The following is a 121,896-nucleotide window of genomic DNA, read 5'->3' on the forward strand; positions in this document are numbered from 1 at the left end:
CCACTTGGTCTCCTAGCAACTCACTCAGCCTAGGGGACAGGCACAGTTAGGCCTCACTTAGGCCTCTTCCACAGATTATCAGATTTTAACTGGATTATATGGCAGTGTAGACTCAAGACCCTTCCAAACAGCTATATAACCCATTTAGAATCTTATATTATCTGCTTTGAACTGGATTATCTTGACTCCACACTGCCATATAATCCACTTCAGTGCGCATAATAAACATAAAGACAACCATACAACAGACATTCAATGCCACCACTACCTCAACAATTTCTCACCAACACCACCAGACAACGCCACAGCAACGCGTGGCCAGGCACAGCTAGTAAATTATAAAACACCAATTATAAAACTTCCACCAGATGTTGATCATGGAATATCACTGGAGGACCTAGATATTCATAGACAAGTGTTTTATGATCAGAATCCTATGGAAGTCACATTGAAGGATCTAGATATTTCTAGAGAGGACATTTTAATCAAATCTGCAGATAACCAGATCTGCAAAAGTCAGATCTGCACATATGCAGAACTGACTATGTTGAATCAAGCTTTGCAACGGTATCACTCAAGTGCAGATCGCACCAGGTGACTCTTACAAATTTGTGCAGTGTTTTGGCAGAAAATCATTAGTTGTAATAAAATATCCTTGTAGTCAGATATAGCCCCAAAAACATTTGTGTAAGCCCAGCTTACATGTACTCATCAATATACCTACAAGTCTGAAACTGTGTTAATTTACTGTTTCACCTTTCCAATGGACATGCGCTCTGGTTAGAGCTGTCATTAACCAATTACAAATCACATGGTTCCATCGGGATGAGTTGCAATTGTGTTTTCACTGCTGCTTTTTCCAATACTTGCTGATTTAGTCATTATGTACATTCAGTATTATGCTGGGATTATGGTGTACAAGTAACATTAGCACAAAAAACATTACAAAGGCTTTTGTATGGTCTGGTGTGTGAGAAGGTTCATGTTGGTGACACCAACCCTAATGACGCCACTGAAGCTATGTACTGATTCCTTCATCTATATATGCAGGAATTCTTTGACTACTGTTTTATGTTCATATAAGTCAAGAACAGGCAGCAATGTATGGGCCAGATACATGGAATGCTACTTTTATAATTCTTTATTTTTGCTGATGCTGTTCGAAGCATCTAGGAGTTGAAGTTTAAAACATCTGGATGCACATGGTCCTTTTGGCCTTTGGCCTCATAGAATCGTGCTGGAGGATTTAGAGATTTCTAGAAAGGTTATTTTCTCGGGTTAAAAATATGCTGTTTTCTATTCATGATTTTCATGGGAGTCCTGTGTCCCTAACCCCAGCAAATGTGGTGGGTGGATTGTGCTTGGATGGGAGACCACTAATGAATACCAAGTTCTGAAGACTTTATTTTAGAGGAAGGAACTGACAATACCACCGCTGAGTATTCCTTGTCTAAGAAAACTATGAAATCCATAGGTTGTCATAAGTAAACAGTGAACTTGAATACAAATACACATATTTGTAGAAGCAAATATGATTCATTCATATTATATTGGAAGCTATCTGCCATACATAACTATTCCTCAGGTAGCATGAATAGTATTTGCTTTTAATCCCACAAAATATTGTAAAATTGCTGCCCAAATAGTATTGAGAGTGAAAACCCAAGAGTTTGAACTGCCACATCTACTAATGAGACTGTAGAATCTTTAGATATTTATCTAGGTGGTTAGACTTGAATAAAACAAATTGCACACATAGTGGTACAATCAGTCCTTATAAAGGTCTGTGTCTAATCGCTAGTCCCCAGTAGAATAGACTCATTGAATGCATAGAATTCACGCAACGTTAGACGTTGCAGTCTGTAGTTGATTCAGTGAGTCTATGGTAGTTGCGATTGGCAACTGGAGTTACATTAAGGCTTATTAATTTTCCTTTATTGATATGCATCACTTGCCAGCTTATACATCTTTGCTTTAAATATTTTCGTGGCTTTCATCAGTCTACAGAAAAAAATACTGGGCTAAATTCTGGTCCTAATTCACTGAAGTATGATAGTGAAACTTTTATAGAGGCACTGAAATAAAGTTAGCCAGATTCTGGTTGAAAGTTTTGGCAACAACACAGTGAATATAATATATCTGAAAATATATTTGAAAATGTGACTTTCTACATGTCGTTTAGGCAGTTTACAAACGCATTGCTCTTAATCATCACTGCAGAGCTACAAAATTGAAGCTATTTGCCCATTATTTGTTCTTCTTTTAATACCTTCAAATAATTACATTGCATATTAACGTACAAGCTTCTCATTTGCAGTAATTCGGCTTTCTGGCAATTATGTATCTCATAACACATTTTATCTATCCAAATTGAATGATGATTGCAAAGAGTTACTTGTGCTGAAACAAAGAATTAGAATTCTCTTTATCATGGCATTTACTCTTTATTGTACCTTTCTATTTCTGAAATGGATTGTTCATTAATACAATGCAACTTACATCATGAGGTATTTATCTGTTTAACAAAAACAAAACTTCTGAATTAATACAGTTGGCTGGGGAGCAGACCAAGGAATTGGAGGATTTGGAGAAGATCCAGGAATTAAAGGACAATTAATGAATCTTATCCGATCTGTACGAACAGTTATGAGAGGTAGGATGAGCACTTTAATCTTGTTTTGACCATGCATTGTTAGTGGTACTGATGGAGTCTCCCTTATTCAGAATGCCTGAGACCAGAAGTTTTTCAGATTTTGGAAAAAAATTGGATTTTGGAACACAAATATTTTTATTTATGTAGTGAGTGATGGATAGAGAAAGGGAATTAATCACATGTCTAGCACTTACAGACTTTTTCATCAAAGAGTCCTTGCTATATCACTTGTCAGAAATTTTACAGGGGAAAAAGAAGTGTGTGTATGGGGGGATTCCCTTATACAAGACTTCTGTAAGAAGCAGATGTCCCAGATGTTTCCCTGGCTGTCAACACACTACATAAATCAATAATATAACTGATGAAGTTATTCAGAATCAATTGAATTGTCCCAAATTTCTACATTCATGCTTTTCCTATGGTTTTGATTGTAGTAACATGACTGAGGAGATGAGATGACATCAGTAAGAGAGTCCTTGTATCTAATTCTTTCCTGTAGACTACAGGATCAGGTTGTTACCTCAACAAGCCTGGTGACTTTGTAGAATTACTTTATTGCTGTTAGCACATGTGTGTGAGAGCCGTCTTTAAAAGTTGGGATGAGGAATGTCCAAGCACTGCAACCTCCATTAACCTAGCTATCATAGCCAGTGCAGATGGATTGTGGGAGTTGCAATCCAGGAATATCTGGAAGACCACTGTTACTTACCTGTTTAATTTTCATTTTGTCTGCTCTTCTGATGTCTTAAAATCTTACTTTATCCAGTTCCCTCTCTGTCAGTGGTTCTCAGACATTGGTCTTCCAGGTGCTTTGCATTTCAGCTGCCAGAATCCTTATTTAGGGCTTCTGGATGTTGAAGTTCAAAGCATCTGAGGATTAGCATTTGAGAACCATTGTCTAACCCACAGATCTCAACTTGAAACTCTTGAGACATGTATGCTCATTCCGTGGCTGCATCTTTTGCTTCAATGAAAGATAATGGAATGTAGTTTTCCGAAATATAACATTTTATTCGCTGTCATATAAAACAACACTTTCCATGAATAGATTAAACATTATAGATATCAAAACATAAGGAAAGTGACTTTGTGATGGTGCACAATACCCATTTTGGAGATGAGTGCTATTACTGAAATGACAAATCATGACCAGGCTGGGAAGGCATTTAAAAAGGATTTCATGTGTGAAATATTATAACCATAAAAGTGTGTGTTATGGCAGGGGTAAAGAGTATGTGGCTTTTAGAAGGCTTTGTATTTCAACTACTATCAGCCTAGCCGACATAGCCAGTGGTCAGGGATTATGGTGCAACATCTGGAGAGCCACAGTTTCCCCATTGTCCTCTAAATCAGCTTGCAGAAAATTTACCAAACTCCTGAAAGTCATCTAGAGAAAGGTGGTGTTATTTTGTTCTTAGATTCTTTATAATTTCTTCTGTTGTAATTTGGAGAGAATTGTAATTATTTTCTTTCTTCTTTGCAGTTCCATTAATTGGAGTAAACACGGTTACAATAGTATTGCTTTTGTTGTTTGGCTGAAGATGAACTTTTTCCAAAGAAGCTGCATAGTATTTTGAACAAATGGACTGCTGGCTGGTTTGCTCATTGGGATTCAAACTGGCTTGGCTGTCAGAGCCACCCTTTTGCCTCAATAAAGACCTTGTTTCTATTTATTGTATCCCTTAACATTCACTTGTGTTTCATTGTGCCAGAGAACTGAATCAAGACAAGAGTGCTGTGTAGATATGCCAAATTTGAACAGATTTCCTCACTTAATAGCATCAAGTGCTATCTGTCGTAATATATAGTAATACTGGCAATTACTTAAAATACTGTTCCTCAGGGCTGAATTTGTTACCAGTACACTTGAGAGCTTTCAAAGTTACATTTTGTTCCAGTAATAATGATGACCTTAATGTATAGATAAATGCTGTACATTTTTTGGGACCAGAGAAGGGAAATCTATTCTATGTGCTTAATATCAGAGAATGGAAATTTTGGTTGATGGCATTTACAGATTTTTTTAATGCTTTGATAGTTAAACAAGTAGTATGACATTAATATTTCTACACACCACTGAGCAAAATGCTTATTTTTAAATTTTGATTATGCGTTGTGACTTCTACATAGCAAGTGGTTCCCAAGCATTAGACCTCCATCTCGAAGAGCAACATTTGGGAAATGCTGATCTCGAAGGATTAGATCTGAGGATAGAAACACCACTGCAAAAATCTTGCTTCAAGGAAAAATGTTTTTACAATGTTTTTGTAATTTTTTCTTTATCATAATTTGTATGTGTAAAATATGTGTATAAAGCAGTTCGCATTCAAAGAACTATGCAAACAGTAATCTGCTTTGGTGAATAAATTTAAAAATGGCGGCCGGGGGGGCGGGATATTACAGTTAGGAAAATATAGCTGCATGTCATTTTTTTAAACAATAAGAACAGCTTGAACTTATTGAAGATTTTATCCAATTATGTGAAAATCAAATTCACTGTCAGTTGAAATCACCACATATTGGATTCTATGCTGCGCAGTAAAGATTTAAGACTCTGCATCAGGTTTTCCTTTCTCTTTTCCTTAAGAGGAATATAAACCCACAGGCCCTGGACTTGTGGAAAATGGATTAACAAAGCAGCAAATCTGATGACTAAGAAGAAATTAACAATTGAGATATATCTTTCACGGCACAATCCTGCACAAGTTTACGAAGTACCACTCTCCAGTGCATTGCAGATTTAGAAGTGTATTGCTGATAAGTTGTTGTGTTTCTAGTAGTTAGATATGTTATATTGCAGTTTTCCATAAAATTATTTCTTCTGTTACCCTCTGAATTCTTGTCTTTCATTACTTCCAACGAAGGGATTTCATTTGTTTAAATAGAGATCCTGGTTGTTTCTGACCTGCTGAGGTGGTGGTGGTTTGCAAGTTGGATGTTTGTAATTTGGAAACTGCTTGTATATATAAAAGTATGTATGTTGGTTGGTTGGTTGGCTTGTACCTTACTTAGGCAATCCCTCATTTTCTGAGTATGATGGCCTTCTAAGTTCAGTGTCCTAATAGTGGGTACATAGGTGACTGTACAGCCCTATTCTTGAACTGCATGTTCTTCCATAATGAAAACATAGGTTTCCAGGTGGAAGGTGGTCCCGGTCAAGGTTGGCTAGGCGCGCCTTCTACTTGGCACGTTTCGCCCTCCATTCTTGCCTCTTCAAATTCCATAGAACTGCTGGCCACAGCTGACCTTGAGCTAGAACACTCAAGGGCCAGGGCTTCCCAGTTCTCGGTGTCTATACCACAGTTTTTAAGGTTAGCTTTAAGCACATCTTTAAATCTCTTTTCCTGCCCACCAACTTTCTGTTTTCCATTCTTGTTGGGAGTATAGTAACTGCTTTGGGAGACGGTGATCAGGCATTCACACAACGTGGCCAGTCCAGCGGAGTTGATGTGTAGGAACATTACTTCAGTGCTGGTTGTCTTTGCTTCTTCCAGCATGCTGACTTTTCTCCACCTGTCTTCCCAAGAGATTTGCAGGATTTTTCAGAGGCAATGCTGATGGAATCATTCCAGGAGTTGAGTGTGATGTCTGTATATTGTCCATATTTTGCAGGCATATAACATGGTTGGAAGGACAATAGCTTTATAAACAAGAACCTTGGTATCCCTACGGATGTCCCGATCATCAAACACTCTGCTTCATTCGGAAAAATGCTTCACTTTCAGAGCTCAGGCGGTGTTGTATTTCAGTGTTGATGTTGACTTTTGTGGAAAGGTGGCTGCCAAGGTAGCGGAAATGGTCAACATTTTCCAACGTTACACCATTAAGCTATTTCTGGCATTGCAGAGGGATTGGCTGGTGCCTGTTGGAAGAGCACTTTGGTTTTCTCGATGTTCAATGGGAGGCTGAGTTTCTCGTATGCTTCTGCAAAAGAGACTTGTAGGTCTTCTGAATGTGCACAGACTACGTTATCATCAGCATATTGTAGTTCTTGTTTGTACCACAAAGACTCCTACATGGCTTGTTCTATCTGGACCAAACATGGCACTCATACCCTTAATTAACTGACTTAAAATAATTGTGGAGTTTCAGCTACAAAATCCACCTTGTTTTGGGGTGAGAACTTCCAAAAATTTAAAAGTACTAGCTGTGCCCGGCCACGCGTTGCTGTGGTGAAGTATGGTGTTAGGGGAAATAAAGTATTGAGGAATTGGTGGTAGTTAAGGTAAAGGGTCCCCTGGGCTGAGTGGGTTGCTAGGAGACCAAGTGAGCGGAGCTTAGCCTTCTAACTGTCAGCAATGGGATAAAAACAATTATTCCTCTCCCTCTAATTAGGACTTTATTTTTCTTTTCCTTTTGTTGTATCAACCTAGAGGCATGGATGAGGGGTTGGGCTGTCAATTTTCGAGGTTGTGGGGTGTTTACTTTTGTTGTTTTGTCCGCTGCCATGATGCCATCACTCTTTTATATATATAGATGTTACAGAGGGCAGTGTATAAACCAGGCATGGGCCAACTTTGGGCCCCCATGTGTTTTGGACTCCAACTCCCACAATTCCTAACAGCCGATAGGCTGTTAGGAATTGTGGGAGTTGAAGTCCAAAACACCTGGAGGGCCCAAGTTGGCCCATGCCTGGTATACATAAAAACAATTGGAAGGGTTGTCTATTTTCTGCCTGTTTGAAAATACAAGAATCAAATTGTAATAGTAGCTGGATAGACTGCTGAGGCAATCTATATCGTGCTTTTTCCCACTCTTAAGAAACATTATTTTTGAGTTGCTGTAAGGAAGAACAAAAAAAATCAAACCATACCGGCGGTTATCTTAGACAACTCGAAGAAGCCCTTTGGGTCCTTCGGCAGGCTTTCGAAACCTCCCTTCTTTCCAACCGTTTTTTCCAATGATAGGTCAGTGTTATCCGAGAGGCGTCCCCTCTTCCGTTGATGGTACAGTCCGACGCCGGTGTCACTAATGGCGAGGGCGGTACCAAATGTGCAAGAAAGGGGGAAGAAACCGAACCCCCCTTGTATTTTAACTATTTAGTTGAATAGTCCAGTCCATTGTAGCTTTCTCTTAAGCAGAAGGGAGAGTCCATCTCCGTGGCGAAGGGGGGGGGGGATTGGATTTAAACCTCAGGCAAGTCTGCAGCGCCATTTATTTTGTGGAAAGTATTTGGAAGACCGAGGTGTTGTTCTCTTTCTCTCCGTTAACAATGAGCCATGGCGGTTATGGTAGTACCAAACTGCATCAAATCCACAGTGTAGATGCACGAAGAGTCTGATTTAGCTTGATCCCATAGCATTGTGCTATGTCAGGTAAAGTGGTATCAAACTGTGTTAATTACATTATGTAGATGAAGCCTGGGCAAACAAGGCCATGGGAGTATATAATTAATTCAGTTTGACACCACTTTGACTTCCAGGGCCCAATGCTATAGCGTCCTGAGATCTGTAGTTTTCTAAGGTCTTCAGCCTTTAATTTCAAACTGCTTTACATGGTCAGTGTAGACTCATATGATGCAGTTTAACAGCATTGAGCTGGATCATGAGTTTACACAGACCATATAATGTTGGTTATATATGCAATTATGCATTTTATTTTGTTAACTGTTTGTTCTTTGGGCTTGGCCCCATGTTAGCCGCCTCAAGTTCCTGCAGGGAGATGGAGGCGGGATAGAAAAATAAAATATTATTGTTGTTGTTATTATATAATGGGATCTGTGCTGTTTAAGGACATATTTCAAGAAAGATTGGGACTTTTTCCCAATGATGGAATGCATACATTAGAATAGAAATATGGTTATATAGTAAAAAACAACAGGATAAAAAGGGTTAAAAGAAACAGACAATGTGAATTGTTGTCGAAGGCTTTCATACCCAGAATACACAGAACTGGGTTGCTGTGGGTGGTTCGGGCTGTATGGCCATGTTCCAGGAGCATTCTCTCCTGAGGTTTCACCTGCATCTGTGGCAAGCATCTTCAGAGGTTCTGTTGGAGATGAGGCAAGTGGGGTGTATATATATTTGTAGAATAATGTCCAGGATGTGAAGAAGAACCCTTGTCTGTTTGAAGCAAACTTGAATGGCATTGAGCAGGGGTCCCCAAACTAAGGCCCGGGGGCCAGATGCGGCCATCCAAGGTCATTTACCTGGCCCCTGCCCTCATTTATAATATATTTTTATATCAGTTTTAATAATATAATATATTGTATATACATGTGATATTGGTAATAATATTATCATTTTATACAATATAATAATAATACCACATAATAATATTAATTATATGTTAAATATTACATATAATATTACAGTATAGTGGTATAGTTCAATATAGTAATATATACTGCTAATATTGTGCTTTGCTAATACAGTAAAATCTCATTTATCCAACATAAACGGGCCGGCAGAATGTTGGATAAGCGAATATGTTGGATAATAAGGAGGCATAAAGGAAAAGCCTATTAAACATCAAATTAGGTTATGATTTTACAAATTAAGCATCAAAACATCATGTTATACAACAAATTTGACAGTAAAAGTAGTTCAATACACAGTAATGCTATGTAGTAATTACTGTATTTACGAATTTAGCACCAAAATATCACTATGTATTGAAAACATTGACTACAAAACTGCGTTGGATAATCCAGAATGTTGGATAAGTGAGTGTTGGATAAGTGAGACTCTACTGTAATATAATATATTGTATGTACATACAGCTGCTCTGAGTTCCCTTCAGGGCGAGAAGGGTGGGATATAAATGTAGTAAATAAATGTAGTAAATGAATAAATAAATAATTTTGTATTTAGGCTCGCCCAAAGTCTGAAATGACTTGAAGGCACACAACAACAACAATCCTAATTAACCTGACTATCTCATTGGCCAGAAGCAGGCCCACATTTCCTATTGAAATCCTGATAGGTTTATGTTGGTTAAAATTATTTTCATTTTTAAATATTGTATTGGTCTTTCATTGTTATTGTTGTTGTTTAGCACTACAAATAAGATATGTGCAGTGTGCATAGGAATTTTTTTTTTCAAATGATAATTTGGCCCCTCAACAGTCTGAAGGGTGGTGGACCGGCCCTCTGCTTTAAAAGTTTGAGGACCCCTGGCATTGAGTATTCATGAAGCTGCCAAGTCAATCAGTGAGGGTATCTGCATAGAGGCAGCCTGGCTGTTGTTGTCTGGAGGCATCCTCTGTTTGATTGGTACTTGATTGTTTGCTGTCTGGAATTCCCGTTTCCAAGTGGTGTTCTTTATTTACTGTCTTGATTCTGGTGGGTTTTTTTTAATGCTGATTTTGTTCATGGTTTCCTCCTTTCTGTTGAAGTTCTCCACGAGCTTCTTGTGGATTTCAGTGGCTTCTCAACGTAGTCTGACATAATGGTTGTCAGAGTGGTCCAGCATTTCTGTGTTATCAAATAATACTCTGTGTCCAGGTTGGTTCATCAAGTGTTCTGCTATGGCTGACTTCTTTGGTTGGATTAGTCTGCAGTGCCTTTTGTGTTATTTGATTCATTTCTGGACAATGCTGCATTTGGTAGTCCCTATGTTGACTTGTCCACAGTTGCATGGTATATGGTAGACTCTTGCAGTGGTTAGAGGATCCCTTTTATCCTTTGCTAAACTCCACTTCCTTCAAGGTGGACTGAACCACCTAAACTAGACTCTACGGGCCAATGGATATTCCATAACAGACATAAGGGCCCTCAGGCAGACGTTAGAAGAGCTGCAAGACCAAGAACAAGCCGTGAGAGTAAAGACAAAGATCAACCCCGCGGAAAGGTGTTCTTACCATACATCAAGGGAACCACTGAACGCATAGGAAAGCTGAGGAAGAAGAAAAACAACCTACAAACTATAGACCCACGAAGAAAAATCCAACAAATGCTACGTTCAGCAAAAGGATAGGAGCCCCCCAGATGGCGTAGTGGACTAAGTGACTTGAAGGTTGGGTTGCTGACCTGAAAGCTGCCAGGTTCGAATCCCACCTGGGGAGAGTGTGGATGAGCTCCCTCTATCAGCTCCAGCTCCATGTGGGGACATGAGAGAAGCCTCCCACAAGGATGGTAAAAACATCAAAACATCCGGGCGTCCCCTGGGCAACGTCCTTGCAGACGGCCAATTCTCTCACTCAAGAAGCAACTCCGGTTGCTCCTGACACGAAGAAAAAAAAAAAAGCAAAAGGATAATCCCTAAAAACTCATAGCAACCCAATGAGTGAAATTCGTAGAATATTTTCTGCAGCTGCATGAGTAGTACAGTATGTGTTTATTAGTGTAGATGTGTGTTAGGTTCATCTGTTTGTTTCAGTTTTAATTTGGTAAGATGTTTTAGCGGCTGTTCAGATGGTTACAGCAACTTCAGTCAGTACTTTTGTTTTGTTCTTAAGCAGAACATGAACTGGTTAATACAGTAGAATCTCAGTTAACCAGAATTCTCAAGCAACCAGCAAAAAAATCCTAACATTGCATACTGCATTCACAGAGGTGTTTTTATAATATAGCAAAACTGTGTTACGTTAAGTTAAGCTTATATTTATTTGCTTTTCGTGACTGTATTTCTATATTAATATCAATTCAATACATATTTTATGGTATGTTATAGTTTTGGGTATAGTATTAGTTAGGTCTGTTTTTAATATTAACTTCCAATCAACTGAAAACTACATTTATCTGGCATCTACCAATCCCCATGATGGCGGTCAACTGTGAGTCTACTTATTCCTATTGGTTTTTAAATGTATTTCTCAATAAAATAAGTTAAACAAATGTAATTTTTGGTGATGAGCAGAGTGAAGACGATCCCAGTGGAAGATTTCTTTTACTTGGCTTGCAGTTTCTTCCAGTCAGTTTCTGGTGAAAGGTGGTTTTGCAACCGCGTTTGGTGGAACGGAACTGTGGTCCCCAAAGTGCAATCCGGATTGTGGTTTGCCTGCTGTGTTCAGATTGGACTCGAGGGCTGTGTTTTGGGGATTTTTTGGAAGGCCCTGTCCCCATCTGTGTGCATCTCAGGCTTTTCCTACGAAACAGAAGCCATACCCAGCTTGGAAAGCTTTTGGAAAGACGTCCTAATTACTTTTTAATTGTGTGACATCGCTGTAGTTGGCACAACGCTTTCTACTGTCGCAGGTAAAATATAAACATTGTGGGGCTTATTTATTTATTTTATCAGGGGAGGTGGGAACAATTTTTTAAAGATGCACATGAGATAGTTTCTGTAGGAGAAAATGCTCTTTTTATCAATTATGTATATATATTTTAATGCTGCCTCTGATTCCTCCGTCTTTGGAGGCTTGTTGTGCGCAGCGGGTAGTGCCGAAAGCATTGCCAGATTTGGCACAAATGGCACCTCTGATGGAGTGGCTTTCCTTTTTTTAAATAGCGCATTGTTATCCACCCATCCTGCCTTTTAATTTGGAGAAAACATCCTGCCCACTAGCGTTTTCTTCCTCCAGTTGAAGGATGGCAACCCGGCGAGCCTTAAAAGCTGTCTTGGTGGATCTCAGTGGGACGCTTCATGTAGAAGACACAGCCGTTCCAGGGGCCCAGGAAGCTCTTAAAAGGTAAGTTATTTCTTCCTCTGAAACAAAAACATTGCAAGAATAGCTAAAGTACCACAAACCCAATGTATCTACTATATCAAAGAGAGAGGTAATATTGTCGCCAAATGTTAAGTCCAATAGACATATCTTCTTCTGGTATCATCCCACTGTCTCATTTCAGTCTCCTTTCCCAGCTCTTCTCCATTAAAAGTTCATCTTCATTATTATTACTATTATCAAATTATTTGTTTTAAATCCTTTATCTAATTTTAGTTATGTGATGAATCGGAAAATTTAATTTAACCTATTAGTAAATTAGTATTGTATAAAACAGACATGTTATGTGTATCACTGTCATCATTTCTTCCTTTTTTAACCAATTCACAAAGTTTGTACTATATTTCTCTATTTTTAAAAAATCCAAAAATAGTAAGGGAGAAAAAAAACCATATCAAATATCCAAAGTTTCTTAGGCTCCTTCTACACTGCCATATAAAAGCAGTATAGATTGATATAATCCAGTTCAAAGCAGATAATCCACATACAAAAAGTTTGTACTGTATTTCATTTCATCTCATCGGAATGGTAACATAGTGTACCCGGAGAGGTTGCCAAACATGGGCAAGTTTTGTTTTTGGGACTATCGCTCACAGTTCCTCCCACCTATTTGGGAGTTTCTGGGAATTGTAGTAGGAATACTACATTTGGAAGAGACCCCCACGGGTCATCTAGTCCAATCCCATTCTTCCATGCAGGAAAACACAATCAAAGTGCACTTGAGAGACGACCAGCCATCATCTGCTTAAAAACATCCAGAGAAGGAGACTCCACCACATTCCAAAAGAGCGTATTCCACTGCTGAACAGCTCTTACCATCAGGAAGTTCTTCCTAATGTTTTGGTGGAATCTCTGTTCCTGTCATTTGCTGAGTACAAATGTTGCTGGACCATAGTGTTTCTCGGCTTGTGTAGGTTGCGCAGTGCTCCTGTCGCCATCCGGTTTGTGACCAACACAACGAAGGAGTGCAAGCAGGATTTGTTGCAGACACTCAAGAAGCTTGAATTTGACATTCAGGAAGATGAGATCTTCACATCTTTGACCGCAGCCAGAAACCTCATAGAGCAGAAGCAGGTCAGACCTCTCTTGCTGGTGGAAGACAACGCACTGGTTGACTTTGCAGGTATAGTAGCGCAACTCCGCTTTGCTTCAGGGGCGTAAAAACGACTGGTGGGGTTTGTTTCAGTAGATATTTTCAATTGGAGAGAATGTCACTGTGTCTTTGGTACAGTTTTAGTACAGTAGAGTCTCGCTTATCCAACGTTCTCTCATCCAACGTTCTGTACAGTCCAACATAGTCTGCTTCCCATTCGGATCCACAGCTGTTTCTCTAGGCAGCAACACACAGTGGGCCAGCATGCCCAACAACAACAGAAGTGCAGGCACGTTCCCAAACAAGTGACAGACCTGTTGTAAAACATGATGTTTTGGTGTTATTTTGTAAAATCATAACGTAATTTGATGTTTAGTAGGCTTTTCCTTAATCTCTCCTTATTATCCAACATTTTTGCTTATCCAACGTTCTCCCGGCTCGTTTACATTGGATTAGCAAGACTCTACTATACTAAATATCTTGGCAGAAGAATTGTACAAGTTGAGTATCTCTTATCCAAAATGCTTGTGACCAGAGGCTTTTTGGATTTTTTTAAAATTTCTGTTATGAGTGAGAGATGGGGAAAAGGGGGCTAGTCACATGACCAGTTCCCTCTGAATTTTAAGAAATGAAAGACAGTGAATTTGGGCAGGGCTTCTTAAACATTTTCAACTAGCAAAAAAGGTACTAAAATTTTATGGTTTACATCAGAAATGGAAATCAGTGAGGTCTTCCCAATGGTGCTAGACTATCACTCCCATCCGCCTGGACACACATAGTTCACAGTGAAGAGTTCTGTAAGTTTCAGCCTGAAAACATATGAAGGGCTGTAACATGGTTATCCCTGATTTATCTATTGGTTTAAACAGCATATGTTTACTTGTAATGTGTGAGGTCTTTTAAACGTAAGGCATGTCCCCTAGTTGTTTCGCAGCAGGCTCTATAACTTTTTAAATTCAGGCAGGTTTTTAAGGCAGAAAGTTTTAAAGTACTGTATGAGCCAGAGGATGCTGTAAAGTGTTCTAATTATTTTATATGATTTTAATTTTAATTGATTTGTTTAATAATTTTAGATTTAATTCTGTTTTAATATTCATATGTTTTATGTTTTAAATTGAAGTGCTTTTAATGTTGTGAGCCGCTTTGGGTCTTGATCAAGAGAGAAAAGCTATGAATAAATAAATACAACAAGAGTAATTTGTCCAGCCATAATGCAAGGCTGGTGATCCCAATTTGTTTGGAACATTTGTATGTATACATTATATGTATGTCACAGATTGTATAGGTCTTGCTCATAAATGGATTCAAAGTGTAGGAAAAGGAAGGGCTTGTCCATCATATGTCCCGTGAATGAAACACGATTGCTTTATGAATTGGAATGGACCGTTGCGATACTGAAACACAATTAGTTCTTCTGTGCTGTAGACTTTAATTAAACAAAAGCCACATGAATTTCCAATTGCTTAATGGACCGTTTGCAATCATTTGGTGAGAGTTGTACAATCCATAAACCTCATATATCCATGATGAAGCTGTTAAAATTCTTTTTGTTTGCTTTATTTAAAGCTTACTATAGTGCCTCTTGTTTTTCTGCTTTTTTCCTGCTTAATGTTTGTTTTGTTTTGTGATCTGGAGGATTGACTCTGGCAGACACTATAATCCTATTGATGCAGCCTAGAATCGCATTGGCTTTTTTAGCTGCTGCATCACACTGTTGAGTAAGCATGGAATTTCTTTCAAAGTGCTTACATAATGTCTGCTGTTGATGTCAGCTGACTGGGCAGTAGTTTTTTTGGTCTTCTTCCCCCCCCCCCCCCCTTTTAAATGATGGAAATGTTTGTCCTTCCCCTCTGTGTTGGGACTTCTACAGCAATTCTCAAGTTGTTCTGAGATTGCCTGTGTCAGATCTTGTTGATTTAGAATAGCCAGATAGTATTTTATTACCTTCATACTTCAAAAATACTGTGCATAAAATTACCTTCAGGCTAAACAAATAAAGTGTATACTTCCAAGATATCATTATGTGTGTTATGTATATGTAAAATCTCCCCAAATCCAAAATACTTCTGGTCCCAAGCATTTCATATAAGGTATACTACACTTGTCCTTCTGTTTGTGTAACCAAAAGGATCCTTCATTCAAAAATGTGTGAAATCAGTACATTTGCTGTCTTGAGCTATTGACTTGCATACATCATGACACTCCCATCTCTCCATGTATAGTTTTTTTCCTTCTCTCTTTCCAGTGTTCTGTAGTTTTAAGTACGCTGAAAGATGTTTAAGCTCCTGTTACTAACTACTATGGAATTATTTTTGGATAATCTTCATTTAAGATTGCTCGCAGCTGGATGAGCATAATCCTTTCTTTTGGTTAATGGACCCAGATGCTCCCAGGGAATGTTGCAAAATAAATACATAAAATCCACACCAGAGGATCTCCCATTTTGCCGTGTTGTTGTTGAAAAGGGGGTTTTGCATTTCATAATGTTGGGAAGGACTTTTTGAAGACATCTCACGGATTTCAACCCTTTTCACAGTAATGTCCTAGGCTTGAGATCAGCCTGAAAACAGTATTGGATATTGTCTTGTGGGGTCCTGCAGGGCTCAGTACTGTTCTCCATGTTGTTTAACAACTACATGAAGTCACTGGGAGAGATAATCTGGAGTTTCAGAGTATGATGTCATATGTACGTAGATGATGCCCAACTCTGTCACTTTTTCCTACCTGTTACTAAAGGGGTTGTTCAGGTCCTGAACCGGTGCTTGTCAGCTGTGTCTGACTGCATGAGAGCTAACAAATTGAAATTGGATCCAGACAAGACAGAGGTCTTCCTGGATAGTTGAAAGGCTGAACAGGGTATAGAGTTACAGCCTGTGCTGGATGGGATTACACTCCCCCTGAAGACACAGGTTCACAGCTTGGAAGTGATCCTGGATTCATCACTGAGCCTGGAACCTGGGTCTTGGCAGTGGCCAGGGGAGCATTTGCACAATTAAAACCTTTGTGCCAGTTGCGCCCGTACCTTGGGAAGTCTGACTTGGCCGCAATGGTCCATGCCCTTGTTTCATCCCGAATAGGCTGCTGCAACACGCTCTACATGGGGTTGCCTTTGAAGATGGTTTGCAAGCTCTAAATAGTCCAACTAGCGGCAGCCAGGTTGCGCACTGGAGCGGCGTACAAAGACTCCCTTGTTGTGCCAACTCCACTGGCTGCCAGTCTGCTACAGAGCACAATTCAAAATGCTGGCTTTAGCCTATAAAACCCTAAATGGTTTTGGCCCAGCTTACCTACCTGAACATATCTTCCCCTATGAACCACCTTTGAGATTAAGATCGTCTGGGGAAGCCCTGCTCTCGGTCCCGCCTCTTTTGCAGGCGTGACTGGCGGGGACGAGAGACAGGGCCTTCTCAGTGGTGGCCCCTCGACTGTGGAACTCCCTCCCTAGCGACATTAGACCAGCCCTTTCCCTCCTAGCCTTCAGAAGGAAAGTAAAAAACGTGGCTCTGGGATCGGGCTTTTGGAGAATAGCGAAGTGCAGTAAAAGATTTGGATATGTACAATGACGATAGCCTTAGACTATGATTTTTGGATGGCGTGATTTTACTGCTGAATGCAATTTTTAAATGTTTAATATGTATTAATTTTAATTCAAATTATTTTAATCTCAATGTTCTGTTTGTGTTTAAGGCATGGAATAATTGCCATATGTAAGCTGCCTTGAGTCCCCTTTGGGGTAGAGAAAGGTGGGATATAAATAGGGTAAATCATGAATAAAATAAATAATGTTGTATTGGAGAAATATGAGGATCATTGAGAAGGCTGCCGTTCATTTTCCGGTCCCAATTCAAGGTGCAGATTATCACCTATAAAGCCCTAAACGGTTTGGGACCCGCCTACCTTAGTGACCGTATCTCCTATCATAAACCCGCCCGATCTCTTCGATCGTCAGGGGAGGCTCTCCTGTCGCCTCTGCCTACATCTCAGGCCCGTCTTGTGGGAACAAGGGAGAGGGCCTTTTCTGCTGTGGCCCCCCGACTGTGGAATTCACTGCCCATTGAGATTAGGCAGGCCCCCACTTTGCTAGCCTTTAAGAAAGACTTAAAAACATGGCTCTTCCGGTCTGCCTTTGGAGAGTAACTGTCATATTTTCCTTCGGTTATTCCCTTGGGATATCTATCCTCTAGACTGTTCCACTATTTTATGTCCCTGCTCCCCGTGGTTTTATTCATATGTCTTTCTCACCAAGTTTTAATTTAGTGTTCATGTGGCCTGCCCTGGTTTTTATTGCTTTTTCTGAATTTTGGATTGTAATGTATGTTATTATTTATTGTATTGTTAAATTGTGTTATATGTTGTTTTATATTTTGTCATATTGTATGGTTTTGGGCATGGCCCCATGTAAGCCGCCCCGAGTCCCCGTTGGGGAGATGGTGGCGGGGTATAAATAAAGTTTTATTATTATTATTATTATTATTATTATTATTATTATTATTATTATTATTATTATTATTATTATTAGGATACTTGCTGTGTCCAGTATCCAACGATTCCAGACTTGTTGCACCTTCAAATCACTTTTGACTTATGGAAACCCTATCAGCTGTTAGGAATTGTGGGAGCTGAAGTCCAAAACATCTGGAAGGCTCAAGTTGGCCCATGCCTGCTCTCAAGATTCAGAGAGAGAACACAGTACTGTTGGGTCTTAAACTGTTTATGAACCTGCTTTAATTCAGACTGCCAGATTTGCAAATATAGCAAGATGTGATGGGGAATAAAAGTCATTTCTGTCAGGGATCAAAGCAGCCTGTATTGATTTGAATTACAGATGCTTTCACACTCTAAAAGGAATTCAGGATCCTCGGAGGAACAAGACTGTTGCAGTTTAACAGTATGGCAATGTAATTAATTAATAGTGTTTCAGATATTTGTTGATTCAGATTTTAAATACCCAAAAGGCATCAGATGCTGCCTGATCTTGGAAGCTAAGCATGTTCAGCCCTGGTTCAGCTTGGAGGGGAAACTGCCAGTGAATCTCAGGTCCTGTAGGCCTTATTTCAGAGGGAGGAACTGGCAAAACTACCTGACACCTTGATTAAGAAAATCCAATGGAATTCATGGCAGGTGACTTTGAGGGGTCATACAGACGATACATACATACATACAACATTTGTTGACTCATTGAATTTTTTGTTGTTAGGTGAGGCACAAACATTCTTTGGCAGGGAAGGCTAAAGACCTTGTAAAAGTACAACTCCCATAAGTCTATAGCTTTGAATCATGACAGTTAAAGTGGTTTCAAACTGCATTAATTCTATGCTGTAGATGCACCCTCAGTCAAGGGTTCTTTCTATATTTATTTTTAAAGGAATAGACACAAACAACCCCAATGCTGTGGTGATTGGGCTGGCTCCTGACCACTTTAATTACGAAATGATGAACAAGGCTTTTCGGTAAGTAGGCACCATTTAATCAGTTTTATATTCTTATAGCTTTTATAAGAATTTAGGGGAAAAATAATTCTTTGAACTATAACTTTCAAGAATCCACCAGATAGCATGACCAACAACCCTTGTGGATGGAATTATATTATGTTAAAAAAGAAACAATTCTGAACTTTGTTTCTTGGTACAGATGGAGGAAGAAATTTGGTTAGCATTTTTGAGCTATCAAGAGATTTTCATTTCCTGGACTGACTATTTGCGTTTCCTGGACTAGGAAACTAATCAGAATGTAATTGATGTTTTCCTTTTTGCACTTCTCTAATGGTTGGTATGGAGTTATCTTATCACTTATCCAAGCTTCACTTATCCAAGGTTCTGTATTATCCAAGGCAGCCTGCCTTTTAGTAGTCATTGTTTTTGTAGTAAATATTGCAATGTTTTGGTGCTAAATTCGTAAATACAGTAATTACTACATAACATTACTGTGTATTGAACTGCTTTTTCTATCAATTTCTTGTAAAACATTATGTTTTGGTGCTTATTTTGTAAAATCATAATGTAATTTTATGTTTAATAGGCATTTTTCTTAATCTCTCCTTATTATCCAAGATTTTCGCTTATCCAATGTTCTGCCGGCCCGTTTATCTTGGATAAGTAAGACTCTACTGTATTGGTAAAAATAAGATACAGAAGGGCCCACTGCTGACAAAAGTTGCTTGCCCTGAAAAAAGGGGGTATCAAACATGCAGAAAAATACATATGAACCTTTCAGGTACATTTTTCAAGAAACTAAAAACTGATCCTACAACAGGAGAGAATTTACATGCATTTGAAAACGTGCACTTCAAAGGACGGAAAGCTATCGTAGCCATCCACCTCTGATAATCATTGGGTTAGTAATATTTACAGCTGTTGTGAGTTGCATTTCTACCTGCCATAAAGATACACCTCCAGATAATATTATAGATAAAAATTATCTCAGGTTTATAGCTAGGAGGAATCATAACAACCATGCAAAATGGCTTGGTGGTACCAGCCAGTATCTCTTCGTTCCCAGGACACGTTCAAAAGAACTGTGAATCACATAGGGTGCACTTGCACTTTAGAATTAATGCAGTTTGACACCACTTTAACTGTTCTGACTGAGAGCTGTGGACTGTGGAATTTGTAACTTAGGGAAGCACTAGCATTCTTGGGCAGAGAAGACTAAAATCCTTCATAAATTACTACTCCCATGATTCTATTGCATTGAGCCGTGGTGTCAAACTGCATTAATTCTTCATTAGAGACACACCATTTTGCCTTTTTCCTGACACTGGACTACAAGCTCAGTACTATCCTGCCATACTAGGTTGTGTAGTGTTCCGTATTCAGCACATATTAGCTGGCTTTCTATCAATGATATAAGTACGTGGGCATTGCGCTGCACACACAGGGTAGATTTGCCACAGCACAGCAGAAATGTCCTACCGACAGTGCCGGAAGAGGTGTTGTGCACATAGCAACTCTGCACATTGCATTGTGGTTTTGCATTGCACATTGGCATCCAGGCGTTGGCTTGTAGTGTGCAATGTAGAGGTTTGCATGGGGGTTGCAAAACGCCAGCGCAGCACATCTCCCTATGTGGGTAGAATCAGAGTTGGTAGAGACCACAAGGGTCATCAAATCCAACACACAATTAAAGCACTCCCAACAGATAGCCATCCAGTCTCTGCCTAGAAACCTCCAGAGAAGGAGACTCCATCCCACTCCAAAGCAACCTATTCCACTGTTGAACAGTTCTTACAGTCAGGATGTTCTTCCTCACGCTTAGGTGGAATCTATTTTTCTGCCATTTGAATCCATTGCTCCGTGTCCCAGTCTCCAGAGCAGCAGAAAACAAACCTGCCCCCCTCAATGTAATATCCTTTCAAATATTGAAACATGGCGATAGATTGTTTCCGCTCAGCCTTCTTTTTCCCAGGCTAAACACACACAGCTCCCTCGGCCGCTTCTCCTTATGACTTAACTTTCATACCGTTGTGTGTTACTTTGAGAGGATCAGAGATTGCAACCTCAGTGTGTGACACTGCATGCAGAAATTTAAAATTTGCAACCTTAAAACCTTGTGAAATTCGTGAGGTTGCCATAAATCAACAAAGAAACATGAAGGCACATATACAGAGCCCCAAAACAGCATCCCATCGTATACATCGAAGTGTGGCTAAATGTGATAAACAAATAAAAGAAAAGTCTGTAAAACCACAGAGTTGAAGAGAGATCCCAAGGGCTGTCCAATCTAACCCCATTCTGCTTTGCAAAATGACAGATGATCATCCAGTGTCTGTGAAGAAAAGTTGAGGCTGCTCTGGGGAAGATAGCTTTCCTTATAATTCCCAAATAGAGGCGTTTCTGCCGTCTTGTGGTTTCTTCTACTCCTTGTCTGTCTGACAAAACTTTGAATCTTAGACCTCTGTGGGCAATCCCATCTCTTTTTCTTTAATCAAGGCTGATCCTTTATGGGGCTCCCCTGATAGCCATACACAAAGCGAGGTATTACAAGAGAAAAGACGGGCTGGCCCTTGGTCCTGGGCCATTTGTGACGGGGCTGGAATATGCCACAGATGTGAAGGCGACGGTGGTGGGGAAGCCAGAGCGGAGGTTTTTCCTGGAGGCCTTGCGGGGGACAAACTGCGTTCCGGAGGAAGCAGTCATGATTGGTGACGTGAGTGCTCCCATTGTTTGTCCAAAGAACAACCTTTTTTTCAATGTATCAAAGAACCCCAAGCTCACAGGCCAATATTTGCCTTCCATTCCTTAGGACTGCAGGGATGATGTTGAAGGGGCCCAGAATGCCGGCATGCTGGGAATCTTGGTTAAGACTGGTAAGCACCGGCTTTTGGCTTACAGTTCTGGATGCTTGAGAAGTAGCTTGAGATGTGCAGATATATATGCAATTGTGTAGAATAGTAGATCAAGAGTTGAAAGAGATCCCATAGGCCATCCAGTCCAATCCCCGCCATGCTGGAACACACAAGGTAATATTGCAGTTCACCAGTGAGATGCATTGTGTGACCCTTTGCCATAACTTCTTAGAAGTTATTCCATTAATGTCAACCTGGGACATGCAACTATTGTGTTATGGGCTATAGAGCAATATACAGGGTTTCGAGGGAGGTCATTAACCAAACATTTGGCTAGGGGAATCAAAGAAAAAGCCATAAAAGACTGTTTATCCCTGAAACTTTTAACTGATTATTTTACAACAAACAGGCACATGGACAAAAGAAATGAGATGTATGATCAATGAACAGAATTGTTGTTTATTGAATGGCAGTTTGTGTGCAGGACCTTTTGTACATCTGGTAACTGCAGCCAAAAGCTTATCCTGACACAGAGTGTCATATATAGTTTTCTTTTGCTGTTTGTTACCCGATCTGAGAAACAGTGAGAACTTTGGAACAAAACGGTTAGACTGCACCGATCCTGACACCACTGAATAACTCAGTGTGCATAAAAGTGTGCTCTGTCAACCTCTATGTAGCATCTTAGCCACTGCATGCCAACAAAAAAGATGAAGAGATAGAATACTAAAGGGGAATAGTAGTTCAACAAGGGATATGTAGTTATTAAGCTGTGTCAGGCACTGCTGAAAACTCACTGTGTGCCAGTATCATGGATTATGCAGCTGTCCAACCAAACTTTTATTGTAAAACTGACCTTTTTAGTGCTTTAAAAAGTATAATTTTTCCTGGTTTTTTATAGGGAAATATCGAAAAGCTGACGAAGCAAAAATCAATCCACCTCCATACCTAATCTGTGAAAGTTTTCCCCAGGCTGTAGACCACATACTCCAGCATCTGCTATAAAGAAGCCCTAGAGAACTTGAACCTCAACCGTCAGAGCTTAAAACGTCCAAACTAGCATGTCAGAAAGCAGAGTGGCAATGTAACCTTCCCATCCAGCATACTAGATTTTTATGAGCAGAGAAGGAAAATGGCTTGATTAGAAGGGTTCACATACAATTCTATTCCATACCTCTATTTGTAATCTGGAGTAACAAAGCACATACCTGGTAGTATTAAATCATATATCTTGCAGATGTACCATATTTCATGAACATAATAGTTACACCTTTCATAATTTTTAATCAAATAAGGAGATGCGACTATTACATTATAAAAAATTCTGCCTGCCTCCGAGACAGGAGGAGGGAGGATCCAGCCTCAAGCAAACAGCTCCGTTTCTGATTTTTTTTAACTGTCTTGCCTCGGAGAAAGGAAGGGGGAATCAGTCCTAAACGGCTCTACAACTCTGAGGAAAACAATACCAATTTTGCCATTTTGTTTCACTGACTCAGTTTGAACCTCTTTCTCAGTATGTCTGTCATTCATCCCAATGAAAATAATAGGGTTCATTGTTATCTGTGGTTTTGTGTATCTGGAACACATTCCCTGTGGAAATTGGGATCATACTGTATTTTGAAGGGACGAATGTGTATGTGCCTAGAAATGCAATAAAAGACTTCCAAAAGAAAAAAACAAGCTTTTGAGTGGTTCTAACTTGTGGAAACATGCTGAGAAGTTTGATGTTGAATTCTTTTACTCAGGAGCCTCCCTTTTATAAATCATGATTGAAGAGCATGAGGAAACACTAGTTTGGACTCCCCCTTCCAGATGTGGAGGGATTATGAGAGTTGTTGCTCAAAGGAGTAACCTTTCCAAGCCTTGCCCTTGATCCATTTCACCCTCTACGTACTACTCCAATTGGGAGCAACATGCCACAGTTGTTTAGAGTAGCAACGCCAATCACCAAATTTAGACTCATATAATTACTTGGCCATAAGAGTAATGGCCCTTTCCAGTTTGAGTCCTAAAAGTGCCCTTCATTGTCCATTTTTGCTCAGAGCTGAGAAATTGTGGACATGGTTATCTAATACTCTAAATTCTTATCTTTGGTTTCTGGATTAGTCTAAAGCTAATTAGACTAGCTTTAGTCTAATTGTTGTGTTCTTGGCATTGAATGTTGCCAACTGCGTAAGCCGCCCTGAGTCCCCCCGGGTGAGAAGGGCGGGGTATAAATTCTGGAAATTAAATAAATAAATAAATAAAGCAGCCAGTAGTATATATATACTATTACATGCATGCCTCAGTAAACAAAATAGATGTGTACCTAGCCATTACTTCTGTAATACAAAATTTGGTACTGGAGGCAGAAATAACATGGAAAGAAAAGGGATAGATTCTTTTGCTACAGTAAGTAAGTACTACTGAAGAAGATGAAGTGGAGGAAGGGGAAGAGAATAAGGAGGAACAGGAAGAAAAGAAGACATTAAGAAAGAAGTTGTCGACAATGACAAAAAAGACAATAACAAAAAATGATGAGAGAGGAGGAGCAAACTTTTAAACTCAAAACTAACTACATACCATCTTGCTGATGCTGCTAAAACAGCTTTCTAGAAGACCGAGTGTTAAATGTTCCCATTAGGCATTTTGTTCAGTGGTACTCCACCTAGATGTTTTGACCTTCAACTCCCATAAATCCTAACAGCTGGTAAACTGCCTGGGATTTCTGAGAGTTGTAGGCCAAAACACATGAGGAACCACAGGTTGAGAACCACTGGCCTAGGTACACCTGTCCTTAACTTTTTTTTTTTGCACTGTCCAAATTGTTGCTTATTCACACAAGAGCTCCACAAGGCTTTCCAAATAAACAAGGCCTTAAAACAGGTTTGCCTACATCCAGCCTAGCCTCTTGTCCTCCTCCAGAATAAGTGTGATATGAATGTGATGCAATTATTAAAGGTAGTGATGTGGTTGTGGTCCATTCACGTCTGTGGAGCTACAAATGTTAGGATGGTGCCCAAAACTCCTGCGGATTCCTTTCCCATTTGAACCAAACATCCAGATTTCCAATAGACCCCACTTTAATCAATACATTTGTTGTTGCAGTTATTTAAAAGTCCTCACAGCAAACAGAACTAGGAGACGCTGTTCATTGTGATTGACTAAAATCAAGGGATTCATCCTCCAGTTACTCACTCAGCATAGCTGTGTTCTTTCTCTTGACCCAATTCAAATACAAAAAATAGCAACTTAGTCAGCTAATTTAATTTAAAGGTGCCTTATCATTCTTGGCTGAAGTTCTACTGGTCCATCAAGATTTTTCAAACTTTACATAAAAATTAAAACTTTCAGGATTTTTACAGATGTTTTAATTAGGTGGTGTTAGTAACAGAAATAGCTTGGAAGGAAAGATCTGGTGCATAACGGCTTACAGACTATGAATGTCCGTAGTGAGGCTGCTGCACCAGGGCCCTGTTATCTTCGTAGTTGCAAAGTTTCATTGTGTTGGGGGTCCTTATCCTTTCCTGAACATGTAGAGGGGAAAAATGTTTTGAGGAAACCAGAGGGGCGCATTCCTCACTTTTATAGGGTTTTGTTACTGCTGCTGTAAAACGAAATTGCGAATTAAACCAAACCCTGTCGTATATGTGTTTGTTAACTGCACCAAAATGAACTAACAATTGCAATGACAGTAAAATGGCTTTTCTGGTCCATTTGCAAAATTGTAAGACTGGAAGCCGTTTATGATGGCTTTATCATGCTCCTGAGTGTTAAACTATTAGACTGTAATTGTAGTGTTGGCTTCTCTGAAAGAGGAAGCTTATGAATAAGAATACATTCTTTTTGGGGTGGCAGAAATTGTACCCAGCTTTGTTATGGATGCAATCGTACCCTCCTTATGTGTTGGAGTACAGCTACTATCCCTAGCCAATTTTACATATCAGGTTGGCAAAGGATACTATATATCATAGTCAAGTGAAACAGAATTTGGAATGATGGTAAAAAATGATCTGTGAAGACAATCTCAAGAATTACCTGGTTTTACATTAGCCTGACCTGTTTGGGGAATATTATTTCTTATTCTGGAGTCAATACCAACAAAACATACAAATGCATGGATTATTTCATGCTAGTGGGACAAAATAATGCTTAACTTTGACAAGATCTCAATCATATATTTTCTTAGATGAAAAAGTGCTTAAAACTGCTGTTTCTTGGGATCAAAAATACAGGTTGAAATCAAGATGAAATAAGGGTCAATAGGTTTCTGGGGAAACTGTGTCCCCAATCCAACAAATGCTCATCAACAAGTGCATTGAAAAAAATTAAAAAAAAATACTATCCACCTTACCTTAGGTTTTGCTGCATTTAACTATGCAACCAAATTGTATGGATATTTATTCATATAAATTAAATTTGCCTATTGACTACCACTGACTTTAGGAAGCTTGCTTCAAATTGCTGCTGCCATTTACAATCAAGTTGACTTTGATTTACAGCAAACCTATGAATGAAGGGCCTCTACAATATGTTGGCTGGCATCCAGGATTGCAATTACAGATCCATAACCTTGATTAGTGCATCAATAACCGCTCTGTATTGAGTAAAGCAATGTAATATTTACTGTAAAATCCCTAATCTGCAGTTGAATGAACTTCACCCAATCTGGCTGCTGTGTCTTAAGGTGGGTTGGGGGTGTTTGGTTCAGGAGACATTACTTAGGCGTACAAACCTAATAACCAATAGAGAACATTTTCAGCAGTTTTTAACTGTCCTGCTCAGTTCTCACCAATTCAGGGTCACAGAGTCCTCCTGTCACTTTCACTATGCATTACTGTCTTTTCCAATGAATCGTGTTCAGAGCACAATAGCCTCAGTTGAGTCATTCTGGCTTTCAGGCAGAATTCAAGCTAAATCTCTTCTTGGACATTTTGGCAGTCCATGGCATCCAAAAAAGTATCCTCTAGCACCACATTTCAAATGTATTTATCTTATCAGCTTTCTTCACTATCCAGCTTTTGCAGCTATACGTACATATAAACTGGAAATATTATTTCATTAATCATCTTGACTTTAATATTCAATCAAATATCTTTACACTTGTGGATCTTAGCTTCATAGCTGCCCTTCCAAGCCCTATTGTTGTCTATTGTTACTTTAACAATTGTGTACACTCAACAATAGATGTGTGTATATAACAAGCACACAGAAAGGGAAGTAAAATTTAGAGATGCTCCACATGTCATCCATTCCGTACCTAGTTTTACCCCAGCAATCTTGTAGTCTCACCAAGTAAAGAAGGTAAAGTGTACTTTGTATTCCTGAATATGAAGGAAAAGAGAACAAAAAAATTGTTTTGCCTTGCACAGGTAAATAAGACCCCGAAATACACCCTGAGAGGGAACAAATTTTTATTCTTCTTTGTTGCCAGCTCTGCTTATATCTAAATTTAGGCAAGGATCATTGTACAGAGCAGCTAAAACACCTGTCAGTTTGCTCCTCCAAGGAGGGAAAGCCCAGTACCAAAATATTAGTACAGTGAGTCAGTGAGAGATGGGTTATAGATGTTAGCTGCATTATAGAAAATATATTTAATACATACCTATTGCTTTTAGGTTTAAAGTAATAAAGTGCAAAATTGTTTTCCTTGCATATTAATAAAAAGCGAGCAGCTAGAAAGAACTGTAGAGAGAAGATGCCAAAGACCAATTGCTAGCTCCCTCTCAGTTGTTAAATGTCTTCTTGATGTTCTTTGCATACAAGTCTTCAGCCTTTTGCTTATAGGAATTGGCTGGGGCTGCCTTTTTTTGAGGATGAAATCCTGGTTTAAAGTTTCAGACAGATTCAAATTCTCTTTGCCAGCTGGTGTATTTCTGGGTGAGATTCTTAGCAGAGGGCTTGGTGTGCATGAGCACCTCCAGGAAGTCTTTTGTGGTGACAGTGTCCAGTTGGATTACAGGTAGGCTCCCAGTGTCTGAAAGGGAAAAGGACACAGAACCCTTGAGTTGGAAGGGACTCCAAAGACCAACCATGCTCCTGACATGGAGAAAAAAAAAGCTATGAGGCAGAAGTGTATTCCCCATTGACATGAAATTCACATGTTGATAAGGGGTGCCCTATTGATGGTCAATGGAATAAAAATGAAGTCAATTATTACAGTCTCCCTCTCCGTGGCTTGAAGCCTAAAATGGGATAGGATGATCAACGGGCAGAATTCCAAAGCTACCTTAACCATAAAATCTGTGAATGAATTCTGCTCCTCATCTGGTCTATCCCTCTCTACTCCACGGCTGCTGGAAAGGAAAAGCTGGAGAATCAGGACATGAATATTTTGTTCTCCAGGTTTTTTGAACGACAGTTCTCACAATCGCTTAAAATGGGTCATGTTGATTGGGGCTTCTAGGAACTGAGACTCCAAACATCTGGAGGGTCCAAGGTGAAAAACAGATGCTCAGCACTTAAGCAAGTAGACCAGGAACACCTGGAAGTGAATTGTTTCTTCCTTCTGCTGTTCCCTTCAAGATGCTATGGTCGGCATCCTACAATCACAAGTGTTATCCAACCCAACCAAATTCTGCCATGCATGAATACACAATCAAAGCTCTCCTGAGAGATAGCCAAGCAGCCTCTGCTTAAAAACGTCCAGAGAAAGTGACTCCGCCACATTCCGAGGCAACACATTCCACTGTTAAACAGCTCTATTAGTAATGTATACATGCAGGGTGAATTATATGTCCTGGTGAAACAAATATATTCTGTGGATAGAAGTAGAACTGTATTTGCATGTACAGCAATGTTACACACTGTGATTGCACTTTCCGAAATGGCACTCAGCTATTGACATGCATTGCACTATATGGATATTTACATGGCATTGCAGGGATGTTGGATTGCAGCCTATGGCTATCATCTTCCAATCATTTGCTGATTGGAATTGTGAGCCTTTGGAGACTGAAGCTTTTGTGTTTGAGAACAACTACTGTAAGCAATTCTTGAGCCCACGGGACAAAGTGGGAAATAAATCTTCAATCAAACTCCCATTCAGTCAATCAAATCAATCAAACCGCCAGATGTGCAGAATAAAAAACCCTAAATCGGCAGGTAACTTGAAGGCAGGTACATGTTGTACACACACAAGTAGATAGAACACTGCCACCTGCTGAATATAACAAATATAGCTATCTCTGTACAGGCCTGCCTGCAAACACTACCTTTTTAGGTATCCTCAAATAGCATTCTCTGCAGTATTAAGTAAGCATCAATCCAGTTTGAACACCCAGGAGGGTTGGAGCTACCTGGTTGGTGGTTTTCAAGGGCACTGAAGATTTTTCTTACGGGTCGCATCGCAGCTTCTTTGCAGCCCAATTTGATGTCGGAGCCAGAATACCCGTCCATCTCCTAAGATGCAAATCAGAAACACATACATGAGTCTGTTGAGACTTCCCACAAGAGGCTGTTTAAAATCTAATAATTAAGCAGGGCACGGGTTTTAAAGAAAAGGAAGGCAGGAAGAGGATGCAAGGAACACTCCACTGTAAGGCCATTATTTGATGTGTTTCATTTAGAACATGCCTTCCAACATTACTATGACTTGCTAATTCTTACCCTATTCAGATGAAGGAAACTATCAGGTGAGACTGATTTAAGACTATCAGGTGAGATTAGGGAGGCTTTCCCATTTATTGTCCCATTTGAAAGCCTTCTCTAAAATTACAGGTTGAACTTCACAGAAAGAGGAAAGAGGCTGGAGAGAGAAGCAAGGATCTGTGAAATGGTAAGAGGTGTGGGTGTGTGCCAAGAGCTAGGCTTGGATTGCCACCCTTTCACCAAAATTCCTAAATCTGAAATAAAGCAACATCTGAAACACTTTTGGCCCCAAGCATTTCAGATAAGATATACTGAACCTGTATTGTCCTTGCTGGTGAGCAACGCCACCATCTTTACCTGACTGAGCAAGGCGTAGTCCAACTCGGTCCTCAGTGTCACTCCTCCGCTGTTGCTCACAGGAGGAAGCCAGTGCTGGATCATTGCTTGCCGTGCCTCTTGACTCGGCAGGTCAACCAGGATCCTTTTTTCCAGCCGGCGAAGCATGGCACAATCCAGTTCCCTAAAGAGATACAAGAAAACCACCTTCCTCAGGAATAAGTCACAAAACAGTTTTGTTATTGTTGTGCCTTCAAACCACTTTTGATTTATGGAGAACCTAAGGCAGACATGGGCAAACTTCGGCCCTCCAAGTGTTTTGGACTTCAACTCCCAGTAAGCTGTTAGGAATTTAGTGAGTTTAAGTCCAAAACAACTGGAGGGTCGTTTTGGACTGATGCTTGCCCATGCCTGTCCTAAGGAAACCTATCAATGGGTTTTCTCAGCAAGATTTTCTCATAAAGGGTTTCCTTTTGTCTTTCCCTGAGGATGATGAGTGTGTGGTTTGCCCAAGGTCATCCTGTGGGTTCCCATGGTGGAGATTCGAACCTTGGTCTCCAGACCAACACACAAACCCCTACTACGCCACACTGATTCAGACATAGAATGGTCTAGTGCAGATGTATCAAACTTGTATTCCTCCAGATGTTTGTGCCTCCATCTCCCAGAAGCCCTAGGAAGCTTGTCCAATGCTCAGGAATTCTGAGAGATGAAGTCCGAAACACCCGAAGGGTCAACGTTTGACACCACTGGTCTAGTGGTTTGTTAGTGAGATGGCACTTATGTCCTCCATTTCCTGCATGTATGATCACTGAAAGCATGAAGCAGTGGCCATGGTAAACAATGGTTTCGCATTGATGTAGCATTGGGGGCTGTGCGGTGGTGGTTGGGGTGTGGAAGAATGGGTGTGTTGTGTTTTGTGATGTGTGCTAGGAAAGGCATTTAATTTCATTGTGAAATAGTACAATGACAATAAAGCTGTTTATAAATCTTGCCTCTCAGAGGGGTTCAGGCCCAATTCAGTCAAGTGTGGTTGCACAGGTGTATTCAGCATTTGAGTGTTAAGGGAGCACTTGCATGTCTGAATGTGTCATCTGAAAGGCAGAACTTTAAATCCCACACACACTGTCTTCCAATATTGTTGACTTCTATGGTAATTCCAATTTTGAACCACAATAAATCAATAGAACATAGAAGTAACAAACATACTTGGACATACTTGGAACGGGTCTTCAGCCTAGTATACAGGCATAATGGACACAACACACCCTATTACATATAGGCATCCATACCTAACGAGTGCAGAGTCCTTCCTTTCCTTCTCCACCCAATTTAACATAAGAGAGGCTACGACTAAGGCCTCTTCTAAACTGCCATATAATACAGATTATCAAAGCAGATAATTTGGATTTTATCAGGCAGTGTAGAAGGGGTCTGATGGGTCTGTCTGCACTGGTTAGAAATGGCAAGTCAGGTCAGGCGTCATTCATTGGACTAACTGCCCAAAGATCTACTGTTCACTCCATGACTAGAAACTAGAACAGTTTTCAGTCATTTGTCTCCTTATCTTGTTGTATTTTTAATATTGTGCACTAAATTAAAGTATAAAAAACTGAGAAGAGTGAACATGGAAACCATGTTCACAGTCTCACTTCAGCCTAGGAAAAATAGTGTCTCTGGAAATTTGCTAGGTCCTCCAGTACAACCCTATGGATTGCTAGAGCTGGAAATCAGGTAATTTCATGATGCTCAGTCCTACCCAGCTTCAGATAACCACAGACTAACTGGAAATATATCCCCCACAGAGTACATGTTACATACCTATGTTTCCTAATTTAGTACCTCTGTAAGGTAGTGAATGGTATACATTTTCCATTACAGGCCATTTCCCCCTCAAAAAAACCAAAGGGTTTTATCCTGAAACTTTTAAAAGTCACCTTTTAATACGAATAAAACCCAACCTCGCCTATTTATAGAGCATATCTTTTCTGAGCACGGGATGCTTTAAGCACCTTAAAAGTTTCTTTGCTGAAACCCTTCTTTAGCTTAACCATAGTAAATAACTTGGCTATCAAGTCCCTTTTTAAATATTAGCAGCTGGCTTGCACTGGCATATGTTAACTTCACAGAGGATTATGTACTCCTGCGGCACAGACAACAAGAACTGCGGAGGGGAGGAAAAAAGAGTAAAAAGCTCCCAATTAATCTTTGAAGGTTTTAAGCAAATATCAAGGCTTTTATTGCTCTGAGACTAAGTAAAAAATCTTTATCTGTGTTTAGAGGCTCACGCAAATGTATTCAAAATGTACTCTCCGGATCTCTTACCAGGGTAGGTTGGAAGCCGCTAAAACAAAGACAAGATCATCCGATCGGGCCAGGCCATCCATCTGCACCAATAATTCTGTTTTCATCCGCCTGCTTCCTTCGTGTTCACCACTACCAAAGATATATTCAGGGGAAGAGGGGGCACGAAAAGGAGGAAGTGTTATTCTCTGGTTACATCAGTACAATCCCCTTTATTTCTATAGGAAAAGGCTTAGATGGGGAAGCCCAGTGACGGGTCTCTTCCCATCCCCCCCCCCCCCCCCCAGTTCCAAGCACAGCTGACTTCCATTAGCTAAACCCCGAGGCATTATGTCAAACTTCATGGCGATTAATGCCCAAAAGTTAATTCTGCAATGAATCCACTCTTAAGAGTACTAGAATGAGAGGAAATGCACATTTTGGAGTTTTATCTTTGCACACAGATTAAGAGAAGAAGCCCTAAGCAAATACCGGAGCTTGCATTTAGTGAGAAGGCTATTAAGCCTGGAGTTGGAACATGCCAGACAGTTACAGAGAAAAGTAACAGGCACTCATTCTGTGGTCACATGGAGACTTTGCACATCTCACAATACAGGACAAGATGGGCGACTGGGTTCATTCAGCCTTACGATCCCACATATTCTTGGACTCAACTTACACCAAACTATGTCAAAACGCAGTAAGAAGGTCTCTTCTGAAAGTCCCCACTAAAATGAATGGGAACATCATAGAAAATATGTCTACAACTTTGTGGGTGTGTTGTTTTGTCTTTCAAGAACAGCCTTAAAACACTGTGGTAAGTAAATGAAAACTGCTTTACTTCAGCAAAACATAAAATACAGCACACTCAGTGGAATAATGCAAAAGGAAGCAAGGAAGTCTTAGGGTAAACACAGTTCTTAGTCTCTGTTAAATTCCCAAATCAAATAGCAGTCTTATTTCAGACAAAGAAACAGCGATAAATCCTTAGGAGCAGTTTCCCAGATGCAGACTTGAAGCAGGCACAAGGGGAGTGAAGAGTCAGTTTGTTACCAGCAAGAACTGGCTGCACCTGCTTCTGCTTTATAGCCCTGAGTCCCCTCACAGCTGCTAGAGCAGTTCCTAATTACTCAGCTGCATTTCTGGCAGCTATTCTATCTGACTCATGTCTCTGCTGTTTCCTTTTGCCTCTCCTGAAATGTAGGTACTTGCAAAATCTCCTCCTCAGATTCCAACTCACCCTCAGATTCATGAACACCTTCCTGCTCCTCTTCCTCTTCTGAAGAAGAGGAATCCCTATCAGTGGGGCTCCTACTAAATTTAATACCATGTATAGGAGGGATTTGTGCTGTAGTGGTTTTAGTGTTGGACTAGAACACTAGGAGACCAGGGTTCGAATCCCCACTTAGTCATGGAAACCCACTGGGTGATCTTGGGCAAGATACATTATCTCAGTCTCAGAGGAAGGAAGAGCAACCCCCTCTGAAGAAATTCTGCCAAGAAAACTCTGATAAGTCAGTATAGGTCAGAAATGACTTGAAGTGCCACAAAAATAACAATAACCACAAATAAGGAGGGATCCTGCATAGATTGTGTTCTACTTTAAATCTTCATTCTATTCCTGCATGACCATCAGTTGTACAACCTTCTCTAGTGAGCAATCGCTCTCTATGTGTAATAAAGTGGGTGGTGGGTGTGAAAAATCAATAACTAAATGGATATTGCCTGTGTTGTAAAAGTAGATAACTAGGCTACAAGATCTTTAAATTTCCCAAATTCAACCCTTGGTATCTCCAACTGAAGGATCTTAATATGCAAAGCTACGAAAGACCAGATGGCACAAAGATATGAGGACTGTTCATTACTACAAAGCAGCCCCTTGTATCTAAAATAATGTTCTCTTGAGGCCTACCTAGCATTAAGATTTTGTAGCCAATAGTTATCTCTCTTAAGGGAGATAAACATACTGAAAGTCACCTAGCAAGAAGATCTACCTTACAGAAAAGACTCAGCAAAGGGCATGCCGCTCGCAAACAGTTACCCTGGCACAGTGCCTCGTTGACTCATGACGGACTCCAGCTCATCCAGGAAGATTGTGGAGGGAGCATGGTAGCGGGCCAGCTCAAACAAGACCTGCTCAGAAACAGGTACAAGGAGGGACAGGTCAAGAGAGACAAATCTAACTTCTATAAGGTCTCCCCCTGGTTTCATGAAGTTCAGGAAGAACACACTGCTATAGAAATCCTATGGATAACAGTCTCCTACACTGAGATGCTCTTGAAGCTTTGGCAGGACCAATGGTTCATCACAATAATCCCTTCCATAATTGGTGGCAGCAATTTTAACTCCATGTGGTGGTCTATTTCATCATCTGCTGACAGAAATCTTTGCAGTTGAGCATACCAGAACATAAATGCATCCATGTCCGCACTATTATGTCCTATGCACTTCCCTATAAAAGGATTCATGCAAGAAATCCTCTGAGTGAGTTCCTTGTAACCCACCACTGATGTAAAGCTTACCAAACTTAGTTGTTTCGTTTCACCTGTGTATTTTGTTAGATTTGAATGAAAAGTTGGCTGAATAAGGCTGAACTGCTCTTCTTTTTTATGGTGTAGGAAACCATCCCTATTCTTTCCTTCTTGACACCAGAGCCAAACACAAGAAAGAATAGGGAATAGGTTCCTATACCACAAAAGAGATTAGTTGTAACATTTGATTCAAAATTAATGGTATGCCTATGTAAAAGGAAATAATTAAGTTAGGGAAGCATTACATAAGTAAACAAATACATTTTGAATTTTCTAGATACCACTTAAGGTGTTATTCACCAGTCTCCACATTTCTAATCGTTGCCGTTTTCATTGGCCAAAGTTTAGTGAGACTTATACATCTATCCTTTTCTTTTAATATGCAGGGGTCAGCTGGTGAGGCAGGTCAACTCTTAATTTTACTATTCACATATTCTCAGCAGGAGAATTTGGAAGCAGCTGCTGTTCACTTTACCTTTTGTAAATAAGCAGACAGAACGATATAATAGAATCCCATTATTTCCCAATACAAGCTTTATTGTTCAGGCTTAATGTTTACTCCAGACATGCCAGTGCAGGTGAGCACCAAAAGCCTTTGTTTCTCCATCCCAACATGGTCAAAATATTGCAATCAGAGGACAAAGAGGAAAACAGCAAAGCTGGTAAGTAAAAAAGCCTTTGTTAAAAAGAGCTTCACGGTCAGAGGATTTGTCAACTGAGATATGCTTGTAATGACGATATTACTTTCAGCTACTTTGAGCCCAGGATGAAGTAATACAGGATATAAAGATAAACATAATTTTTAAATATATATATATATATATATTTCTGCCATATATTTTATTTCCTGCCTTGTGCTTTGACCAGTATAGCTGATTTACTAGGACGTCTAACTGGAAAAATATCTGAAAATGCTCCCATAAAACTGTTTGGGAAAACATATCTGAACCACAGCCTTGGTATAAGAGTACAAACCATTTCTTAAATCTGCATGGTTTATAAAAGAGCAAACATCCATAAATAATCCTGTCTTTATGTTTTAAATCTTTTCTGCTAAATCCTTCCCAAGTACATGGAGAATAATAGGATAGAAGAAAATGATTCCAGAAAGGGATTCTGGGCAAATCCTAAAGCAGCCACCAGAGATTAAAACATTTCCTTTCTTCCAATGTTGCATGATTTGTAGATTTTTAAATAAGCATTAAAAAAAATTAAAACCAAGTTGGGTGGAACTAAAACAGTTTGAGATTTTTCTTTTCTCCCTGGCTAACCCAGAACAAAATAGTATTGTCGTCATTACCTGCTTTCAAACTGAGTTTGGCATATGTTTGCTATATGAATAAGAAATCTCTGAGAGCCCCATAATCCACTTCCCTAGATGTTGCAAACTCAGACTTTTTTTTTTAAAGAATGAATCCACTTTTTAACCTGCTGTATTCCATTTTACCTAGTATTTTTAATGAGTCACATTTATGCCACAATATTTCCAACTTCTGTGTATGATTGTGAAAGGTCTTTCTTGTTTCAGCAGACCTTTGAGGCCTGGCTACTCAGGAAGAAAGGATCTTTTATTGCTGGGTCTTTTATATTTCTTCTTTTTAATTGCTTTTAATTTTATTGATAGTTTCATTGCATTCTAACTTTTGTACAATGTTCATTCTTAACTGCATTTGTTTTAATTTTTGTCCATTGTCTCGAGCCACAGATTGGTGAAAAGGCAGGATATAAATAAATGCACTGACAATAACAACTCTCACTAAGTAACCAATTGGCTGAACCGAGGCTATCATACTTTACACATATCTTGAGATGAGATGATTCACAGAATTAGTCAGTAAAGCTGGGAAAAATGGAAACACTCAGAACAGAGGAAGAGAACACAAGAGGTAGATAGAGATACACTAAGTCAAGGAGGTTACTGCCCTGATTTTGCTAGATTTGAACATTGTTTTAAAAGCAGGTTTCTCAGAGATTTCCCACTCATAGGATTATCTGAGGACAAAGCCAACTAGATGGCAAATAACAACAACATGGTAGACTGGAGTTAAACCAGTTCTGCCCTGTAGTAGTAAACTTTCTTCCCACCACTATTCCGTTCTGCAGATGTACAAGGAAGACAAAATCAGTTCTTACTCTGACAAGTTTTTCTGAATCACCCCTCCATTTGCTGACGATAGTGGATGCTGAGATATTGAAGAAAGTAGTATTGCATTCAGTGGCCACAGCTTTTGCAAGCAAAGTTTTTCCAGTACCTACACAGTGCAGGAAAGAAAAACTTAACTATCAGCCATATTACTAGGTTGATACGTATGTTCCCTTCACTACTCCATTAAGCATTATATACGGGTAAGAAACACTTTTCTTGATTTGTTTGGTCAATTTTATGTTATTTCTAAAAGGAGAGAAATGTAGGAATACATTCACATATAAATATATCTCTTTAAAATGTTTTGTTTTTCTAAAGGCACGCCACTCTCGACATATAGGGGAAATAAGTGGTCAAGGCTAGAAACTAATCTAGCATTCATCTTGCAAAACACGGAAGATGTGCATGCAGCTAGATTCACAGCAGGGGAGAAGAACCTGCTGGGACTACATTAAGAACACTATGACTGTCTTCAGCCAGGGCATAAGGAACATTGCAGATGTCTAAGAAAAGACAAAAGTAAATTCCCAAGCTATCGCTATACAGTTTTTACCTGGAGGTCCATAAAGCAGTAATCCTTTCCATGGAGACAAGATGCCTGTAAACAGCTGTGGATACTAAGGGAAGAGGATGACGAATCTCAGAATTTTTTTGAAAATATTTGAGTCAAAGAGCATTTTTTGAAATAGCACCCAAAGTGTCATGCTGATTCCCCTGCTATTTCTATACTGTACATACCAAATTGCAATAGAGACTGCTTTATCATACAAGTATGAGGTAATGGGTCATAACGTATGGAATAAGCATAAGGCTCACAGCTTAATGACAGAGCACAAGTTTCCATTCAGATGACTTCTTGGATCAGCATCTCCAAGCAAGACAGTAAAAGGTCTCCGTCTGGAGAGCTGTTGTCAATGTGAACAAAAACAAGCTAAACAGAAACAAGCACCAATTGGAATAAGGCACTGGCCTACATTTTTGCATACTGAAAGATCATCAGGTAAATATTTTGTAGCAAATCATGAAAAAAATCAAATCAAAAGTGGCCAAAAGGCGTGGGATTTATAGCCTTACACAGCCCAACAAAAATTATGGTTGTCTTAGTTTTTAGGCCTATTCCCAGAGTTATAGGGGAAAACTAGGGCCATTTTTGGAATCAGCAAGTCAAATATACACAGAAAACATGGCTAAAATTTGAGGCATCAAAATGTGTGTTGGCCAGTGTTATCATAAAATCTAATGTATAAAATGAGATTAGTAAGAGAAGAAATTAAAGAAGATAAATTTGAAGAAATTTGGAAACATTTGTTATATTCCTCATGACATAATTTAATTTACCATGAGATTAAATGTTCCATTTTCTACTGGAAATTTAATATTGAAAAAGGTATGCTTAATGTTAAGCCTAATGTATACTGTACAATCTAATTGTTAAAATATGTTAGATGTGCAGGTGGCATATTTGTGGATTTAACTTTTGCAGTTTTGATTTATTCACAGATTTAATTACCATAATATGTTCTCTCTTTACTACAGAATTACAGTGGTGGACCTAGAGATTTATAAGGAAGTGTTGTCTTTAGAAATCTTTGTGTCATCCAGGGTGACTCTATGTTCAACTTCTGCTGCAAGTAATTCTGGAGGACCTCAAGTTTGATCGAGGTGTTCTCTTAGATTTTAAAAAAAGGGTTTATTTTGTTCAACTTTCACAAAGGCCTTGTGCCTCACTCCTGCAAAAGTGAAGGGCATATTACATAGTGCTGGAGAGTGACATCTGTTTGGGTCTTTGACCAAGATTCAGGTGTGGGGCGGATGGAGCAAGTGGAGAGGGATCTGAATGTTGCAACTCTGATCCAAGTTAATAAATTGATTTTAAAGCATTAAAAAGCGAGGGGAGGATTAAAAGAGGCCGGTCTTGTGCCTTTTAAAATAGTCATGGAGGATCTACTTACCCGTATGGGATACACCACAGCTTCCTTGACTAACCGTTTGGCTGCATCAAGTCCAATAATATCACTCCATTTGACGTTTGGATTATGGAGATAAATATCCTGCAAAACATTGATTGCTAAACAAACAACCTCAAGACAACAATTTAAATCAGGCATGGGAAAACTTTGGCACTCCAGGTGTTTTGGGCTTCTATTCCCACAATTCCTAACAGCCTACAGGCCAAAGTTTGCCCATACTTGATTTAAATGGTCAAATAAAACATATACTAAAATATAAATTTGCTTATGCTGTTTTAAAATTAAATAGCAGCCTCTGTATTTCGTCAAACATTTGAGTTTCTTTATTGGGAGAAAGATGGGGTAAAAATAAAGTAAATAAAAAATAAATACAATTTGCAGACGGATTGTTTCGTAAGGGACTTGAAGGTGTATGCACACAAACATGCATTAGTTGAAACTAAACTGACAGAATTCAAGTCATAATCTCCACTTTTGTCAGCAACCATGTTGCACAACACTACACAGAGAAGGCAATCCAGAACAAACTACAACTGAAGCAGATGCAAAATGTTTCTCTCTACAGGCAACAGCAAACCACCCCTTGGATTATGCCCCAAATGCAACAATATCCATGGACGTTCCATCTCCTGCTCACACCTTCCATTTGGTATTGGACAGGAATGAAGAACATTCATGTCCCAAGCAATTAGTGAGTTCAGAACATTCATCAAGATCGAAAAGGAAGCTCCTACCCGGCTCACGACTGTAGCAAGTTCTCTCATTTCAGCAGACATCCCACCAAAGGCTCCTAGTGGTTTTAACAGTCGTTCCTATTAAAACACAAAGAATGCACAATCATACAGAAATAATGTCTTACGTATTTGGAGGTGTCACCAAATTTGACTTCAGACATTTTACACCATTTGGAAATAGGCTTTATAACTGTAAGTTCACATTAATTCCTGACAGATTTATTCCTATCACACATGGTGAGGCACTGGGGCTCTTTTCACTCCACTGATCAAAGTAATAGCTGAATTCAAGGGATGTTGTGGTTATTTGGATTGAATAACTTTCCTACATCTTGGATATCGCATCTGCCCAAGATACAAAAAAGCCCCATGTTTGGACAACAACTTCAGAGAGCCCATCTATGTTAGGATGGAAATGAGGTATACAATCCTTAATAAAAAGGTGTATGTAGGGATGGATGTAAAGACCACATCTGATGTAACTACCAGGGCAGAGAAAGGAGACACTAACACCCAAACAGATCCTTGTCTCTTTTTGTGTTCACCTGAAAGGGTAAAGAGTTGCCATGAAGCAGATGGGTATATTTCCTTCCTAGAAGGTCACATCTAGGGCAGAGCTCAGCAAAACTGGGAAACCAAAACAGTCTTCACACCCATTCAAATATTCCTAGGCTACATGCCCTACTGACACTCCTGGTTTTTGATGCATTGAATCAATTCCTGTTTGAAGATGCAAGTCTTCTGTCATAATATGGACCTAAAAGACAGGCAGCCAGAAGGGCAAATGGCTAGATCCAGCCCCAAAGATCTTCCCATCTAATCACCAGCATGACTCCTAGTTCCAAAGTCAATCTTTTTCATCTTCCTCTTTCACTTGCTTTCTAAGAGATCACAGATAGTTGAACAGCATATCCTTTGCACACAGTTGGTCTCAGGTCTAGTTCTTAACATCTTAACTGATTAAATAGTGATGAAAGATCTCTCCCTGCCTGAGACCCTGAAAAATCATTGCCAAATTATTTACCACTGAGGAAAATTGACAAAAATGTTGACCTAGGCTTTGGTTGCTTGCCTCTTTTGCGTAAGGTTCAGAGGACATTCTTCCCATCTATACCTCTGGTCCAAGTTGGAATGGATCGCTGAGAGACAATGACTAGAGAGACTTTACTTACAATTCATATTGGGGGAGGAAGAGGTTAGAGAGCTATTATACGTCAAGTTACACTTGAGTCAGTTACTTAGTAGAGCTCCATATTGATGGTCTTCCTACCCCTATTCAATTGAAAATATGGCCTCTGTTACAATGTAGATCTATGTTACCATATCTAATGGCTTTCTTTCAGGTTTTTCTTGCAATGCTTCAAATTTGGTAAAATTTGGTAAAATTTAAGTATGTCTGCATATTTGCCTAATTTCTGTGTGTTTTCTAGAAATACAAAGGGTGATAAGCACACAAAGCCAGGCATGTCCTCAGACCAGGCATTTTTATTTTCAGTCAACTCATCCAATGAGTGAGGTATCATTCCTCAAATTTACCTTTTGGGATAGAAAGAATATGACTCACCGAAGGATCCGGATTGCAGTTAAGACTATGCAAAGCTATTTCACTTGAAGCACCTTTAATAGCATCGTGGATCATCCCACGGAAATCAATAATTTGACCCTGATAGAGAAATACAGAATGTTTAGCAGGCTTAAAGACCATAACGGGTACTGAAGCACAAATCTAAAGGATGCCAGATAGGGAAGGAAAAGCTAGATCCCCAGGAAATCTTATTTAATGGCAAGAAGTCAGGGGAGTTGCATGTTAGGGACTACAAATAAGTTCAATCAGTTTGCTGGTCTGGGCCACAGACCAGAATGATCTCTTCTGTTGACTTTCATGTTGGCCTAGCCTTGACTACCCTGCCATACCTTTGCTTCTGGCAGTGCTTATTCCAGGTATGAAAGACCTGTCTCCTTCATAAAAAGCCCTAATAGGTTTATCTGGTCACAGTCCAAACAGTGTCTGCTTTAACTTAAAAAAAAATCATATCACAGTGAACTGTTGCAGTCATTCTGGAAAATGCAAATGTTTGCTAGATTCAGAGATGGGAATGGGCAAGGCATGGATTAGCACTGGATCCTGTCAGGCTGCTGGGTCTGTATCAGACACAAAATATAGTGGATTCATGACAGCCCGCCCCACATCTGACCTGTTCCCAGGAACTTTTTGTTAAATGACCCAAGATCAAGATGGAATTTAACAAGGGAAGATCTATGGTTGAAATACCCCATAAGACATTTCCTGTTGTTGATATCTTCAGACACCAAAGGTGTAGTATATATACATATTAGAAATGTCAGATAACAACTAACCCTTCTAGGATGAGTCCCTTCTCCACCTCCTCCTTTGTGGATTGCGGATACATTTAAACCAAAGTCAGATGACATACGAGTCAAAGCATCTTCACTGTCCTGTAGAAAAAGGATCCATTATTGTTACCATATGTAGGAGAAAGGGGAAGCCATGTGTAAACACATATTCTAGACTTTAAGAAATTCGATTTTGGTAAACTTAGGGAAGCACTGTGTGCAATCCTGTAGCGAAGACCATGGAAAGTTGTAGTCAGAGTAGACAGGTTGGGCTAGATCAGAGGTTCCCATCCTGCGGTCCATGGACCACCAGTGGTCCACAAGACCTAAAATATTATCCGTGGTCTCACCGTTACTACTACGGATAATAACACAGCCCAACCAAAAAAAGATTTTCTTGGTGTTGTCATTTTTAGGCCTGTTCCTGGGATTATTTGGGGTGCTGATTCAGAAAATTGCATTGGATAGATCACATCAGCTCTAGATTATTAAATATGGTTTTCTATGGGCGAGCAGATGATGACTACTGAATGGCATATGTTCTGTATCAGAAACTAGAGTTGATGTGGTCTATCCAATGCAATATTCTGAATCAGCACTCCAAATAACTAAACCAAATCTAAAGCTGACCAAAAACTGATTAGTAACCCTTTTGGTACTAATGTTAGAGAGTGGTTTCTGGTCAAAGTGGTCCCTGGTCAAGTGGTCCTTGGTCAAAAAACGGTTGGGAACCACTGTGCTACATGGCATGATCACATTAGTCATCTTTATTTTCCTACTGAACCAAGGTAACTGAAGTCAGTACAATACAACAGACCAAAGTGATAGATTTAAGAAGCCTGCTTATTCAACCCAAGACCAAGTCAATATCCATAATGCTACTTTTCTCTTATTAAGTTATTCAATGTTTGCCGGTCCCCATGATCTATTATTTGCCTTACCCAATTGCCAAAAGATTACATTCCGAAAGATCTGAGAAGCAAGAAGCAACAGAGGGATGTTAACCTGTCTAGGGCTCTCCTTGCTGCAGCATTTGGAGTCTGCTGTTCTCGAAGCATTTGCTTTTGATGTGGGCCTCTGCGTTGTTTGATGCTGGCTGATTTTAGGGAGATTTCGGTATGTGCTGCTACCTGCCCTAGAACACAAAACGGGTTCCTGGTGGACTGTACCTTGCAGTACAAAACAGTGCTAATATTTACACAGCCCTACACATTTATGGGTAAAAATGGCAGTTTTGATTGACTGCAGATTTGATTAATATGTTCTCTAGAAATCTTGAGGTCTTCCAGATGGACTCATTATTCATGCTGGGTAAGGTAGAGATTCTTAGAGAGAATACTTCTTTAGGAATCACTAGATGATCCTATGGTCAACACTACAGAGTCACCCCTGGAGAATCTAGGGATTCTTAGGTAGGTTCTATTTCAGGTTTTTAAAAGTGCATTTTTATTTGCATTTCCCCATTTTGGTGGGGAATCCCGAGCCCCGAACCTCCACAAAATGTAGGGTCAACTGTATTTTAATGCTGCTGCTGTTGAAAATTGTATTCCTTTGTGTACTTTAGGTACCTTTTGCTTGATATTTGTCTTTTAAAATTCTAAAATGCTTTTTTCTTTATTTATAGCAAGCCACTGAAAGAACTTTATGAAATGGGAAAGCATATAATGGTGGATACAGAATACATCATATTAAATGCAAGATGCAATCTCTGTACAAGAATTGCTACTGAAGTTGTAAAGGAGGGGACCAAAGCAAGTTATTTGTTATGGGATTGATTTAAATTATTTGTTTGTACATAGTGTGCTGGCAGGTGAGCTGAGGGATCTTCAATATACAAAACACAGCAATACCGTTGAGTTATGTTTCTCCCCATTATATTTTGGGCCTATGTTTCCATCTACAATAAGAAGATAGTAACACTGGTCGACCAGTGATAGGCAATGTGCTGTATAATGAGATAATATATATTGAATACTATAAATACTTTTAAAATTATTTTATGCCACAGGATACCCAAGATACAATATATAGTTACCAAAATCTCTTTGCTCATGTTCCAATTAACAAACTAATTCACATAGAAGTCTCTTATGATTTACCTTCTATTTTCCGTTACCACAATCTGATACTATTCTCACTTGGTATAGTGCATCCGTGTTACGTGCTTAATCCTGTCTGTCACAAAACGGGTGTGGGAATGACAAATAAATATAAAGTATTTTAAATCAACAAAACTCTGTTAACTATTGTTATTCGCGCAGCTGCCGTTTCTCTTACCTTTTTAATTTTCCTCCACTTCTTGATTTATTATCAGCTGTGTGGAAGGAAAATATGAGTATGAACTTTCTCTTTCTTTTAGTAAATGTACCAAGCTGAAGGTCACAATCTAAAACAAATATATCTACTTTTTTGCAAATAAGTTTTTATTTTGTTTTTAAAAAAAGGGAAAAACTCAAATAAACTATTAAAAAGGGGAAAAAAGAAGGGCAGGATGGGAAACACCTCATGATATAGTATGCAAGTTACAGAGCCCTATTAAATAGTTCTACACATGAGTCTATTGGATCATCAATGTTGCATCCTAGCAGTGCATCACACTTTCACCCAGCATCATACCAGAGTCTAGTGATCCAATAATAAAATGTTTATTGAAGAAAGAATATAAAAAGGGATAAAGGTCAAATCCAAAAGGGAGAATCAGAATATAAAATGAAACATACAGAATAAACCAGAGGTCAATATTTATTTATTTATTTATTTATTCATTTATTTCTGGTGTTTCTACCCCGCCCTTCTCCCCTAGGGGACTCAGGGCAGCTTACAAGTTGGCAACACAGTGCCATCACATCAACAATACAATAGGCATTAAAAACTAAAAACATTTAAAACATAATAAAAACCAATATACAATAATAAACATTATTAGCACTGCTTCCAAAATACCACGGAAAATCTCAGAAATAAGAAATCCAAAAATGTAGAATAATCCAAGGTATTTCCATGAGCATGAACACAGGAATCTCTCCTAGGTAAAATCTCCAAAGATACATAGGCAAAGACAGGAACATGAAACTAGAATCTAGACCATTCAAGTATCAGGAACTTGGAAACATGAACAGGAGACTGATTTCCGCTTAGCAATGTTGTCTCCTCTGAGATGCTTGAAGCAAAAGCACTTAATTTAAGCCAGAGCAGGCTGCCATGAGATCATGCCAAATGCAACTGGATTTCATGGATTTATCTCGAATTCACTGGGAATACCTAGTTTGCCTACTTTTCACGCCCTGCTTTCTTAGATCTAATCTACACTCCCTTGAAACCTCCTTGACTTCTTCTTCCCAAGGCCTTTTCCCCAGAGAATTGGTCCTTTCAGTTTCCCTGGTTGCCAGAGAACAATCTACAGAGTTCCAAACATCGGCCTGATCAGCCTAACCTGTCTGCAGTTCCCCTTGAACACTCTCAAATGCCTCATTTTGAAATCCCCCAAACTCTTAATATTCAGAAAAGTCCTCTGTTGCTTGCAATACTACAACAGTCAAAGACATAGAGGGGGAGGGAGTATCTTTATACATATTCTTTAGTATAGAGAGGAAGTGAAGTAAAAGAAAAATAAGTTTCAACTATGCCATCTTCTCTAAGAAGCGTAACAGACTATCATTCAGGATCCACGTTGAATTATCTTCTTATATTGTCCCTTCGTTTTTCTTTCTCTTCCAACTCTGCATTATATTTCTTCTCCTTATTTTAGTCATTAACTAATTTCTACCCTTAATTTGGTTAATATCTTAATTAACCAAATATTTGACTCTGAAGCTCATGTAATGACTAACACAGCAAGTGATATATATATGCAGATTAGAAAATGCTCAGTTATATGGACCAAAGCACATTAGACAACATTTAAGACCATAGTTGCTGCAAAAAAGAAAGAAAAGGCTTATAAATACTCCTTGCAGTAATATAATTATAATTTAAAAGGGAAACAAATGCAGTGCTTCTGAAACAGAGCAACTTACTGGAATCTAAGGTCTTTTTGGTGATCTTTGGATACTTCTGAAATTTAACGTAGTAATAGCTTTCATATTCCATCATAATAGTTTCAAGATCAACATTGTCGCAAACTTCAAAGCGTCGCAAGTTCATTTTTGTTTCTTGTTCCAAAGTGTTTGCAGTATCAACATATCTGGGAATTATAAATCCAGAGGTTCCTGTTTTATTATTAAGACACAAACGTTATAACATACTTTTAAAAATGTATGTTTTAGCTCCGGCCGGTAGGCTGTTAGGAATTGTGAGAGTTGAAGTCCAAAACACCTGGAGGTTTGAAGTTTGCCCATGCCTGTCTAGCTTTCTCTGTTTTCTGAATGTGTGGTCATTCCAAATGTGAGACTCATCCCAGCAGGTTTCATATTTGTTTTGCTGTATCAAGAGTTCCAGAGTGATAGATCCACATTTGGCAGATAAGAGGTAAGAGACAGGCAGGCAAGCAACTTGTTCTTGATGGTTGGATCAATGCTAAAAAGTCCTCTTACATTGAAAAAAAAATTTCTTGGAGAAGAAATAAAAGTATACATACCCTTCTTCAGTTAAATAATGTAGTATCAGAATGAGAAGATTTTTTCGACGGGCTTCTATTCGCATCTCTTCCTGTGAAGAAAAAGGTGAGTTATGTCATATTTTTCATTTATATAAAGCAAAGATTCCTGAATAGAGATTAGAAGCAGGGACCTGGTGTTCAGGGGAAGATGTGCTTGCACACTTATGCAACCCTATAAACAATTAGATTGGAGGAGTCGTGCCATATTGTCTTATCATGTGTTGTCAAAGGCTTTTGTGGCCAGAATCACTGGGTCGTTGCGGCTATACAGCCCGGAAAACTCACAGCAACCCTATCTTATCATGCCTTGATTAAATTGTAAGTCTGAGGGCAAGGACTTGTTTTCCTGTTCTTTTAATTGTAACACCATGTACAGCAATGATAATAAATAATGTTGTTGGTAGTAATAGTATGTCTGCAGTTTTAATGTTTTGGGAATTCTCCAGCTCTTGATCAAGCTGGCATTTATACTTTGATACCCAGCTTCAAGGAACTTCACCAAACTACAACAGCCATGATTCTACGGTATAGCACTGACCCATGGAAGCGAATGTAGTGTCAAACTGTATTACAGTAGAGTCTCACTTATCCAAGCCTTGCTTATCCAAGCTTCTGGATTATCCAAGCCATTTTTGTGGTCAATGTTTTCAATATATCATGATATTTTGGTGCTAAATTTGTAAATACAGTAATTACAACATAACATTACTGCGTATTGAGCTACTTTTTCTGTCAAATTTGTTGTATAACATGATGTTTTGCTGTTTAATTTGTAAAATCATAACTTAATTTGATGTTTATTAGGCTTTTCCTTAATTCCTCCTTATTATCCAAGATTTTCGCTTATCCAAGCTTCTGCCAGCCCGTTTAGCTTGGATTAGTGAGACTCTACTGTAATTCTACAGTGTATATGCACTGAATAGCTATGCGTGCATTATATTTAGGATGAATGGCACAAGCACTTTGCATTGTTTTAAACTTTGTATATTGTATTTTATGACTGTTTTAACTGTTTTAACATTTTAGTTCATTGTATATCAGTGTAACAGCATCAATTGCCACTTGTAAGCCGCCCTGAGTCCCCTCGGGTGAGAAGGGCGGGGTATAAATGATTGAAATAAATAAATAAATAAATATAGGATGATAATGATTTCATGAGCATCACGTTTTATGTGGCATACAATACTGTTCTGATTTTTCTTCAAAAATAGGGTGCCATCTAGTGGTCCAAGAAAAAAACCTTTTTATTTACTTCTGGGCATACTTGTAGTTTTGAAAAACCAATGTTTGCCTCTAGAGTTTCCAGATTTCATGATCTGAATCCTTATGAGAAGTGGCTTAGGAAGCTGGATATGTTCAGCTTGGAGAAGTTTGCATGGGGACGTGAGAACCATGTACAAATATTTGAAAGAATGTTATATTGATGACAGAGTTTGTTTCCTGGCACTATAGAGACTAGAATATGAAGTAACGGATTCAAACTACAGAAAAGAAGATTCCCTCTAAACATTAGGAAGAACTGCTTGATGGTAAGAGCTGTTTGACAGTGGAATATGATGCCTCAGAGAGAGTGTGATCACTGCTGTAAAATCCAGAATGATGTGGATTATAATGGGGGTGGCTGCTAGAAAATGGACACCCCGATGCACACTGCAACATGCATCCACAAGGAAAATATGTGTTAACAAAAGTCAGAGAAAATCCTAAATCAGTGATAAAATGCGCTGCAGCGGATCAGCATATTGACGCTGTAGAGCAGAAATTCAGAAGGAACATGCTCAGCCCTCTTGTAAACAGCGTAAGTTCTGGAAAATTTAGATAAAGGAACCGGATATGGCGCTTTCAGGAAGGTAAACAAACAAGTTTTCCCTCCCTCCCCAAGAAGAAATAACTTTCCTCTTTTTGAGTTGGAAGATGAGCCCCATTGCTGATTCTTATCCAATAGGCTGCAACAATTTGGCACATTTCTTCAAATGGGGTAAGAAAAGGTCATTCTGCTAGATCGATTCGGCATGAGAGGAGCTTTGTGGATACTACAGAAGCTTTTTTCTTGTTCCTGGAGTGTGTATGGAGGCTTTCCAAAGTGGAAATAGATTTCTTTAATCCACATTCCAATCCAGATTATGCGGCTGTGAAGACACAGCCGGTCTCCTTTTCTTGAGACTTTTAAAGAGAGATCGGATGGCTATCTGTCAGGAGTGCTTTAACTGTGTTTTCCGGTACGGCAAATTGGGGTTGGACTTCATGGCCCTTGGGGTCTCTTTGAATTCTATGATTCTTTCATGGAAATGAGAGGCTAGGAACCTTTCTAAGAGGTGGAAATCTGTTTCAATCAACCCAGCAGGAAATATATAGATATAGACGTAACCTATTATGTTTGTCTGTTTCTACATTGACCATATAATGCAGTTTGGTTTGCATGTTATGGTTGGTGTAGATTAGAAGTAGCCTGTGACCCTTATTTTATCTCTGGTCCTTTCCTTTCCAGAGCTTCAAGTAGACTCTCCTTTTCTGCAAAGCACTGCAGCCCTCATTAACCACTTCCCACAATGGCCTAAATACATCAAATGCATCTTTGCTCAGAATAAACTATGGAAATCACATGGTTTCCACAACTGCAACTAGTTCCCACAGAAGTGGTAGCTCTCACACATGCCTGAAAGGACAAAAGCACTTTAAAAAGCAAAACATTATTTAAAATTCAGTTTAGGTTTATAGTGATTTACATTTGCTTCTTTAATTGCTATGTAGAACACCACTCTCTTTACAGCCATTGGTATTTCAATAGACGGTTAAGTGTTTAAAGTTTAATAAGCTCCCATTCCTAGAACAAAAAAATAGTGTAATTAAATTTTCAATTACTATAAGGGTTTTTTGGTCCATACAATTAATAAAAGCTTAAGGCACTTAAACAGGAGCTAGTTTTAAATGCTAAAAGTGCTTCCCTAATTAGCTTCAATGTTTACAGAGCACATTATTCATTTCTTAAAATGCCACACATTGTTTTCGTTGCAGCTGCCAAAAGATGAATTAGTGTGCAATCAAGGCTTATTATTAAAATCCAATAATTCCTCAAGGTTCTTTTTTCTCCTCACTCTTGAAAGATGTTGATTTCTTGATTTTAATCAATCTAAAGCAAGGATGATCAGATATGTTTTCTTTTACATTTATCACAATCTTTGGTCAATTTTGTGAATCCTCCCAACTTCAAAAGGGCACATGAGTCCTATTAAATTTCTAATTTCAAGTCCAAATGAAAAAAGGACTCAATGCATATGTCTCAAGTGTACAACATAATTATTCTCATAAAAATTGGCAAACCTAGTTTACATTTGTCACGGCTTATAGCCAAAATTCATATAAATGTCCTTCTGTCCACATAATGTTCTGGCATTGGCTAAAGACTATCACTAGCTCAATAGTGTGATGCAGTATCTGTGAGGCAGAAATTAAACTTTTGTGTTTTTTTCTCCCCAAAAGATAATTGTGCAGCAATTGCTGAGTTATACAAAGTGTGGGGATTTGTAAAAAGACACGATGATGTAATGGGTTAACTAGAAAGGCATGTGTCGGCAGCTGATTGGCTGAGTCAGCCAGGAGCCAACATTCTGATTGGCTACTGTCTCTGGCTGATGAGAGAAACGGTTTTAACTGCCATTTTCACCTCGGAGAGTGAGGAGAATGCTAACTGGAAACAGTTACCGTGTTTCCCCGAAAATAAGACAGTGTCTTATATTAATTTTTACTCTCAAAGATGTGCTAGGTCTTATTTTCAGGGGATGTCTTATTTTTCCATGAACAAAAAAATGAACATTATATACTGTACAGTAGTTGTCATCACAAACCAGCATAACCAAACTGTGAATCCTATCAAGAATTTCTTGTTATTACCATTATTTCCATGTACAAGACTCTATGATATGTACATTTACCAATCCCGCATGCTCTGTTGTTCTGTTTGGCGGGCATGCTTCTAAACAAAGACTTTGCTAGGTCTTACTTTCGGGGAAGGTCTTATATTTAGCAATTCAGCAAAACCTCTACTAGGTCTTATTTTCCGAGGATGTCTTATTTTCGGGGAAACAGGGTAGGAAGGAAATGACTGCCAACTCTCCAAACCTGATTATTTCTAAGGCAAATGAGGCATATTTAAAGACTTTTTAAAAGGACTGTTTATTCCCTCTGTTCTCTGAAAGAATTCAGAGAGACTGCTGTATATATTGTTGTCCTATTTGATCTTTTGAACTGAAGTAAAGTTACTGTTACTTGTTAAACAAACCTGAGTGACACTTTATTATACTGCAGGGTATATATTTGGTTCAAAACTGTGGGTAAAGCTTCTATTTATTTATATCTACAACCCCTAACACAAAGAACGCTCAGGCTTCTGCCCACCTTCTCCTTGCTTGAAGATTGGATGAACCAAATAGTGGCCAGGGCATGACTGATAGCTGCTTTTTTCCAGAAATGCCCACATGCCCATATTTAGAGAGCAGGAAATGATGTGATCAAGGGAAGCCATATCCTCCTGACCAGGCAAGTGAGGGAAAGACAGATTTCCATTTCTCATTTGCCGGTAGGGTCATAAGATGATGATGATTCCAGCTCGTAGAGATAAGGTAAACTATAAAACCCTTGATCTAGTGTCGGCCAGGGTCTCTCCTATACAAGATAGGCTGGTACCCACCTTCGTGTGTTCTATTTTCCCCTCCATTTTTTCTTTTCTGTAAGCCTGAAATAAACCTTACTGTTGATCCAAGAAAGATTTGGTAATTTTTGCCTATCTGTGAAGCTTCTGAAGCTGTTCATCCTGGCCTGGGGTGACACAACAAAACAAAAAGAAAAAAGAATTTATATCTTGCATTAACAGTAAGATCAAGGGAAGTGAAAATTCCATTCACTTCTACTTTGGTCAGACCTTGAAGCTAAAACATGTCCCAGAGAGGGGCGACCAGAATGGTCAAAGGTTTGAAGATATGAGATTATATCTTATGAGAGATAATTTAGTATGTTTAGCCTGGAGAAGAGAAGAGATGATAGCCATCTAAGTATTTAAGGGGTAATCATATAGAAGATGGAGCAACTTTGCTTTCTGCTGCTCCAGAGACTAAAACACAAACCGATGGATTCAAATGACATGAAATGTGATTGTATCTAAACAGTAGGAAGAACTTACTATAACAACTGTTCAACAGTGGAAAAACGTCATGGGAGGGTAGTGTGGTCTCCTTCTTTTGCGATCTTTAAAGAGAGACTGGATAGCATCTTTAGGGAATGTCATAATTGTATATTCCTGCATTCCTCCTCAAAGGGAGGAGGGAGCAAGCTTGTTTTCTGCTGCCCTGCAGACTAGGACACGGAAGAATGGCTTCAAACTACAGGAAAGGAGATTCCACTTGAACATCAGGAAGAACTTCCTCACTGTGAGAGCTGTTCGACAGTGGAACTCTCTCCCCGGGGCCGTGGTGGAGGCTCCTTCTTTGGAGGCTTTTAAGCAGAGGCTGGATGGCCATCTGTCGGGGGTGCTTTGAATGCGATTTCCTGCTTCTTAGCAGGGGGTTGGACTGGATGGCCCATGTGGTCTCTTCCAACTCTACTATTCTATGATTCTATGATTCTATGCATGCCAAGGGGTTGCACTACATGGTCCTTGTTGACTATACCTATCAATCTAAACACAGCATCTACTGCTTGAAACAGCTTCCATATGCTTCTCTTGAACACAAACAATTGCCAGTGCTTTTCAGGCAAATTGGAGATTTTCAAGTGTCACGCAGTGTACATGCAATGCCTTGTAGAAGTATTCAGCCCACTTTAACTCTTATAGTTTGTGGAGAAGCTGGCATTTAAACAGATTTAACCGATGGCACAAAAGACTTCAACAGACTGTACAATAATGTATTTTCACTGTGGCACAAAAGTTATGTAAATACAAATAAACATACACTTGTGGGTTGCACATATATTTAACTCCTTTGCCATGGACATGCCAAAATAGATCCTCCTGCAAAGGATCGTTAACTTGACGTGGTGCTGGAGCTTGAGCACCTTGATGATGCCATGAGCTAAACCATGAAGGGGCACCCACGATGGGAAGGTCATGGCAGAGAGGTCAGACTAAATACGATCCCTGGGGAAGGTAATGGCAACTCACCCCAGTATTCTTGCCATGAAAACTAAATGTATCAGTACAACCAAAGATATGTCGGTATACCATCGGAAGATGGTCAAAATGCTACTGGGGAGGAACAGAGGATAAGCTCAACTAGCCTCAGATGTGATGATGCAGTTAGCTCAAAGTCGAAAGGAAGGCTAACAGCCACTGGTGCTGGAGCTGAACGATGAATCTGATGTTCTAAAGATCAATGTAAGATCTATGAGCCAGGGCAAATTGGACGTGGTTATTGGTGAGAAGTCAAGATTAAAGATAGACATTGCTTTAGCTACGCAGACAAGTTGAATAGGCAGGGTGAGAGTATACAACCCTGCTGTACTCCTTTCCCAATCTTGAACCAGTCTGTTGTTCTGTGGTTTGTTCTTAGTATCCCCATATCATCAAGAACTTGCCACAATTTATTATGATCCTCCTATTTATTTATCATGTTAGAAGTGAACTGAGGGTATCATTGTAATGTATTTAGAAACAGAAACAAAGTTAAAAACTTGGCATTATACTAAATGTCCTTTGAGCAGTAGCTGGCCACTTGCAGCAGAGTAGCAAAGGGCAAGGGCAGATGTCTTTACTGTCTCTGGTTGTGATCCCCATTTCTGCCAGTCAACTTTCGTAATAAATTATTTCTAGTGCCCACTTTTTGCTTCATGGTCAAGCAGTGCTTTTTCAAAGTCAGAGCACAGTCCAGGGTAATTTCCAGGTATTTTGGTGTGCTGAAATGCTCCATTGGGATTCCTTCCCAGGTAATCCTCAGATCTCGATATGCTTGTCTCTTCTTAAAATGCACGTGTCTGCATTTTAGAGGGATTAGGAATCAGCTGGTTTTCCCTGTAATAGGCAGTAAAAGCAACTAAAGCTTCGGAGAGCTTCTGTTCAACCATTTCAAAGCTCCCTGCTTGGGCGATGATGGCATGATCGTCAGCATAGATTAAACTCTCTGTGCCTTCTGGCAGTGGCTGGCCATCTGTGCAAATTGGATTAGATGAACCAGTGGGAAATTCCTCAGTTTCCATCTGCAATCCTGGTCAAATCTCCCTCTCTCCACCCCGTTCCTTAGGCTTTGACTGCCGGCTGTGGATAAGCCAACTTGGTCCCTTCCACTATGCCAGTTATTGCTGTTATTGCAATGCCAATTGGTAGAAAGGTAGGTAATGATGGTGTGAATAATCAAAATTTGGTTGAGATAGTGCTTGCAGTTCTGGAGGGACTCTATTTTTTTGCTTCTCATAGACTTGGCAAGGGGATTTGGTTAAGCAGTTAAAATCTATAAATAAAAACCAGGGTTTTTTTAACTTGAAATATTTTGGGGGTGGTTTGAACCCCTAAACCGCCCCCTTGGCTATGGGCTTGATTATATATACAGTAGAGTCTCACTTATCCAACGTTCTGGATTATCCAACGCATTTTTGTAGTCAAAGTTTTCAATACATTGTGATATTTTGGTGCTAAATTCGTAAATACAGTAATTACTACGTAGCATTACTGCGTATTGAACTACTTTTTCTGTCAAATTTGTTGTTAAACATGATGTTTTGGTGCTTAATTTGTAAAATCATAACCTAATTTGATGTTTAATAGGCTTCTTCTTAATCTCGCCTTATTATCCAACATATTCGCTTATCCAACGTTCTGCCGGTCCGTTTATGTTGGATAAGTGAGACTCTACACCAGGGGTCCCCAAACTAAGGCCCGGGGGCCGGATGCGGCCCATCGAAGCCATTTATCCGGCCCCCACGGCACAAGGGCAGAAGGGGGTTGGGCTAAATGACCCAAGGGGTCACTTCTTCTCTTACAACCATTATTATTATCACTGTATTATTATTATTATTATTATTATTATTATTATTATTATTATTATTATTATTACTATTATTAACATTGAGGCTGGATGGCCATATGTCAGGGATGCTTTGCTTGTGCTTTTGGTGCACAGAGGCAGATGGGGGTTGGACTAAATGTCCCAAGGGGTCTCTTCCAACCCTCTTTATTATTATTTTATTATGACACAGCAAACAAGATAGATATGCTGGATTTCATATCACAAAATCACAAGTCGAACACTTCCCAAGTGTCTAGGACTGTGTGATGTATTTTCGGATGATGCGTGCAGATCCCAGTAGGGTGGCATTTTGCAGTTGGCAGATCGTAATTTTGTCAATGTCTATTGTTTCCAAATGCCAGCTGAGATCTTTTGGCACGGCACCCAGTATGCCGATCACCACCGGGACCACCTGCACTGGTTTCTGCCAGAGTCTTTGAAGTTCAATCTTATTTTATTATTATTATTATTATTATTATTATTATTATATTATTATTATTATTATTATTATTATTATTATTATTATTATTATTACTATTAACATTGAGGTTGGGTGGTCATCCATCAGGGGTGCTTTGCTTGTGCTTTTGGTGCACAAGGGCAGAAGGGAATTCGACTCAATGGCCCAAAGGGTCTCTTCCAACCCTCTTTTTTATTATTGTTGTTGTTATTATTATTATTATTTATTGCTCAGTGGCCAACTATAGTCTGGCCCTCCAACGGTCCAAAGGATCGTGAACTGGCCCCCTGTTTAAAAAGTTTGGGGACCCCTGCTCTACACTATCGTCATCTTATAACATGAACACCCAACAGCAGCAACTCTGGAAGGTCTTGTAACTCAGCTCTGGACTGAGGAGTCGCATTGCGCCTGCGCAGGGGCAACCTAGCTGGCGAAGCGCATGCGCACAGAACGCACTTCCATCAGTTGCTATAGTAACGCAGAGAAACACACACAACCTAGGCCCCCTTTTCCCCACTCACCGCTTCCCTCACTTCATGCGTCTTTTTTAAAGCATGGTACGTTAACTCCATTGCTATAATGGTATTTAAAGAGAATATTTAAAAAATCCGGCTTTCTTTCTATTCTAGATTTACAACATGAAGAGGCAGGTCCTTTGTTGCTCCACTTCGACGGCGTTCGGCAATATGAAAGAACAGCCAATGAACGGCGTGGAAGGTACACGGTTTAGCCAATGAGAAGAGGGGGCGGAACAAGGGACAATCATGGGCAGCACGGGATAGGTTGAAACGTTTGACCAATCACGAGGTAGCGTAGGGAAAGGGGCGGAGTTTCCAGCAACTAACTGGCCAATCACTGCAAAGCCCGCAAAGAGGCCTCTTTCATTGATGACGCAAAGTTTGCTGACTCAGCAGAAAAGGCTCGCTCTAGTCCGGCACCAGTGAAAAGCGGAAGTCAGCCCTTTTTGCTGACTCAGCAGAAAATTGCAGCCGAAAGAAAAATTAGTGAACTTCGAAAAGGGACTATTAGGCTACATCTATGCTATAGAATTAATTCACTTTATTTAATGCACTTTGACTGTATCTATATTATTATTATTATTATTATTATTATTTGGATGTATCTATGCTATAGAATTAATGTACTTTAATTAATGCACTGAACTCTATATTATTATTATTGTATGACACAGCAAACAAGATAGATATGCTGGATATCGTATTATTATTATTTGAGTGCATCTATGCTATAGAATGAATGCACTTTAATTAATGCACTTTAACTGTATCTATATTATTGGGTGCATCTATGTTATAGGATTAATGCACTTTAATTAATGCACTTTAACTGTAACTGCATTATTATTATTGTTATTATTATACCCTGCTTTTTCTCTCCGCAAAGAAGACCCAATTTCTATATATTTACTTAGCTTCCTAAAGTCCATTCCAGTCATTGCTGTGCCAGGATTCACCCTCTGCTCGAAGCAAGTAAGCAACAATAATTGCCCAATTTCTCTAGGTAAATAAGAAATTCCCCTCATTTCACCTCCATTTACTATCTTGTATTATTTCTTACTGCATCTGTAATGCTTGTCAAGATTGTTTATCCTTGAGTGGAAGCTGGATTAATGGAATAAGGCAAAGTTAAGACAACGAGGATCTCTGACACCAAATTATAATAAATATTATTGCTATTGTTAAATACCTCCAGCGACCCTCTGAGAGATCAGCACTATTAATATGGGTCTGAATATGACAATAAATAATAATGGTTTACACTGAATTATTATTATTATTAATTATTAATTATTATTAATAATAATAATGCGAATAATGCTATTATTGCTAATATTACCAGAGACGCTTTTGGGAATTGAACATGCTAATAATAATAATAATAATAATAATACCTTAACAGTAACTATTTTGGCAACAGTGTTGCCAAAATATTGCCAGAGATGCTTTGAGTAAGGAACACTATTATTATCATCTATCTTTGGCAGTGAATAATAATAATAATAATAATAATAATAATAATAATAATAATAATAATATACTATTATATAGTATATTGTAATGTAATGTATTATTGGGTTGTTGTATGTCTTTCGGGCTGTGTGGCCATGTTCCAGAAGTATTCTCTCCTGATGTTTCGCCCACATCTATGGCAGGCATCCTCAGAGGTTGTGAGGTATGGAATGTTGTAAATAAATGTTGTAAATAAATAAATAAATAAACAAATCTAATTATTATGAGTGTTGCTGTTGTTGCCAAAATAGTGCCAGAGACGCTTTGAGAAAGGAACACTTTATTATTCTCATCAGTCTTTGGTAGTAATAATATATCATATAATACCATGTTTCCCCAAAAATAAGACAGTGTCTTATATTAATTTTTGCTCCCAAAGATGCGCTAGGTCTTATTTTCAGGGGATGTCTTATTTTTCCATAAAGAAGAATTCACAATTATTGTTGAACAAAAAAATGAACATTTATTATATACTGTACAGTAGTTGTCATCATAAACCAGCATAACCAGACAAACTGTGAATCCTATCAAGAATTTCTTGTTACTACCAATATTTCCATGTACAACACTTTATGTTACGTACATTTACCGATCCTGCATGCTCTGGTGTTCTGTTCGGCGGGCATGCTTCCAAAGAAAAACTTTGCTAGGTCTTACTTTCAGAGGAGGCCTTATATTTAGCAATTCAGCAAAACCTCTACTAGTTTAATCTAGTGTTCATATGGCCCGCCCTTGGTTTTATTGTTCTTTTGATCTTGTTTAATGTAGTGTATATTTTCTTTTATTATGTTGTTTAATGTGCTATGATTTGTTGTTCTATTATATTTTGTTATATTGTATTGTTCTGGGCATGGCCCCATGTAAGCCGCCCCGAGTCCCCGTTGGGGAGATGGTGGCGGGGTATAAATAAAGTATATTATTATTATTATTATTACTAGGTCTTATTATCTGGGGATGTCTTATTTTAGGGGAAACAGGGTATATCTATCGTAATGTAATATAATATGATCTCTATATATAAATGAGTGATGGCATCACGGCGACCCACAAAACAACAAAACTACAGGCCCCCCAACCTCGAAATTTGACAACACAACCCATCATCCACGCCTCTAGGTTGATACAACAAAAAAAGAAAAGAAAAATAAAGTCCTAATAAGAGGGAGAGCAATAATTGTTTTTATCCAATGGCTGCCAGTTTAGAGGGCTAATCTCTGCCCACTTGGTCTCCTAGCAACCAACTCAGCCAAGGGACAGCCAGGGTTCAGTTAGGGGACAGGCAGACTTAGGCCTCACTTAGGCCTCTTCCACAGATTATCTAATTTGCCCTGGATTATATGGCAGTGTAGACTCAAGGCCCTTCCACATCTATATAACCCATTTATAATCTTATATTATCTGCTTTGACCCACATGACCTTGGAGGAGTCTACGGACAACGCCAGCTCTTTGGCTTAGAAATGGAGGTGACTACCAACCCCGAGTCAGACACGACTGGACTTAATGTCAGGAGAAAACCTTTACCCTTTACCTCAACTACCACCAATTCCTCAATACTTTATTTCCCATCCCACCATTGCCACAGCAACGCGTGGCTGGGCACAGCTAGTACTATATATAATATATTGTAATATAATGCAATATACTGTAATGTTATATAATATAATGGAATGGAATAATTATGCTGAATGTTGCTGTTGTTGCCAAAACAGTGCTGTCACTTTAAGTAAGGAAGGCCTCTCGCTCAAGAGGGCTCCTCCAGCCCGCCCTTTCAAAAGCCGAATGGAGGAGGCGTGGCTAGGTCCGGGCCCCGCCCCACGTGGCCACGTGACCGGGGAAGCGGCGGGGGCGGGGGCGCTGGGCGCGTGCCTCAGGATGGTGGCGGCTGAGGCGGCTGAGGCGGCGGAGGGAAAATGGCGGACTTCGAGGAGCTGAGGGTGAGCAGGCGGGGAGCGCGGGCGGAGGGGGAGGCCGCGGGGGCCACCACTGCCCGGGCTCCGCGGGGCCCCGGACCCCTTCCTTCCCCCGCCGAGGCCTCCCTCCCTCCCCTCCTTCCTTCCCTGGAGCCTGAGGCCTAGCTCGCACCTCGCCCCCAAAGTCAGTGAATTGGGGCCTACGAGGGATTGTGGTTCAGGCTGCAAGCGGCGTGCAGGGTAGGCCCCTCTCCAGAGGGAACGGGGCTGGGAAGAAGACCTCACACATAATACATTGATTTATTATCAACAGAAATAATAATGATGATAATAATAATAACAATACCTATAATAAATAATCATAATGATAATATGCACCTGAATATTCTCTCGAATGGCCGACCTGTATTGTTGTTTAAGGCTGTGAAGCACTAAGAGAGCCAAGAGAGTATCCTTACAGTCATAAATAATAGTGTTAATAATAATGAATAAATATAATAATGACAGCAACATAAACATAATAATAATAAACAAATACTATAATAAATATAACAAATAAATATAATGGTGATATAAATCTGTAATGGTTATACACACCGGTGGTGCAGCGGGTTGAACCGCTGAGCTGCTGAACTTACTGACCAAAAGGTTGGCGGTTCAAAAGCGTAGTGAGTTCCCACTGTCAGCTCCAGCTTTTGCCAACCTAGCAGTTTGAAAACATGTAAATATGAGTAGATCAATAGGTACTGCTCTGGCGGGAAGGTAATGCACTCCATGCAGTCATGCTGGCCACATGACCTTGCAGGTGTCTATGGACAATGCTGGCTCTTTGGCTTAGAAATGAAGATGACCACCAACCCCCAGAGTTGGACACAACTAGACTAAATGTCAGGGGAAAACCTTTACCTACTATATTCTCTCTAATGGCAGGATTGTATTGTTTAAGGCTGTGAACCATTAAGAGAGCCAGGATAGTATAAATATAATAATAATTAAATATAATGAATGACAGTTTACACCTGAATATTCTTTCGAATGGCCAGCCTGTATTGTTTTTTCAAGGCTGTGAACCACTAAGGGAGCCACCAGAGTATGCCTACAGTCATAAATAAATGTAATAAATAATAGTATTAATAATGATTTATAAATATAATAATAAATACAAATAATAATAAACAAATATATTAAATACATATAATAAATATAATGGTGGTATTATTATTATTATTATTATTATTATAATTAACTGCATTTCTATGCCACTTTTCTCACCCCTGGGGGGACTCAAAGCAGTTTACAATATAATAAATGGCAAAATTCAATGCCTCACATATGTATAAAATATATCGCCTATCTAAATCAAAAACATATAAGTGTAGATTAAACCATTAAAACTATAAAAGCATCAGACATACACATGAAACATGTTATTGCAGCAATTAACGTAAATCCCTTCTTTTCCACCACCACCCCCCATCTCCCTCTCCATAGAGTTTCAACCCTTCTTTTTATACCCTCCCTGCTCCCCTGGGGGAGTAAGATGGTCAATATATTTATTATATTGTATTATTAGTAAAAGTAAAGGTTTTCTCCTGACATTAAGTCTAATCATGTTTTATTCTGGGGTTTGGTGCTCATCTCCATTTCTAAGCTGAAGAGCCGGCATTGTCTGTAGACATCACCAAGGTCACATGGCCGGCATGACTGTGTGGAGCACTGTTAATTTCCTGCCGGAGCAGTATCTGTTGATCTACTCACATTTGCATGTTTTTGAACTGCTAGGTTGTCAGAAACTAGGGCTAACAGCAGGAGCTCCCTGGATTCGAATCTCTGACCTTTTGGTCAGCAAGTTCAGCAGTTTAACCTGCTGCACCAGCAGGGACTCCATCATTATTAGTATTACATTGTATTACGTTATAATATTATTATCAATTATTAGTATTATATTGTACTGCAATAAATAAATATAATGGATAATGATAATAGCCACCTGAATATTCTTTCTAATGGGCGGTCTGTATTGTTTTTAATGTTGTGAACCACTAAGAGAGCCAGGAGAATATGAATATAGTAATAAATGGATATAATAAATAATATTAATAATGATAAGTAAATATAATAAATACACATAATACATAATCATAATAATATAGACCCAAATATTCTCTCTAAAAAGCAAACCTTGATATTGACATGATATATAAGGGAAATCCTTTATGCCATTGAATGATTGGCAGAATGGGACTTGAGCATCCACTGATTTTGGTATCCACAGGGGTCCTGGAACCAAATCTTAGTGCGGTGCTTCTCAAATTATGCTCCTCCAGGTGTTTTGGACTTCAGCTCCCAAAAATCTTAGCCATCCTACCAGCTGTTAGGAATTGTGGGAGCTGAAGTCCAAAACATCTAGAGGAGCACAGTTTGAGAAACTGCTAGTTCATACCAAAGCCCAGTGTATGTCTGTTCTGCTTTCCTTTCCCATTCTGTGGTCTCCACTCAGGCTCACATTTGACACTTTCCTTTTCTGCACAGGCATACTTTTCTTTAATTTTTACCTTTTCTGCTTTTCTAACAACTATGTTTCTCATCCCATGAAAACTGCACATCTTCACCATGTTTATTCTTAAGTCTTTTCCAAGCTGTTTCATCTTTCCCCTTGAATTTTGCCTCTTGCAGGGCTCTTTTTGCAGAAAAGATGCTCACTGTAACATCCTTCTATATCTCATGGTCAGTCTTTTTCTTTTTTGTTTCATTGGTTTTCTTTTTTGTCAACCAAAAATTTGATTTAACAATTGCAGTGGCAATCCATTTTCTCAAGGATGTCAAATTCATAGTTAAAATCAGGCAATTTCATAACACCCTTAGAAATGAAATTAAAATGTGGTAGACAGTTCTGTTTCTTGATAAATGTTACTTAGAAAATTTGGTAAATCAAAAATATAGAGAAAAGCCGCCTTCTCCTTTGCTTAGTTCTAAAGCTGACAGCCTCTTAAAAGCCAAACTATAGATCAGATGCATTTTCCTCTGTACTTCTTTCATCTTGTCAGCTGTTTGGTTATCTCTTTCATGCCATCTTCACAGATTGCTCAGTTTCTTTATTTTCCTTCCTTTCTTCTTGGAGACAGTTGCCTTGGTATTGCATAAGTTTTAGCTCAGAATTCACTTCATGCATTTTGTATTAATAGACAGACTCTCTCTGTTCTTTGGGGCTTGCTTCTAGGTAAACAATGTATAGGGTGAAGACGTTGTGTGATGTGAAATTATAGGTAACCTAGATTTATGAGTTATTGTCTGTTATAATTTGGAGCTAGAGGGAGAAGATAAAGCACATGGATTATGGCTGCGGAGTTAATGAAATTTAAGATGCTTTGTAGATTTGTTTTTCCACACTTCTTTTTTGTATATAATTTAACTTAGAGTTTTTGTGCTTGGAAGAGTCAGAAAGGTTCTACAGTTTGCCATAATAAAACCAGATAAAACAGAAGGATTTGTAGCACATTTGAACATTCATGCTTAGATTAACTTGAGAAATGTCAAAGAAGGAAGGTAAACTTTACAGATTATGATTATGCTTGTGTATTTCACTTCCCTTTGTTTGTTGTTTACTATTAGTTGATTCTATTTCGTTTATATTTAAAGCTTAAAACTGTAAAAAAATATCCAAAATATTAGTTACTTCTATTGACTTTTAAAAATGTCACCGCCAGTTTATTTTTACCAGATATACCTGAAACATGGAAGGATCTGCAGCTTTATTCTTTCTGCTGCTTTTGATGATACACACTGTGCTTTTTGATTCTTTGTGTGGATCACTTTTCCTCCTTTCCATTATTTAAACTTTCTGTTTTTAAAATATTAGACTATTCTGTAGTGATATTTTGCTATTGTATATTTACTGTTGACAGAGCATAATGATACCAGCCTTCCTCAATTTGTTTGTTTGGGATTGCAGAAGAATTGGCTATGCTTGATCATGGGATCATTGGCCAGGCTTCATAATGTTCAAAACATCTGAAGTGCATGTAATTGGAGAAGGCTGCTGCATGCTTTAACTGTTTTTCTTTGGGGTGAGGAAAGGATTGAACCATGTTGTGATGGTTTTATTTATTTATTTATTTATTTATTTATTTACAGCATTTATATTCCGCCCTTCTCACCCCAAAGGGGACTCAGGGCGGATCACATTACACATATAGGCAAACATTCAATGCCTTTTAACATAGACCAAAGACAAACAAACATAGGCTCCGAGCGGACCTCGAACTCATGACGTCCTGGTCAGAGTGCAGTGATTCATTGCAGCTGCTCTCCAGCCTGCGCCACAGCCCAAGCTGTACCTATACAAGTTTTCAGTTTGTATAGGTACATGAAATATACTATCCTCTCACCATCTTTGTTACTTCTTATAACTATATAGTTTACATGTTTTCAGACTGTTAGATTGGCAGAAGCTGGGTATAATAGCGGGTGCTCCCTCCGCTCCTCAGATTTGAACCTGCGACATTCGGTCTGCAAGTTCAATAGCTCAGCGTTTTTAACACGCTGTGCCACTGGGAACTCCATGTGATCCATTACATGCTCAATTTGTACTACTTTGCCATTTTTATCTTGCTATGAAGTATTTCTTATCCAGTTATATGAACATTTGCATATCCAGATATTATCTACTTATCAGATATGCACATATTATCTTATGTGTATATTAGTCCATACTCCAGGAAATAATGCCCAGATGCTCACTGGAGGGAAGGATATTAGAGGCATAGATGAAGTACTCTGACCATATAATGAGAAGACAGGAAAGCTTGGAAAAGGTCATGATGCTGGGGAAAATGGAAGGAAAAAGAAAGAGAGACCGACCAAGGGCAAGATGGATGGATGGTATCCTTGAAGTGACTGGCTTGACCTTCAAGGAACTGGGGGCAGCAACGGCCGACAGGAAGCTCTGGTGTAGGCTGGTCCATGAGGTCACGAAAAGTTGGAAGCAACTGAACGAATAAACAACAACAACATCTTATGCGTATAATGACATCAATATAAGAGGAAGATGTGTATAATATTCTTTGTGTTTATACATCTACAGCTTGTAGTTATTTAGAACCTAATATGGGGAAGCAGTGAATATTATAATGTTACTTTATTTCAGGACAGAAGAAAAAGTAGCATTAGAGAACTTACTGAACAAGATTGCTTGCCAAACTTACATGTCACTTTCTGATTTTGAAAAAAGTGTTTTGATTTTAGGGGCACCCTTGGTATCCCTTCAGGAATTTGATGGTGATGTGTTGTGTCTTCATGGGAAGATGAACTTATCTTGATAGTCTTGACTACTGATGTCTAAAGGAATTTAACCTTTGTGCTAGGAACGCAGAAACTGCCAGTGGGTTTATGCTTTATTGGCCCATCTTGTTCCGTATAGTTAGACAGGGACTCTGGGATTTCAGACAGAGGTCTTAGGCCTACCTGGAGATTTCCAGAATCAGGTGCCAGATCTTTTGCATGCAAAGTCTGTGAACTACAACTCTTTTTGAATAATGGTTTGGTGGGTTCGCTACTTAAAGGTAGGAAGCCTCAACTGAACTCTTCCTTTTTCTTTTGGGCATACTCCTTTATGTTGTGATGTTCTTGGTTTTGTTAATAAGCTAGTTTTGAGACCTAGTTGTGTTGCCCCTTTAAAAGGCTAACCCTTTAACCTCCGGGGCCGGAGGCTAGGAGACAGAGATACAACAGACTTTATTTGAAAGGTAGCAGCATGACAGAAAGACACTGCCACTCTTCCGTCCTTTGAGGCAAGTACAATTCAGTCCAATCCATCAAAATACCATTCCTGTTTGAACTTTCTTCCTTCGAGGCTGTTGTTTTTACCTGATGTTTATTGCCCTGCCCTGCCTGTGTAAGTGTACTGGCTTGACATTTCCCATGCAGATCCTTCAATTGATTTGTTTTGCATAACTACGAAGGTCTGTTTGTTGTTTACTGTTGGGTCCTTCTGCTTCCATTTGGTGGTCCTGTGAGCCTTTTTCGTGTATTTCTTATGGCAGAGTCTTCAATTGATTTCTAAGACTAAGACTATTTATCTTATCAAACCTATTTTTCATACTATTGCTATTTCTTAAATTAAATCAGGTCCTTGTCCCTTGTCTCATTGATTAGGTGTTAGGAAAGGAAACAATAGAATATTGCTATTCAGTGCCAAGAACAGAGGAAGATTTGCATTTCAGGGTTTTTGTTTTTTTTTTAGAAAAGGAAGATAGCTGGATTGCTTTTAAATTTAGTTTCCCATTCTTATTTCCAAGTTACTAAAAATGATGCTTGACTTAACATCACATAAACTGTTATAAATGATCTTAAAACATCAGAATATGTGTCATATTTAAGCCATATTTATCCTGCTTGAGTTAAAAAAAATCTGTGCCAAATGCATATGTTTATGTAGAAAAATAGTCTTCAGTGCAGCCTGCTTGATATGGGGTTGTTGATTCAGTTTTAGGAAGCTATCAGCACAGTCATCTATTACTTGTTTGAAGTGACCCCTATTGAATTAAGTGAACTTATCTCCAGATAAATATGGGCTTATAACTAGGATCTACTTCTGAATAAATAGGATTGTGCTGTAAGGGCAGGTTTAACATGCTTTGTGATTATAGTGCGCTCTCAGATCTGTGATTTCACGTGGCTGTGGATTGTCTTGAAGTTTTTAAAATCCAGAAGGAAGCAGAGAACTGTTAAATTCTACTTATTTTGTTGATATAATTATTTATGGTCAATAGTAATAATATTTATCCAGCTACATGAAAATGTATAAGGATATAAGAATTGGCAATCTCATTTACAATACATTTAGCATTATAGTACACTCCTGTGTCCACAGGACCAGTATCTGCAATTTCGTTTATTCATGTGTTCAACAAAATATGTCCTCTGCTTGCATTTTCTATGTTCTCTAGCATCACTCAATGGAACTCCTGGGTCAGAAATTCTTCTTTTCAATAGAACTTACAATTTTTGAGGTGTTATGTTTCCATTCAAAGTCCAGGAGCATACTGGACTGTAGTTTGAATGCTATAGTGTACTTCATTTGATGGTTTGACACTGTTAGTTGGATGGTGACAGGAGATGCCTCCCAGACACTGTCGATATGTTTAGACTATTTTCTTTGTGTCAAGATTTGTTATGTGGTTATCTCATACATCTGTGCATATTGAAAAAAGTCTGTGTTATGCTTTACATGGTTCTTAACAGTTCCAATGGAACAGAGGAGATAAGTTCTGTTGTGGTAACTAGTTCAGTTGAACTGTAGCTTATGGTCTGCTTTACTTTCCTCAGCATTCTGGAAATTTAGTCCCATATTTGAGTGGTGCTAAATTTGAAGAAGGATGCTGAAGGGTCTGAAAACAAAGACTAGTGAGGACAGTTGAAAGAGACCTGTATGTTTCATCACACAACAATTCCCAAGGACATGTAATTAATGAGTAGAACTTACAAGGAAGTTGACTGAGTAAATTTGTAGAGAAACTTCCTCATGTCCCATGAGACTGTCAGAGGACCTGACAAACAGCTTTGATGGAGGCATCTAAACAGTTTCAGTTGTCTGTCAAATATGTTGGCGTCATGAAGACCACAAGTCAAGGATACGGTAGTCATTGCTTAGAGAAAGTTTTTCAGTATATTCGTAGTCTTAAAAAATCTATTATAATTATGCAGTTACTGTTTTTAACTACCACTCCACATGATTAGAGAGGAGACAGTTGTCCAAAATGTTTTTGGTGTTCTCAGTTCTGTTGCAGTTTGTTTTCTCACCTGAGCTCCTGTTTGAGATTCATCGATTTAGCCAAATCAGACTGTTAAATGTGATAGATGTTATAAATAACTGAATGTGTCACGAAATTTTCTAGTCTGCTTGTAGAGCAGAGGTTTGAGGTGCTCCCCGGTCCCAACAGGTGTTTGAAATCCTTACTGTGCTATGTACATGAAATGGTTGTGGGGGGCAGTTTTTCTTAAGAAAGACTTTCTCTGTTTTATTTTACATTTTCATACATGTGATGTCTAGTGATGTCTACTCAAAATATTTTGTTTGTGTTTTTTTATGTGCCATGTTTTCACTTAGAATATGGTGTCAAGTTTTCGGGTCTCTGAATTACAAGTGCTATTGGGCTTTGCTGGACGCAATAAAAGCGGGCGCAAACATGACCTCCTGATGAGGGCATTGCACTTGCTGAAGAGTGGCTGTAGCCCAGCTGTTCAGATAAAGATTCGAGAACTGTACAGGCGCCGGTATCCCAGGACAATAGAAGGACTTTCTGACTTGTCTGCTATTAAAACCTCAGTCTTCGGTTTGGACAGTAGCTCATCTCCTGTGGAATCTGATTTGGCTGTAGCTGGACTTCATCCAATACCATCTACTTCGGTCACCCCTCAATCTCCTTCCTCACCACTTAGTTCAGTTTTACTTCAAGACACAAAGCCTTGCTTTGAGATGCAGCAACCATCACCTCCAGTCCCACCGGTGCATCCTGACGTTCAGCTGAAAAGCCTTCCCTTCTATGATGTACTTGATGTTCTAATTAAACCTACAAGCCTAGGTAAGTGTTAAAATGTGACAATTTAACAGTTGATTGTGTTATTGTCCTTGCTAAAATCTCTTCTGGGTATAGCGCTTAAATTTCTTTACTATGTGCATAGCACAATAAAATTTGGAAGAAGTGGCATGCATGTCTGTGCTGCTTATGCTGATAATCTTTTGAATATGCACCCTGTTTACAAACAAAATTGAAATCTTACACGCACAGTGACTAACATCTAAAGCAATCCTTTGCAGCTGTATACAAACCGTGTATCAGAAGTCTTTGTTTCAGAAATGAAGTTTGATTGTAAGCACTTGAATAGCCTTGACACATAATGGGCAGCACATGGAAGGACTGAAGGTAATGAAAAAAACATGTAGAAAAAACACTAAATCCATTTGTTAAGACTAACTAGAATAAAATTATTGAACCAGTAAGTCAACACTTGCGTAAATTTTATTGATGTAGTGATTTTATCTGGAACTAACTGATTTGGCTGTTGTATAGAACAGATGTTGACATAACGCTGCAGATATGCAGAACAAGCCCTAATTCACACCATGCTGTATGTGCATAATCATTTTATAGTTTACGCTTCAAAGCTACAGAATTGTTGCACAGAGATTTAGCTTCACCTGCAGACTATGTTCTCCTATATGTGAAGAACTTTAAAATGAGAGGCTGTATACTATTAATTCAGTTGGACTTATGAATCTGTTTTAATGTATATTTTTGTCACAATAACTGAATTCAGATTTCATGCAAGTACTATAATAAAACTTGCACAAAAATTATTTGAGGTTCCAAATATTAGACACAGCACATCCATAATTTTCATGTTATGTATGAATGAATAGAGTTGTCTGTCAATGACTGGAGGAGTATTTCTCTTTTTGAAGAGGAGTGGCACCTGTGGCTCACCTCACCAAGTGGCATCCAGTTTATTAGTTAATTAAAATGGGTGGGCAACATACTGTTCCCCATGATCTTGCTTGCTCTGAATTTGCCAAAGCAGCAGTGGCAAAGTAGCTGCTTTTTCTCTAAATTTGCTACTACATAGTTGAAAGTCAGCAGCATGGCAGAATGCATTTTCTGGTAGGTCAGAAGGTGCCAGTTACAGATACATCTCCAAGTTGCCTGCCATTTGAACATGCATCAAGCTAAAACTGGGAATGGGAATGTGAATATCCCTACAGATTTTATTGCTTGAAGTTAACAGTAGAACCTTCAGAACTGGCAAGGGGACAGCTCTCGAAGCAAGGAAAGATCAAGGGCCTTTAGAAGAGTGGTTGGGAAGCTTTAATTCACCTGCCTCACTCCCAATCCAACCCGGGGAGACTGCAGATGAACTCCTCTATCAACTCCAGGTCCATGCAGGGATGTGAGAGAAGCTTCCCACAAGGATGGTAACATCAAAACATCTGGGCATCCCCTGGGTAATGTCCTTGCAGACAGCCAGTTCTCTCACACCAGAAGTGACTTGCAGTTTCTCAAGTCGCTCCTGACACACACACAAAATTCTGCCTAATAGTAGATATGGCCATTTGCTGTATGTTATTGGGAAGGAGATAGAAAAATAAGCAAATATGTGGGAAATCCATGGTTGTTCAAACATAAAAATAAGGAAATATATGAAAGATCCATGCTTGTTTTGATTCTTCCACTCCAAGCAGTGACGGTCAGGAACCATGTGTTTTTGTCTTGATAACCAGAGTTTCCAGACAACCCTGCCTCAACATGATGTTGAATTTTCATCTGTAGTTAGGGTCCATCTTTATCACTTAATACTACTTATAGTGCGCTGACAAGACACCACAACAGCCTTTAGTTATGACTAAAGGTGTTCATATATAGCTTTGAAATAGTGCCAAATATTATTTGAATCACAGAACCGCAGTGTTCGGTTAGATTCTAAAGACGTGTAAAATGTAGGCGTGAACTTCATACTTTTAATATTTGTCAAATGCTTGAAAGAGTTGCATTTATATCTTGGTTAGTGTTATGGCCATTTCCATCTCTGCTAAATAAAATAATGCTTTACATTCATTTCTGTTCCTTTACAGCCTTTTGCAGTCTGTGAACTTTGTCAGTGGTTTATCACAACTCAAAAATGTTTCTCTTCTATGTCTTTTCAGTACAGAGCAGTATTCAAAGATTTCAAGAGAAGTTCTTTATCTTTGCTTTAACGCCCCAACAAGTCAGAGAAATCTGCATTTCCAGGTACTAACAGATTGTTTGGCACGAACTTTCTCATGTCAGATTTGGCTAATCTTTTATTTGACTGAATTATAAGGGAGTGGAAATTTGAAAGAGAGTAGTGTACTTAGAGCATGATTTTTTTTCCCGAATGCCTGGTGGGAATTTTGCATCATCTAAATAAATAGTTCCCTATTTTGCTGTTAACAGTCTTGTAGCATGAGTTTATTTACGGGGCTAGATTAAAAGATGGCAGCTTTTTCAGAAATAAAAGTCCTTTTTCAAATTTTGAAAGGTACATTTTCTGTCATTTATAAAAGTACTAGCTGTGTCCGGCCACGCATTGCTGTGGCTTATGGGAATGCTTGGCCGGGTGGAATAGCAGTGAATAGCCTTGCAGCCTCAAAGCCTGGCTATTTTCTTCTTATGGAAGTCCTTGTTTGATGAGCTAGAATGCAACGGAATAGGGTTGCTTCTAGGAAGCCTGGGTACTTGCATTCTAGCGGAATGGTTTTTTGGGCTGCTAGAATTGCAATGAATAACCTCGCTGCTTCAAAACCTGGCTGCTTGCTACCTAGGGGAATATTTGGTTGGTCAGCTTCAATAGTACAGAGTAGTATCGCTGCTTCAAAGCCTGGCCACCTTCTACCATGGTTAATCCTTTGTTGGTCTGCTTGAATTGCACTGAATAGCCTTGCAGCATCAATGACTGGTTGTATTATACCTAGGGGAATCCTTGTTTAGTGAGCTGTAGTAGCACCCGCAATCAAAAAGCCGCTTTGAAGCCTGGCTACTTCCTTTGTAGGGGAATCATGGTTTGGCCAGCTTGAATTGCACTGAATAGTCTTGCAGCTTAAAACCTGGCTGCTTTCTATATAGGGCATCCTTGCTAGGCCAGGTTGAATGGGACGGAGTAGCCTCATGGCTTCAAAGGCTGTGGGGTTTTTACCCAGGGGAAATCTTGGTTGGCCAGGTTGAATAGCACTGATTAGCCTTGCTGCTTGCAAGTCTGGCCGATTTCTACCTTGCAGAATCCTTGGTTGGCCAGTTTGAATAACAATTAATAGCTGCCCTGAGTCCCCTTGGGTTTTGAAGGGTGGGGTAGAATTGTTGCAAATAAATAAATAATAGTCTCGGTGTGGCAGGTATGAATGCTGCAATTAGCCACCTTGATTAGCATTTAACGGCTTTGCAGCTTCAAAGCCTGACTACTTCCTGCCTGGGGAATTCTTTGTTGGGAGATGTTAGCTGGCCCTGGTTGTTTCCTGTCTGGAATTTCCTTGCTTTCAGAATGTTGCTCTTTATTTACTGTCCTGATTTTAGATATTATATTGTTCTGTATTATTATACCACAGTAATTATTATATATTATATTTATAATCTTATATTATCTGCTTAGAACTGGATTATATGAGACCCTTTCTACACAGCTGTATAAAATCTACACTGAACTGGATTATATGGACTCAAGAGAATCCAGTTCAAAGCATATAGTGTGGATTATTTACCTTGGCATTCTGGGTTATATAGCTGTGTGAAAGGGCTTTGAATCTACACTGCCATATAATCCAGATAATCTTATAGGCAGTGTGGATGAGGCCTAAGTGCACTCTGCCTGTCCTCTGGGCGCCATTTTGGCTGAGGGAGTTGCTAGGATGTGAAGGGAGCGGGACCTAAAGGCAGTTGGGGGGGGGGGGGGGGCAAAAGGCAGCAGAGCCTACCTTTCTGACTGGCAGCCAGGGGGAGAAAGGCTCTTCGTCATCTTCTGTAATTTGGACTATTTTTTCTAGGGTTTTTTTTAATTGAAAGACATAGATTGGATGGCTATGTCTTTTGTGGCCAAATTTGGTGTGATTTGGTTCAGTAGTTTTGTTGTGTACTCCATAGTAAAACGTAACAGTACATTTTTATATATATAGATTTGAGTGGTAGTCCATGAAGCTTAAGCTGCAGTCTGCCATTGCAATGGATGCAAGAAATTGACTTTAGTTCAGCTAGTTCTCAGGGAGGCATTGCTGAATTCGTTTTTTTCTTTCTTTGATACATCATTCATCAGAACATGTTGATCAGCTTGCCTCCAAGTTTATCTCTGCAACTGTGAAGGCTAGTTGTATGTACACACATTTTTCACTTACTGTGTCTATGAGAAATGGTTAGATGTGATGTCTTGTCTGATATATGCAGCAGAATCTAGTGAGGGCAGTGTAGTTATAGATACTGTACTTTTTAGGGCAAAAAATAAAAAAAATCTAGAAGGTCATTTGATAACTTTCCTGCTTTTGTTCTTACAGGGACTTCTTGCCAGGAGGCCGAAGGGATTACACTGTTCAAGTTCAGCTAAGGTGACTTCAGCCTTTTTATGTTAGTGTATTATAACATTTCTCTTTTTATTGGAGTATGTTCCAAGTTATGATCATGTGTCCTTTTAACACAGTGCTTTTCCACAGGTTATGTCTGGCAGAAACAAGCTGCCCTCAGGAAGACAACTACCCCAGTAGCTTGTGCATAAAAGTCAATGGAAAACTCTTTCCTTTGCCGGTAAGGTGTTAAAAGTTTTTAATATTGTTAATGCTTGAAATTAAATTCCTTGAAATCTTCACATTAGTAGCCCAATATAATGCAGTACCCTAGGCCATATACCCTTGTATTTAATGCCCCTATGAAGGGAGTAGATTGCTTAAACTTACAAAGATCTTAGAAGTGGGGGCCCTTCCACACAGCCGTATAACCCAGAATATCAAGGCAGAAAATCACACAATATTTGCTTTGAACTGGGTTATCTGAGTCCACACTGCCATGTAGTCCAGTTCAAAGCAGATAATGTGAGAATTTATTCAGCTCTGTGGAAGGCACACAGTCGCCCTTAGTCCCCTCGGGTGAGAAGGGCAGGGTATAAATGTTGTAAATAAAATAAATAAGGTGCTTGGATTACCATAATGTTTGGAAGCATGGAATTCTATGTACGCACCATAAGAAGCTGCATGATACTGCAGCATTTGTTTTTTATTACAATATTTATTTATTTATTACAATATTTATATCCCGCCCTTCTCACCCAACAGGGGACTCAGGGCGGCTTACAATAAAACAGTCATATAAAAACAGTACAATACACTATAAATCAGTTAAAAAATTAACTTACATACAACATTCATAAAATGCATTTATAAAATACTAGCTGTGCCCGGCCACGCGTTGCTGTGGCAAAGTGGTGGTGGTATTGGTTAAAAATTGTTGTGTTGATAGGATTCACAGTTTGTCTAGTTATGCTGGTTTGTGATGACAACTACTGCACAGTATATAATAAATGTTCATTTTTTGTTCAATAATAAATGTGAATTCTTCTTCATGGAAAAATAAGACATCCCCTGAAAATAAGACCTAGTGCATCTTTGGGAGCAAAAATTAATATAAGACACTGTCTTATTTTCGGGGAAACACGGTAGTAATTAATGCTGCTGATTCTTTTACAGTTGGACTGTCTTGTTCCATTTTTCTACTTTGATTTAAAGGAAGGAGATTCACAGTACTTGTCATATGTTCATATCTATACAACAATCGTTCCCAGAAGTAGGTTAGCTCTTCCTACTTTTCCAAAGAGACGGCCAAATACCACTCCTGGCAGTTGTCTTACCCTGCCTGCGCTGGATCATGCTGTTACTTTTTTTTGGATCCACTTAGGCAGCAAATGTTTTTGTATTTTAATGTGGATGGGTATGGATATTAATGTATTAGAACACAGCAAAGGATGATCCAACCTTGTCTCTGAATGTTTCTGATTTTCTTCCAATGTGGGAGCATCATTGTTAGGGGAATGTCCTCGTATGTCCCAGGAAGCCATTGGGAGCAAGCTTGTCTACATCGGTGAGGATGCATCTCCCAGGATATTTGGGTCATTAGAATGTTGCTCAGTGATGACTGATGTCCTGCAAAAACACCTCCTTATAAAAAGATATGGCTTTTAATTATCCTCCAAAGCTGCCAATTTATTAAAGTTACACAAGAATAAGTCCCCGAGAATTTGGCGGGAACTACTTATGAGTGAGACTGCACTATAGGAATGCACTATACTTAGGAGTAAGCCCCATTGAACACAGTCAATTGCCTTTGGAGTAAATTAAGCTTCAAGCACATTGAAGACAGATATTAATTGTATTTTCCTGCATGGCAAGGGGTTGGTCTGGATGGTTCTTGTGGTCCCTTTCAATGCTATGATTCTGTGATTTAGTCTGCTTTTATTCCAACAATCCTCAAGGGGGAAAACTGAAAAACCTGTATTTTTCAGGGATATGCTCCTCCACCCAAAAATGGGATTGAGCAAAAGAGACCTGGACGTCCCTTGAATATTACATCTCTAGTCAGGCTATCCTCTGCAGTGCCAAATCAGATTTCCATTTCCTGGGCATCTGAAATTGGAAAGGTAAATTCTATGTATGATACCAAATGCTTTCATATAAAAGAATGTAGAATTGCATCAAATATCATGCATTAGTAATGCATTCCTGAAATACTTTATTTTTAATATGCTGCTGTCTTATTGGTGACTGCTGACATAATTGATTTTCTGGGACAGTTGGGGTCTTTTTATTTTGTCACATTTTTCCCCATCCTCCCTTTGCAGAATTACTCCATGTCTGTCTACCTTGTCCGGCAACTTACTTCAGCAATGCTATTGCAAAGACTAAAAATGAAAGGAATTCGAAACCCTGATCATTCCCGGGCATTAAGTGAGTGATGCTTGTGTTTTTCATCTTTTTAAATCAGTTTTTGATAAGATTTAGTTTTTTGAGTCCATCCCTGAAAGTCTGTTTCTGGATTCCAAAATTTTAAGGATTATGTCATGCAGACCAGAAGTTCAAAACATGTAAATAACCAGACATGGAACCTATATCATGTTGACAAGTCTAGCTTCTGTTTTTTTTTCTGTTCAGAAGGAAAAGAGGATTGGAAGGTGCAAAGTGATGGAATGCATAAACATTGTAAATGGCAGTCATTAGTCCTGAGATAGTGCAACTAGCTAGCTTGATAGCTTACTAACCTTGCTGGATACATGGAACAAGTCCACAGTCATCTGTAGTTGTGTATGCACAAAGATAGGTTGCTTACCTGTAACTGTAGATCTTTGAGTGGTCATATGTGCAGTCACAGATCTGCGCCTGTACATTGAAGCCTCTTTGCAGAAAAGATGGAGTATACATTTATTGATTTTAAAATATAGAAAGTTATTGAAAGTTCTAATATTTGCAACTTCATCTTGTTCCCATTATGGAGTTAGAATAAAAATACAACTTAAAACCTAATGACACAAAAGTTGAAAACACCACTAATTTAAAAATTATATTTTATAATACACCACTGTTAACTAAAGACACAAATGCAGTTTCTAAAACTATTTTTCCCTCAAGCACTGGCAACACCCAGCTTCAAAGAAGATTAGCATTTTAATGCAAAACTTTGTAGCATGTTTCATTTCTTGTTTATTTTGTGTTTATAAATTAATAAAACAGATAGACAATGAGATGACACTATATATGTTTTCCTTATAAAAATAGTTAAAGAAAAACTCACGGCTGACCCAGACAGTGAAATTGCTACCACCAGCCTGCGAGTATCATTGATGTGTCCTGTAAGTTAAATTTTAAAAAGGCATGAATTAAACTATAAAGGAAAATCTTTTGTTTTGATTAACTTATTGATGATGAGGCTTAAATAAGCAAACATGTCAATAATTATGTATGCAAGGTGCTATAGTTGATATTTAAATGGAATGTGATCCTTTTGCCTAGAATTGAAACCTATCTGAAAAATTAAAAAGGGGTTGACAAGATGTTCAGTTTTAAAATTTCTAGATTTGTACATGACATATATTGTAATCAGCTTCTGTAAAAATTTCAGATAGCGCACTGATAGATACATTTTATGTGTAAAACTGGGTGGACAACTTCAGAAAACTTGTGAAGGAGGACAACTTTGGTCTCTAAACAGGAAGTACTAACTACTTCCAGTTCCTTTTTTAAATGCTTCTGTAGTCTGAAAAAGACCGGGATGATGCCATTAGCACCCTAGAGATTTCTGTAGGCTGTGAACAGTCAATATTTCGGCTAAAAGTAATACAGTAGAATCTCACTTATCCAAGCCTCACTTATCCAAGCCTCTGGATAATCCAAGCCATTTTTGTAGTCAATGTTTTCAATATACCATGATATTTTGGTGCTAAATTCGTAAATACAGTAATTACAACGTAACATTACTGCGTATTGAACTACTTTTTCTGTCAAATTTGTTGAATAACATGATGTTTTGGTGCTTAATTTGTAAAATCATAACCTAATTTGATGTTTAATGTGCTTTTCCTTAATCTCTCCTTATTATCCAAGTTATTCGCTTATCCAAGCTTCTGCCGGCCCGTTTAGCTTGGATAAGTGAGACTCTACTGTAATGGGGCCTTCAGGATTCCGGGGAAAGGGTTAGTACCATCCTTCCAGCAGTGAAATCCACCTAGAACTTTCCCTGTTCTGCATATTCTCCCCATTTGCTATTGATAACAGTCTGTGGCATTTTATAGCAATGCTACTTTATTTTTGCTTTGAGTCATATGGAAAGCAGTATAATTTCTGAGCAGGAATCCTTGGGGAGAAATTGATCCCTTCTCTAGAAGGCTTGTCCATCTGTCCCCCAGAATTGTAGATAGCTTAATGTATATGACTTCTTGACACTGTCATAAGCAAGGCCTTGTCTTATTCTTCAAAATAATTATATCTGAAGTTGTTTTATTAAGTAGCCTGTCAGTAAATCCCCCCTCTCTCATTCCTTTATTCTCCTTACCTGGTTACCAGCTGGGGAAAATGAGGCTGACCATTCCCTGCCGTGCTGGTACTTGCACCCATCTGCAGTGCTTTGATGCAGCTCTCTACTTGCAAATGAATGAAAAGAAGCCCACCTGGATATGTCCTGTGTGTGATAAGAAAGCTGCCTATGAGAGTCTCATCTTAGATGGGTAAGAAAGTAAGGCACTACTTTTACTTGCTAAACAGGTTTGTCCTTTAGTTGAATCTGTTTGTAACTCGGAACAGGTACATTTTTTAAGTGTAACTCACTCTATCTATCTATCAATAGCATAGAGAATGGTGAAAACCCCTGTGGGCTTTGTTTTGCTGTCTGTGCTTCTATTCAGAACATTTCCCTCACTTTCTGTCCTTTTTTTTTTAGAATAAATTTTTATTAAAGTTTCTAATAACATTTACAACTAAAATGTGAAAACCCAAGGGAAAAAGGATAGTGGAAGTGGATGAAAATAAAGAGAAGAAAAAGGGGGCAAAGGAATACGAAAGTTGGAGGAAGGGGACAAACAACTCAAAAGAAAACAAAACAACAACAACAAAAAAACAACAGAAAAACAAAAAACAATCTTAAACTTAACCAAACACCCAAACAAAAAACTATATATATATAGTTTCTGTCCTTGTGATAATTGGATTTTTTAAAAATTGGATTGTTGTGGAAACAAGGATTGGTGAGAAAGCTTCAGTAGAGACACCTTTTCCCTATGATAACTCTCAGGAGTGAATTTCCCTTCCAAGGGGTAGATATATCACACTCCTTGTTGTCTCATCCCGTTCTTAACTATGAGCAATTTGTAAGCCACAGGCTTATAACTCAGGGACTGCCTGTATTTAGAAAACAAGTAGCAGCTATTTTATTTGTTTGTTTACTGCATTTCTATTCCATTCTCTCTCACCCTGAGGGGGACTCAGAGCAGTGTATAGCATGGCAAAATTCAATGCCAGCAATTTACATATAAAAGCAATATTTCATGTGAAAGCTAAATTTGTATATTGCAAGAACCTTTTAACATATTTAAAGCTATAAAGGGTTTGTGCAGGATCGGTGCTAAATTTGTAAAATAGCTTGAAATTGGGCCCTTGCACCCAATTACTATACATTAAATTATCATTGTCATTTTCTTGGCCTAAAGCTGTAGACTTGGCTTGAATCTTTGTTCCATGCTGACATCAGCAGCTGTTTTTATATGATTTAGATGAAATGCAGTTAACTTATGGGGTATAGAACCACATACATTATTGATGCTGAGAAATAGTTTCACTGGCTGGTTCAACATATTGCCTAGTGATAAGAATTTATGTTGAATTTATATAGGACTTATTTCATTGAATCATGTAGTATCTGTTGGGCGAGTGGACTTATTAACAGAAGACCCTCCCCATAAATGTATAGCAGAGAAACTTATTAGCAGCAGCATGACCCAGCACCAGTAGCCAAAAGTGATAAAAAGAACAAAAACACACAGACCAAGGCTTTATAGCAAAATAATATGGTTGCACTATTTACAAAAACAAGGTTTTCATAACGCAGATAAAGTTCTTTATACTTCCATCTTTGCTTCCATGCTGGGCTCATACAGGGGCCTTCTCACATGAAGCTTTACACACCAGGCCTTCTCACACTGAGGCTTCCTCACACTAGGCCCTCTTCATACAGAGAGCTTTTTCAGACTCCTCAGGATGACACTAGCTTATTTAACCCTTACATTTTTGTAATTAAAAATACCTAGTTAATTTTTAATATTTCTGACAGTATCAAGTGTATTGAACTAATCATGGTAACAATAATATTTCCAAATAATATTCATAATAGCCTTTGAAATCCAAATAGAAAGTACAAAACATAAGACAAAATCTGTTGACAAAAGAATCTCACTGTGTGATCCCTTTCCCTCCAGAAAACTAATACAAGGTTTTTATTTTGGTAAAAATATTCTGTCCCCTGTCCCACAATGCCAGGAGATAGGTTGCATATAATACAGACTAGTAAGCAACAGCTGACAGTACTAATAACTAGTAGAATGAAGAGAGGGTGACTTAAAAATAAAGACACCATCAGAACTGTTGATGGAAACAAACTGATAATGTTGTTTTTTCCAGGCTCTTTATGGAAATTCTCAACGAATGTTCAGATGTAGATGAGATCAAATTCCAGGAGGATGGTTCCTGGTGTCCAATGAGGCCAAAGAAGGAGCCTTTGAAGATGGTTGGCCCACAGTGCAGCAAAGTAGAAAGTAAGTGACACGAGGACATGAAACACTGTGTTAATATGAAAGAGCATCCAGACTGGCTTAAATTTCCTCTTCTTCCAAAGAAAGAGAGCTTTCTGATACTTGTGCTTTCCTGAAAGAAGCTTCCACAAGAGTTTGTTTTGCATCTTGCATAGGCAGCAGCCACAAATCATCAGCTTCCTTCCCCACAGAAAATTCCCTTTGACCCCTTACTTCAGATCTCAATTTGTCTATTTTTTCTGTATTTCCTCACTTCATTGTCATTGTCCTCAAACCCCCCCCCCCCCCCCCGGCTCCATTTTAGGACTACAGATTATTTTCTTAAAACAACATGTAGTACCTCAGAATTTACTGAAGCTCCATTAGTGTCATTTTCTTGTGTTTGATGCTTTTGTGTTTGCTTGCATATATACATAATGTTTTTTTTCCAAGCCTTAGGACCCAAGGCAGTTTTCAAAAGTTTCAGTGAAGTTACTAAAGTAACTCTGAGGTGACGTGCAGCAACATGCACTTGCAGGATGTTGAAAACACCACTTGTAGGATGTTGAAATCCTACAACATGCAGGAAAATATTTTCCACTTTCTCCATATCTTGGGTGAATCGAGATTTATATGACTTCAACAAATGCTGAACATGTATGCTTCTCAAAGGCAGCATTCCTTTTAGGAAGCAATCACTCTTATTGGCCAATCTGTCACAATATTTTTTCAGTGGGACATGGATATCTTGCCGCTCACTGAAAGGGACTTTGTGGTATTTTACATTAATTTATGTTCTCACTCTGTGCAGGGTATGCAGGTCCTGCCCTTAAAGACATTCAGTGTTCATTCCTAACCCTTTCTATGGACTCCACAAAGACCTCTCCACCCTAATCCATAAACACTGAACATTCCCCAGAGAATCTCTCCTTTCTCTCCTAGCCTGCTTTCTGTAGAGTTCCATGTATGGAGTTGAACTTACTCCAAAAAGACACGTGTTCATTGCATGGTCCACATCTTTTGAACAAAACAGGGGAGCCAAAACTCAGCCTGTACATCTTCCAAATTTCACAGTATTTGTTTCTTCCTTCATCACTCCAGACTGTTATTCAGACCTGTGATGCTTTCCATTCTGTCCACTTGGTGGCAGGATTCTTGTAATGACAAAAGACCTGGCTGAAGGGTTATGTGAGGGAACATGTCTCATATTTTCTTCAAATTCCAATGTTCCCATTATGGGTAAGCTTGAAGAAAGGCAAAGAAGGAGAAAAAAACAGGTTGTAAGCAGCAGACGGTGCTAGGTTGCATTTTCCCCATAACCTTTTCCCCTGATACACAAAAAAAGGATGATTTGAGTCCACAGCCAGTTTTCTCAATCTTTACTCTCCGTTAGGAGATTATAGCATGGAACAAGAGTCTTCTCCATTATAAGATTATATTTTCTTCAATGAAAATAGTATAGTAATTATGTTCAGTCACTGTTTGGCAACAATGTTTCTGTGAAAAGAAAAGCAATACATAGTTTTGAAAGAAGTAGCAATTGGCAAATAATTATAAAAACGAGTAGAGATTAGTAAAAGTAGCCATTAGTCTTTCCATAACGTGACATAGCTGTCTTCTTTGCTGCTTGTGCTCCTTCCAGGTTCGACTGTGGTCAGCAAGCCCTGCTCCACGCCTCTCAGTGAAGTCAGCAAAAAGAAAGTGGATGTCATTGACCTCACAGTTGAAAGTTCATCTGATGAAGAGGAAGATGCGCCTTCCAAAAGGAAATGTATATACATGTCTGATACACAAGCAAGTCCAACCAAAGGGTATGCTACCTTTCAATGAATAATGTTTTCTGTCTTGGCTGCTAAGTGCAAACACCTGACCTTTGATTCTTTGGATTGGGTTTTCAGAATTCCAAGGGAGTTGACATAAACTCCAGGTAAGAAGGAAGTGAAGGAAGATAATTTGGTCCATATTAAATGCGGCAAGTGCTGTTCTGAATATAGCTGTGGATGTGACAAAAAAAGGAAGACATGCCAGGTGTCTCCAGCATCTGACTTAAATTTGAAGAATGTATGAGTAGATTGTATATTTTGAATGCAGAAGGTGCTGGGCTCAGTTTCCCACCTTATTTCATGAGAATGTGCTACAAATCTTTCTAGATGAGAAGTCACTAATGGGAAATCTAGAAAGAAGGTGTCAGACTTTTGTCATTTTGTTTTAAGTGATAGTATTCAGTGGCTGACCTGGTAAAAGAATTTGAAGTACAACTAGGCTGATAAAGACACCTGTCTGAAATTCTGGAGATCCACTGCCATTTGGGGAAGAGCTTGGCCTGCCCCTGGTGAAAGAGGCACCAGGTCTTCCTGGGTTCTGAAACCATATCCTAGATTTCAAAGGATCTTGGGGTTTGTTGTTGTTTCTTTTTGAACATGCAGACCAGTTGAATTATTTTTAAATTCAACTGGACCGTGGCAGTGTCCTTGTGAATAGCAACATTCTTGCAGAATTCTGCCCAACTTACTTCCTTATAACATTCAAAGTCATGTATATTCCAACCCCCGCCTGTTTTCATTCTTTTTTTGTTTTGACTTTGTTTTTACTATTGCTACTGGCAGATCCTCCTGCAGTCCTTTGTGAACTAGAACTTCCTGACCTCTCATTATTGAGAACCCTTTCCATGATTATTCTTCCTTGCCTAAACAAAGCAGTGGGCACATTAAAGCAAGCAAAATGAAAGTGAGCCTCATTTTGAGAATATCAGCCTGCAGGTAGATGAAATCTCACCATAGATTTAGGATTTTGAAAAGAGAGAACTATGCAAAACATCATACTGTCATCCCACCACATTTGTGGATTTGACTTTTACGGATTTGCTTATTCATAGGTTTGATTAAAATTGTCTGTCCCTGAATCTTTAGATGCTCCAATGCAACTTTAGAGTCAACTTCTTAGGCCAGCAGAAGTTGACCATTAAATCTCTCTGGAAAACCTAGATATTCCCAAAGAGATGTATCTCATGTAAAAACATAGCAAGTTTTAAATTCACTTTGCGGTAGGTTCTGTGTTTAACTTCAGAGAATGTGTAGGACTAACTGTATTGTAATGGCATACATCTGAGCAAGAACTGTGAATAGTTTCCTTATCTATTGTTTAATAAATTACACCCACACATGCTTTATCGAGTTGCTACACTATGATTAAGCTATTGAGAGGATCCGACAGAATATTTGTTGTGATTGCAAATACAAGTAGTAACAGTGGTGAGACAATTATAGGTCCCCAAAGATAAATTGAAGTCCCTGGTTGTTTCACTGTGCTCTTGACATTGTCTTTTCATTGTCTTTTCTATATTTAAACATGGCATATTGGGAAACATAGCTCTGATGTTGTCTCTAAACTGAAGCTAAGTTTCTTGTCCCTTTTGCCGTAATTCACATTGCTTCCTCAGGCTGTCTTTAGATTAGGGAAGCCTGTGCCCTTTAGCTGCTTTCATTAGCCTATGCCAGCATGGCTGTTGGTCAGGGATGATGAAAATTGGATTGTTTCTGACGTCTCCCGTTCTTTCAAACAGGGTGCTCATGTATCAGCCATCTACAGTCCGAGTCCCCGGGGTGAGCACAGTGGATCCTTCTGCGATTCCACCATCATTATCAGATTACTCTGTTCCATTCCATCACCCACCAATGTCAAGTATTTCATCAGACTTGCCTGGTAGGTCAACTTGTTCCCCTGACACCCCCCCCCCCCTTTTTTTTTTTTTTTTTGGAAATGTTGATAGCAATTGTAGGAACTGTGTGGGAGGGAATTGTCCAAAGACTCAACTTCCTCTCCATATTACTTCTTAGTCATAATAGTTATAATGAGTGACAGTATTGCCACAATCCCCATCTGATGCATAGGGAGAAGGTGAACCTTTCTTCCAGCCATTGCATTGGGACACAGGTCATGAATTAACACTTCTGTCAGGCTGCAGGAAGGGTTGGGCACAAAGAGATTACTTGGTTAATTTAGAATATTGGCCTTAATCATATAAGGTGGTTCTGACTATCCATTTTGTATCTCCATGTATTATTTCCCCATGTTTATCCTTTTGTGGCTTTCTAGTAAAACTTGGGATGGTGGGTAATTGAACCTGCTTTTGCACTGTAAATTGGCACTAATCCTATAGTACACTGGATTTAATGATATACAACCTGCATCTGTTCTCTAAAGGCAACTTATATGTGTCTTCTTTCCAGGTTTGGATTTTCTTTCTTTAATCCCAGTTGATCCACAGGTAAGTGTTTCAACTATGTATGATATAGGATCCTTTAGAATATGAACTGAACTAGAATGAGTTGAACATGAGTGAAAAAAGAACTTCCAGCCGATTAGATTTTGTGCAAAATTAAAACCATCTTTTCTGTCTTACCATGATATCACTCAAACATTTTCCTGTTAAAACTAGCAAAAACTTTTAATGCCCATGTTCAGCAGATACACTTCAAAGCTGAAACACTAGAGATGTTTTCATAATGTAGAAATGCTTACCCTATATACTTCAGCCCTCCAGGTGTTTTGAACTTCAACTTCCACAATTTCTAACAGCTTATTGGAATTGTGGGAGTTGAAGTCCAAAACATCTGGAGGGCTGAAGTTTGCCCATGCCTGATCTATATTCTTGTATGAGTCTAGAATTGTGGACAAAAAAAAATCAACAAAGAAAAGCTTACTTGACATGCATGGGTCAGTGTGAGCACTGTATCTTTAACTCTTATCAATAAAGGAACCATCCCCTTCTCTGAGTGGTAAAAGGTGAGAGCTTAGTTTGTCCTGGGACAACCTTTCAAAAAAGGCCCAGTGGTCGTAGCTAGGGATGGCTGGCCTACTAAGGTAGCAATAGGGCTTTCCGCTCTCCACAGAAAGACCCTCGACTTATCCCTGGGTCATATCAAAATCCGTAATTTTGCCCCCCAAGCCTGCTCTATACTTACACGAGGCAATTTTATTTGTATCCACCCCATCCCCTTACACAAGGTAGTGAACTGTGAGTTTCTGTTTAGGTAACCAGTAATTATACTGTTGCAATATCACTCTTTTTGAGCCATTAATTTATGGCTTGCACAACCATATTGCCAAAACTTAGAAAATATATGGTCCACAAGGGCATCCAGTCCAGTCCCCTGCTATGCAGGAAAACACAATCGAAGCATCCCTGAAAGATAGCCATCCAGCCTCTGCTTAAAAACCTCCAGAGAAGGAGACTCCACCACACTTTGGGGCAACATATTCCATTGTTCAACAGATCTTACCATCAGGAAGTTCTTCCTAAAGTTTAGATACAATCTTTTTTCCTGCAATTAGAATCAATTCCTCCATGCTCTAGTCTCCAGAGTAGTAGAAGCATGCTCCATCTTCAGTATGGAATCCTGTTAAATATTTAAACATGGCCATCATGTCCCCCTTCAGTCCTCTCTTCTGCAGGCTAAACATACCCAGCTCCTTAAGCCACTCTTCATAAGGCTTGACTTCCAGACCTTTGGCCATTTTGGTCTCCCTTCTCTGGACACAATTTTCTTCTCAATATCCTTCTTGAATTGAGGTGCCCAGAACTGAACATATTCCAGATGAGGGCTGACCAAAGCAGAATAGAGTTGGGGTGGACTATGACTTCCTTTGAGCTAGACACCTTACTTCTATTGATGCAGCCAAAAATGGCATTGGCCTTTCTAGCTACAACAACAGTCATTTTCAGCTTGTAGATCCCTTTCACATTGACTGTTTTCAAGAAAGGTGTCACCCACCCTGTATTTGTGTATTTCCTTTTTTCTGCTATAGTGTAGTACTGTATATTTCTCCTTGTTGAAACTCATTTTTAACCTTTTGGCCCAGCTCTCTAATCTGTTAAAAGTCATTTTGGATTCTAGTACTAGAACTCTCCAAATAGGGAGTCCAGAGTAGCAGTTTCTCCAAGCTTTCTGTATTCCCGGTGTCTTTGAAGTTTTATGGGGGTTTTCATGCTCCGATATCTTGGATGCTTTTGCTTTTCTTTTCCCTTGTGCGCCTAGTCTCTCTTCCTCATCTGCCCCATTGTTTGTTTCAAGCAGTACTGTGCTCCTATGTTTTTGGATAGTCTCACCTCAACGTTGCCCACAAGCACCACCCCCGGCAACATCATCACCTCCACCACCAGCCACCAGGAGAGCAGCACTCGCGTTAGCTCCTCCGGCCGGAGCGAGACGGCGGTCATCACCAGCAGCGGGAGTTCCATTCCCGACATCATCTCCTTGGACTAAATAAAAACTGGAAGGATTTGCTAGTCTGGAATGGCACTGAGCTGCTCTTTTGCATGCGTTCAATCCTCAGACCATCCATACCTTAAGATTTACAATTTTTTTTGAGTATTTATTGAAGGAAAAACACAGCTTTGGGTTCTGTTTCCTCTAGTGTGGATTGACTCACTGGAAGAAGAAGAAAAGTGACTGGAAAGATGGTGTATATGCATCTATGTGTATATATTTTAGTGGTTTTTTTTTCTCTCTGCTTAGGAAAAATGAGGTTTTGAAACAAGTCAGCTCCTCAGGCTTGTAATGAAGAGAACTGACGTGGGTTGTGCTCTGTGGACTTCAGGATGGATTCCATATGCGAACTTTAATTTTGTTACATTTAGCAATAATGTAAAAACCATTTTTAATAAAAATGAAAAATAAAAACACTTAAGTCTGGAGTGACAGAAATCTTGGTTAATTCCAGATGCAAGGACAAGAGGAAGAAGTCACATACATCTGAACTTTTTACCTTTTTTTCTGCGGCCTGGAATAAACTTTTGGTTGAGGTTGAAGCTTTGTGAAGTAACAGTAGCATAACTATCCTTGCCACTCCCATCCCTCTCGTTGCATTATCATCCTTTTTCTTGCAAATGTGGACTCTTTTGGAGGTTCATGCTGCTTTGGGACTGTGCAAAAAAGTGCTCGAATTTGGGGAGTTGTGGAGAATGCTATGCAAACTCAGCCATACACCTGTGTTTCTAAAAATGTGAATGCAAAGCCTAGTTTTTGCCTAGTTTTTCAGGAAAAGCATTGGTCATTCTCCTTGGATGAAGGAAACATTCTGCAAAATGTCCAGATTTTCAGACTCGAGTTTTGTCTCATGCTTCTACTGAGTTATCTTTGTATGTATGCCACATTTTGTGTCTACAAACAACTGTGTCCATTTATAAGGTTTGAAACTGTTCTTAAAATTGCACAACTAGTATCACTTGAAAAGGCTGCTGCTAGGAAGATTGAACTTTTCTCCTTGTAGATTACATGGGAGAAATGCATACTTGACTGTATAGACGAGACAGGATCTTGCCCTTAGGGTCTTTAGCTTAGAACATATACATATATATATGAAGAGGCAAACGAATGATTTTGATTACCATGGCTGCTCTACACTGATCAAGTCACTTGTCAGGGGAGGGATATTGGTGAAAAAAAAATATTTCCTTGGATGGCTCCTGAGGATATTGGGAAAAGGCACTCAGGACGTGTAGCCACACTCCAGAATTTTAGTAGTTTGATACCACTTTAATTGCTAAGGATCAATGCTATAGAACTCTGGGACGTACAGCTTGTTGCTGTACCAGAGCTCTCTGACAAAGATAGCTAGATTCCATAGAACTACAAATATTTTGACTTGTACAGCAAGGATTTTAAAAGTTGGTTACCCCATATTCTTTGCTGTTATAGGCATCATCATGGGAAAGCTTTTCTCATTTAGCAACTCGTATACTTTTTGCAATTGTGTCTCTACCAAAATGCAACTTCATGGCAGTATTGATCTTTTGCTATTAAAGGCAAGTCTTTTATGTTTGTAAATTGGCAGCCCTAAATATACTACCAGTTTGGTTTCCCTCTTCCACCATCCTAATCCAATGGATTATCTCTTGTGATTTTGCATTGCTTTGTTACCATGCGTCTACCGATTTTTTACCAATTAAAATAATTTGGTATCTCTGGGCTTTTTTAAAGCCGTACTTTTCACTAACTATCGTTTCAATGCTTAAATTATGCCTCTCCTATTCTGTGTCTCACTGTATAACCAGAGAACTTCTGTCACAATTCTGCAGATGCCAGGAAGTGGCAGAAGTTTGCTGTATTAGGTGATCTCATACAGCTGAAATGTACACTTTTGGGAAATATTTTTATGGTAGATGTCAGAATACTTTAAAAATTTAGAGTTCAATCTGAAAGGGTATTTTGCACATGACATACTTTTGTGTTAAAGTGGTATTATATATTGGGCAAATGTTCTAAAACCGCTGGGTTTCCAAAAACTGAACTTGATTTCATGTACTGGATGCAACCAAAGTCATCAAGTGAAGCAATTTGCTTAAATAGATGGAATCCGACCAGATAAAGCCGTTCAACAACACATACTTTTTTATTTCTCACTATGTGAACATGACATAATTGCTAGATGCTGGTTTGTGGTTTCCTTTGTTCAGCCTTGTATACTCAGTTTCCCGCTGCTTTTCTGGCTTGGTGAAGCAATCCAATTCCACAATGTAGATGGGTGCTGTAATAGATGCCCCCCGTCTCAATGAGGCTGTAGCTACAATTTGTCTAGGAAGTTGTCCAGAGGTGAAATGCTTTCCTTTAAGCCTTTGCGTTTGCGTGTTTCAGCTACAACTTGGCAAGGACGTGAATTGGGATCGTAAGGGTCTCCGGGCAAAACCTGCCAGTGATCAAAAACGCACTGTGGGAAAGCCTGACCGCCGGTATTGGATCTCAAGTCAGCAGTGAAGCCTAGTGCAGAAGAGAAAGAAATCACTGACACAAGCTAGAACACAACATGTAGTCAAGGCCAGTGAGACTTTCGGCCAAGTTTGTTCTGCCATTCAGCAATGTTTATGCCAACAGCATTTAATGATGCACATGTTACACCTTTTTTAAGACTGAAATTCCACTTTCCAATTAGCCTTTATAATTTATTGGATTTTCTTGTCTCTATTCACAACTTGCAGTTTTAAAAATTGTGATCCAACTACACGATTCATAGGCCCCATTCTACACAAAAAACACACAATACAAAACCAAAAAACTCCCTGCCACTTCTATAGTATTCCTCTAGCCCTGGCATATTTTATTTCTCTATTTATTATACTACTATTGCTATAAACTTGTCACTTTCAACTCTTCCTTCTCACTCATTTTCCCTCTTGAGACGAAATGTAAGTTAATTAAACTGAGACAACCCAGCACTTCATTTTTAAAGCTATTAATTGTAGGGTTTTCATTGAAGTCTACAACAATTTACCTTTTCATAGATGGGAAAATGGGCTTCATTTATAAAATCTTTAAGTGAGCATGAATCCCCACCCTGCACTATGAAATTCAAGTGTTTCTTACAGCCGCTTTAAAATAAATAGAATCTGAACTAATTCCCTCATAATACAACAGGGTAAAGAAATTGGTCCAACAAATGTGTATTGCACTAAGCTCCAGAACTCTTGCTCATATTGACTTTACTAAAATTGAAGCCTGAAACCTATCAAGGGCCACTCCTATTCTGGAATGATTCTGAAAGGCAGGAACCAGATATTGGGTATATTTGACTTTCAGCTGCCAATTTGTAATTACCTTAAAGCCCTATTGTTCTTTTACTAGAAGCGGAACATGAACTTCAATTATCATAAGAAATTTTAAAAGTGCTTAAAACATGTCAGGTGTAACAGAACAAGAAATCAGTTCTTATTAGCTATATTAGTTTGCCCCAAAATGATACGCAATTTCTAGATTGTGTTCAGTGACCTGAGAAATCCTTAAGTAAAAATTGAGAATTAATTGAGGTTAGAGAAAGAGAAAAAAATAGAGAAGGCCTGACACTCCAGTAAGGAGCAGAGGAACATGAAGTCAATTCAGATCTCTTACCAAAAGACTCATTGACAGGCAGGTATGCTTTGACCACAAACATTGGGGTTCCAGCTACTTGAGACTCTTCAAAAACATGACCACGTTTTCGATTCAGCACACCATAGATGCCTCCAACCACCTGTTCGGGGCACTGGGGAAGAAAGAAAGCTACTCAGATTTCCCTCCCCACTGGCTCATGCAGTAGGTTGACTGAGGTGCATTTCATCTTCCAGTTAATTTTACTACACAAACATTAGTTCTCATATTTCTGGATTTTGTAATGCTGCTTTATTTAGGTAACATAGAAATAACAAGACTAATACCCAGTGGCTAGATTCTTGCTAGTGGCAGCCCCTTTTCCAGGGTCATGCAGCAGAGATGAGTGAAAACAAATGTCTGCTAAGCCCAAGTTGTTTCTCTCCAATGCCTGGCTTTTTGCTCAAGCTGCCACTGGCTTAGTGACTTACTGAAGCTCTAGTATTACAGTCTAAAACAGGCATGGGCAAACTTCAGCCCTCCAGGTGTTTTGGATTTTTATTCCCAATTCCTAACAGCTGGTAAGCTGGTTGGAATTTCTGGGAGTTGAAGTCCAAAACACCTGGTGGGCTGAAGTCTGCCCAAAAATGCTTTAATTTTAACCCCAAAACCTGCCCTCAGTTTATTTATGAGGTTGAATTATTATGCAGGTATGTACAGCAGGTATCTTCACATACAGTAACAAGTATTGGAGGAGAGTTGTTTGCCACTTGCAAAGCCCTAAAGCTCACACCAGCCAAGGCACAAAGGAGGAGGAGACTTTATTATGCTTTATAGTATGGCAGATCTTTCTTCCCTAAAGAGCCACCCAACCCCACTAGCCTGAAAGGGGGGGGGGGGGGAATACAATGGAATGGAGGCATTTCTGTTGTGCTCTGTCCTTGCTACACTGTCTCAGGTCGTCTTATGAAAGCTCCCCATATGAGCAACTGGCATTCAAGCTGTAAAGGCTCTTGCAAATGTCCAAGTGATTGGTGTTCCCAGCTAGTAGATCTAGGAGTAGGAATTGTTCTGAAAGAACTTAAAACAGTTTGAGAAAGTAAATAAAGCTAAGATGGCACTGGCACACAAAGCATTGTTGGCAGAAGTGGTCAGTTAAACCTTGTTGGCCTATGCCTAATGGTTAGACCAGGGGTCCCCAAACTTTTTAAACAGGGGGCCAGTTCACGATCCTTCAGACCGTTGGAGGACCGCCGGACTATAGTTGGCCACCAAGCAATAATAATTAATAAATAATAATAATAATAATAATAATAATGAAAAAGAGAGGGTTGGAAGAGACCCTTTGAGCCATTGAGTCCAATCCCCTTCTGCCTTTCTGCACCAAAAGCACAAGCAAAGCACCTCTGACAGATGACCACCCAGCCTCAATGTTGTTAATAATAATAATAATAATAATAATAATAATAATAATAATAATAAAGAGGGTTGGAAGAGACCCCTTGGGCCTTTTAGTCCAACCCTCTTCTGCCTTTCTGCACCAAAAGCACAAGCAAAGCACCCCTGACAGATGGCCACCCAGCCTCAATGTTAATAATAATCATCATCATCATAATAAAGAGCATTGGAAGAGACCCCCTTGGGCCATTTAGTCCAACCCTCTTCTGCCTTTGTGTATCAAAAGGCACAAGCAAAGCACCCCTGACAGATGGCCACCAAGCCTTAATGATGATGATGATGATAATAATAATAATAATAATAATAATAATAATAATAATGGTTGTAAGAGAAGAAGAGACCCCTTGGGTCATTTAGCCCAACCCCCTTCTGCCTTTGTGCCGTGGGGGCCGTATAAATGGCTTCGGTGGGCCGCATCCGGCCCCCGGGCCTTAGTTTGGGGACCCCTGGGTTAGACCAAGACAGACAATGAATTAGGCTGTCAAATACCTCCCTCTCCTTAAACTTTGCACATAGACTCTAGTACAACAGATTCCCTTATCTAAAAATCACCATAGTGGAAACCCTATCTTCTCCCCAAATCAATAACCTGAAAGCAAACCTGAAGGGTCAAAGTTTGTCCATGGCTGCTCCACACTCTATCCTCATATGCCAGAATAATTGCTTGTGAGGCTGATGCCAGACACATACCTGAATCTCTACCAGATAGATTGGCTCCATCAGTCGGGGCTGGGCAGTCAAGGCAGAGGCATACAAGACCCTCCTGGCAGTTGGGATGATTTGGCCTCCACCTCGATGGATGGCATCAGCATGGAGAGTGACATCATGGATGTCAAAGCGAACCCCCCGCATATTCTCCTCACACAAAACGCCCTGCAAAAAGGACAGAGCCCAGCAAAAGGATAACTTTCTCTAGCACTATATGACATCACAAACTTTGACAGCTTTTAAAGAAAGTTGGAAGAATGTTTAATTGCAGTACTGGGTTGAAATTAATATTTGTGTGGAATTAAAATAGGTGAGAAAAAAATATCCTTCAGGAGAATCTACCTCCTGCTGCATAGATTTCATAAACGGTAATGAAAACTACAGTGAATCACCTACTAGTGATTTAAAAAGCTACAAAACCAAACAGGGAACAATGGCTCTCCAAAAATTGGGCTACAACATCAATCAGAATTTGTAGCTATTTCTCGCCTATATTTATAAAATCACCTTAGGTCATTCAGAGCCATCAAGTCCAACACTGGATATTTCGTCTTCCTACCAAATAGTGCTTTTTTTTAAAAAGTGAATTGCAGAATGTTTCCCAATTTGCCTTCAATGCAATTTTGTCACAGACTTACCTCTTTTGTTGCCCATTGGAATCCTGCCACCACACTGTCTTTGATTTCATTGAGATACTGCACGCCTTTGGTGATGTCAACCAAAATATTGGGGCCTGTCCCATCGGGTCCGAAGCACCAGATCTTCCTTGCTTCGGAGACATCCCACTCGTACTTCTCAGCCAGGTATCGTGCACGCTGCTTCAGCTCCTGGCGGGAGCTGACATCCCCTTTGTCTATATCTTCTGCCAAGCCCTCAGGGAAAGGGCGGGCCTTCATATACAGCCGGTTGTGTTTGTTGGGGGATTTAGACAAGCACATTTGATTAGACTCTTCACAGACTGTCTCCCGATAAGATACTACTGGATCAGATTTCTGTAAAACACAAATGGCCCATATAAGTGACTTCTGCTGCATGGCAAGATCAACCGATTCCCAATGGAGATATGTCTCATCCATTCTACACTTATCCCTATTGCATGTGTGTTCAGAAAAAATATGTTTTTTTTCCTAAAAAGTTGAACCTTGTAGCATGACAGTGGGTTCCTAGTACCTGAATCTCTGTATAACTATCAGGAATCCCTGGCAGCTTAGAAGCAGTTAGATTTGGTATGTTGTAGTCTTGATCTCTAGCTGAGGAGTGGGCAACTGGCCCTCCAGATTGTTTTTTGGGCAGCAATTCCCCTAATTCCTCTCTACTGACTATGCAGCTAGAACTGATGAAAGCTATAGACCCCAAAGGGATCCACAGCCAGTTGCCCATCCCTTCTCTAGCCTAAGCCTTGTGAAATCAACTTGTCTACCCCAAAATTCTTCTGAGTAATACAAAGGCTATATCCATTGACCAGGTCTGCACTATTTCTCAGAACACTAACACGCGATACCCATTTTCTAAGGATGAGATGTGTCACTAAGGGGAATCAAAAAAGGAACACGAGATATTGACAAATGTTTTGTCCTCTGGATAACAAGACAAAAGAGTATCTTTCATTAGGTGCCTTCCCCTCTCCTGATGCTCAGCTCAAAGATGACACAGCCCAACGGTGGCAATTTAACCCATTTTGCCCTCCACACCACAGGAGCTTGCCCTCACTGCAGCAGGCACTACTTTTAAAAAGCAGGTATGATACCTCTGATGGTCAGTGCAATAACGAGAGCTTTGGTCAGTCTCCCTTGCTAATAAACTCAGCCTAGCATCCCTGCAAATGCTTATGCTTGCTGAGCATAAGGGGAAGACGTACAGTCGGCTCTCCTTATCCATGGATTCCGTTTCTAAAGGTTCAACTATACCAGGCATGGGCAAACTTTGGCCCTCCAGGTGTTCTGGACTTCAACATCCACAATTCCTAACAGCTGAAGTTTGCTCATGCCTGAACTATACATAATTTGAAAATATTCACAAATCCACCCCCCCCCCCCAAAAATTCTCAAAAGCAAACCTCATTTTTGCCACTTTATATAAGGGACACAAGTATGTAATGTCACTTGAGCATCCATGGATTTTGGCGTCCATGGACGGTTCTGGAACCTACTCACAGGGAATATGAAGAGTATGAAGGTAATGTGAAAGTGTATTTGTAGATCCTAGTGAAAAATTATCTTTACAAGCCCTGGTGAAATGCAGTAGGCAGAACCCACACAGACTGGCCAGAACAAGCTCAAAAACCATTTAGTACATTTAAAAGAAATCAATCTTGTTTAGAATTTCAGCTTTACTAATAAACTCACAATTTAGATAATACCCAGGATATCTTTATTTTTTTACCCCTGCCATCTACCTTTAGCTTCTAGTTTCTTGCCCTCTCTTATGCTATCTGTTGCCAAAAAAAAAAAACAACAACAACAAACAAACAAAAACAGCCACCAAATTATCTCCATCCGTATTCTGAAAGGAGGTTTAATTATATGACTGCATCATAAAACTGATCAATTTTCATCATGTGTACACAAATAGACCCAAAGACGTAGTTTTTGTAAACACATTAGTGTTCCAAAATCTGCCTCCGGAGCAACCACTAAGCCTACCTTGATGGGAATACAAGCATGATCCTCTTCTAAGTCTTTGAGGCAGATTTCCAAATGCAGCTCACCAGCTCCAGCAATTATATGCTCCCCAGATTCCTCAATGATGCACTAGAGAACAGAAAAAGCTTATTGTGAAGTTGTCCTCATTTCATCAAGTAGCATTTATACCATTTGCAAGAGTGGTAATTCCTATGTGCACGCAGCATGAGACATTTCTCCGAAGCAGATCTGCACAGCCTGTGGCCCTCCAGGTGTTTGGGCTTCCAACACCCAGAAGCCCTTGTCAGCTTATCCAATCAATGGACAGGAATTCTGGGAGCTAACACCTGGAGGGCCACAATATGGACTGATTTAGACCAGACATGGGCAAACCTTGGCCCTCCAGATGTTCTGCACTTCCATAATTCTCAATAGCCTACCGGCTTGAGGAAGTTAAAGTTCAAAACACTTGGAGGGCCAAAGTTTGCTCATGCCCAGTCTAGAGGATGGAGTGAGATTTCATTTAGTTTTACTTTGCTGCTCCAGAGACCAGGATATCAATCAACTTACAAGAAATGAGATTTCCCCTAAATGTTTGGTAGAACTTCCTGTTCCCGTGTAGGCTTGCTCCAATGTCCTTTATTAATGTTTGCACTAAAACCACCAAAAAGTTCAATGCTTTTTATTTCCCAGCAACAATGAGCTTTCGACCCAAGAATGTCCAACAACACCCAAGCATAAGCTGCAGGATACTTCTATGTAAAATTACTGTTCTAACACTTAAGTCATTCTATGGCCTATGCATTAAAAACTGAAGCACAGTATGCAGCAAACCACAATTTGCAGCAAATAATTCTGAACGTTGAAAACAAAAATTATTTACACACTGCACATTAGTTTTTTTCTTGAAGCACTTGGTAGAGTTAAACAAGACATTTAATCTAAAATAGGTTTCAAGTAAAGGAAAAAGGTCCAGTTGTAGATTTCCAAATTCCAAGGTTATGAAGTATACAAAAGTCCCTGTAGGGACAACTGCAGTGGACAAGCAGCTTGTACAGCTGTTTGTCCAGCTTCTGCATGGTGGGTATAACACATCATCAGATGTAGAATTCACAACAAACAATGATTATTGCAATTTAAATTTCTTTGTAGTGAGCCTTTTCTGGTTAATAAAAATGATTGTAGTTTAATACCCTAAGCTGAGAATTATCTATAAAATATTTTACATTATCCCATTTTGGATAAAACAAAACTGGTATACGGCAAACCATGCCCCACAAGCTTTACATTTTGATGTGAACTCAGCATTGTTACATTCCTATAATGTTGAACTGGGCCACCCATAACACCCATTAGCCAGCAATAGATTACCAAATTATTTCTTAATTTTATTGTAATTTTTAATCTTGATGGATTTTTAAATTTGATGAAAACTGTTTTTAATGTGTATGGTTATACTGTAAGCCGCCCTGAGTCCCCCGATGGGTGAGAAGGGCGGGGTAGAAGTGATGTAATAAATAAAATAAATAAATAAATAAATTACCCCGAAATTTTGTTTTAAGGGAAACACAATTAAATCATAAAAATTACGCTGACTGCTTTCAGTCACCTCCAGCTTCAAGACAATAGTCTCTTTAAACTCTGAAGGAGAAACTGGTTTTCTGCAAATAACAATTCCGGGATATATCTTATTTATTTTTGACAAAAGCAAGATAATTTGGAAATTTATTGACTCCATTTAGATTCTTCGCTGTGCCTTGATAGAACTCAAGCATTTAGCATTAACATTTGTATTTAATTCACAGTTGTGGGAGTGGAGTTCTGCAAGTGTTGTACTTTCTTGGATGACACATAACTACTCATCAACACTTCAATGTTCCACTTGATTCAAGGGGCAGTGAAAAATACATTTGCAGATATGCTTGGTTGGCCAATCTCGGTATTCAGATCAATCCAAATTTAATTACATGAATGTGAATTGGTATTCAATTCATAGTTGTTTGAGTGGAACTATTGGACATGCAATTGTGCTTTCTTGGATGATGCATAATTACTCATCAGTGCTCACAATGCTCCATTCCACTTGATTCAATGGGATGGTGGCAAGTTCATTTTCAGATATTTTTTCATTTGATAATGTTTGTATTCAGGTCAGTTTACACTAAGCATGCATGATGGTAGACTATGATTGCAAATTTCTCTCCACCACATTCTTCATGAAGAGGCACTGATTCAGTGTTTAGCTGGATGGAACTGAGTGGCCCAGTTTACAATAAGGACTGACAACAAATTGTAAAGACTAGATAGTTTTGTTGGCAATTCCTAACCAAGTTCTTAACAGGCATACAGTTGCTTCAGATGGGGGGCATGCCTCCAAATAGTATGGAGGGGCAAAACAGAGATAAGTGTTTAGTTTCAACAAAACCAGTCCACTGCAAGCCAGTCATTCTAGTCACAAACATTCAACACTCACCTGGACCATAGGGTCAGACTTGGCGAGACGCTTTAGACCTTCCACTAGTTTGGGCAGGTCGGCAGGGTTTTTTGCTTCAACCGCAACACGCACCACTGGGCTAACACTAAATTTCATCACTCTCATGTTGTGGGCATGTTCAAAGGTGGTAATAGTGCCCGTCTTCACCAAAAACTGGTCAACACCAACTAGACCAACAATGTTGCCACAAGGAACATCCTCAATGGGCTCAACATAACGACCCATCATCAAGATGGTTCTACAAAGACAGAGGATGGGTAACAATCCTTGAATATCTATTTTGCCATTGAAATTTTGCTCAAAATCAGCCTTTTCACATCAAAGGTATTCTGTTATCATAACCTTTAATGGACTATCATAACTTTTGTCTTACTAAATTTATACTCGATATTCCCCATATTTTTTAAAAAAACAGGCAGGGGAAAAAAGTCTCTCGAAAAAAGAAAAACAGTACCTCTTACTGCTTAATGCCCAGTCTCTCCCCATCCCTCATAAAACAAAAGGGCTTTTCATAGCATTTGAGGTTGTTTGCTTGCATTTCCCAAAGGAGAAATGCCACCACCATCCCTACCTCTGAATGGGCTTCAGGTAGAGATCTTCCTTTTTTCCTGGTGTATAGTTTGGTCCCATTATGCGCACTTTTTGACCCGTAGAAACAACGCCAGAGAACACTCGTCCAAAGGCATAGAAACGTCCTTTGTCAGATGTGGGGACCATTTTGGAGATGTACATCATCAGAGGACCTTTTGGATCACAGTTTTTAACACCTGCAAAAAATTAAATCATAAGGAATAAGGCTAAGGTGAAATTCAGGTGAAGAAGCATATAGTGGAATCCTGGCCTCAGCTGTGATTTAGTTCCAGGGCCCCCCATAGATGCCATAATCTGTGGATGCTCAAATTCCATGATATACAATGGCAACATAAAATGCTAACCCTTATGTAAAATAGCAAAATCAAGGGTTATCTATACACATAATAAAAGTGAAAATCTGTGTGTATGTGGCAGGACTGTCCGCTTACACAGACCCAACATACCAAATGTGCATACTGCCAGGGTTCGAAGAGAGTTGCCTTTGGAATATAGGAGTTGTAGTTCACCTTTATCCAAAGAGTGCTGAATCCAGCCAACGACAGGCCTGGACCAAACCTGGCACACAGACCCAACATGGCCAACTGGGCATAGAGGTGGGGTTTGGGGCTGACTGTCCTTGGATCTGGGAGTTGTAGTTCACCCTTATCCAGAGAGCACTGAACTCAGCTGATGACGGATCTGGACCACCCTTGGCACACAGACCCAACATGGTCAACTTTGAATACTGGCGGCATGATTGGCCCACAATTTTGGGAATTGCAGTTCACCCACATTGTTATGCATTTTCTAATTGACCATTCATAAATAACAAAAGGAAAGGATGGCTTTTTTCTAATAACACTCCAAAATAAACAATGCCTTTTTCAAATAACCCGGGCACTGCTGGGTCCCCAAGCTAGTTTTAAAACATTTTCAAGCTGTGAATGGCTTTGATCCATAGTTACATAACTTATGGATAGAAAGGAGTGACTATATTGGAATTTAATTAAAAATAATAACTTAGGAAAAGACATCTGACAAAACCACTGTTAATCTCATGTCCTATTGCTACTACTACTAGTACTATTTGTATCCTGCTTTTTCTCTAAAAAAGAGACTCAAAGCGGCTCACAAGAACAATGCAATGCAATTTAAATCAGGCATGGGCAAACTTGGCCCTCCAGGTATTTTGGACTTCAACTCCCACAATTCCTAACAGCCTACTATTTGGAATTGGGGAAGTTGAAGTCCAAAACACCTGGAGGACCAAAGTATGCAAACATTAAAATAGAATTAAATATTAACAGTGTTAAAAATAAAAGTTAGAACCAATTAAAAACATATTCATAGCTAAAACCACAGCACCCCGAACATTATCAAGATTTAATCTGAATGACTGCCAGCACCTATTAAAGGAACAACAGAATGGCTAAGGAATATTTGGAAATGTTAAAGTGATAAAGCAGAGCTACTACTCTGGTCTAATTCTTTTTTCTGCCTTAAAAGGCCAAATACTCTTGACTTACCCATAGCGGCTTCATCATCAGGTGGTCCTTCATAAAGAAGTTCACAGCGATACTTCTGTGCAGTGACAGGGGAAGGCAGATGGATGGTGATCATCTGAAGTAAGGCGTCTCCAGCAGGCAGCCAGCGGCGCATCACAGCCTGGAAAGGATACAGCAAACACCATTCAGAAATCCCGACTGAGCTGGCCAACTTTAGCTTCCTGGTTCAGTTATTTCAAGAAGGATGGCATCCCATTTTGGGAGTTAATACTCCAGTGCCAAACCTAGATGAACATATGCGGCTCCCCATGGTTCCCCAATGTCTCCGGTGGACCGATCCCAAAACTTTCTGTTTGCAAAGCAAGTGCTCTTTGACCGAATTTGAGCTAAAAAGGATCCCCATTCCCATCTTTAAGTACCTTGAGCAATGGCTTCCCTTCCTTTTCTCGATCTTCAGCATCCAGCTTGATGTCCAGTTTCTCTATCAGCTTTGATGCTTCTTCCTTCTTAAAATTCATAATGGCATCAAAGACCTGCACAATAGAAGTTAAAGATGTTATTTGCCAACAGAACAAAAGTCTAAGAATGTAATACTCCTGTGGCCAAGATATGAGTGACAGCCAAACAAATAACTCAATTCTGCATTCAATTACATGCTAATAAGCCCTAGCTGAATTCAGCAGAACTGGATTCTGAGTACATATGTATAGGGTGCTGCTGTTTTCTTTCTCAGCTCACTTGAAACCAGTTATTTCACCAGCTAAACTTGATTTCTGAAAAATGAAATCAAGCAGCCTTTTTCTTACACCTATGTCATTGACCATGTATCAGGTCTTTTTTTCTCTGCCACTTTAGGAAACTTTGCACTCTCCAAGCACTACCAGTTCTTGATATTGTGGCTATGGTATTTCGTCAAAATAGCATTCATCATGCCTGCTCTGTTGTACAGCATATTAAATTCTAGCCTGGCTTACAAATTACTTTTGAATCCAGGTTCTCTCATTTAACCAGTTTGAGCTCCATAATTCAAAGCATTTATTTGAGTAAGCAAGATTTCAAAAGTCTTGTTTGTTTGTAATAACTGTTTTGAATGTTTTAGGCCTTGTATATGTATGTGCCTTCAAGTACCCTATTGAAAATTGTGACTTTATGAATTTCATAGGGTTTTCTTGGGCATGGAATACTCAAATGTGGGTTGTGGCGATTCTTCTGAAATATAGCCTATAACACCAGAGGCCCCATCTACATTGACCATTCAATGCAGTTTGAAGGTAGTTTCAAACTATGGCAGCTGAGCAACAACCATCAATGAAAGTGTAAAAAAGCCCTGAATGCACATCAGTGCTCTGCAGTTTCTCAAATCACTACCCAGACCCCAAACTGGTTCCAGGATTTCCTTTGTAATTATCTGCACAGCAGAACCATTTTTCTTCAACACCAGTTTGAAACTGGTGATTCAAATAATCAGTGTAGATGGCAAAAGCCAAATGGTGAATACTGTAATGTTGATTCTACCCTTTAGCAATCTGCAAACAAATCATCCTTTGCAGTACATATCTGGCCCATTTCTCTTGACAGTGAAGAAAAAAAATTAACACAGATTTACATTGCAATGCTACTTTGGTCAATCAATTTTACCTTAAAAATGGGGTCCAAGATGAGTTGGCAGAATGTGCGTGGCAATTTCTTCCCATCAGCACTGTTTGCTGTTTTGCTGAATTTTCCATTTGCTGGATCAAAGTATCTAAATAAAAAAGGGAAGTGTTTTACATATTGAAACTTGTAAAGGAAAAGGCAGTGTTAGCTCATTTATTTTGACCTGAGCTATTCATCTGACAAATTAAGGCAGTGATCCCACACCGTATTCCACCAACTGTTCCACTGTCTTTCTAATTCACAGAACAAGAAGGAAACAGTTTTCATATTTACATAGACATCCTTCCAGTACTTAACTATATTTTGGAGATACAGTCATTAATTAATCAGCCCCAGAGGGTTTTTAATAATCTATCCTGTTTTTATTATGATTTTACCATTTATGTATTTTAAATGCAATTTTGTATCCTGTATTTTTGTTTTAATTGATATATTGTATTACTGTTTTATCTTTTTATAGTGTGGTTTGTATTGTGTTGTTTATGTTTTGTTCTATGTTGTTTGGGCCTCTGCCCCATATAAGCCGCCCCGAGTCCCCACGGGGAGATGGTGGCGGGGTATAAATGAAGTATTATTATTATTATTATTATTATTATTATTATTATTATTATATTCTTACTATCGCAGGTATCTATCTCAATTTGGAGTGAGCAAATCAAAACCCACAAAGGTAAGTATTATTCAATTTCCTATCACTTTTTGTAAATATCTGGGTGACATGAAAGGTAAGTAGAAATATGTATATGCACCCTTACTCACTTATCACCCCATAGCTTCTTCATCATGTCTTCCACTTTCTTGGCCCTCTCAGCAGCTGAGGGCTGTGCCTTCTCACCTTTGGCAGCAAATTTGGCTACATACATCTCAGCAAATTGTTTCAGAGTAAATGCCCAACCATGCAGGCCAGAACCAAAGCCCACAGTGCCAATGACTGGGTCAATCTACAAAGAGAAGAAAAGCAACAATTTATTATAAGAGGTTTTGTATGGAATCCTAAGCATATTTATTTGACAATGTCTTCAGTGAAATCTGTGAGGCTCACATCCAAATGACTGAGAGGCTCCTGTGTATTTCTTCAGTGGCCACCAAGCAGAACAGCAAAGTAAATAACACACAGCATTATTACATACATACAATAGATCTTCTAATTTATCTCACCCGTCACATTAAATTGCTGAAAAGGCAAGCCAAGTTATATACTCCATAAAACTTCAGAGGCTGCCCTTCAAAGCACTTTTTAAGTGAACAAGCATGTTTTTCCAATGTAGTATTGAAGTATATCAGTAGCTTTGTCTTTTATCTATAGATCTGAAGAACAGCGAAGTACCAACCATGCTCTTGAAAACCATTTGTGTGATTCATGTCAGAGATTTAAAATGCACTTAAGTTAGTTGCGCAATGCATAATTTTATTGTGGATTTTTCATAGAAAAATAAAGAAGCCAGTATCAGTGTAAGCAAAAACTACCAATGTTATCTTTGACGACTTTGCACAAGTAATAGCTTTTGCAAACAGCCTATCTTCAACTCTGTGTTATCTTCAATAAAACACATTGGTCTATCTGTCCCAGTGCCATAGACTACGAACAGCAGAAATTTTTAAGGTCTCAGGCAGAGAAAGGCCTGAGCTGCCTAAGCCTTGCTGCCTAAGACTCTTCTTTCAAATTGCAAATACTAGCAACTGAATTTGGGAACTCTAGTTTGTGTTCTCCCGGTGAGCTATGGCTCTTCTCTCATTTTAAGGTATTGCTCATTTATTTATATTTATACAATCCTTTTATTAAAAAGCCCAAATAAAAAGACTGCTTGAAAAGTTGCTCAGGGAAGATGGTAGCACTGACACCCACAAGCCTAATCAGAGAGACCTCCCAAATTACTTTGACCCTGGTTTCTGTTTAGCAGTCCAATGAAACAAGCAGACATGCACTCTTATCATATTAAGAGAATGTTCAGATCCATTCCAATTGGAACGTAAGTTCTCTTTACCATTATATTACCCATGGGTCCGGTTTCACCTTCTCCGTAAGTAGAAATGATAACGTTGACATTTTCCACTATGCGTTGGAAGGTCTGGTAAAGCTCTTCTCGGTCTAACTGCAATTCCAGCAGAGCACGATCCATCTTGTTCATCATCAGTACTGGCTTGATACGCTCAGCAATTGCCTGGCGAAGCACAGTCTCAGTCTGCACACAAACCCCTAAATGAGAAAGTGACAGCCAATGTTTTGAGGCTGCTTCTACAGAAAAACTCTTGAAGCAGAACTGATCATGCAAAGGCACTTTTTATGCTGAAATTTTCATCTTGAAGACAAGGAAAAATAACAGTTGATTCTACTGATTTCATTTTATAGGGTCATCATAGGTTGGAGCCAACTTGATGACAAAGAAAAACAACTACACTATATTCCTAGACATTAATTCTAGTTCCTTATATAAAAATAAAGATTGCTAAGGCTCACTGCAACATCAGCTCTTCCACTTACTCTAAAAGTTTTGGGAAAGAATGTATGCAGCTGAAATTCTGTGTGTTGCAGAGATATCTTAAATCAAGTACATGTGCATGTGCTTCCTTCACATCATTCATTCTGAAGCCTTAACTACAGGAATTTCTGTCAAGCTATATTGAAAGACCCAGCTGTACATTTATCATCAAAAATTACCCACACAATCTGAAGCTTATCATTGAACTGCATGTATTAGAAACGTATTTGTATTTCCTTCAAATATTTTGTGGGCTTTGAAATTTCTGCATGCATTATCAACCACAGAACACATACGCGCAGTCCCCAGGCTACAAACAAGATAGTTTCTTTGTTCTTAAGTTGAATTTGTATGTAAATCAGAACAGGTATATTTTTAAAGTCTAACTCCAGCCATTTTTTAAAGGTTTGGATAGCAAAGGGAACAGTTAACATCCCTTTAACATTTCTTTTGCTGAGTGTGCCCATGTTCAGAATATTTCTGTTCCTGTGACAATTGGGTTTTGAAAATTTTGGGTTATTATGAAAATTAGAATTGGTGATAAAGCTTCAATTGAGACACCCTTTTCCCATGATAACTCTTACAGGGGTGGATTTCCCTTCCTAGGGGTAGACGTCCCCTCATATCCTGTTGTCTCACCCCCATTCCTAACGATGAGTCATATGTAAGTTGGATATTTGTAACTGAGGTACTGCCTGTAATCACATTTTTAATTTCTGGAATACGTGAAATTGGCACAGAATTGAATGGCGTAACTAGTGAAAGACCACCCAATGCTTTCTATTCTGCGCAGAAATTTATAGTAATCCATAGGTTTGGGTTGCCTTTGTGGGCTAACCAAAACATCAATAGCTGGAAGTAATTTTGGCCAGCAACAAAAGCACCAATCTTGTCATTGACTTCCTAGTCCACCTCTGAAACCCAGCGTAAGTTTTAAGACAATCTTTTGCTCCCCCTTCTTCAGTTTTAAATTGGGAGAAAGGCTGAAGTTCCCCATGCCATGAAGAGAAGAATGGGAACTCCTGAAAACGTTAACATTTATCTTCAGAAGGCATCAACTTCAAATGTTTCACTATCACTTAACAGCCACTTGATAACAAACAGAATGTTCACATACAATTAAGTCTTTCTTGTTTTAAGCACACTTACCTGAAACACAGTCAACAACGACAAGAGCACCATCAGTGACACGAAGTGCTGCTGTGACTTCAGAAGAGAAATCCACATGCCCAGGGGAGTCAATTAAATTAATGAGGAAACCAGAGCCATCTTTAGACTGCTTGATAAAGGCCAAATCATTTTCTGAGAGCTCATAGTACAGAGAAATGGCTCTACAAAATAAAAAGATAAAAGGTTTTGTAAAAAAAAATATGTTTATATCTATTTAAAGCTTCTATGTGCACCACACCTACATACTCTATACAATTGCATATTCACGCGTATGAATTTAGATCAGCTAAATTGGGGAAGGGCGGCATCAAACCCTGGAGAGCAATACACACACTCCATTTTCACCCAACATACCTTTCTACTGCCATCCCTAAATCTGGGAGTTCAAAGTGTTTTCACTTCAAAATGATAAATAGTGCAGCTAGAATTACTAGTAGAATATATTGGATACAAGTATCCACCTTTTAAAGGGCAAAATTAAACTATGCATACAGTTTACCTAACAAAAAGCTATCACATTGAATTGTATTTCCAAAATGAAATTTTCTATTTGGAAACAAGAGCAATTAAAACAGTAGTATTCTTATCTAAATATGCATGTAATTGCACCCTTACTTGTGTGTTTAGTTTACCATAATTCATATGTAATTTAATACCATAATGACCATTTACCATAACCAATTACTGGTTAACTCTGGCCCTTTTTCATTTCACTTTTACAGTCTCTCTGTATATGGACACCAACACCTACACATCTGATGAAATTAAGTTTAGCCAAATAAATCTTATGCCACAATAAATCTTATAAGTCTTAGAATTGCCACAAAACATTTAATCGATTTTGTGGCAATGAACATAGCTGATCCACTAAAATTCATACCCTGTAGTTTCTTAAACTCCTACAGAACTGATATTTCAGTAAATGCATATACTTAAATGCAACATGGCAGCTTAAGTTGCTGGAATCAGATACATGGCCTAAGCCATTAAAATGTTAAATAAACTTAATTTTTTCTCATTATTTTAAAATTCCCTAAATTGAAACTTGATTAAGGTTTAAAAGTGAAACCGATTACACACATGGTTAATGATACTCACGTAGATTTTATTGTGATACATCTTTCCTGTTCATCTTTCCGTGTATCAGTAAAACGTGTTTCACCAGCTCTGGCTGAAGCTATGATACCTGCTTTACAGACCAATGAATCTGTTAGTGTAGACTTGCCATGGTCGACATGAGCAATCACGGACATATTTCTGATGTTTGACTTTTTGTCCATGATCGCTCGGATCTGGTCCACCGTAAAATTCACCTGAGGTAAAAAGAAAAAAAGATGAAAAATAAAGCTATGGCCTTTCAAAGAGATATAACATATGCATGGCTCATTGCAAGGATTTTTCCAGCAGGTGTCATATATGGCAGCAGCTAGTTCCCATGGCATTAAAGCAGAGTATTTTGACCAGTCAAACTCTATCATCACCACACAGCATTAAAAGCCCAACCTCATATATTTGTAAAAGCTCAACAATATTTGATCTTCCACTTCCAAGAGAGTAAGGACTGGCCATTCTGGCCTCTTTGGAGGAGAAGTTTCAAAGTCTGGGAGAAACCAATGAGAATGCCAAACCGAACAAGCCTGAGAAGATGGTGAGAGAGAGTGAGAAAAGCAATTGTAAAGCTCTAATGGACTCAATCAGGGATATATGATTCTGCAAATAACCTGGACCCATGCCATATGGGGCTTTAAGGGGTTAAAAACCAGTATTGAATTGTGCCCAGAAACAGACCATCAGCCAAAGAAGCTGCAGCAATGAGGAAGTTGTGTGATTCTTGTAGCCAGCTCCAGTTAACAACCTGACTACAACTCTTTGGTCCAAATGAAGGTTCTGAGCTCCTTTCAAAGACAGTAATCCCACCAGGATGTAAACAGGACATGTACCACCAGATACAACTTCTCTAGGAACAAGTGTAACTGGTACATCAGCTTTATCTGCATGAAAGCATTCCTGGTCACTGCTGAAACCTGAGCCTCCAGATTGAGCTGAATCCAGGAATACTCCTAAATGGCAAATCTGAGGACCTCATCTAATGCTAGATGAATCTTTATTCTGAGATATGTCGTTCAGCTAACTGGAGCATCTCTGTCTTTGTTTGCCTTCATCCAGTTTATTACAGATCCTAGGTACCAATACAGCACAGGGGCAGCTTCCTTGGAATTAGATGGAAAGGAGTAACAGAACTGGGTGTTATCAGCATACTTGTGACACCTGGCCCCAAAATTCTAGAAAACCTCTCCCAGCAGTTTCACGGAGGTGGTCAAACTGTCTCTGCCCCATAATCAGGCTTGAAACCAGACTGAAATGGATCTGGAAAATACACTCCATCCAGGAACCCCTGGAGTTGAAAATCTACCACTCACTTTATACCTTGATGAAAAATGGGAGGCTTGGATACTGACCTAAAGTACAATAAGATCCAACAAGTTTTTTTATATATATATTAGAGATCTTACCACAGATTTCTTCAGGCATGTTGGGACCCTGCCTTGTTGTAATGATGTATTAAACACTTCCCTGAACCACACAGCCAGTCCTTCTCTGGCGTGTTTAATTACCTAGAAAGGGCAAGGGTCTAGTACACATGTGGCTGCTCTCATAGCTCCAAGAATCCTAGCTGCAGAAACTGAAAAATATTCATCAAGACTGGCCTGGCAGGAACCAAGGTTACATCCATCAAAGTTGTATCAACTCAGACTTCAGAATGAATCAGAGTCATTTTATCTGTGAAATGGTGATGAAATTCTTCACAGTTGACTGTTTTGTGACTTACCTTCTCCTCTGGGTCAGACTGTAACAAATCCCTAACCAATTGAAACAGTTCTGCTGATGGGTTTTGTACTGATGAAATAGTAGTCCGAATTTTTTTTGCTACTTTTATTGCCTTACCAAAGCTCTTCAGATAGATTTTAGCCTGTTCTAAATCAGATTTGCTCTGAGTTTTGTGCCATTGTTGCTCTAGTCTCCATCTTGTTTCATTACTGCCAGCTGCTTAGAGCTGGTTTAGCTCTATTCTGTAAGAAAGGACACTGAGAAGTAATTCTGTCAGTTGCCCTGGTCATTTCCCCATTCCAGAAACCAGCCAGCATTTTGATACAGTCACCTACCAAGGCAGCAGGAAATTCCCCAAGAATCAATCCAATTCCCTAAGTCTCCTGGGGCAGACCATCTTCACAGGTCTCCCACCCCTGCAGAGACCCTGAGCCCCAGAAAGCCCAAACTTCACCAAGCAGTGATGTGCCCATGACAATGGAACAGCAGAAATCTTCTCCACCCCCAGATCACCACCATGATGGCCTGTACAGAAAATAAGGTCTAGAGCACAAGTGTCAAACTCATTTCCACCAAGGGCCACAATAGCCTTATGCTTGCCTTCAAAGGGTCATTTTGTAATTGTAATATTGTATAAATGTAACTATGTTGATGTAGCATTGAAAGCTTTGTGGGCAACATAAAATGATATGTCTGGTTGGAACTGGCCCGCATTAGACACATGCAGTCTAGAGTGTGCCCCACAGCATACCACTTGAGACAAATCCATGGTTACTTGCCGATCATGAAATCCTGAGTCACTTCTGACAGGGCAGGCTAAGTAGAAATACCGAAGTCCTCCAACACTGCAAGCCATGGAAATTCTAACAGCAACCCTGAGGCCACTTCATTTCAGATTGTTGAGCAGCAGATTGGGTAGTACACAAACTACTTATCTTTCTCTCATTTTGAGTTGCATTTTTTGGTAGGAGTAGACAAACTGTGACCCTTGATGCTGCTATACTGTAATTTCCATCATACATCACTATTAGCTATGTTCCAGGTCAAATGGGAGCAGTAGTCCAACATCTTTCTGTTGGATTTGAACCAGCAACTCACTGTTCAGAATGTTGCTTGTTCTCATTTCATAGTGTGTCTATTGCTAATCTGAACCAGTCATACGAAGATCTGAACAAGTAATATATACAGACACAAGCAACCAAAGATATCTTTAAGTACAAGTTAAAGTTTTGCTTATATTTTTCCTCTCATAGCTAATGAGTAGTGTGTTACTTCCTAAGTCTGGTAGACATGCTTGGGCCCTGCCACTAGCCTCAATATTTGAGGGAATGTATTTGGCAAATATACTGCTTTCCTTAGCTTTTAGTGGGCTATGATAGGAAGCCCTTTTGTGATTTTTATTAGTTTTTGTTGTAATTTGCTTGTTTTCTGGTTTTGGGACTTTCTTCCATTTTAGTATTTTTCCTAAGAGAGAGGTAAAGGAAAAGGTTTCCCCTGACGTTAAGTCCAGTCGTGTCTGACTCTGGGGGGTTGGTGCTCATCTCCATTTCTAAGCTGAAGAGCCGGCGTTGTCCGTAGACACCTCCAAGGTCATGTGGCCACCATGACTGCATGGAGCGCCATTACCTTCCCGCCGGAGCGGTACCGATTGATCTACTCACATTGGCATGTTTTCGAACTGCTAGGTTGGCAGAAGCTGGAGCGAACAGCGGGCGCTCATTCTGCTCCCAGGATTTGAACCTGCAACCTTTCGGTCTGCAAATTCAGCAGCTCAGTGCTTTAACACACTTCGCCACCAGGGCTCAGTATTTTTCCTAAGTTGCCTTAAAAACTAACTGGTATGCATCTAAAATGATAAATAAATATAAACATTTCTGGAAATCTCCCTGAATACACTGAATAACAGTTATTGGTTCTTTAATGCTTATTCATTTTTAAATTGTATGCAATACAATTTAAAGGCAAACCAGTAACCTTTAAAAACAGGGTGTATAAAAGTAGGCCTACATAAATAACTCGTAGAAGATGAGACATTCCAGCGCAAAAAGAGACAGAAAATAGATCAAGCTGTCCTGGCAGATTTCCAAGTGCTTTTGCAAGCATTTCCTACTTCAAATAATATTACAAACATGACAATAAGAGCCCTTCCCACTCCTGCCAAGATCTGCCTTCTAAAATTAGGAAAACATGATAGAAAGCAAGAACAGACATGTATAAAAACATCAGTATGCGAACTCCAGTTCTGGAATGAAAAACACATGACTAGAGATGTTGTACTCTTCAGTTCTTAGTTTGCCTACTTTAGCCACTATCTTGCATCTGGATATAATTGGTGAACCTAGAGGTTCCAGGAAAAAATAAAATAGATCCTACAGGTACAAGTACTGAGTATTGCTTGGCTTCTCAGGGGCTCCAGATCACTATGAGAACCATTCAAAATCTTACAAGCCCTACATGTGCCCAGTTCTTCCTCAGAAAAAAGAACAACAGACTTCCTAAGTTACAAGTTTCCTAAAATCAGTCCTTTCCCCAGGCTTGCATTCCTTTACCATGAGGCTGGACCAGCAAGTCTAAATGTTTTCAGTATTGGAACTACACAAAACTCCACCCTACTACAATGGATCTGCTTTTTAAAAAACATGTGTACATGTCTGTACATATCTGCTTTTCTCCCATCTCCTCTACTTTTTCCTCTTGCTCTAAATCTTTCTTCTCTGACCCTATCTTTGTGTTCTGAAGATCCTAGGAAATATTTGGTGCTTCTAGGCCTAACAACATTGTCAGAAGAAAGTGTAAGATCATCTTGGGCTTTGAATGTATACCAAGAATTTAATAAAAAGCTTGAATCAGGACAGCTTTTCCCATGGTTGATTTAATACCCCATGTGAGAAAGGGGAATGAGGCAGCATGAGCACTCAGAATTACAACCCATTTGGGAGGAGAGTGTTCTGCTTTTTTGCACTTACTTTGCTGAAATCATTATAGAGATCAGCACAACTCACAAATCATCATAGCTGGTCAGTATCAAACGTGTCAAAGCAGTATGTCTGATGATCAAAAAGATACCTACCTGGAAGCACCATATACAAGGTCAAAAAACCACCTGTTTGCATTTCAGTGTCAAACCTTTCAGTGCAAAACTGCCAGTAAATGCTTGGGAGGGGGCGGGGGGAGAGATACTGATTGCTATTATTTGCAATGTACTTGGCAATAAGCCCTATTAGATATACTTAAGAGCAAACATACAAAGCTTTGCTCTGGTTGCCCTGAATGTAATCTAAAAAGCCTTAATCCTCATTGCACCTTCTCCGGGACAGTTACATAGCTAGCAAGAAACCGGTCTTTATTTATCACCCATTCCCCAATATATGGATCACAAGAAAATTGGTATACTTCACAGGTTTGTTAAGGATTGCTGAGGTAAACATATATGAAGCAGCCTTCAACATCTGAAATGCAGTATATAGGTAAAAGGCATGGGCTGGATTGCAGCTTTCATGCAATCTTCCCTTTCGTGATGAAAACATAATTGTTGCTGTGGTTCTTTAAATATGCTTGCTACATTCTGCTACTATTTAAAGCCAGGAGGACGAGAGAGAGGGAAACTAGCCAAATAAATAAAATCCACTCCCAGATCCAAATTCTTGCAGTGCCTGCTGCAGTATATGGATGCACACCTGGAAGGCACAGTTGATCTTCATAAGACTTAGTACCGAATTCACATAAATAGCAATGATTCACATTTCCTTCCTTTCTCTATTTCAAATCCTGCCACTCATTAAACTGCCTTGTGCTCCATTTAATTGTATTCTGTAACACTAGGAAGAAACCACTGCAAGTAATATGTACCATAGTATTTATCATAAACACTGGGAGGAGAGGTTGGGTGGATTGGGTAAATCAATAGATTTAAAGTCTTTTTTATCCAGAGCAACAGGAGGAAGGAGATGTATTTTCACATTTAAGTAGATATGCAGACTACAGGAGTGTTCACTAATTTTTCTGTACAACAAAACATACTATGAACTATGAAGCCTGAAGTGTCTTGGTTATCCCTTATAGTTATCTCATCTAAGGGCTGTTTGCTGTCTCTCTCATTTTCACATTGCTGTAAAAATGCTCTGGACAAAATGACTGATAAGCCTTCATCGTACAGACTATAGCTATAAATAGGCAGCTTTGTAGCTTTATACAGGACCAACAAGCAAAATACTGGAAATAACGTAACGGTAAGATAAAAAGATCTTCTTATGGGTGGAGAAACAGGACAGTTCCACAATAGTTTTCAACCTTTTTTGTGTGTCAGGAGCGACTTGAGAAACTGCAAGTCGCTTCTGGTGTGAGAGAATTGGCCGTCTGCAAGGATGTTGCCCAGGTGATGCCCGGATGTTTTGATGTTTTTACTATCTTTGTGGGAGGCTTCTCTCATGTCCCCGCATGGGAGCTGGAGCTGATAGAGGGAGCTCATCCGCACTCTCCCCAGGTTGGATTCGAACCGACAACCTTCAGGTCAGCAACCCAACTTTCAAGTCATCAGTTCTGTTGGCACAGGGGTTTAACCCACTGCACCACTGGGGGCTCCTAACCTAAATTAAAGACTTGGGAAAACATAGCCAGGCGAGGTGTGCAGGTTCATATTTAATAGCTGAGGATTTTATGTTGGTTTAAAAAATAAAAAAGATCTAGATTGCCTCAGTATTATAATACAAGAGTCTACTCCTGTATTTATTCTGAGATGTGACAGCTCCACCCCAATGACATCTAAAGCAATACTGCTCCAATGGCCCAAATGCCAGCCCCCGAACTACAGCCCCTTATGTTTCTGATGAAGAAAGAAAGAACTGTTAACCCATAGGAAGAGAATAATAACAATAACAAGAACTGCTCCCCACATGCCAGATATCCTCAGAAGAACTGGTCTAAGGAATAACACATCTAAACAGGACCAATAATGGGCTGCAGCCCTTACAGGGAAATAGGTAAAAAAATACTATTTTGGAGGGGAAATGATTATGGGAGGAGAAAGAATCCATGCCAGCTTCCATTATGTTTAAGATATTTGACAGAACCCACTTGATTTTGGTAGTTTTACTTGTAAGAAGCTATATTCCTTAATGGTGCTACCCAAATAAATAAAAATAGATGGTGGTCATGATGCATAATGATATAATAAATAATATACATGTGTATTACAAAAACATTATTATTATTATTATTATTATTATTATTATTATTATTATTATTATTATTATTATATGTAATGGGTAATACATATAATAAACAATAGGGCCTCAAATCGAGAAGCCCTTTTTGTTGTTGATTTTAATAGTAAAGTGCTATATTAATGGTACTAGGGAAATAAATATAAAGAGATGAGAACAACAGTAACAATGAAATAATAAGCATAGTAATAATAAATATATATACAGATTGCAAAAGCATAATAATAATGTAATAGATAATACACATAATAAACAATAGGGCCTCAAATTGAGAACCCACACTTTTGGTGCTGTTTTTAACTGAAAAGTGCCATATTCATTCACAGTGCTAGGGAATTAATATATAGAGAGATGAGAACAAACGTAAAAATTAACTGAAATAACAATAGACATAGGAATAATAAATATAAATACATATTGCAAAAGCAAAGTACCATATTAATTAATGGTGCTAGGGAAATCAATATATATAGAGATGAGAACAACAGTAACATTAACTGAAATAACAATAAGCATAGTAATAATAAATATGCATATTGCAAAAGAATATTAATAAAATAGATAATACACAACAGCAATAAAATTATAGTAACAATGGAAATAACAATAAACAAGCATAATAGCGCAATAAACATACATATTGCAAAAGTATAATAATAATAATAATAATAATAATAATAATAATTAGGTGCCGTGTCAAAAGATCTCAGCTGGCATTTGGAAACAATAGACATTGACAAAATTATGATCTGCCAACTGCAAAAGGCCACCCTACTGGGATCTGCGCGCATCATCCGAAAATACATCACACAGTCCTAGACACTTGGGAAGTGTTCGACTTGTGATTTTGTGAAATGAAATCCAGCATATCTATCTTTTTTGCTGTGTCATACAATAATAATAATAATAGTACAGTAGAGTCTCACTTATCCAAGCTAAACGGGCCAGCAGAAGCTTGGATAAGCGAATATCTTGGATAATAAGGAGGGGTTAAGGAAAAGCCTATTAAACATCAAATTGGGTTATGATTTTACAAATTAGGCACCAAAACATCATGTTATACAACAAATTTGACAGAAAAAGTAGTTCAATACGCAGTAATGTTATGTTGTAATTACTGTATTTACGAATTTAGCACCAAAATATCACGATATATTGAAAACATTGACTACAAAAATGGCTTGGATAATCCATAAGCTTGGATAAGTGAGGCTTGGATAAGTGAGACTCTACTGCAATGAAATAGATTATATACATAACAGTGATAAAGTAACAATTAACTGAAATAGCAATAAACATAAGCATAGCTGTAACACAATACACATTTTGCAAAAGCATAAAAATAATAATACACATAACAACAATAAGCATTTAAAAAGGAGGCCCAAACTGTCAATTGTTTTGCCATATTAATGAATGGTGCTATAAAAATGGGATGAACAAAGATAGTGGGGATGATGACAACAGTGACAATGAACTCAAACGACAATAAACAGATTAATAAAATGTCAGCATTAAAAACATAATAATAATAATAATAATAATAATAATAATAATAATGATGATGATGATGATGTAGCTACTACACATAACCATAAACAATGGGGCCCAATGGGAGAGGCCTTCCCACTCAGCCCCCTCCCCTCCCTACTTGGGGCGGTTGCCAAGGCAACCATCCTGACAGGTGCCCTTCGCAAGGACAGAATATGGCGGGGCCTTCCCTCCCTCTGGGGAGCCTCCCGAATAAAAAGGGTCGAGGGGCGAAGAAACAGGCATCGGGGTCACGAAATGGGGCGCCGGTTAAACGCCCCGCGCCCCCCTCTTGGGCGATGGCGCCTTCTCCCTCACGGAATCGCTCACCATTTTGGCGGATGGCTCTGGATATGTCCGCTCCCCCCGCCGCAATTATCGCCGCCGCCGCCTCAGCCTCAGCCGGGACCAGGGAGAAGACCACAAAGGGGGCGCCTAGAGCGGACGCTTCGCGGTGAAGGGCGGAGCCTATGCTCTGCGACCCCGCTTTCCGCTCAGGGAGGGGAGGGGGAGAGGGGAGGGGGCGGAGCCTGCCGTTGCTATGGCGACAGGCCTGTATACAGAGCCAAGGCCTTGCTGAGACAGCAATGGTCCCTCCTGTATCTCTCATACATACATACATACATACATACACACACACATGCTTAGGGATCCGGTGATGCCCGGTGATTTGAAAAAGGCATTGTTTGTTTTGGGATGTTAGGTAATATTATTTAAATTTGGTACAGATCCAACATTGGCTGGGTTCAGTGCTATCTGTATAAGGGAGAACTACAACTCCCAGATTCCCAGGGCATCGGCGGCGTCTCACTCGTTCAGTCATTTTCGACTCTTTGTGACCGCATGGACCAGTCCACGCCAGAGCTCCCTGTCGGCCGTCACCGCCCCCAGTTCCTTCAAGGTCAAGCCAGTCACTTCAAGGATACTGTCCATCCATCTTGCCCTTGGTCGGCCTCTCTTCCTTTTTCCTTCCATTTCCCCCAGCATCGTGATCTTTTCCAAGCTTTCCTGTCTCCTCATGATGTGGCCAAAATACTTCAGCTTTGCCTCTAATATCCTTCCCTCCAGTGAGCAGCATTATTTCCTGGAGGATGGACTGGTTGGATCTTCTTGCCAAGGTCCAAGGCACTCTCAGGATTTTCCTCCAGCACCAGAGTTCAAAAGCGTCTCTCTTCCTTCGCTCAGCCTTCCTTATGGTCCAGCTCTCACATCCATAGGTTACTATGGGGAATACCATTGCTTTGACTATGTGGACCTTCGTTGCCAGTGTGATGTGTCTGCTCTTCACTATTTTGTCCAGGTTAGCCATTGCTCTCCTCCCAAGAAGTAAACGTCTTCTGATTTCCTGGCTGCAGTCTGCATCTGCAGTGATCTTCGCGCCTAGAAATATAAAGTCTGTCACTGCCTCCACTTTTTCTCCCTCTATTTGCCAGTTATCAATCGGTCTGGTTGCCATGATCTTGGTTTTCTTGACGTTTAACTGCAACCCAGCTTTTGCACTTTCTTCTTTCACCCTGGTGATAAGGCTCCTCAGCTCCTCCTCGCTTTCGGCCATCAGAGTGGTATCATCTGCATACCTAAGGTTGTTAATGTTTCTTCCAGCAATTTTAACTCCGGCCTTGGATTCCTCAAGCCCCGCATGTCGCATGATGTGTTCTGAGTACAAGTTGAATAGGGAAGGTGAAAGTATGCAGCCCTGATGTCCGCACTCCTTTCCCAATCTTGAACCAGTCTGTTGTTCCGTGATCTGTTCTGATTGTGGCTACTTGGTCTTTATTCAGATTTCTCAGGAGACAGACAAGGTGACTTGGTATCCCCATACCACCAAGAACATGCCATAGTTTATTATGATCCACACAGTCGAAGGCTTTAGAATAGTCAATAAAGCAGAAGTAGATGTTTTTCTGAAACTCCCTGGCTTCCTCCATTATCCAGCGGATATTGGCAATTTGGTTTCTCGTTCCTCTGCCTTTTCTGAACCCAGCTTGGACATCTGGCAACTCTTGCTCCATGTACTGCTGGAGTCTGCCTTGCAGGATCTTGAGCATTACCTTACTGGTTCAGTGCTATCTGTATAAGGGAGAACTACAACTCCCAGATTCCCAGGGCAATCACCTCCAAACCCTGCCAGTATTCACAGTTGGCCATGTTGGGTCTGTGTATCAAGTTTGGTCCACATCCAACGCTGGCTGGGTTCAGGTCTCTCAGGATCCGGGTGAACTACAACTCCCATATCCCAAGGGCAATCACCTCCAAACCCCGCCTGTATTCACAATTGGCCATGTTGGATCTGTGCACCAAGTGTAGTCCGGATCGGTCGTTGACTGTGTTCAGAGCTTTCTGGATGCAGGTGAACTACAACTCCCACAATCAAGATCAATGCCCCCCCCCCCCACAACAAACCTGGTCACGGGGGTTCTGTGTGCCACATGCAGTCCAGGTCCATTGTCAGTGGGGGTGGGATGGTCACAGTGTTTTGTCTTGATGCAGGGTGAACTACAACTTCCATTATGTTGAGTTAGTCCCCCAAACCCCTTTAGTATGTTTGTTTGTTTATTTATTTATTTAATATATTTATATCCCGCCCTTCTCACCCCGAAGGGGACTCAGAGCGGCTTACAAATTAAATTTACATACAATATTATATTATTAGCATAGCACAATACTGGCAATAAATTACCATATTGTACTATATCTATATATTGTAATATTATTAATAATATTACATGTAATATATAATATATAATTAATATTATTATATTGTATTATTAGTATTACATTGTATTACAAAATAATATTAATATTATATGCATATACAATATATTATAATATATTATTGTAAATTATATTGTATATATGTATATATGCATGTGTGCATGCATACACACACACACACACACACACACACACATATATAATTAGCAAAGCATGTTAAGTTAAGTTATGTTAAGTTGCTGATTAATTCCTGAATAGGAAAGGGCTATGGGAGAGGCAGTGGGCGGGATCATTTAAATTTCACACCAATTGAGAGAGTAAGGAACACTGGGATTCCTGTCCTGGGGAGAAAACAGAAAATCTAGCAGAAAATGGTCCCCATATGAAAGCCTTCACTTGGGTGGTGAGCAGTATGGTATTGGGTTGTTGTATGTTTTTCAGGCTGTACGGCTATGTTCCAGAAGTCAGGCCTGTAGCGAGGGGGTGGTTTTAGGGGTTCAAACCCCCCTGAAATTTTTCAAGTTATAAAAAAAAATCTGGTTTACTCATGAATTTTAACTGGTTAACCAAATCCCCATGCTAAGTCTATGAGATGCAAAACATTAAGAGTCCCTCCAGGCACTATCTCAAGCAGATATTGACAGGTTTGTAGTGGGGAGGGGTGTGTACTAGGGGTTCAACCCCCCCCCCAAATTTTCAAAACCCCTCCCGAAATTTTTTTCTGGCTACGGCCCTGCCAGAAGTATTCTCTCCTGACGTTTTGCCCACACCTATGGCAGGCAACCTCAGAGGTTGTGAGGTCTGCTGGAAACTAGACAAGTGGGGTTTATATAGCTTTGTCCCTCCTCAATATGACATCCTTTCAAATGTTTAATCATGGCTATCACGTCCCTTCTAAGGCTGGATCTACACTGCCCTATATTCCAGGATCTGATCCCTGTTTATCTTCTTATCCCAGATTATCTGGCAATGTAGACTCATAGCAGGTTATCTGGGATCAGATCCTGGGGTATAGGGCAGTGTAGATCCAGCCTCAGCCTTCTTTTCTCCAAGATAAACATATTCACCTCCCTCAGCTATTCCTCTTAGGGAAGTTAGTTTAAAAACCTCTGACCATTTTGGTCAACCTTCTCTGTACACCTTTCATCTTATCAATATTGCCCTTGAATTGTGGGGCCCAGAACTGGACACAGTGTTGTTCCAGGTGGGGTCTGACCAAAGCAGAAGAGAGTGTGACTATGACTTCTCTCCATCTAGACACTATTCTCCTATTGGTACAGCCTAGAATCACATTGGCTTTTTTAGCTGCAGCATCACACTATTGACTCATTTTCAGCTTGTGTCTACTTAGGCCCCTTCTACACTGCCATATACAATCCAGATTATTTGCTTATATCAGAGTATAATAATCCAGTTCAAAGCAGATAAAGTGGATTAAGTTACTTCTCTGTTTATAGCAGATGCCTTTCATCTGCTGAAATCTTGAAGCACTTTGAAAGATGCCAGGCCAGCCAGCAGAGGGAGCACAAAGTCCATTATTGTCTTCTTGGTTCTGGAGATTTTGCTTTTCTCTCTTTACATCATCATAATCTATTTCATTGGACTCTGTTTTATTGTTATTGACAGCTGCCAAGTCAATAGTGAAGGATCTGCAGTGAAGTCTCTGAAAAGCTAAAATGTATTTCCAGCCCTGGTATTCTGCCTCCAACAGTAAGAAAATCAAACCCAGGTACATCACTCAAAAACAACCCAAAATGCTAATTCATAGAGGCTTGCAAACCTGCCTGTGATCCAGAGAGGGGCATGAAAGTATTACATATCTGTGCTTCATATCATCACCCAAGACGTTCCCTATGCACCATTTTCCTTCCCATCATCTAGATCTGTAAGGTTCTCAGTGCATTTTTGCGATTAAAAAAAATTAGGGCCAAAATCAGAGTACTGTGCACAGGAGGCAGTTATTATTTCTATTTATGAAGACTGGAAGAGAGAATCTCCATCATCCAGGAAACTGATAAAGTTTCTGAATACAACACTGTTTTAACCTAGATTGGTTCTAATTAAACAACTTTCTTATACTTATTTTTTTATAGAAAAATACAAAAACTTCAACCAGTATACTTTTCCCAACCTCCTCATGGTTCAATAAAGCAACACAAGAATTCTTTATTTCAGATAATACCAGCCTTGTTCTTTTTTTAAAAAAATTAGCATTTAGAACAAGACTACATTTAATGTCATTTAATTCAGAGTGACAAGCACCGGTTGTAGCTTTTCTGCTGATGGTCACGAGCCTGGCATCTGTTTTGACTTAAATAGTTCACTTTTGGCTTGAATGTATGCGTTTTCAGGCTGAAAAACATAAGTACCATGTTGAATGTATGTTCATATATATTTATTGGTTTTGCAATATGTATATGTTTATTGTGTTATTATGCTTGTTTATTGTTATTTCAATTGTTACTATAATTGTATTGCTGTTGTGTATTATCTATTTCATTATTAATATTATTATTTTGCCATATGCATATTTATTATTACTATGCTTATTGTTATTTCAGTTAATTTTACTGTTGTTCTCATCTCTATATATATTGACAAGCTAACACCACCCAACAAAAGATTCCCCCAGGGAAGAATCCGCCAGGCTTTTAGGCTACAAGGCCATTAAATCCTATTCAACCTGGCCAATTTACTATGCCACAACACACCGACACATCCAATGTATGACCTCCAATAAAAAAAAACCCTAAAGACACACAACATGCACAACCCATTTTTTTTACTATTGTCTATTACCCTAAAATCTGTAGTTAGTGAAATAAGATGTCTTCCTGAGCTTTATTTCTTTAAGCAGAAAAGTTGATACTAGAGGCAGAAATAACACCAAAGGAACAAGGCTAGGTTCCTGTGCCACAAAAGAAGAGGAATATAAGTAGTAGAACCTTTACTTTCATGGGGATTTGTGGTGCAGGACTCCCAGGAAAGTGGGGGAAAGTGCAAATAAAAAAAAACACCCCCTTTTAAACCCAAGGTTAAAATCAATTTCCACACAAAACTGACTATGGAATCAAACCCAAGGACCTACAAATGTCTAGTGAAGTGTTCTCTCTATACATTTAAAGATCCTCCAGCCTGACTTCCAACACAAGTTGACCTTAAAGTCTGGCTGGAGGACCTAGAGATTCCTAGAGGGAACATATTGGGCAAAGTAAAGGTAAAGGTTTTCCCCTGACGTTAAGTCCAGCCATGTCTGACTCTGGGGGTTGGTGCTCATCTCCATTTCTAAGCCGAAGAGCCAGCGTTGTCCGTAGAGACACCTCCAAGGTCATGTGGCCGGCATGACTGCATGGAGCACCGTTACCTTCCCACCGGAGCAGTACCTATTGATCTACTCACATTGGCATGTTTTAGAACTGCTAGGTTGGCAGGAGCTGGAGCTAACAGCGGCCGCTCACGCCTCTCCCGGGGCTTGAACATGGGACCTTTCGGTCTCCAGCCTAGTGCTTTTACACACTCCGCCACCGGGGCTCCTTATATTGGGCAAATCCACAAACAATTAAATTGTCAAAACCTGCAAATATGTTGTTAAGGCAGGAATGAAGGGGTAGGAGGAAATGGCCATATAAGGAGGTACGAGCAGGCCAGGAACACAGCCGATGGGATATCACATGATTTCCCCAAAATCATGTGTTTTGAGAGAAACGAAAGTAATGAAATGTAATACTGCACCACAAATATGCACCAATGGTTTGATATGTGGGCGGTCGTAAACTGAACCCACTGAATTGTATAAATAGACACTTGACCCTGTCTGCGGGGTTCTCCCTTTTCAGCATCTAGTTGTGCGTGGGATGAACCTCTGCAGCTGCAGGAACTTTAGTAAACTGCTTTCTTTGGAAAAAACTCCAGTTGTCTGTCTCCTACTTCCACTGCGTCCGCACAGACACACGACAAGCCGAGAAGAGGGGAAGTCTGGTTTCCGCTACATTTTCTGGTGACCCCGACGTGATTCCACAATAAGACGGGCCAGGAGATCGGAGACGGATCCCGTTGGCGGGACGGTCCCAACTCGGCGGTGGGGGCCAGAGGCAACTACCGTGAGACGAGAAGGGGCCCCTGAATATTGTAAGACCGGTTGCGGTACTTGCCTCTGATGTCAACGCCGGCCGACGGTGGGAGCCGCAACGACAGCGAGGTTCCAAAGAAACCAGCCAGGAGGAAAAGGATCCAGGGAAAAGTCCAGGGGCGAAGGTTGGTCCGATGTCTACAGCAATCTGGCAAGTATAGTGGTTAAATGAGACACTAAGGGAACACAGTTACCAGCGCCGGGAGGGACACACAAAGGTTCCCAGGGAGGTATAAAGGGGTTCTGTCTTGTGATTCCTGACACACACCGTTGAGTGTCCAGGTGCCCAGTCCAAGGCAGTCCCCTCTATTAGGCAGGATGGGAGGCAGTGGGTTCAAATCCACCACCCCATTACAGTGTATGTTAGACAATTTCGGCTCAGTTGCAAGTAGAGCCGTAGAAGGAATTCCCCAGAGAACAAGACTTGTGAGGGTGCCCCAAGACCAAGTCATGCAGGGCTCATGAGGAGTCGCAACTCCCGGGGAAAGGAAAAAAAAAAAACCTGTTTGATTTCTTTGTCATGTGTGGGGAATAATGAGTTTCAAGTTCTGCATGTTTCGTGGTAATATTGAAGTGAAAATGAAAAATGAGTCTATAGATTTACACAAAAAATGTTGAGCACAAATATCTAGAAATGTTTTATTACGGTTGAAAAAATCTGATTCGAAGAGGGTCTGTCTGTGTTAGTTTGCTTTTGCTGACAAGCTGCAGAGAGGCGAGAAAAAGGGAGGGAGGCTGTTAAAGTGGTGTTGAGGCTCAGAAAGTTTTCCTTGTTATTTCTGAGGAACAAAGGCTGTTTTCTTAAAAAGTTTTCCTTTGCACCTGGGCCTCATGCCAAAAAGATAGTGGGAAAATCTTGGCAGACAGTCCAAGGTAAAAACGATAAGTCTGTTAGAATGTTTCTTCCCTGTCATTCTGGTTAAACTCAGGCGAAATGCCCAGAGAAAGATAATGGAATTCCAGTGGACAGCCAAGGTCAATGAAAGCCGCTGTGAACTAGTGAAGTTTTAAAAATGTAATGTGAATTTAATATGAAAAAAAAGAAAGAAAATGATGATGTAAATGTGTGTGTATATATATATATATATATATATATATATATATATATATATATATTGGGGTTCTGTCTTTCACCTGGATCTTAAATCCTTGCTTTGGACTTGTTTTGGGACAACTGGGTGAGAATGTTTCATGAGCTGAGAGAGAGTGTGTGACTTTATCTAAACAACTAACCACTAATCAGAATTCCTGTGGACCTTGTGTGAATGAGATGTATGTGTTGAATTCAAAATGCATAAAGAGTTATAAACAATGTTAGTAGATTTGTTCAGAAGCAATTCGGAAGCTGTAGATATTTTTTTGGGGGGAAAAAAATGGTCTTAGGCTTGAAAAAAAAATCCTTGTTTTGAAAGAACAATGCTTCAGTGTTTTTAGAGAACATGGTGATACAACAGATAAGAGCTGGACATCTGCCCAGAAATTGAATCTCAAGAAAAAAAAAATGAGCCTGAACAAGTGTACTTTTGAAAACTCAAGCCTCTGTGGGCTACTCCCCCTTTTTCTGTTCTACAGACTGTTTAAACCCCTTACAGGTTATAGGGAAATGTTGGAGGTTCTTTTTTGCAGCACTTTGGAATACAGGTGATCTTGGTGAGTCAAGAAGAAGGAGAAGGAATGTGAATGAATGTTTTGGAAAGGAGATGGATGCTGAAGGGAGAGGACAAGGAGAGGAGTTATTGGTTGTAGAGACTTTGTATGGAAAACTGTCACAAGTTGGCAGTGCAAAAAAAAAATATATTTATTTTTGAAAAAAAATTGACCCCATATTCCTGACACAGAAGGATTAAGAACTGACATTGATTTTTAAATTTTTGATTGACATTTTATTCAAAAAGGGAGCTAGTGCCCAAGTGATAAAAAGTTATCCTTTTGAGAACCAAAGACATGATATAATTGGCTACGTCTCATGTTGCTTCATAATAATTTTGTGAGATTTGGATTCTGGACTTTGTGATTTTGGCCCAACTCTTTCTAAAGGTTACGGAAAGGGAGGACTAGGACTTTTGTAAACGGGACATTAGATCATGCAAATAGGGGCATTTTTCCATCGCCCCCAGCCTGGATTTTGCCAGATTTGAGAAGCGGCAGGAGGCTTTTCAACGTGTGTTACTAACAAATTTTGATCTGTTCAACGAGTCGGTGTAAAAGGGGAATTGAGTAAGTTTAACACTGCAGCAGGACTGGAGTGGAAGATTGCATTGCAGCAAGTGGATAGACGATTGTTAAATCGTTTGCGGAAAAGAAAAGAAAAAGATGTGGAGAAGAAAGATTTTGTTGGATTTCAAGACAGATGAGTGTGTTGTCAAAGGCACAACCTCTGAGGAGGCCTGCCGTGGATGTGAGCGAAACGACTAGAGAGAGTGCTTCAAGAGCCATACAGCCTGGAAGGATGAGTATTTCCCTCCCCTTCTTTTCCCTCTCATTGTTTTTTGCTACAGGTCCTGAACTCCTGTATGGGATAAACCCAGAAGTCTATGAGACATGTTTATTGAGAGGCCTGGGAGGGCCTATAGGTGTTGCTGAGTGTTAAGGCTGTGATGG

At 39.4% G+C, this 121,896-nt stretch overlaps 5 protein-coding genes across 14 annotated transcripts in view; 3 read left to right on the plus strand and 2 right to left on the minus strand.

The window, feature by feature from the left end:
• ier3ip1 (immediate early response 3 interacting protein 1) overlaps nucleotides 1–5,480 on the plus strand; it is a 10,052-nt gene extending 4,572 nt beyond the window's left edge. Inside the window, exons 2-3 of the mRNA XM_008103392.3 lie at nucleotides 2,552–2,653; nucleotides 4,137–5,480. Of these exons, the coding sequence (XP_008101599.1) occupies nucleotides 2,552–2,653; nucleotides 4,137–4,192 (158 nt within the window). The 3' untranslated portion in view covers nucleotides 4,193–5,480. The remainder of the gene's footprint in view (nucleotides 1–2,551; nucleotides 2,654–4,136) is intronic.
• A 1,877-nt stretch (nucleotides 5,481–7,357) lies between these two features.
• On the plus strand, nucleotides 7,358–23,317 carry hdhd2 (haloacid dehalogenase like hydrolase domain containing 2). Of its 6 annotated transcripts, none has more exons than XM_008103439.3 (8): nucleotides 7,360–7,560; nucleotides 11,453–11,790; nucleotides 12,117–12,224; nucleotides 13,175–13,383; nucleotides 18,719–18,803; nucleotides 21,282–21,498; nucleotides 21,595–21,658; nucleotides 22,539–23,317. In XM_008103439.3, the coding sequence occupies exons 3-8, from the start codon at nucleotides 12,124–12,126 to the stop codon at nucleotides 22,640–22,642; spliced, it is 780 nt and encodes a 259-aa protein (XP_008101646.1). In that variant the 5' UTR covers nucleotides 7,360–7,560; nucleotides 11,453–11,790; nucleotides 12,117–12,123; the 3' UTR covers nucleotides 22,643–23,317. The 6 variants fall into 6 exon arrangements, with proteins under 6 accessions (XP_008101662.1, XP_008101656.1, XP_008101646.1 ...); XM_008103403.3 differs by lacking the exon at nucleotides 7,360–7,560 and adding an exon at nucleotides 7,606–7,838 and having other exon boundaries at nucleotides 12,044–12,224; XM_062972580.1 differs by lacking the exon at nucleotides 7,360–7,560 and adding an exon at nucleotides 9,053–11,369 and having other exon boundaries at nucleotides 12,044–12,224.
• Nucleotides 23,318–27,006: 3,689 nt separating this feature from the next.
• katnal2 (katanin catalytic subunit A1 like 2) lies at nucleotides 27,007–55,307 on the minus strand. The gene is made up of 16 exons (XM_008103475.3): nucleotides 55,131–55,307; nucleotides 46,138–46,208; nucleotides 45,578–45,744; nucleotides 43,839–43,875; nucleotides 42,567–42,696; nucleotides 41,565–41,663; nucleotides 40,771–40,869; nucleotides 39,207–39,284; nucleotides 38,455–38,553; nucleotides 37,056–37,119; nucleotides 36,490–36,608; nucleotides 33,867–33,958; nucleotides 31,868–31,978; nucleotides 29,564–29,726; nucleotides 28,915–29,017; nucleotides 27,007–27,593 (listed from the first exon to the last, which is right to left on the minus strand). The coding sequence occupies exons 1-16, from the start codon at nucleotides 55,179–55,181 to the stop codon at nucleotides 27,454–27,456; spliced, it is 1,623 nt and encodes a 540-aa protein (XP_008101682.1). The 5' UTR covers nucleotides 55,182–55,307; the 3' UTR covers nucleotides 27,007–27,453.
• Nucleotides 55,308–58,416: 3,109 nt separating this feature from the next.
• Nucleotides 58,417–85,053, plus strand: pias2 (protein inhibitor of activated STAT 2). Of its 5 annotated transcripts, none has more exons than XM_008103481.3 (14): nucleotides 58,417–58,575; nucleotides 66,659–67,133; nucleotides 69,251–69,335; nucleotides 71,603–71,653; nucleotides 71,759–71,849; nucleotides 73,597–73,731; nucleotides 73,933–74,038; nucleotides 74,864–74,937; nucleotides 76,148–76,308; nucleotides 78,254–78,387; nucleotides 80,006–80,174; nucleotides 81,926–82,065; nucleotides 82,593–82,630; nucleotides 84,438–85,053. In XM_008103481.3, the coding sequence occupies exons 1-14, from the start codon at nucleotides 58,552–58,554 to the stop codon at nucleotides 84,627–84,629; spliced, it is 1,875 nt and encodes a 624-aa protein (XP_008101688.1). In that variant the 5' UTR covers nucleotides 58,417–58,551; the 3' UTR covers nucleotides 84,630–85,053. The 5 variants fall into 5 exon arrangements, with proteins under 5 accessions (XP_008101688.1, XP_003214550.1, XP_008101699.1 ...); XM_003214502.4 differs by having other exon boundaries at nucleotides 84,441–85,053; XM_008103492.3 differs by lacking the exon at nucleotides 58,417–58,575 and adding an exon at nucleotides 58,617–58,791.
• Nucleotides 85,054–86,734: 1,681 nt separating this feature from the next.
• LOC100565477 (elongation factor 2) lies at nucleotides 86,735–112,937 on the minus strand. Its single transcript, XM_003214503.4, has 15 exons — nucleotides 112,782–112,937; nucleotides 103,969–104,183; nucleotides 102,850–103,031; nucleotides 101,206–101,417; nucleotides 99,980–100,161; nucleotides 99,203–99,308; nucleotides 97,984–98,097; nucleotides 97,586–97,724; nucleotides 96,058–96,253; nucleotides 95,466–95,724; nucleotides 93,014–93,121; nucleotides 91,010–91,363; nucleotides 90,354–90,536; nucleotides 88,248–88,380; nucleotides 86,735–87,122 (listed from the first exon to the last, which is right to left on the minus strand). Exons 1-15 carry the CDS (start codon nucleotides 112,782–112,784, stop codon nucleotides 86,929–86,931), a joined length of 2,580 nt encoding a protein of 859 aa, XP_003214551.1. The 5' UTR covers nucleotides 112,785–112,937; the 3' UTR covers nucleotides 86,735–86,928.
• Between the last annotated feature and the right edge of the window lie 8,959 nt (nucleotides 112,938–121,896).

The sequence above is a fragment of the Anolis carolinensis genome, chromosome 2 (genome assembly GCF_035594765.1).
Source record: "Anolis carolinensis isolate JA03-04 chromosome 2, rAnoCar3.1.pri, whole genome shotgun sequence".
NCBI lineage: Eukaryota > Metazoa > Chordata > Lepidosauria > Squamata > Dactyloidae > Anolis > Anolis carolinensis.

Excerpts from the sequence above, each read along its gene's own strand:
- hdhd2 (XM_008103455.3), top strand. The coding sequence starts at position 12,124 with ATGGCAACCCGGCGAGCCTTAAAAGCTGTCTTGGTGGATCTCAGTGGG. Across the intron at positions 21,499-21,594 it reads AAGCAGTCATGATTGGTGAC|GACTGCAGGGATGATGTTGA; the intron begins GTGAGTGCTCCC and ends TCCATTCCTTAG. Across the intron at positions 21,659-22,538 it reads GGGAATCTTGGTTAAGACTG|GGAAATATCGAAAAGCTGAC; the intron begins GTAAGCACCGGC and ends GGTTTTTTATAG.
- katnal2 (XM_008103475.3), bottom strand. The coding sequence starts at position 55,181 with ATGGAGTTAACGTACCATGCTTTAAAAAAGACGCATGAAGTGAGGGAA. Across the intron at positions 45,745-46,137 it reads CATTATTTAACTGAAGAAGG|ATATGTTGATACTGCAAACA; the intron begins GTATGTATACTT and ends TATAATTCCCAG. Across the intron at positions 33,959-36,489 it reads ATTCAGAAAAACTTGTCAGA|GTCTTGTTTGAGCTGGCCCG; the intron begins GTAAGAACTGAT and ends GTTTCTGAGCAG.
- pias2 (XM_008103481.3), top strand. The coding sequence starts at position 58,552 with ATGGCGGACTTCGAGGAGCTGAGG. Across the intron at positions 78,388-80,005 it reads ACAGTGCAGCAAAGTAGAAA|GTTCGACTGTGGTCAGCAAG; the intron begins GTAAGTGACACG and ends TGCTCCTTCCAG. Across the intron at positions 82,631-84,437 it reads TAATCCCAGTTGATCCACAG|CAGTACTGTGCTCCTATGTT; the intron begins GTAAGTGTTTCA and ends GTTTGTTTCAAG.
- LOC100565477 (XM_003214503.4), bottom strand. Across the intron at positions 101,418-102,849 it reads CGTTGTTGACTGTGTTTCAG|GGGTTTGTGTGCAGACTGAG; the intron begins GTAAGTGTGCTT and ends TTTCTCATTTAG. Across the intron at positions 90,537-91,009 it reads TCCAATGGGCAACAAAAGAG|GGCGTTTTGTGTGAGGAGAA; the intron begins GTAAGTCTGTGA and ends TCCTTTTTGCAG.